The sequence below is a fragment of the Enoplosus armatus genome, chromosome 7 (genome assembly GCF_043641665.1).
Source record: "Enoplosus armatus isolate fEnoArm2 chromosome 7, fEnoArm2.hap1, whole genome shotgun sequence".
Lineage (NCBI taxonomy): Eukaryota > Metazoa > Chordata > Actinopteri > Centrarchiformes > Enoplosidae > Enoplosus > Enoplosus armatus.
Genome location: NC_092186.1, coordinates 8,283,133 through 8,389,172, shown reverse-complemented (window position 1 = coordinate 8,389,172; position 106,040 = coordinate 8,283,133). Strand labels below are relative to the sequence as shown.

The 106,040-nt window shown below is 41.8% G+C and overlaps 7 protein-coding genes across 8 annotated transcripts; 2 read left to right on the top strand and 5 right to left on the bottom strand.

Moving 5' to 3' along the window:
* The first annotated feature begins 1,873 nt into the window (after window positions 1–1,873).
* On the top strand, window positions 1,874–5,597 carry LOC139287610 (histamine H3 receptor). Its single transcript, XM_070908727.1, has 3 exons — window positions 1,874–2,135; window positions 2,714–2,880; window positions 4,472–5,597. Exons 1-3 carry the CDS (start codon window positions 1,898–1,900, stop codon window positions 5,321–5,323), a joined length of 1,257 nt encoding a protein of 418 aa, XP_070764828.1. The 5' UTR covers window positions 1,874–1,897; the 3' UTR covers window positions 5,324–5,597.
* A 12,823-nt stretch (window positions 5,598–18,420) lies between these two features.
* LOC139287471 (protein-glutamine gamma-glutamyltransferase K-like) lies at window positions 18,421–31,570 on the bottom strand. Its single transcript, XM_070908510.1, has 14 exons — window positions 31,503–31,570; window positions 27,163–27,446; window positions 26,864–27,055; window positions 23,516–23,767; window positions 22,751–22,869; window positions 22,543–22,650; window positions 21,790–21,967; window positions 21,522–21,660; window positions 21,243–21,435; window positions 20,835–20,988; window positions 20,418–20,702; window positions 19,487–19,647; window positions 19,249–19,385; window positions 18,421–19,152 (listed from the first exon to the last, which is right to left on the bottom strand). The coding sequence occupies exons 2-14, from the start codon at window positions 27,443–27,445 to the stop codon at window positions 18,993–18,995; spliced, it is 2,361 nt and encodes a 786-aa protein (XP_070764611.1). The 5' UTR covers window position 27,446; window positions 31,503–31,570; the 3' UTR covers window positions 18,421–18,992.
* Window positions 31,571–34,583: 3,013 nt separating this feature from the next.
* rabggta (Rab geranylgeranyltransferase subunit alpha) lies at window positions 34,584–42,384 on the bottom strand. The gene is made up of 17 exons (XM_070908941.1): window positions 42,288–42,384; window positions 41,895–41,931; window positions 41,613–41,723; window positions 40,788–40,912; window positions 40,477–40,664; window positions 40,085–40,342; window positions 39,821–39,904; window positions 39,610–39,692; window positions 38,783–38,878; window positions 37,485–37,590; window positions 37,335–37,386; window positions 37,160–37,248; window positions 36,933–37,021; window positions 36,728–36,844; window positions 36,505–36,618; window positions 36,271–36,358; window positions 34,584–35,518 (listed from the first exon to the last, which is right to left on the bottom strand). The coding sequence occupies exons 2-17, from the start codon at window positions 41,895–41,897 to the stop codon at window positions 35,370–35,372; spliced, it is 1,752 nt and encodes a 583-aa protein (XP_070765042.1). The 5' UTR covers window positions 41,898–41,931; window positions 42,288–42,384; the 3' UTR covers window positions 34,584–35,369.
* Window positions 42,385–43,315: 931 nt separating this feature from the next.
* LOC139288031 (GTPase IMAP family member 8-like) lies at window positions 43,316–52,150 on the bottom strand. Of its 2 annotated transcripts, none has more exons than XM_070909268.1 (6): window positions 51,974–52,150; window positions 49,327–50,046; window positions 48,079–48,774; window positions 46,346–47,125; window positions 46,072–46,245; window positions 43,316–45,984 (listed from the first exon to the last, which is right to left on the bottom strand). In XM_070909268.1, exons 1-6 carry the CDS (start codon window positions 51,987–51,989, stop codon window positions 45,770–45,772), a joined length of 2,601 nt encoding a protein of 866 aa, XP_070765369.1. In that variant the 5' UTR covers window positions 51,990–52,150; the 3' UTR covers window positions 43,316–45,769. The 2 variants fall into 2 exon arrangements, with proteins under 2 accessions (XP_070765369.1, XP_070765370.1); XM_070909269.1 differs by having other exon boundaries at window positions 43,316–45,939.
* An 814-nt stretch (window positions 52,151–52,964) lies between these two features.
* Window positions 52,965–58,788, bottom strand: LOC139287910 (GTPase IMAP family member 8-like). Its single transcript, XM_070909124.1, has 6 exons — window positions 58,694–58,788; window positions 57,351–58,070; window positions 56,073–56,768; window positions 54,638–55,417; window positions 54,364–54,537; window positions 52,965–54,284 (listed from the first exon to the last, which is right to left on the bottom strand). Exons 1-6 carry the CDS (start codon window positions 58,731–58,733, stop codon window positions 54,085–54,087), a joined length of 2,610 nt encoding a protein of 869 aa, XP_070765225.1. The 5' UTR covers window positions 58,734–58,788; the 3' UTR covers window positions 52,965–54,084.
* A 1,180-nt stretch (window positions 58,789–59,968) lies between these two features.
* On the bottom strand, window positions 59,969–63,868 carry LOC139287709 (Fc receptor-like protein 6). The gene is made up of 6 exons (XM_070908873.1): window positions 63,553–63,868; window positions 62,337–62,639; window positions 61,839–62,111; window positions 61,689–61,730; window positions 60,894–60,978; window positions 59,969–60,768 (listed from the first exon to the last, which is right to left on the bottom strand). Exons 1-6 carry the CDS (start codon window positions 63,866–63,868, stop codon window positions 60,606–60,608), a joined length of 1,182 nt encoding a protein of 393 aa, XP_070764974.1. The 3' UTR covers window positions 59,969–60,605.
* A 3,244-nt stretch (window positions 63,869–67,112) lies between these two features.
* Window positions 67,113–93,081, top strand: LOC139287472 (capping protein, Arp2/3 and myosin-I linker protein 3-like). The gene is made up of 40 exons (XM_070908511.1): window positions 67,113–67,170; window positions 70,353–70,447; window positions 73,180–73,230; window positions 73,326–73,385; window positions 74,131–74,252; window positions 74,388–74,482; window positions 74,798–74,868; window positions 74,993–75,066; window positions 75,144–75,219; window positions 75,305–75,393; window positions 75,516–75,610; window positions 76,597–76,683; window positions 77,241–77,350; window positions 77,469–77,546; window positions 77,647–77,723; window positions 78,183–78,287; window positions 78,433–78,502; window positions 79,595–79,676; window positions 79,835–79,931; window positions 80,146–80,200; window positions 80,768–80,940; window positions 81,051–81,119; window positions 81,559–81,652; window positions 82,672–82,770; window positions 82,880–82,999; window positions 83,093–83,206; window positions 83,287–83,462; window positions 83,621–83,708; window positions 83,790–83,909; window positions 86,375–86,441; window positions 86,764–86,951; window positions 87,298–87,377; window positions 88,806–88,973; window positions 89,500–89,698; window positions 89,787–90,528; window positions 90,626–90,726; window positions 90,897–91,023; window positions 91,825–91,896; window positions 92,043–92,150; window positions 92,463–93,081. Exons 1-40 carry the CDS (start codon window positions 67,113–67,115, stop codon window positions 92,501–92,503), a joined length of 4,593 nt encoding a protein of 1,530 aa, XP_070764612.1. The 3' UTR covers window positions 92,504–93,081.
* The last annotated feature ends 12,959 nt before the right edge of the window (window positions 93,082–106,040 follow it).

The following is a 106,040-nucleotide window of genomic DNA, read 5'->3' as shown; positions in this document are numbered from 1 at the left end:
CAATAATGATGAAATAACATTTTATTGGTTCAGTATATGTTTTACACTTGATGTGAGTTTTTATTTCATTTTATTTAATTCATGGTGTCTTTTCTTCTTTTTCTTCTCATTATTATTACAGAAATGATTTCAAATCGCCATTTTTCAAAAGTCTGATTACATTTCGTAATGGCATTTTCCCCAGCTGTTCCATGCCACTTTTTATTGATATGGTCACTTTTCATCACAGTTGTGCATCTGAGTTGCGCTGGCCTCTCAGCCAATCACATGTCCTCTCAGCCTCTCTTTAGCTAGCAAGTTTAAAAACTGCCACCTGATTTAGCCAGTTAGCTCCTGTTAGCTACAGTCGCAACAATGTCTGAAACAGTACACACAGCAACTAACCTCTCCTTTTATTTAGCTTAACAGCGGGTAGCTAGTTAACAGCAGCAGCTAACAGAGTTACTTCTGTAGTGCTTTGACTTTTAAGGTGTTTTTTGAGAGAGAGACACAACTTGGTCAAGATAAAAGAGTCTTTCTCTGTGGATGCTCTAGCTAATATGATCAAGCTAGCTAGCAGTTAGCATGTGATATGCTGAGATGTGAGCAACTCCACTGTCAAGAAAAGTGACATTTATGGAAGAAATAAAAACATAGCTTTGTAAAACATTTATTGGTTCATTTATATATTTGACACCGTTGATTCATGTGCTCATTTATTTCATTTCCTAATTATTTATTTATTTAATATTGACCACTTTGGGGCTCCACATACTGAATCTGAACTTCATAAGATGGGAGTATTCGGGTTTGTATGAGTTCATTAACATTGATATTACAGAATGTGTTAATTGAGCTACAACCTCGGAGAGACAAAACAAAGGCAGAAGAGGACGGTCGTGTTCCTCATGTCTTCAGTCTCTGTCAGGTGGACTTCTCCGGACGTTGACCTCTGAATCACTGGACTTGGTGCTCGGTGTGAACATGTTATCTGCTGATGGTGACTGGCTCCTCGCAGTCGTCCTGCTGGCAGCAGCAGCAGCTCACATCATTTGGACCCGGTCTGCTTCACGCGTCTGGACCACTTCAGCTTTTTGATTGCAGACTTCGGCCTTTGATCAGGCGGACAAAGGAGCCGAGCGTCGAGCGCGCGGAGATCACCCGAGTGAGACCGGAACTTGTCGTGCCTTCAAAGTAAAAGCGCAAGAAATGTTTGCCACCTCTTTGTCTCACAGTCATCACGCACGTGCCGAAAATGTTGACTGTTTTTACTGTGATTAGGATGGTTTTGATCTGATGAACAACTGATTTGCACAGTAGACATTACAACTGCTTATTTTGGCTGCCCTTGAGGCCACATGTTGACTTTGAATAAGAAAACATGTAGACAACAGACAACAGTGGCCTAACTGTAATTGAACACATTAACATTGTTTCAGAAATGTATATTTTAAAACGTTAACAGCCTTCAATCTTGTCAAAAGCGTTGCAGTAAGACGTTTATTTTAGAGCTATGACCGGATATAGTGGGCTACTTATTTTTTACTCTGGCTGTCTTGACATCGGTGACAAAAGCAAGTGTGCGCTCCGCGGTACCCGCACATCCAGCAGCCAGCACTGATCACAGACCAGCTGACCAGAGAGGAGAGAGAGCACCCAGAGGATCTACAATTGTTATGATGATTAAAAATGAAGCTTTAATTTAAACCCGTTCGTCTCCTAATCACAGAACTACTCTGGGGGAAATGGAAGATTTGGGGAAAGTATTTCCATGTAATGACAGATCTCCAGTCATGTGTGACTCTTTGGCAAAGTGGAGCGGAACGTTTGGGCGCGCACTTGGACTTGTGCGGGGTTTCTGTGCGTGAAATGAAAAAAAAGAAAGGGGCTCTACGATGATTTTGGCTTTTAATTAACTATGGGCGCGCACATTCTGGAGTCCAACTCCAGCGGGAACTTGACTCCTGCGGTGTCCGAGGCTGGGACTGTGCTCCCGGGCTACCTGGCGGTGATCTTATCGGTCCTCATGGTGACTCTGGTGGTCGTGGTGGTGGCTGGAAACGCGCTGGTCATCATGGCTTTTATTGTGGATAAAACCCTGAGAAATCAAAGCAACTACTTCTTTCTGAATCTTGCTATATCTGATTTTCTCGTGGGTGAGTTGCTGCCTCTTCTTCTTCTTCTTCTTCTTCTTTGTGTCTCCTCTGACAGTCTCTTTCAAGTCTTTTGTTCCTCCCTGTGAATGAAAACCCACTAAAAGGCTATATGTACACGCCCCAAACACATTGTAATTTCACTACAATATAATTATAGTGAGTCTCTAGTGTTCAGTGGCGAGTTTATGGTGACCTTACCGTCCTTTCTGCTTCATTCATGTGTTACATTACCATGGAGTATTGGGTTTATTTGTAGCAGCCCTCTATTTTATTTGTGTAAGGCATCCACACCCCTCTTACTGTGCTGCTCTTATCTGCAGCATTAGATAAATTACGTCCTCCTCTTTACTGAAACAGCCAATGCAGGCTGCTCTTGTTTCACTTTATCTCTGCAGGGGTTCGTAACATGCAGTAACCAGTCATTTTTTTGTCACATGTAAAGGGTCTCACATCCAGGCGGTCTGGAGGTCTGGGTGTGTGTGAATGTTAATATTGGGTGGAGGGTTGAATCATCATGCAGTGTGTGTATATATATATATATATATATATATGTGTGTGTGTGTGTGTGCCTGTTCCAGGTGCCTTCTGCATCCCGGTGTACATCCCGTACAACCTGACAGGCCGGTGGATGCTGGGTAAGGGGCTCTGCAAGGTGTGGCTGGTCATGGACTACCTGCTCTGCACCGCCTCAGTCTTCAACATTGTCCTCATTAGTTATGACCGCTTCCTGTCAGTCACAAGAGCAGTAAGTACAGGCTGTGGAGGTGCTCATTACCACACACACACACACCGACACACACACACCGACACACACTACCACAGTCAATTGTAAAATGTGTCACTCTGTGAGGCAGTTTGCTCGACAGTGAGAAGCCATTGACATTCACAGCTTTGTTCCTTCACAAGGGTGTCTGGCTTTAATCTATAATTTTGTCCAGTCAATCTGAGACACAGAGCCTGAAGTGTCTGGTTAACTTAGTGGGTAAATGTTTTGAATGCAAACATTAACATCAACTCAGCGGTGTGTATGGACGAATATAATTCAGTTAAAGGGTCACCACAGGAGTACTACTCCGTCTGTCTTCTGTCGCCGTGGAGGAGCTTTTTAAAGTTTGAAATGTTTTAACGTTAGTTAGGAAGTGTGGGGTTTTTGGAAGAAACATGCTATTGAGTTGCATTATGGGAAATGTAGGACCTAGGGAGCGTGACTAAAATTCAGAATATCTCATCCTCTGCTGTTTGTTTTTTAGTCTGTCCCTCAACTATATGGAAGTAAAATACTAAATAGTACAAAGTGTACCTTTTTAAAGGGGTTTTAAACAGAACAAAAACAGCCACATATTTACCGCCCCTACTGTCTTCATCAGTGTAAAACCTGAAATAATCTTTAACCCAGTGCCCTACATAAGGCCAGTGTTGGTCTTCAAGTATAACATTTCTGTTTCAAGACTAAATCTTAAAATCTCCCAGACAACATGTTCATTTGTGCTTGATATAAAACTGAAATGTTTCCCAGTGGATACATGGATTTATGGTTTTGCTGCTTACTAACCAGTGTGTGTTTTGAGGTTGATGGTTTGTCTCAGTAGCTTAGTAGGAAATCTTATTTATTTATTCCTTTTCAATCCGTAGAGAGCAGGACTTCTCTCATTTACAATGGAAATGGGGAGTCTTTTGTTTTTGTAAAGACCACTCGAGACGGGGGCCAGAATCAGTTATTAGCATCATGAAGTGGCTCTATTTCATTATTTACTGACTCAGAGAAGTGGGTTTTTTAAAGTTGCTCTTTAACCACGGTCACCTTGGCAGCAGTGTTTGTCTCGCAGTGATATACCCAGATGTTGTAATTGAGACATTTGATGGTTTGAGGCAAAGAAAAACAAAAACAACAACAAACAATGAAAGAGAGAGTGATAAATAGTGGAGCCCTTTCTAAAATGGTAGAGTTTAGACTGAGAAGAGGTGAAAATAGAGCAAGCGCAAAGAGAATGAGCGACGGGTGATGGCGAGGGGGGAGTGGATCGGGAGAAACCAGATGTCTCTTTCACACTTGTGTTGCATCAGTGAATGTGGCTCTCAGCCCGACATTCCCCTTCTCTCTTTGGCTCCGGTGACACACAGAGGAAGAGGAGCCTCGTGAGTGGGTTTTATTTACAGCTGCTCCGAGGCAGCACAATACAAACAGGGCTTCACTTGAACAAGGCACTCCGAGCAGGAGCAAGTGCGTTTGTCGGCCCGTTTGTGTGTGAGCAGCTGTGGCTATTGTATGTAAATGTAACAAATATGTGTTATTGTGCATCAACGTGAGTCACACTTGTGCCTCTCTGTCAACACAGGTTAAATACAGAGCGCAGAGAAACATGACCCGCCAGGCTGTGTTCAAGATGGTGGCGGTGTGGGTGCTGGCCTTCCTCCTCTACGGCCCTGCCATCATCTTCTGGGAGACGATCGTTGGCCAGAGCGTCGTCCCGGCTCACGAGTGCTATGCCGAGTTTTATTTCACCTGGTACTTCCTGCTCAGCGCTTCTACCTTTGAGTTCTTCACCCCGTTCGTGTCTGTGGCTTTCTTCAACCTCAGCATTTACCTGAACATCCATCGCAGGAACAAGAACGGGGGCGCCGAAGACGACGCCAAGCCGCAGAGGAACAGTAAGAAGCCCAGAGATGGGGGAGGCTGGTCCGTGTTTTTCGTGAAGACTCGGAAGGTGTCGTCCAGCGAGCCCACCGCTATCTCTGCAGTGATCGAGGACGACGACATCCTGTCCCCCTCTTCCATCGGGGACCCTAACACCAGTCAGATATGCATGCAGAGGGAGAAGTTCTCTCCTAACAGAAAAGACTCCAGGCTGTTTCAGCACACGGCCTCCTGCATGGCGCCCGGCCGCAGGACTCAGGCGTCTCGTCTTTCGCGAGACAAAAAGATCGCCAAATCTTTGGCCATTATCGTCTGCATTTTTGGGATTTGCTGGGCTCCTTACACTCTCCTAATGATTATCCGCGCTGCCTGTAGCGGCGCGTGCGTGGCAAACTATTGGTATGAGATTACATTCTGGCTTCTGTGGCTGAACTCTGCCATCAACCCGTTCCTGTACCCTCTGTGCCACAGCAGCTTTCGAAGGGCTTTCTCGAAGATACTGTGTCCTAAAAGACAATCGGTCCAGCCTCAAATCGAGGCTCAGTCCTGTTAGATGAACTCAATTGCACTTCCATGCTTTATGAATGCAGCAACTGTTGTTGTCAAACACTGTAAAAAAAATCCATATACTGTTCTTCCATCAAAAAAAAAATCCAGTTTTCAAAAATGTTTGCGTTGAAGTGAGTTGTGCGAGGATTGTCACGGCATATCTGACAGCAATACGACAATTCAACAGTGTACTTAATGACAGGGTAAAGAAGTGGCGTCTCACGGCACCTTTTAAAGTGGATATAATTGCCCTTAATTAAAGCACCCCTAAAAGCCGATGTCAGATTTTTCAAACGCTGTGCATCTTCATTTTAAAGTGTATGCTAACCTCCGCAGACAATCTCTGTAAGTAGGACAGGAAGGGGAGACGCAGTTTAGACTTTCTCACCCCTCAGTTCGTTATGTGTGGAAGGCTGCGATATGATGACTTATGCCGCCAGATAGACTTTGATGACCATAATTTAGTCTAAGATATTATACAAGAACCACAGCGCACTGAGTTGTTAAATTATGGTCTGTCTGGATGAAAGCACAGCTGAGGGAGGCTACAGCTTCAGCGAACATCCAGTTTCTCACAGGGCTGCAGTGACGAGAAAACCTTTCAACTCCTATTTGGATTAAATTGATGTGAAGGAAGGATTTTATGGTCTTTTATGGTTTCATAAACTTTCATAATCTCTCTGCACATGAAACCTTTTTCACTTTAGGGTTTCAGATGCGTCACTGTTCATTTGAAAAAGAAGGCCTTTTGCCTGCGCCTTCTAAAAGACTTTCAAGCTCTTTTCTCATGCAGCAATAGGATGGCAAATGTGGCGTCCTCAAAGTTCAAAGCACCTGAAAAGAATAGAATAACGTGTTTGTTTACTGACAACTGAGTGAACTTTTATCACAGTGATGTTTTATTTCATTTTATCTGAAAAGTGGCCAAGGGGCAGGGGGAATCACTGAATCTGCACTTAATTTTAAAAAGATGTTCTTGTTGATGTTACAAATGTACAGCACTATAAAATGAGAGCAACATTAATACTTTTGTACAATAATATCTATGCCAAGCTAGATGGTTGTGTTCTTTAAGTGCAGTATTTATTGAAAGACTTGACTAGTTTATCCCGCCCAAACTACTTGACTACTTTGTATCTTGGCTATGAATGTGTGTCGGTGTAAGTAGCCAAAGAAAGAATAAAAAGATTGACTACAGGCTTCGTAACTGTACGTGTTTTTGGTCAAATTTGGAACATGGGTAATGTAGAGGGAGTAGTTCGGCATTTTGCTTTTCTGGCCTGAGAGTTAGATGAGAAGATTGATACCATACTTGTGTCTGTATGTTAAATATGAAGCTACAGCCAGCAGCCGGTTAACTAAGCTTGGTATAAAGGCTGGAAACGGGGCAACAGCTAGCTTGGCTCTGTCTGAAGGTAACAAAATCTGCCTATCAGTACCTCTAAAGTTGTGTTCACACAAGCGAGGCCAGGAAAATAAATGGAAAGAGGAGATTAGATTTGCCCGGGGCGAAGACGTGACCCGTGAGTTTAAACTTGAGCAAAAAAATGTGTCCTCATCCCCAGGTTTTAAAACTGCTTAATATACAGAAACAAGAAGGAGACTGGAGGGAAATAACAAAAAGAACTGGAGTTTTTAGTGAGATTTTAGAGATCTGTCAACATAACATAAACAACATAAACACACACACGGCAGAAGCGTCCGTTGCCAGCTATCTTGTAAGCCAATGTTTGTACAGTCAGTATATTGGCTGTTTGACTGCGATCAAATCTGCGTGTTCAACAAAATGTACAGCTAGTCTTTAAGAGTTCAATGAGAGGTGAAAGGTTTGAAATAGTTTCAGGTTCCTGTGATAAGCTAGAAGAACAAATGACGGAGATCAGCTGGTTCAGACGTGAGTGGGTGGAGAGGAATCTGGCTGTGCTGCGTGTGAGTGGAGGTGAACGGATGTTGACTGTGTTCGATACATACCTGGAAAATTACTGTTGAAAGCTTGCATGAAATACAAAAGCAATTTTGGGGGTTCCATAGAAGGCTTTCATGGGAGACTTAACATTTCTGTGAAAATAAGAGTTCATCTCTTGAATGCTGTCAAGCTTTTATTATCTGATAACAAGTACAAGATAAGAGAATGTGACAGAACTGCAGGGCGTTGACCTGTGTTACATATTTCCAGCATGGATGAACAGAAACAAAATATGTCCGGAAAAAGATCCTTGGGGATTTAAGACAGCCAGGAAACAACAGTATCGCTCCGCCCTATGGGAATTATTTGGGACGTTTTACTTGAGAGAAAAAACAGACCCTTGGAGATTGTTGAACCACGGGAGTCACATACTACAGCAAACAGTTCATGGTGTTGAGAGAAAAAGTCAACGTTTATTTTGCCTTCTTCCAGTCATGAAAGTCAAGTATAGTAAATATTCCTACAGAAACAGCAATATAACACAGCAGTGTGTGTAAATTGTTTAGATTTGGATTGTTTAGGTTCATAGATTCAGGAGGGTGCCATTTTTAACACAAGAACAGATGCAGGAGATCAGTATCCTTCAAAGCATTTACTGATTTCTTTTTGTCTGTTAATAGTCAGCAGCATCTCAGCTAAACCTTGGAACAGCTCCCGTCATCTGATTTTCCATCTCTACTTCTGACAGTGAATACAACACGCCACGTTAAGTGGCTCTTGTTTTAGGAAAGTTCCTTCTCTTAAAACACCATCCAGAAAATAACAGTTTTTGTTGTCCGCGCTGACGAGAGCTCTTGAGGATAAGTAGATTTTTCAGTCTATGTGAGGGTGTTGTTCTCCCACTGACCCCATTTAATAATAGTGGTTTAAATTCAACGGTTGCTGTGGGTGTGGATACACATTTTGTGCCTGTAAAACCGCAGCTGAAAAGTGGAAATGCTTTCCCTAAACAGATCAAAGAAATGTGAGACATATGAGACATGACTGTCCTATGTGCTTCTCGAAATCCATCTGTTATAATGGAAATAGACTTGTGAGTCGAGGAGTTCAAGTGACTATTTCCCCCCTCCCAAAACGGGTGACAAAGTCAATTTGGAGGCATTTCTTAAAAGGTCAGCAGAGGATGAGATGAATAGACTGTGGTTTAGGTGACCTGTTCGGAGACGCAGGTGGACCTGCAAATAGAAAACAAATTGCTCAGTGCGAGCATTGGCATTGTTTCTGTGCGCTGCTGGAGACCTGAGAACCAATATTCACAGCCTTTCAAAAAGAAAATTGGAAGCGGTTCACATCCTTCTCGTCCCCGTTTGGACTGCTCTGGGACACAAATATGGTGACAGTAATATAATTGTTATTGAACCAAATATCTGGTGAACACAAAACCAAATAAGATCCTCAAGGACTGCAGAGTGAATACACAGACCTCTGGTTAGAACGGACGATTGTTCGAGAGAGATTCACATACAGGGAGCACAAATGTAGCTGCCACTCAGCGGACAAGAACACGTGTGTTTCCAAGATGATAAGCTACAAGTCATTTGGAGAACACAAAAGAAATACAACCCTTGAGTATATTTCAATTGGAATGGTTTTGAAAGCGGCGCGTCCCGCTGCTCGCTTGCTTTATTTTGTTTTACTCTACAGGATGGTACGATATTCACAGTCACAATTAATGAGCCGTTGAAAGAACTGGCAGCTTTTTATTGCAGCTGAGAGTAAAACTAATGCTGAGACGATGAAAGGTTTTTTTTACAAAGAAATGAAAAAATAAACAAACACATTTCAGTCAGGATATGACCAATGCAAGTAGTTGATTTAACATTTATTTCCTACTCTACCACACGAGAGCCCTCAGGAGTTATGAACAACGACACATCCTGGTAGCCACGGATGATGCCACTGACTCTTCCGTGGGATTCACACAGCGTTGAAAAATGGGTTTTATGAAGGAGTAGTTTCTACATCCTCAAAAACTTGATGAAAAAAAATGCACCAATGCATCCTGCAGCTCACCCTCAGGTCAACGTAAAAAAAACAAACAAAAAAAAAACTTATCTGCCAGAGTTGTTAATTAACACTCATATGACTTTGAATAAACGTGCAGATTCTGTCCACCAGCATCAGGGTTTTTGCTCATCTGCTGTTAGTGAAATGGCGTCAGGCTGAGTGACAGCCAGTGAAGGCACACAGACAGGAAACATCCCACTTGTCTTTCCTATGAAAACAGCTGGGCATTTTCTTGGAAACCCCAGTTGACATTTTATTCACTGACAACAAATAATGACTCATGTACCCTTTTCATGTTTTCATTAAGTTAAAACAAGATTTAAATCGAAATGAAATGGAAAAATTCCCTTTTAACCCTTTTAGATCACATCCCTGGTCATATTGTGCATCCATCTTACAATATATTGCAGAAAGAAATGACAAAAAGTCTGTTTCTTTGTATTTTTATATCAAAATCTTCTCGTAAAACAAAATATGACGTGTGCTCACATAAGCTTGAACCAGCCGATTTCAACCTATAATGTCAGGACATCCGCCCATCAATCAGTCTTCAACTTTTAGCGGCACAGAGCTAACACTCATTAGTTGGCTAGCTAGCAACAGCATGGTACGTCGGTTATGACACGCCCACTTTTCAACGTTCAAATCAAACTCCTCCAAACGTTACGTACCGCCTGCCTCCTCCTGTTTCACAATGTAATACGTCGCGATACAGAAGTTAGATACTCTCAAAATGCTGCTTCATCTCAAGTGTAAGACTACAGCCTTAGCAGGGCTTTGAGCTAAATGCTAACATCAGCATGCTAACAACAGCTAATACTGACATGCTGATGTTAAAGCAGCTTTAACTGTACCATCTATGGCAGGATAAAAAGCTAGATTTTGGCGTACGTGTTGCATCTAGGCTTTCAGCATCCAACCTTCAGGCAGGACTAGATGTTCCTGGCACAAAATCTTTTTAATAAATCGGTCTTACTTGTTTTTTTATTGTGCCACTGTTCCAAGTAAAAGATGAGACATACAGAAATATGCATCACATAATAATTAAAGATAGGGCTGAAATAAGCACAAATACCTGGAGTGCTTTTTTTATTTATCCTCAAAATGTCACATTCCCTTTCAGCAGCTTCCTAATGGTACCGTTTCATACGTTCACACCTGCAGGAGTTTGTTGGCTGAGTGCCTCACTCAAGAAGCACAACAGAAAGATTCTCGTCAGACGTACAGATTACTTCAACTACAAAGTTGCCTATCAAATAGGTTTTCTGAAGGGTTAAAGGACAGATGAACTAAATTTCACATAATTAAGCTGTACCTCAATCCATCAAGACAGTACCATCTCCAGCGACATCATAGCCTTTTCACCTTTGTAATCTCCGTCAGAGTTTTCGACACCTGGGATTTTGCACTTCATTATAAGTCATCTTTCCAGTCAGGAGACAATTTACAGGGGATAAGGTTCAATGGGTAATTTTGATTTGAGAGCTCAAGCAAGCCGATCCTCTAATGTAATGCTCCTAATGCTCTCTGTTCTCGGTTTCAGAGAGATCCCATTCCCAAATTTAAACTGAACCATCCAGGGCCACAGATACATGAATAATAATGTAACATTTTCTTCCGGTTTCAAAGACAACATGTATGGAGGAGAACTGAAGTACATGCTATTGTTCTGTGCTATTGATTTGCTGTATGTGGGATATCTTGATTTAACAACCTAACGGTGCAGATCAACAAACAAACGATCAGCCTTCTGTTCCACTGGGTGGATTCTGCAAATACACAAACATAAACTACAGTTTGTTGTTAAAAAATGATCACAAGCAGGACTGATTTTCTTATTTATTCATTTTTAGGGATCTTTTTTTAAGACAGATGGTTTAAAGGTGACCGGCAGGGATATAAAGGTCAGAGATGGTAAAATGGCAGGCAGAAATGGATTCTATTAAATCATTAGTAGAAAAATGATGAAGACAGTGACATGCCAGTGATTGGATCCATATTAAAAAGCCTGTTTTTACTGCCTTTGCCAATCGCTCCTGCACAGAAATGAAAATAATAAGGACTCAAGACTTAAAACCAACCTGGTGCTTTTGTGCCCTACATTAACGTGTCACTCACCTGTCACTTGTAACTCACTGATGACTGTCATTTGTAGCCTGATTACTTTTGACCTCGTTTTGTATGCTAATTCAGCACACAGAGGTGAGTGGCGAGAACAAACAAACAAACAGCACATCCAGATGAGTATATAGAAAAATAATTTGCCTGGCATGAATACGCAGATGTCATTTAGTGTGATGACGCATCTATTTCCCCGCTACTTGGCATCTGTCCTGGAAAGTCAAACACCGAGGTGGAGGACTCCTGCTCTGACTGTGGAGCATAACGTGATCGTACTCATCAGGTTTATTAGAGTCTTTTCAGATTTCATGCTCATCTGAACACCAAACATGAATTCTAATTTGCACAGGTGTACTTTTGTTTTATTAACTTGATTTATTATCTTGATGGCCTCCCATGTGTTTGTAAATCAATTAAGTTAGTAATTAAGTTGGCTGATTACAATTTCGACATGAATACAACCCATTAGAGGGTTTCATTATTATCATTTAGTGCAGAAGAAAGTACATACACTAACGACACAATGGAAATTAAAATATGGGGCTTTTTTGTCCAGTTTACACAATTAAAGCGGCTATTATCAATATTCTTATATTAGCAATGGCTTACCACTAATGGTGAGTTTGCTCTTAGTGATGAACCTGCACAGAATCATGATCCGTGTTTTCCTTCAGCTCTGTGGAGCTTTGATTCCGTGTAATACGAGACGGGTGGCAACCCTAGTGTTGTGTTTACAGCTTGTTTCTGCTGCCCTCAAGTGGTCAAAAAAATTGGCGAGCTTGCTAGCAAACAGTTGCCTTTTCACACCTACAGCATTTACAGAGCAACATTAGCATTAACTTGGAGAAGTCTAATATCCTCCTCTATTAGCTGGTAAATGCTCCGCTGTGTCTCAGCTCGTCTAACTGCTGAGCAGGTATTGTACAGAGGAAACAGCTGCCTGCTGCTGCATGAAACAACACTGTAAGAGCGGTGAGAGTGAACCAGAGTGAGCAGTAAAGTTGCGACCGGACGGCTAAACAATGAACTGAGACGCTCTATAAAGCTGAGCTGCAGATTCAAGAGATAATTCTCTGAAAGTTCATCACTACGAGCGACTGAAAAAGAAATATAAAAAAATGCTCATCACAATTTCCCACAGCCCAAAGTGACGTCTTCAAATTACTCCTTTTGTCCAACCAACAGTCCAAAACCTAAAGACTCTTCATTTACTATCATGACTGACAAAGAAAAGCAGCAAATCCTTAGATTTAAGAAGCTGGAACCAGCAAACAAAATGACCAAAATAGTTGTCAGTTCCTTTTCTTTCCACCAACCATTGCAGCTCTAATGATACACATATTGGTCAACATTGCTGCAGTGTTTACATCAGCCCACAGAAACCACATCTTCCTGAGACACAATACTCCACATGTGCTCGCTGAATCCATTGCTCACACATCATCTGCAGGGACTTCACATCAGGTAGAATTTAATAATGTATCATATAACCGCTAACAGCCTCGACCCACAAAAACCATATCCTGTGCTCTCTCAGTACAACCACTGTCTAGAAAGAAAAAAAAAAAGGTAAAGCATCTAGTGCAACATCTGAGTGAGTGCAACACAAACACTCCTCAAGTCTTCCTGCTTTTCCACACACACACACACACACACACACACACACACACACACACACACACACACACACATGACCCACTGTGACTTGTGTTTTTCGTTACTTGTCTCTTAGTATGATGTGACACAGCAAGCACAGCACGTTTAACACACAGTGAGGCCTGTAGAGATACAGGAAGTCTCCGCTCCGAGTTGTGTGTTATAATTGAAATGACGGATCCAGCTGAGCGAGTGGATGCTTCTCGCTGATATAACATCTGCCACAAGCTGGAACGTGGGAGTCCCGACGCAGGTAGTCTTCAAAGGAGGAAAATGTCAAACAAAACAAGCATTTAGAAGAGCGTGAAGAAGAAAACCACCATCCCTCAAGGTGCTGTATTGATTCCAGCACCAGCCAGCCGAGGCATAAATGTTGCCGTTCGGTTATGTGTGCAAAAATTTTATCTGTAAACAACATATTGCAATGTTGATGGGTGTTAATTCCACACATTTTGGCACAAACAACATCAGCCAAAGGATTTGAAACGACTTTTCTCCAGTTCCCCCCAGATTTATGTTGGCTTGAACATGTATTAAATCAGTCTTCTTGTCCAAGCTAGAGGAAACTATTACAATATCAGTTTGACCTTTTCTATTTTCAGAATATTCTGTTGTGATAATGTCACCATCTTCCAGCTCACAGAGAAGCTGATTTTTCAGGTTTTGGAGGTCTGTATCCACATATCCAACTCCTAGCCTGAGGGCGTCCATAGTGTTATATCCATCTGCAGGAGCTGTTAAACATGGAGCGCAAAAACTAATTTAAGATTGGAAGTATGATCAAATTCAGAGATAAATCCTTCCATAATCGCCTTCGGTCTTATAGGTCTGAAGAATCTGAGGTTCGGCACTGCAGCTTCTTTAACCAACACAAACCTCTCTCCATCTGGCTTTACGACAAACCTTTCAACATCTTCGCCCGGTGCAGGAGAGGAACATCTCTTTTCTCTTGTCTGATTTAGTGAGTGTGATGCCTGAAGAGGTGAACAGTTCACAAAAAAAAAGAAGCAAGAAAAAGGCTTTGAGGAAAATACAACTAAATTATAAATCGTGTCATCTTCTCCGATGGGTGTAACAAGCCATCAGATCTACCATCCTGTTCAGTAAGTCCATGTAGCCACAGGGAGGGACGTCAGGCTCCTCTTTAAGTGACACGCTATTTCTGCAAATGCCTGGTGGCTGTCTTTTATCACAAATTGCTCCACCTTCACCTGTAATCTACCGCGCAGAGAGTGATATTCCTAGACAGCACAGACGGCTGTCTGTGCTCATATCCAATCAACATGTCCCCCTCAAAAAAAATATAGAGGACAGGTTTAAGTGAATTTTCTGAACAAAGTGCCACTGTTACACACAGAACAAATAACTATGTCATGACTAAATTGGTTTATTACTCAGGAGAAACATCAGACATAAAGATTAGCTTGGTGGCTATGATAAAAATCAGACCTGATCAAAGTGCAAGCAATCTGCCTTTTCATATCCTGCAGTCCGTACCGTGCTGTCACAGGAGATCTGCACACGATCTGCCAAACACAGGTACGAGCCAGAGAAATGTTGTCCTGCAGGAGTGCACCAGAGACATTCATTCATCTTACATTCTGACGGAGAGGGCACACGAGGCAGACTTTAAATTAAATAAAAAGGCAACAATTATGAAACAGACCTTATGCAAATGTCTTTAATTCAGTCACCACAACACGAGGCTCACTTGTTACACTCATAAAAGCACCGCGGCAACATTTACTGCAACACAAAGCCGTAAATGTGAAAGAGTCACAACTCCATGCGGGGTCACTGAAGATCTCTCAGGCTGTCTACGGATGATCAGTGCCAGCATCACTTTGTGCCAGCTTATATCATCGTCCTCCTGTGGAGCAAGCGGTGACCCTGGACGCTTTGGCAACATATTGTACACATTTTCAAGCTGGCCTTTCACAGCACGTCCAATCAGATTACAGCCGACCACGAGGCTGCGAGGAGTGCGGCTCAGACAACTCGTCATGTGTAGGTAGCCGTAGACTGAGATAGTGATATTTGCAATGTAGTAGGTCTGATGGACGGAAATTAATCTATTTAAACTGTTCGACTATTTTCTTATTTAATGCATCTTTTCAATACTTCATTTAGCAAATAAAACACATTCTCTAGTTCCAGCTTCTCAGATGTTAGGATTTCCTGCTATACTTATATCATTGTAAATTTAATTTCCTTGGGTTTTAGACTGATGGTTGGACAAAACAAGCAATTTGAAGGTGTCACCTTAGACTCTGGGGACTTGGCAAAAAGAATTGGCAGATTAATAATAAAATTAAAATATAAAATTGTAAAATCATTGGTTGCAGCCCTTGATATTTGCTTTATATATCTTTATAGAAAAATGGTTTGAACTCCCTCTATGCTAAAAAAAAAAATACAAAGGTATGCTCACATTTACTTGGTATCTAAATACGGGCCTCATGTGAATTTCGTCACCTCTCAAACTGATCTGGAGAGATTCAAACACAGTCCTGCAGATTCTTCATGAACAAGGCTCCTCACCACAAAACCATCACTGGGTTCAGTATAAAACAAGCCAATTATTGTCATCTTTTTGTATAACATAACAAATGGAAAACTAGGCTACTTTAAGTTTCAGAAACATCAATTCAAAATTTAAATTCATTATGTAAAACACGCCTCCACAGGGGAAGACACTCACATTAATCAGCACGTCTGAAACACACACACACACACACACACACACACACACACACACACACACACACACAGCACAGCTATGTGTGTCAGACATGAGAGCTTAATTACCTCTTCTCAGGAGAGGTGTCTGCCTCAAAAACTACTCTACAGATTTCAGTCACATTTCCTGGGACATGGGCTACGGGCCAAAATAGAACTTCATAGTTGGATAGCATGGATAGCGCCACCAGGTGGACGGTTTTAAAGCATTTAACATATTTGCTCATAACCATTGAACCTGCTGGACTTAAAGTGTAGAAACTAAATCCGGTACATAATATATTTGCATAATCCCATATGTTTTTTGGTACTCCACACAGTTTTCCTGTATCTGCCAAAGTCATGCGGGCAAACAAACAGGCCATGCAAACATAATTACTTAATGTATTGTGCAAATGCAACCAAATTAGTACATATCTGCACAAAGAAACTAATAATGTAGTCATGTTTAATCAGTGGGTGCTGCGGCAAGATGATTTTAAATGGCTGTAACTCATTGATCATGAGTTTGAAATTTTAAACTATTCATCCTTGTCCACAGCCAGAATGAAGGTATTTTAGAAAAATCAGCGCTATTGTCTGTCTTTATGTATATTTGGTACAGATCTAAACGTTCTCTTAATTTAAATAACAACTTTAGAGGATTCTGCAGCCTCGTCGAAGGCCCTCATTCTGCTTTTAGTTTAATGATATGCAGCACATTTGCTTTTACCTTTGAAGCTTCTAGTTTCCTGCCTCTTCTCTTGTGTTGCCAACATCCAGCCTGGCCATCAAGAGTGAAATATTGATGACCCATATTAACAGAGGGTACCCGGTCAGGATTTGAGACATCATATAATCTTATATCTTATCTTTTCCTCTGAAAATCCTCCACACTTTCTAATCCAGAGAGGACTGAAAGTTACAACAATAACATCTTTTATTATTGTTGACACTGTGCCTGAGAAGAGTTGCTTCAACTTAATGATCAATATTGTTGTTGTTGTGCTGACTGCATTACATTATAAAGGTATTCCTTGTTTTTTTTGCTCCTCTATCACAGATATAAATGAAGTAGCAGATTAGTCGGAGCTAATTTTAATTTAATGTAGTCCAATTTAACGTCACCACAAAGCAAAACCTCAAAACGCATCACTAACACACCTGCAGTGAGACAGTCAGAACAAAAACAGAACATTTTAGGTAAGGCATTGAATTACATTGTACAGGTGTTTCTGTGAACCAGTTTCTGCAGAGGACATTTTGATTTGCGAAACACAGGTGTAACTAATAACATTATTAATGGCTGTATTCCATTTAGGTTCTTCAGTATAAGGTCACTGGTTTTGTGCATGCGGGCTCACAGACACAGTTTACAGAGTCATCATTAACGTTATTCATTACACCTGTGCTTTTCCACCATGTGAACATCCACAGTGAGCGAGGTCTATATTTCTTTTTTCGACATACTGTGCTCTCAAAGTCTCGTTTGCCCGCGTAGGTGCCCATTTATCTTAGCACAGCAAACTACCGAGAAAGAAGGATGAAAGTAACCTTCTATGGAAAATGACTTAGTGTACTGAAGGCTAGCTTGGAAAGGGGGCACACACCTCGAGCCCCTTCATTGTATTACTGTACTCCATATGTTAACACCCCATTGAAAACAACACGCCCGCCAGAATACAAACAACACTGGAGTTGTTGTAGATGATGTGAACACCTATGAGACTTAGGTGGCATGAAAAAATGGGCTATATTTGGCATTATGATGTGTTTGCGAAAAGAGGGAACAGGGATGATTCCCAATACAGAGTAGTGTAAACAAATTGAACTCCTCTCAAGCGTTGCCTGTCAGAAACTCAATATCTGTAAACAAAAATGACTTTGCTTTGGCCCATTGCCACTTCTGCAGGCAGGAATTTGCAACAGCCTCTGCATTGCACGTAGGAGGAAAGCAGGTATGTATAATTTGAAAAATGGCAGAGGAAGCCGGATGGAGATATTTTGATTTGTCAATCACCTGTCAAACTTGGCATGGCAGAAAACAAGCCCACATTATGGATAATGGCAAGAATGCCACAGCCCCTGCTCAGTAACACCAATTTGCATCTGACTATTTTGTCTCCTTGTTCGTAAGTAAGATTTTCCATAATGCTGGAGTGTTCTTTGTAGGCACCGTATGGATCTGTATAATGAAACTGCTCTGCATCTCTTTACTCCTGGCATTATCAGGTAAACTCCCAAAGCAAACTAATGCAATCATTTTTGGGCGCTGACTTTGTTCCCATCTTCTCCAATTTAGAGGTGGGTACGGAATGGGACTAAATATTCATAGCCACTAATAAAGCTAGCTAAACAAGAACACGCTTGTAACTGCTGTGTTTAGTACATTCAGGAAATATTGAGTTTATGCAAAGTAACTGACTTCTTGTCCCCTCTCCCAGAGAGAAAAATTCAGCATTTTGACCTCTGAACCTTTACAGTAGCTTACTTCATTTTGCCGTTAGTTCTCCAAAGTGGCAGCGCGAGCCCGTAACTATTGGCAACCCCTGTGAAATCCATGGCAACCAAACATTCCGTGGCACCAGAAACTGTTTTGTAATGTTACATCAATAAATCACCAGACTCCAGTATACATTTTAAATAATTTTTGTTTTAATAATACAAGAGCATAAACAGCAGTATTTAGATATTTAAATAAAATAATTCTTACTGCCAACAAATGGCAAAGTAAAGAAAATAAATATATATCGTATAAATACAAAAACATAATCTCAGTGTTGGGCCTGTCGGAACAAAAAGTACATTTCTTTCATTTAAGCTGCCACACTGCCCAACCTCTGAAACTACAGTGGGACTCAGGAATATAAATCACTTCTTATTCACCTTTATATTGTAGAATCTTGTCACACGACCCTTCTCGTTAAATTAAAGGAGTTTGATGCAAGCTAATACTGGTTTTCATATAATATAAAAAGGTCTGTCTATTCCGAGGTGCTCACATGTTTCACGAGTAGCTGTCATTTTGAAATTCTCATGCAAAATAAGGCAGTACTGTAGTGTCACACCTTTGCCAATTTAAATACTAGCTTTCCATATAAATTACATGTAAAAAAGACTTCACTAAGATCAAAAGGGTCAGTGCCTATATGGAGGGAACGACTGTCAACATTCAGTGTCAAAGTGCCTCTCTTTTTCTAAATCGCTATAGAGCGACGTTGCTTTTCCCCCCCACTGTGATATCGGTCACACCATGAACCTGCGTGAGCTGCTTGCAGTCCAGTGAAGCCAGTAATTTCCTCGGTCCAGGCATGGTGGGGACAAAGTGCTCAGTCAGAGACACGGAGGCACGCCTGCCAATATCTCTGAGGGAAGGACAGGAAATGACAGCGGCAATCACAAAAGAGAAAGATAGAAGAGGTAGTTTAAAGCACAATATAAAGTATGTTTTTAGTCCTCACCCATAATTAATCTTTCGGGCAGTTACGAGGCCCAGTCCTTCCACGTGGAATATCACTGCCTTTAGCACCTGAGGTAGTGGGTTAGTAAATGAAATCTCTACCGCCATCTTCTCCCCTACCACGGCCTTCCCGATTGGCTGAGTGAGAGAAGAGCAAAAGAAGAAAAACAAAATCAGATCTGAATTTATGTATTAATCTTCTTACCAGTTATACTTTCCTGATGAATTGTTTGGCTTACCTTTATGATGAGGTCTGGGGTCCTGAGTCGGAAACTGAACTGAGTGGCCAGGACCTGCTGTGTTTCTTTGACCCTGCCTGACAGTGTCAGCATCAGGGCGGCCTGGTCTATCAGTTGGTCCTTGTAGTCTTTGTACTCCAGGGTCCATTCCAAAATCTTTTCTGTAGACAGAAGACGTCGGCAAAGAATGTTAAAAGTGTAGTTTCATCTTTGTCTTTATGCTGAGCTCAGCTACCCAGCTGTAGCTTCATATTCATAAACAGACAGATGTGAGAGCAGTATCGATCTTCTCATCTAACTCTCGGCAGTATTTTCCAAAATGTCTAACCCTTCCTTTAAGCGGGATAAATAGTCATTGTTCCTTGTTGCAATTTGTTTTCAGTTTGCAGAATACAATCACTTATTTTTGATTGTGAGAAAAGCCTTTTCATGCTGCTAAAGGAATACAACTCCTCAGTTGACACCTGTAGGGTATGATGAAAAAGAACACCGACATTTCCTTCCTGCAACCCACCCTGACTAAGATTGATTAAGTTGATTGTTGGGTGTTTTTTGTTGATCTTGATTTGTTATTTCCTTGTTTTTTATGTACTCATAGTTGATTTTTGTAGTAGTTTAAAGACATATTTAGCTCTTCTTTTTTTTTACTTAGTTTTTTTTTTTGCCTGGGTCCAGACCTTTGAATCCGCCCACTCCACTGAGTTGACTGCTTCTGGTCTGGCATCGTGACATGAGACAGTGGTTTCTTGGTTGAAAAGCGATCAATCCAATCAGCGCCACGGTCGTGACTAACCTTTGTCAAGCATTGTCAAGATTCAGGTGGATATGCTGGTCTCTAGTGATTGGTTAGGGAAAATCGAATCCCCTCCCCCACAGAAATCGGTCAGACTGAAGATGGAAACGAGTGAAACGAGTTGACAGTTCAACTCACCCTCGTTGGGCAGCATATCCACGTCTGTCCTGTCCTTTCTGAATGTGTCCTTGTGGACTCCGGTGTAATACATGACCGCCACCTGGCTGTGTAGGACGACTTTGCGTTGCTCCGAGCTGCTGTTTCGCAGCATGATGGTCAGCTCTGCGTCTCCTCCCATTTTAGGACCTTCACCCTCCATGGTCACTTCTACAGAGACATCCTCTGCTGTGGGAGAGGAAAATGCCTCTGCTTTGGAGCCATAGCTACATGCTGTTTCCACAGCAATGCGTTCCTCCTCGGTGCCTGAGAATGACCAGAAATGTTGAGTTAATCCAATAATCAATAGAGTATAAATACCTTGGTCAAACCGTTTTTGACAGGGGTTTTGTATTGAGTGTTATGTGAGCATCTCAGAGGGAATTTATGTGATGATACCTTCAGGCTGTTTGTAAAGGTGTGTGATATCACTGCGTTCATCAGAGCCAACAGCCTTTGTGCTGATGAAGTGGCCCACTGTCTTTTTCTCACTGTATATTTGAGTGAAGGTGCCGTCTACCTTCCTCTGCCAGTATATTTTGTCACTGTTCACCTGAAAATGCACAGAGGGGGGAGGCAAGACAGAGTGGGAGTTAGAAAATAAAGCCCTGAACAGATGGGAGACGTCACGCATTTTTTGATGTATGCCATATGGCTCATTATTTGTACACAGCACACGCATTATCTGTCAACACAAAAGAGCAACTAAAAGATCAGTTGTTCTCTCCTGTGGGTCAAGCATGTGAGGAAAAACTGTATCTCCTGCATCAATCATTCTTTTAAAAGTAAATTATATATTCCACAAACCTCAGCGAACACAAACGGAGAGTCATGTTTGAGGTAGACCTGGCCATTGCGGACGGCAGCAAGAGAAGCAGGGCCACAGCGGAAGGTGCCCTGGCTGGTCTCCTGAGGTGTGGCGTCGACAGCTTGCCAGCCTCCGTTGCCTGGAGGCAAGTCTGGACGAGCCATCCAGCAGTCGTTCCACACGTGGAAGTTCCTTAAGGAAAAGACATGAAGGTTAGGCTTAATAAACTGGAGAGTTTCATGATGAGGTAGCATCACAAAGATGGCGGCAAGACATACCAGATAGAGTCGGCATTGAGGTGATCTATGGGCTCCAGGTTCTCGTCCAGGTATATATCTGTTGTCAAGGAGACGTCCGTGTCATGAGCTGAGCTGAAGTTGGTCACGGTTCGACTGGGAATGCCTAAACACCGCAAAACTGAAAAGAAAGACAGTGTGATAAGGCATCAGTGGTCAACATCAGTGTGACATTTAGCTGTCACACACCTATATAAGCACATGCCATGTAAACGTCATGTAAACACACACACAAAAAAAAACAGCTAACCAGTAGTGACTACGCCAGCAAAGACCCAGCACTGGCCATACTTCACGGGGGTGCCGCTGTTTTTATGGTATGCCTTCAGGATTTCCACACTTCCACTCCAAACTGTTGGAGTAGTTCCACTTGAATAGTCTCCTGACCAGTTTCCCTGCAGGACACCACGGTCATCGGGGGAGTTGATCTGGATAAATGAAGACAGTGTTTTTTTTGTTGTGTTTTTTTATACTTCTGAGTTTGATGGAATAAATAGAAACCCTGCCGCTGCTGAAGCCCCTCCTTTTCCATTTGTGAATGTGCCCAACAGAAGCTCCGTTTGCACAGCGGTCTTGCATGTGAGCAGAAACCGAAACTGCTAGCAGACTTTAACAGGAAAGTAAGGGGACCAGCAAAGTTAGTTGGCTTTGTTCTCTGGGGACCATGAATGTCTGTACAGATTTTCGTGCTAATAGTTAATTAGAGATTATGGCAGGAGGGCATATTTAATCATCGCAAAGACCTTTCTGTCTAAATGTTCCATTTAGCACTATTGCTCAAAAAGGATACAGAGAGAACTACATCAGCTTAGACCCCAGAATGCTAAAGTTTTCTGCTGAACCACTACCGTGATGTGTGGAAACCGTTATCATGGCCAAAGGTGGTTTAACATGGTACTGATTAGGGGTTTCTATTGTTCTGGTCACTGTACACCAGCACATTCAGAAGAGAAATATGAAGGTCAGTTAATCAGGTGTAGAAATATAGTTAGCGCAGTCTCACCATGGCTGAGATGACCCGCACCACGTTAACTGGGTCTCCCCACCCAGATGGAGGAATGCCGCTTTTTTCCAGGACAAAGAGGCAAGCAGCAAAGATCCCATCATCAAACTGGAATCAAAACAGAGAGGGTGGGGGAGAGCCAGTCAGTTTCTGCTGCTCAGTCTATTCACCAAACACCAAATACTGAAAGATCACGCAACCCACTCACCTGTCCATAGTTCCACGTCCGAACTCCAATCTGATTCTGTGTGCCGTAGTAGATCCGTCCAATGTCGTTCATGACGTACTCCTGCCTCTCGTCTTCAGAATCCATGAACACTGTGTCATCTGACGGAGAACAAGCAAGAACACTTCAAAAGTGGGAAATAGCTTTTAATTTTTCAACATTTTTACCACAATTCTGTGGGATTTTTCTTTTGTCAATTGCAATTTTTTGCCTGTTTTTTTTTTTTTTAAGCTAAATCCATTACAGGCTAAACAAGACACTCGCTATACAAAAGCCCTGCATTAGGCATCCATTTGGTAAAGTTTGTTTTGGGTTTTTTATGATTTTGTTTAAGCGCGTCTCATACACTTATTTGCTTATCTGTTTTACGAGGGGGGGTTATGTGCCGGACTATTTCTTAGCTCTGAGCAATTCCCAGGCAACGAGCAGAGACTCCAGGAAGTTACTGCTCTTCTGTACGGATTAAACAAGATCTAACGTTTTAATAACTGAGCTTTAGAGGTGCTGGTAGTTGGATTCCGTTACTGTTTGACAGAGCCAGGCTAGTTGTTTCCCCCTGATTCCAGTCTTAATGCTAAGCTAACCGGCTGCTAGCTGTAGCCCTTGCACCAAATTTGCATTTTACTGCAGGGCCATGATTCTGTATTGTAAGGTGTACCCTTGTATACCCTTGTGGTATATAAACCAGAGACATCATGTCTTAGATGGTTAGATTGTGCAACATCACTTTTTGTATCCTGTGTTTACCTTCACACCAGGGGTTGAACAACATGTAGACGTCATTAGCGGGGTCATGTGTGGAAACAACCTGGCCGTTTGCGCAATTTGTTTCCACTGTGAGTTGATATCGGCCAATGACCGCCGTCGGTGGAGAATTGACCGACAGCTTTATCCTTTTATCATCCTGTTTCACAACAGCAGCCTCCCATCCATCGTCCTCCAGCTCCTCCACCAAAGGGATGATGACATGGGTTCCCTTTGACACCGTTGGCAGTGGCCCTGAGAGGGTGAGAGGAGACGCTTGTTGACGCTTGACGGTTGTTCATACCATGCCCAAACAGAGGCTGAGCACCACTTGTTCTCAACACAGTTAACTCCCTCAATTAAAGCCACACCTGCATTCCTACCTTGTGGGGTATGTTTGAATAAACAGAAACCAAAAAGAAAGCACCCAGGATGTACAGTCCTGACAAGGTTTGCACACACACATGCACGCACAGCATGTCATGACAGCATTAGGTCTCAGTGTAGCTGTACCATAAAAGGAATATTTGCTTAGGCAGCAGCTAAAAGTCTGTCATGAACAACACTGGCGTTGAAGTTTACTGCAGGGCTTCTGCACCCTCAGTATAAATAGGGACTCCTAAATATTTAATGGGAGCTCACAAAACCCAGTGTTTTCTATGGTAAAGAAACTCACTATTTCCAGCATTACATACAGCTGTTAGGAAATGCTCCATTCGTAGCCATATCAAAGAGCTTTCCCCCTAAAGTGAACGTGGAAAATTACAGCCCTCCCTGATTTCTATCCTCTCCCCTCTGTGGGTGTGACCTTGTCTGTGTTTGCTGTGTTTACAAATGCCTTGACAGAACCGAGTCACTTTGCTGCAATTTCACCATGAGATGTTTATTTGGACAGACAGACTACTGGTTGTGTGTGAGAACAGGAACCTGAACCTGCCTCCACAAAAATGGTTGAAATGAAAGAAACAACCATTGTGAACAGAAAGGTACGAGCCGCTGCATTACACCGACCAAGACATTGAAGCCTACTTGTTTTGGTGACTTCCTGTCCTTTCCTGTTGTGTCCGAATCAGGCTAAAATTACACATGTGCACAAGCAATGGCCAGATTTTCATTTACTTACGAGATTTACTTGAGCACTGAGTTTGTTGACACTGCAGGGGTGCCAATACAGGGGCCTCAGACAAAACAACGTAACATGGTCTGGCCAAAATATTTACAACTTTTACTGCAATGCGACGTCATTGAGCAAGGAGCTGTGTTGGCCAATCAAATACATCCAAGCGCACATTCCTGATAGATTATTTTGTAATGAGGATGCTGTATTTCTACTGTTTACCTTGAGATCGTCACGAAGAAAGATAAAACAGTTGCTTTAATGCAAGTTTTCAGTCTGAATCCCTGACTAAAGTAATAGTTTGACATTTTGTGAAATAAGCTTTTTTTTACTTTCTTGCAGAGAGTTAGATGGCAAGATCGATACCACTCTCATATCTGTCCAGTAAATATACAGCTACATCAGGAAGTCGCCGCTCCTTGCCAAGAAAAGGCCAGGCACATAAAATCACAACTTGTCACAACTGTCAAAATATTCCTTCACTGAGCTTTACTCTAACACAACCCTAAAGCCAAAATATCAACTTTGCACACCACATGTCTCCCAAGCTAAGAGGCAGATTGTCACTGAATACATTCATGCTCCTGGGGGGATAAATCCTTTTTTTCTCCAACCAAACACAGGGCCTTTCATCTGCCACCCTCTCAGGAAAAACCTAACATTTTCAGCCCTGCAACAGGTAACACTCTAAGAATTGCAAAATTGTCAGTGTGCAGTTCAATCTGTCGCACACTTTCATTCTGTGAGGTGTTATGAAAATTGCAGCCTCCCTTAGCGGGGCTTCAGACTGAAACGCACTGCAAACCACAAAGTCAGAGCATTCAATCAACTGTCATTGACTTTCACTTGAATTTTAAAAACAGCACTATGTGTTGTTTTAGATTGGGCTGTGTGTTAGATTAGCTTCATGCCACGGGGCTCGCGTCTCAGAATACAGTGTTTGGACTTATTGAGGTGGATTGTGGGCACAGTTGAAAACAGTTTGAACTGAGACATGAGCAGAAAAATGGCACTTTGCTGTCAGACGGTTAATTTTGAAATGAAATATCCACCATTTGGACGGCGTTGGCATGATTTTCAAAAGACTAAAAACTGGCATTATCTGCAGCTGCTATTGTCCTCCTGCTAATTGCTGGTACGACAGATGGCTTTTTTTACATTACTGGATGATTACTCACGATCAGTGTTGTTATTTTTGTTATTACATCACATTGGGGACTTAATAGGTTGGAAATATAATTTATTTTTTCACTCAAGGAAACAATATAGAAAGTAGAAAAATAGCCACCCTTCATTAAAGCCATGCATATTTACTCAGAGACATTTTCCTAATATGGACGCGCAGCCTTTCTGTAAAAGAGACATTGTAATTATTCTCTTCGAGCTTCACTTGACACACACTCACAGCTATAATTATAGGATCTATAATGGCCTGTGTCCTCCCTCGGCCTTACGGCTTCCACACAATGAGACAGGGAGCAGAGACAGACATGAACCGTGGGTAAACAGGTGGCGGACTGCGACTCAGACGGTTGGTAGTGGCAGCATTGATAGTGAATTGTCAGTGGATTGGATTTTTAGTTAGAGCGGGACTGAGGACTCGGCATCTGTAAAACGCTCTCCCTGGAGCATAGCAACCAGAATGGTTACCATAGCAATAGTAACCAAAAACCTCTCTCCCTTGCTCTCTCTCTCGCTCTCTCTCTCTCTCTCTCTCTCTCTCTCTCCCTATCTATCTATAAATCTATCTATCTCACACACAAATGCAACACAATCAATACACTCCACACACACAACCAGCCAAATGAACAGAATAAGAGATGAGCATAAAAGCTAAACTTCTTGCCGGTACATCTTGTTTCCTTTCCTTCCCACAGCCCTGGACCCATCACCTCCCCATGTTTCCCGTGACTGCCAAGAAAGAGGAAACTCTTATCATGTGCAGCTCTGCACTGGGTTTCACAGAGAGCATGTTTGGTCAGGCTGGATTGTGTCCATCCAGTTTCACACTTGGCCTCTTAAGATTAGAGGCCAGTCATGTGGGAAATTCACATAAATTGAATTATTATTCATAAGCATGGCTGTTTTCCATGGACATGGATTTTATTGTGTGAAAGTCTCTATCTTTATGATGTTATTCTGATGTCTATTTAGAACCATAAAACATGATAACATAACACTCTTAAAGTTATGGGTTGTGGAGGTGAACTGCAGTGACAAGGACTCTGGCCGACCTGTTTTAAGTTCAAGGTGAAGTTTGTCAGTGTTGGGGTGAAAAGGTCGAGACAGGGTGATCCACATCTGGAAATTCTGTCCCCTGCGGATAATAAAGTCGTCACTTTGGTAGAGATTTGTGTGGTGCTCTGTGCGGTTCTCCCCTGATTTGCTTTTCATCAGGTCTATTGATCGCACTTTCAGGAGGAGCTCTGCGAAAAACACAAAGACACATACATATATGAGAGTGAAGTCTATCAATGGCATTTACTTTGTTTGATATGTAACACTATTGTGAGCTCTCCGAGAAGCCCATTACCATCGAGCTTGTTGTCAACAGGCTTCTCGTCATTTATCCCTTCATCCTTATCCGGCTCATCGATCGCCGTGACCACAGTGTCTGTGATGTCATCGTCGTTTGGCTTGGGACAGCAGCACGGGCAGACCTTGCGCAGCCACCGCCGGCATGCATTTTCTTCTTCAGCATCGTTCTCTTCTGGCTCTTCCTTTTCTTCCTCTGTGCCTTCCCCAAATCCGAGAGTGACAGTTGGAAACCGACCCACTGCAGATCTGTCTCTGATTGACCGCGTCTCTACAGGCATCCTGAGAAAAAGGCAAACACAGTGAGGAAATAGGGCCTCGTCATCGATTGTGCATTGGTTTCCTAAAACACAACACCACTTTTATATGTACATGCAGCTCAAAAGTCTTCTTTAATAGGAGTTAACACCCCAGTCTTCACACTTAAGCCTGCTGTGCATATTTTCTTTTCTAAGGCGTTCAACACACAAAAAAATGTCACATTATATTAAAGTTAATCCATTGTCCAATTATTTTAGAGGAAGACAGGATTTTTGCACATGGTAGAGCTGAGTTTAGCATCACTTCTAATCTTATCAACACACCGTTGTGATGTGGGCTGACAGCTCCGTTACTGATGGCTCCTACACAACAACATGTTTTAATAATTAGTCTGAGATTGAGAGTGAGACATTTCTATTCGAGTCCTTCAAGTGCTGGCAAATGTAATCTTCAGCAATATACGTCCAGTGGAATGAATATCACAAAACAAGCACATACTGTTAAAATAAAAGTCCACGCCTAAATAAGATTCTGATATGTTACCTGGAGAGTGACAGAGAAATAATTATCTGGTGTATAATGCTCAAAATCTTTTATTTATTATTTATTGTTATTTGTTTATTGCAGTGGTTCCCAACCTTGTCAGACATACGGTAGCCCTGCCACATGACCTCAAGCCCTCATCGACACCACCCATCATGAATCGATTCCAAATATTTAACACTATTAATTATGTGGATATTGTTACAATAATGTTTTAATACAAATTATTCATTCATCCACGCACATCCACTTGCATGCATAGTGTTCAGGTATTAGAGGTGACTTAATATATGGATATATTTTTTAATCAAATTGTAATTTCAATTTTTCAAATATTGATCTACTCTGCAATCTTTCCAGGTAGCCACGGGCAACAGCAGAAGTAGGTTGGGAAACACTGATTTACACGAAGCTCCTGTGTTTTTAACACTATGCATTGTATAGTGTCACATTAATATCCCCCCTCTCATCTGTTCATGAGCCGTAAGATCCATACTGCCAAATACATTAACTGAAATTAGTGTACAGATATTTTGATGATGTAACCTATTACAAACAGGAACTGATCATGTCTGATTTGGATGAAAAATTGGATCCACTCATATTGCTTCAAAACAGAATAAATCACACAGCCATCTTGAACGGTTCATTTTAGTTTTCTGCACACACAGAGAATTATCCCTCATGGCATCAAGCAGGAAGGCTGATTTGAGTCTGATTTGTCTGTCTCTCTCCATCAGGACACATCTTGTGGTGATTCACGGATGCTGACTTACAATCTGATTTATAAGTCAGTGAAAGCATCCAGGAGGTTTTCTGGGGAGGTGAGCACGTGCTCTGATTCCCTGTGAAACATATTAAAATTTTTGTATAAAGATCAAAACACCATGCTTGTCATCACTTGGCACCAAAGATTAGAGTCACATTTTTCGAGTGAACCGCCCAACAATCGAAGAAAAATCCACATAGATACCTCAAATCCATCCCATTTCTCTCTCATTTTCTCCCACTGCTCCTTTTGCCTCTCATTTGCTCACCTCACTCTGATTTGACTTGCATCTTTCTAGTTGCAAGTCCAAATCCAACTTTCAAGAAATGCTACGAACCCACTGACAGCCTTTCCCACACACACACACACACACACACACACACACTTTACATTCCTCGGCAACAGTGACTGTTATGTGGCAACCAAACAGGCTCGGATGAAGCAATAGACTGACAATGAGTTCACTTCTTATTCATATGCCAATGAAGTTGAGACAGTGCGCACAATAAACAGACAGACTCTGCCTCCCTCCCAGCTCAGGATTGTGCGTCACATTAGCTTCTGACTGACAAAAGCTTAAACAATGCGCATAAAAAAATCGATGACAACCTGGTAAACATGCTAACTGCTATTGTGTGAGCATTAGATCACTTCATATAGTTTCTTCTCACAGGAAAGTGAACAATACAATGTAACACACTCTGTTTTAATAGCGTATCAGCTAAAACTGGGCTATATTCAGTTCAATGAATTACAGAACATTTAGTCCCAGTTGCATTCAATAAAGCAGATGAAACAGTGACTACATGTATTTTTGTAACATATAGGCTACAGTAGACGGCTAACAAGACCAAGAGACCAAAGCCATGCTAGCTAAAGCAAAGCAGAGATTTGAGCTAAATGCTAGCGTCAGCATGCTAACATGCTGATGTTTAGCAGGCATTACCACGTTAGCATGCTAACATTAGTTAATTTGCACAAAATACAAAGTACAGCAGAGGCTGATGGAAATGTCATTTCGCAGGTATTTGGTTGTAAGTAATCGACAGAATTTAAATTTTGACGGTGGCGCTAATTAATTAATTGCTTAGTCAATCCACAGAAAATTCACTATCATTAATTATTTATTAAGGTAATCGCTTAAGGTAATTTGTAAACATAAAATGAAAATTCTAGCTTCTCACGTGATGATTTGAAGCTTCTTTGTCTTCTGTGCTGGTACACCTGAATATCTTTGAGTTTTTTTACTGTTGCTCAGACAAAAAAGAAAAGCACTTTGACGATATCAATCAGAATTTTTTCTCTATTTTCTGACTTTTTATGGACCAAATGATTAATTGGTCCTGATGGTGCGAGATCGAGCCACCACAACAATTATAACTGGGAAGCCCCAGTAGGTTGTGAAGGTTTACTGCAGGGTGGGACCACGGCACCTGCCTCAGTGCCAGCTGCTTGCAGGGTATCTCAGAACCAGAAAAGGGACCCACCCACACAGATCAACAAAACACTTTGCTGCTGCATCCAATAATCTGTTGAATAATATGTAAAATGTTTACGCTGTAAACTAACAGTGAGATGAGGAGCCCTCACCATGCTGCAGTGCAGTGACAGCGAGACTGTGTGACGTTGTGAATGATATGATCTGAGATTCTCATCGCTTTATCATCTGCTGTGTGACATCTTAACAACTCAGAGCAGACTTTCTGTGGCTCCCATTGGACTGTGGGCACATGTCCGGGCGTCTGCATCCAATATGCTGTATGAGCCCATACACGCACAGCCGAATCATGCATACAGGTCTAGAAGATCTGGTCAAATGTCAAATGAAGCGGGTCTAAGTTCACCACCATGTCATCAGCAGCAGATATAACATATGCATGTGCTATTCATCAAAGTTGGATATTTTCCCCCAGGAGGGTGGTGATCCTGTAAACATCCCTCAGCTACACTCATGACCCGCTGCCTTAGGGCCGCTCATTTTGAACCACAAAGAGGGCAACAAAGGGACCTTCACTGATGTCTAGTTCACATCAGAGTTAAAGCATCCACAGCGTTCAATTTAACACACAAATGCTGACTTTGTATCGACCCTGAGCCAAGTAATGTAAATGTGTTGTCCCTTTCGCGCCAGTCTGACAATATTACGTTATTATATTGGTTTGCTACACTCGATTAGAGATTAACCACAGAGATGTGGCTGCTGTTGGACTACTCTATCTCACTGGGAGTCAAATGTGAAATAATATATTCTCTGGAATCACTTCCAGTCAAATAATGGGATATAAAACTTTACTATGTATGTAAATTTTATAGCTGTCTCATGCAGTTGTCAGTTTGAGGGTCTAAGGACAAGAGAGTATTGTATGCTGTATAGATTGTAAAGCCCCCTGAGGCAAATTGTGATTTGTGAGTATTGGGCTATATAAATAAAAGTGACTTGACTTGACTGAAGACTGTAACAGATCAACATTAAAAGGTCTAACAAAGTTAATCAAGCAAGAAATTGCACCCAGTGAACTCTTTGATTATCAGCTGCACACTCCTGGCATGACAGTAAGGCAGAAATACAACAATACTTTGTCTCCTTTTCCGATAAATCAAAATTTAGTTACCTGACAGTACTCTGTTCAGGAGAAAAGTTTTAATGTAAATAAATGTGAGTTAACGAGGAATTGTTAACGACATAATGTGATAAATCCTTATCCTAACTAACCTTGGCGGTTGTATAGACAAAGCTACATCTTAAACAGCTGATTCAAACTCACTCAGTTCAATGGCAGAAGAAATGTGACAAAGCAGACTGGAGGAGGAAATCTTCTGTTCGCTGTGCCTTTGTGTTTTACAGACAAGCTGGAAGTTCAGACCTCCTTTAAATACTTGTGTGCTGTGACAGTGAGGACACGCCTTCCTGCTGCGCTGGGTCGGGTAAGATATTTCTCCAAAAGCAACAACTGAAATCATTAAGGCAGGGAGCCCGGCAGCCACATACATTTACACTTTGTATATATTAAGCAACAGACGTGTCGCTGATCATTCTTTAATTATTGTAACTATACTCATAGTTCAAGTTAAGTACAAGAGGAAAAATAGTGCTAGTAAATATCTATAAAGATACGTACGTATACGTAGGTTGGCCTTTTTCTCAGCAGACATTTTGACTTAGCAGGAAAAGCACAGGTGTTACTAATAGTGAATAGTGGATAAGTGGATGGCTCCACTCTATTCAAGTGTCCCAGTAAGCCCTGACAGTGTGCCAGTGAGCCAGCATGCACATCACCAGGACCCTGAAACTGAAGCAGCTAAATGGAACTCAGCCATCCTTCATTGTATTATTCACACCTGTGCCTTTCTGTGACATGTCAAAATGTCTTGTCTACATCCATCACAGTGACAGGTTGCTCACCCACTGTGTAGGTGGGAGGGTCCCCACCTTGTTCGTAGACAAGTCTGACTATGTGAGGGAGTGGATGTCTGACTGGTTGAGTTGGTTTTCACTGAATTTCTCAACTGTGTGATGGGTTAACTCCCAACAAACAGCCTAATTCTATTGCATAATTTAGAGAGATACTGAGCAAGTGTCCAAGGCTCAATAGGAGTACATTTTTCTGATGTCATCGGAAATGGAAAAATCAACAACAAGGCAGGAGTGTCAGTACACCCTCTACCAGAGAACTCACTGTACATACGTATAAAATATTAATGTCTTTATTTGACAGGATTGGTCAGTTCTTAGGAATGATAGAGGTGTGGCTCGAGGGATAGCGAAGTCGGTCTCTCTGTTGATCTGGTCCATTACATTTCGTACAGAGGTGGCACATGCACAGGCCACCCCATTATCCTAAACTATGATCTGCCCGGTCAGAGTTAGTTTATACCAACAGTTTGACAAGTATTTTTGAAGGTTTGAAGGCTTTTGGAGGTACAATTTCTTTTCGAGGACATACAGATGATGTATGGAAGCTTTATAGTACATTTGTATGGTGCCACTATGTTGTGTTGTGATTGGTAGGTCTATTTATTTCTTTACTTAGGTCTTTATTTTTAAAGTAGATGTAAGAAATGGTAAATTAATGCTTTTCTGACATACACTACTCACAAAAAGTTAGGGATATTTGGCTTTTGGATGAAATTTCAGAATGCACCTAAAATGCACTATAACCTTTACAGGTGAACTTAATTTGACCTTCTCTAAACTTTTGAATGCACATTGCACATCCAATTGTTCAGTGTTTCAGTACTTATTGCATAACATGCTGTTCTCTAACAAGGTGATTAACCGCAAAAATCACAACAAATGTCAGATCCATGAATCGACCACTAAATGTTCTGGTTCAATGACAATTTGTATTTAAACAGTCCTCTTCATTATGCTGTTCACATTTTGACATCATGAGACCAAGACGACACCTAACAATCGATCAACAGTACCTGGCCATTGTGTCACAGAGTGTCATCAGCAGGTTGCAACAGAGACACAGAGAGACTGGAAGAGTCACAGAAAGGCATAGAAGTGGACGTCCTTTGGCCACATCCCATGCTGATGGCCGCTTCATTGTAAACAGGGCCCTGTGGAACCGGATGGTGAATGCCACTCAACTCCAGGCACGTTTAAGGGAGGTGAGAGGCACCCGAGTGTCACGTCAGACCATTCGAAACCGCTTACATCAGCATGGTCGACCTGCAAGGGTACCTGACCACACCACCAGGCACAGGCGTCATCGTCTTGCATGGGCCAGGGAGCATTTGCGCTGGACGAGGAACCAGTGGGCCTCAGTGCTGTTCTCTGATGAAAGTCGATTCACATTGAGCAGAAATGATGGCCGCCAACGCTGTTGGAGACGTCAAGGAGAACGCTATGCATCAGCCACTGTTGTCACCAGACGAGCCTCAGCAGACAATAAGTCGACTTGTGAACAACATGAGACATCGTTGTCAAGCTGTAATTGATGCTCAAGGACACATGACAAGTTATTGAGACGTTGACATTTTTAGTTGTGGTATACCCACCACTGTTGTAACATTGAGACATTACCATTGCATGCTTCTACTTAAATGCCCTACTTTCATGATATAATATCACTGTAGCATGAACTTTTTACATTTTCCATAAATTTCACCCGAACTTCGAATATCCCTAACTTTTTGTGAGTAGTGTATGTGTGTGTACTTCATGCTACCCCTGTATAAGTCAGTACCCCACTGTGGACGGCCCGGTCAAAAAAGTCTGGACACGCCACTGCATTCATGTTGCCCAGAGGATGAATCCTACTGACTTTGGTGATCCACTGACTTTTCCTCTAGCGCCACCAGCAGGTTAACATTTGAGCTTTTGGATATATTGCCATTAAATTCGTTAGACATTCACATTCCCCTCATAATGAATATCTTTGGTGATCTTGTGACTTTTCAACAGGCCTCATCATTAAAATTTCTTTGTCCAAGACTGTTTTATGACCAATTACCTGCTAAACTAATGACAGTCCCATCAGCCTCAGTTGTACTTTGTGTTTAGTGCAAATTAGCCAATGTTAGCATGCTAACACACTAAACTAAGATGGTAAACAAAGATTCCCAGCTAAATATCAGCATATTAGCATGCTGATGTTAGCAGTGCCTATAGGTACAGGTTCACAGAGCTGCTAGCATGGCTGTAGACTTTTAGCGATTTGTGAGAAACTGAAGATTAAATAACTTTGTTGTTTTTCCTTTTGTGTTATGAGCTGATAGGTGTGGTATTTTTCAGATTCAACTTCATATTAGTTTATTTGTTTTGGTTAGACACTTCCAAACGACAGCTTTCGTTCTTGAATATGCCATGACAACAGAGTAAAAAAACATCAACTCGATATGTCGCAAAGTCGAATTTATCACATGAAGAAGGCAAACAAATGAACAAAGACAGTAATGTGACTACAGGCTGAATGATGTGACACTCCTGGTCACCCTGGCACACCTTTTAAACCGCCTCATGAATGACTAAGTTGTAAAGCCTATACATCATTTTTCTTTGACAACAGGAAAAAAAACCCCCACAAGAATCTTTTCGGAAGGCAGTGACACAATGTGTGCTGTTTTATTACTGGATCCGTGACTTACTGTGCAACAGTATAATGTCATATATTAATTGCTTTACACAACCTTTTAAAAAAATGTGAATGAGAACTATGCGATGCTCTGATCATTAGTTATAAGCTTTTCTTCAAATTCAACCATTTTAAAGCTCATAGAAGCAATAAGCCAGCATTGCTGCACGCCAATCCATATACAGTCAATTTACTCCATTATCAGTGTTTCTGCATGCAGTTGGGTTTGTTGTATTAAGGACATCCGTACGCACACACAAGTAAAAGAAATGCAACATTGGTTATTACGCATTCACTCGCACGTACACACACACAAATCTAGACATTTCACTGAAGGTGTTAGAGACATTTCTGACATATGCTCTGAGGCATCAGGCTTTCAGACCCTCAGGGGACGGTGTGATTGACGGTCTCCCAAACAAGTGGAACAGAGTCACAAGACGCTTGAAAAACACCCATTTGCTCCTTCACAAACAAACACGCCCGAGAATGTGATGGACACTCGAACGACGAGACGATGATGGCAGTGATTCCTGCCCCTCCGTCTGATCAGAGCAGGAGCTCTGTGACTGAGGGCAGCAGCTCGGCTAGCTCCGACTCGATGTTGGCCGCCTGAGTGACAGGGTTGCCACGGAGATCAAGGCGCTTCAGCTTGGGGCAGGAGGCCAGCGGCTGGAGATCTGCCAATGTAGAGATTTCTGTGCATTTGGGTTAATGAAAATGCCCTCCTGTGTGCTGTGGTGAGTAACACTAGTGGCAGTGAATAGAAGGAGATGACACATATTCCCAACACTGGGGCAGAAGTAAGATCCACGTGTCAAATATAACACTGGGATATTAATTTATTTTTCTAAATATAAATCTTGGAAGCCTTATTTTACATTAGATAGGTTTGCACTGAAACTGTAACTTAAAACAAAACTTGAATGTAGCCTCAGTGTCATAACCTACTAACCACATTAATTTCTCTCCAGTGTATCAGTGGAAGTGAAGCGTGAAGGAGAAGGAGTCTGCGGCGACGGCATGTTGTTAAGTGTCTCTTCCCTTCTTAATGATGTTGTATTGCTCTGTGAAATTGCAGCGCTGATTTTATTTACTCAATCACTAAACAAAGTTTCAGGTGAAAACAAATTATTCACGCATTGAGCTGAAGAGTCTTATTACCGCTGCAATTTTCTTAACTCTATAAACACCATCCTCGTGTGCAGTGCATCTTTTACATCACACTCTTCACACACCGTCAGCTGCTCGCACTCTTTTGAGGGGTTGTTTTGCAGCATTGAGCCGTGCTCACTCAGAGCTGATTCACACGTCTTGAGTCACTAGTACACTGTGAGAAGAGCGTGCAGATGTAATGTACATTGATCACGACACTGACGCTAAAAGATTAACAGAAGAGGATGTTCTCCCATAAACAAGCTAATGACTATGAATGACGATTTAAGGATACTGTTATTCTTCAAGATGACTTCCTCTAGTTTGGGAAGGTGATACACTCCCTCCAGGTTTTCTATGGAGTTGTTATCAGCCTCCAAGACCTGCAAGTGTGAAGAAGTAATTTTAATCAAACATGTTACTGAAAAAGAAGTAATCAATATATTTCTGTAATCTACCAATACCAAAGAAGAAACGAAACACTGTCCACGCAGGACAGATAATTGGATTTGAATTGCAGCTTCATCACCTCCAGGCACTGCAACATAGCAAACTGAGGAGGCAGCCGCTGCAGCTGATTAGAGGACAGATTGATATGGGTAACCAGTAACAGCTGGTCCAGGTGGCACAAAGTGGCCAGATTCTGAAAAAAACGGGAGAAATGACTCTTCAGGACTTCTCTTAACGGCAGACAGGTAAAAAATAATTTCATGATAAGCAAATAGAATTTCTTTTAATAATTCTGAACCAACCTTGTCAGAAATACTGAAGACACGCACTTCAGCATACTCCATTTTCAGGATGGTGTTTTCAATCATGAACTTGCTGCACAGGTCGCTGTAATATGCAGAGCGCATGGAATCCACTTCCTGAGGGAGAAAATGAGAGCCTTCAGCCTGTGATCCATGTCTTTTTTTTTCTAGGCAGTGTCACAGACTCTACATGGTTGGTACTCACTTTCAGCGTTTGGAAATGAGCAAGTGTCTCCTTCTCATATCCCAGAGGATCTAGCGCCCTCATGAGGAGGATAATGGTGAGTAAGCACCCTGGCGAGGCAAGCAGAGAGTTTCAGTGGCGACATAACATCATCATCATGATCATGATCATGATCAAGCTTCATTATAGTGCATTTGTATGTGAAGTTTGGTTTTGCCAGGAGATGTAATGCATTTGAAAGCACTTACACTTATTGAGCGGCTCCAGTTCTTGTAGCTGGTTGCATGATTGCAGCTCTGACTGTAACACTGAGGTCTTCTCTACTGAGAGTTCACTCCTGCAGAGAAAGAGCACACTCACTTCTTACTCCTTAAAAAAAATAATAACACCACACAATGTGGTGCCATTATGCAGAGACAATACCTGAAAAGCTCCTGATCCGTGGCAGAGTCCCGACACCAACTCTCAGTTCGACCTTTGGAAGTTACAAGTATAATGAGGCTTGAGGAAACATACATTTGTAATCGAGCCCCTGACAGAACACAACGTGTTGAGATGCACGATATGTATCACCTGTGTACAGAGCACAGTCTCTGTGGGTGTGTTTTTCAGTCCAGTGCACAGTCAGATTGTGTTCATTTGTGATGTCGCTTATCGTGCCAGGAGGAAGATCACATATCTGACCCGGTGTTAAGGTTTAAAAAAACAAAAAAATAAAAAACAAGATGTGGATTATTTAGTCCACAAGTGAAAAGGAGTTTGATTCCAACATAAATTAGCCACCTTTGAGTGAAACCCACCCAGGCCCACCGCGTGAGCGTTCATATTGAGTCCATGGCTCATTTCCAAGTCAATACAGCAGACTGGTAGAGCTGGGCAGTGTGACTAAAATATCATTTAGACAAATTAGGCTTTAATAAATGAAGTTAGATTTGCACAGACCAGTAAAACCTTCTATCAATAGGCATTAAGATGCTTTAATTTTGTTTGAGACAAAACAGAATTAAAATGCAAATGTAAAGACAAAATAATCAGATTACGCCAAAGAGAAAAGTAGCCTAACTGATTCAATAAAGTTTAAGGCAGAGTGCAATGTGTCCACATACAGACCCTGAGTCAGTCTGACCACAATATAAAAGTGTCTGGTTGTAGCTGCATCTGCTCTCACCATGGAAGCTAATAATAACATGGAGTTATGAATAAATATGGATGAAATCATGACAGCTACTTTGCTCACATGTCAACAGGTCAATTTCCATGACAACTGAGCAAACTGCATCCTCTGATGAAAGCTGTGTGATATAGTGGAAAGCTCCGGAAAGAAGGCTAGTGAATAAACCTCGAGCTGGGATTTTTTTAATACAGACAGAAGACAGTATCATCCATGTTTTTCAAATGGCATCTAGTGAATTCAATTCATCTTTTTGGAATGAAACCATCATGTTTTTTACTAGCTCCTCTACACAGGAAGCTCAGCCTGTGAAGTCAGAAACAGACAGCTCTCCCTGGAGCTGAGGGGAATTCAACAACAACAACAACAACAACAGATTCCTCCTAAAAGGCATCTATGCTGTCTGTCTGGCTGAACTTGATGTCCTCTGTGTCACTGTGCCCTGACAAGTTTTTTTTTTTTTTTTTTTTTTTTTTAAAAAGAAGCTATGCCAAAGAAAGGAAGTCCCACTACACGTCTGCGGTAACAAAAACATTCCATTACAGTACACTGATTTTGAAACCCTTTCTCTTTAAGCACATAGCACAGCATCTTACCGGTACGTTGTATGTGAAGAATGACGAGAACAGAATGTTAAACTAGTATCATGTTCAATCAGTAGCAGCACAAAGTGACAGTCAACATTAATGGAAAAGGATACCCAGACAGGGCTGTGTTTGAAGCGCGGGTGGACACTCCTCCACTCCACTCTCTGGGGCTGACCGTCGAGCACCAGCAGCAGGCCGACAGACTGCGCCTAACAGAAGGGAGGCCACTGAGTCAACGCAGGGTACCATATGGACACTACATTACAAGTTGTTATATTACAATTGGGTACACACATTTCTCAATACTGAGTTCACTTTTTCAAAACTCCTCACATAATCAGCACAGCAGCAGTCAGTGGGGACTAAAGTGTGGAGAACTTTTCACTGCTTTGACAAAGACATTCAATTTCAAATTTCAGGAATTGTTCTCTCACTCAAGCTCAACCAAACTATTGACAATCCATTTTGAACATGCTTGCATACTATTTTTAAATATAAAACATAAATAAAAAACTTGAATTCAGAACCTAACATACCACAGAATTAGTGTAAATTAGACTGCAAATTGCAACATCTAAAAAAAAAAAAGAGAGAAAGAAAAATACAATTACATTATCAGCTACTTCAGCCCTATGAAAGACTTGAGGTAAGGAAAGAGGCGAGGAGATAAGGAGGACTTAAACTTAAGGTGTGATGTGGATGAGAGCTTGTGGCCAAATGCAGAAGACAGAGTTGACAAACACTGCTGTATATCTGTATCTGTGGCTATCCTATAATATGTATGTATAGTGAATATATAGTTAATAAGTTTGTTTTGTATTGCATTACTCAAAGGACTTTAGTTTAGGAATACAAATCCTACTGAAGCATATTGTAGTAATCAGTGGTAAAAAAAAAACCCAAACAAAACTGTAAGAATGAGAAAGATGAAGATACTCACATTAACAGGCCTGGAGAAGGCGACGGCCACTCTCTCCTCATCCCGACTCACATACACACAGCTGATCATCTCTTCACGTTCCGCTAGTAAAACAGAAAACTTATGCAACTCATGTTTGCCAAAGTAAACCAAATATTTGCATGCACAAAAAAAACTGGTCTGTACTTTCATACATATTTGTACATATATACACAATAACAGATGGACACACCTCTGCCTAGCAACCAGCGATAGTAGAACCAAGCACTCTGGTCGTTGGGGTCGGTGAAGAAAGCATTCTGTACAAGCTCATATTCTGAAAAAACAAATTTGTAAACTTAGATGGTTAATGTGTTGAATTACAGATCAGACATCACTTGCAAAGCGCAGCTATTTAAAGTCATTGTAAAGTCTCACACTGCCCCCTGTCTTTTGCTGTTGGGTATTGCTGACAACCTGGCCATTCATTTGGTTGTTAAGTTGTTGTTAAGTTTACCCTTGAGGAGCTGCTCCTCACAGACACGATGGGAGTGGGTTTGCGGAGATGTTGGAGGGGAGGAGTGGGGTGGCTCGCGGCACGGTGATGGGGGCTCAGGAGACTCAGGGTGGAGCAGCGGCAGCAGGGTGCTGCGGTAGTGCCAGCTGGAGTAGTTGGAGAAGTTGGAGCCAATAAGACGATCAGTAAACTCCAACTCTTGATCCACGGGCACGCCGGACATCTTCACAACCATCCGGCGATAATCCCAGCAATGGACTGGTCGAGATGGGAGAACACGGTGTGAGACATGGATGGAAGATAAAATGACAAACAAAATGCTGAATTATCCAAATCTCTACAATTCTAAAGACATCCTCATTTTTCTTGCATTTCCCTTTCCCACTACTCACAGTTGCGGTCGTCCAGGCTGAGGCAGCGATCGCACAGGCTCAGCTCTCTGGCCCAGTCCGGTCGAGGCAAGCGGGCTGAGACCCAACCTCGGTGGTGCCAGCTGCCGTAGGACTTTGGGTTCACCTTCAGGCAAGACTCCAGGAATGACAGCTCTGCCTCGTAAATCTTTTGCACTTCATCCTCTTCCCTGGAGCAGATATCAAGAAACACAAACATCATTCTCCTGTCATATCTCTGTGACATGATTTACCATTCACAAAGTGTTATACTGTGAATCTACAGGTAATGAGATGAATAGTAATGATCTAACTTCACAGTCTCCAAGTGCATCAGGATCTCTCTTCTGTAGTTCCACAGGGTGGCGAAGTCAGGATTGGATGATAGGAGCTGCTGGGTCAGCTGGAGAGCCTCATCATCCCAAATACCCTCCTTCCTCTGTCATACAGGACAAAGTGAGGGGTGTGAGGCAAACACACAGAGCGGCAGACAGGCAGACAGACAGGTAGACAGGTAGACACAGGAACAGAACATAAGAAGTGTAATATAATAAAAGAAGCATTTAGTTTTAACACTGTACTTTAACAGTCACATGTAGCTTAAAGACAGCCGTATGGAGGACAAGGCTGGTGTTCTGTATTCCATATCCTGTCCGTGGCACTCACCCCCGAGCCCATTTGTTTCTGTCGTATACACAAATCTTTAAAAACAGGTCAAAGGCATATAGCTTCAATTTAAAAAAATTCTCAGTAATTTCCTATAACAGATGGACAATGTCATTTTCATCAAAAGTTACTCAAATAGAAGGAAGACGCTGCATTTTTGGGGGAACTATTTTCAGCGGTGGATTAATGCACCTAGTGAGTAGTTATAGCTGCAGGGCGATATATGTGGATGTATGTGCGTAAACTACAATGTGTGTTCATGGTAATGAAGGCACATGTCACCCAGTGCAATGGTGAGATGGTAAGCTATATTAGGCTTTAACTACACAGGTAGTACTTGTTAATAGGATCAATTAATTCTTGGTCTTTGTTTTTTTTTTTCATGGGATTTGTCAAAAATAAGAAGAACGTAGAATATCACCGGCCTTATCGTGTAAAATATATGGTATAAATGGATCTATGTATAAAAGGACCTTAGAAAAGCAGGCATCTCGTGCAGCCACGTATATCTTCAGTTTCTTCTCCCTTTCCTTTCTTTTCTCCTCCTCCTGCTGGGCTGTAGATTTAATCTTCACTCGACCATGCTGTCAAAAGCAAAAAAAAAAGGGGGGGGGGGGTACAGTAAGTACACTTTACTCTGCTGGTAAAAGGTTATTTTAAATAATTGATTACTCCATATACAGCATGCACACTGCATCGAAGCAGTGGATATGACTGCAGTTCAAAAGAAAATGAGTAAATGATACATCTCTTACCATCCTTTCTGTTTGTGAAGGAGACTTCCACAAAAATCTGTTTATAATAGAAAATGAGGAATGATGTTTAGGGTTAGGCCTGAGTAACGTTTACATGACACAGGCACAGACAGCTCACAGAAGTTTTGAGAAGTCAATCTAATAAGCTCCGCCGCTAGCTTATCATCGGTATGTATATATTTAGCCCTCAATAAGGTTAAAACACTGAACACAATCAGCCCTTAGTCTGTAGTTAGCTTGCTAATTAGCTCCGTTGTCACTAAACAACACTGGGCTGGGCTCATTCACAGCTCATTCAAACAAACACAGAATAACAACAACCTGCGATAGAAAATACATTTTCATCACAGATAAACACTGAACGCCGCATTGCTTATCCCATAAAACACCCACCTGTTTTCGTACTTGGCTTGTTTTATGTTTTTCAGTATGCAGTTTGATTTGTCATGTCACTATCAGGATTTCTAACGACTACAATTCCCCACTTCCGTCTCACGAAAACTACGTCACGGACAGTGTCGCTTCCAGACCGCGGCGGTTTGTAGCTCTCTAGTGGAGAAAACTGAAAACAGCAACGCAGTAAAAATGAAACTTGACCAGCTTGGAATAGTTTTGAAGGCACACGGACATATGTGTTTAATACTGGTTCGTGGGTGGAGACGTTTAAATCCCGATACAACTCCGTGGAAAGCCTAATGAAGATGGAAATGAGACACACGTCCGCTAAAAAACACCAGTAAGAGTGAAATTAAACGTGTTAGCTAAAAAGTTTTTGAAACTAAAAGACCTTTCCTTCCTTTGTTAAGTAACTCATTTCAATGTACACGATTGTACTGACTTTTGGCTGTAAACTATGGAGATGTGGTACATACAGACAGATGCAAATTATTCTTTTATTCATTTAAATCATTGTTTGCTCAACTATTTTAATCTTAGCATCAACGCATTTAAACAACGAATAGAAAATGTGTGGCAGTTTGTCTAAGGTTATTACAAATAAGAGGTTTGGAAATATTGGCTTTATTCACCCTAATACAGTAGTCTATTTCTTTGTGTGCTCATGCCGATATTAGCTTATCACAGATATATCGATGTTTTATTATTTAAGTAACAATAATTTGCACTACAGAAATGCTAAATATGTGTTTTAGATAGTTTCAAAACAGTCTTGCCATTACATTGTTTGTTTGTTCACAGAGCAGTAAAATGTATCGCTCAGTGCATGACATTAAAAAAAAACAAAAAAAAACAAATATAAAAGATCTTTGTCAAAATGTTTTCAAAAAATCAAAAAATTGTGATATATTTCAAAATATCCATATTGGTATCGGCACAAAAATCCTGTATCGGTTCAGATCAGTGTACCAAAAATGGCATTTTCAAAACTCATCCTTAAGCATGAACGGATGTGGGGCACAACGTTAATCTGTCTTCTGTTTAATTGGTGGCTAAATTGATATCTTTAACTTTAGCACACACAGAGGGCAGATACAGGCAACATATGAGGAAAATGCATTTGCCATTTGAAAACGACACATTCGCAATCAAGACAAAACAGTCAGAAGATTCAAATGTGAAAATAACTGCAGTGTCAAGGCTCCAGTGACGATTTATGGTAATGGTGATAATTTACGCAAAGTGTAACTGCAAAATGATATGGGTGTTTCATTCATAATAATAAAAGCATGATTTATTGTTGCTTTTACTGAAGTCGAAGAAGCAGGGCCCATGTAGTACAGTTACATAACATACTCAGCTGATGTTTTTATTTCAAAATGTAAATTCTGCTTTTAGTACCACTGAGCCCGATTCCATACCTCATTTGTTTTATTAATTTAGTGAAAAATTCCAAGTACACTCTGACATTAAATTGCAAAGATTTAATCTTTCCACTTCAAAATAGAGGGAAAAAATTGCATTAGATGCTGAATATTATCATCTCGGTGGGGACATTCTGTAGCTTCCACATGAATACAAATCCAGTGAGACAGTTTCCAGATTGCCTTCCCTTCACCTTGAATTACTTTCTCTGGAAAAAAAAATAAAAGTGCATAACAGCAATACAATGTACAATCAGTCAGACTTTCCCATCAAATAACATGTTTGGTACATTACAAAGACCATATATTGTCTAATTAATGTATTGTCACGAAGACAGCGATATATAAATCACATAAAAATGATTTTATGATTGGAATGTTATAAGGTCTAGCTAATATTCAGCCAATATATTATTGCTTTAGCAACAAACCTGTACTCATGCCTAGCTTTTATATGTATTGTATCCTGCTGTACCCAGTTTACCTTCTTTTATCTCACTGTTAATCTCTTACTATCATAAAAGCCCTTCTAGGGACAGTTGTTGCAAATTAGCATCTGCCATAAACACAATGATACTTGCATTGGATAGCAAAAACAAAAACACTTTTAACTACAGCCCCCAAAATTACCACAGAACTAAACTTAAATAACTTTGTTAAATTGGTTTCCATTATACGTCTATCTATATATATTACCTTTATTAGAACAGTTTGGCTTAGCACAACTGCTCTTTTGCAGGAACACTCCGGAGGTCGGAGGTTCTGGTATTTTTACAAATGTTGGTGTAATGAGTAATGTTTAACCCAAAGACTGCATAAAAGAAGTGGACGTAGCCATTGTGATGTCACCGATTGGTTTGTGGACTACTGCTTTGAAGCCTTGTGTTTGGCATTTTGGCCGTGGCCATCTTGGTTTTTTGAAACCAGAAATGACCATATGACCTAACCTGACTGCACCTGGCTCCTGGCTACGGCGTGCGAAGTAGCTGCTAACAAAGTTAGCTTGTAAATGTACTTAACGGAAAAAACAGCTGACTCCGAGTGTGTCTTTTGGTACAACCGAATGCCACTATCTTGGTCTCGTGGTAGCGATCACAAGGTAGTCACGCCCTAAAGCATACCCTGCTTTATCATCTATTTTACTCTAAATGGGACCCTAATTTACAAAATGATTATCATGCAATATTGAAGAAGACTTGAAACTAGCGATTAAGACCACAGACTCATGAGGAAGATGTTTACTGAGGTAATAAATCAAGTGAGAATTACGGCCATTTTCTCATGGATATCTATACAATTTGACTTATTTTTGCAACCAGTGGAGTCGCCCCCTGCTGGCCATTAGAAAGAATGCAGGTTTAAGGCACTTTCACATTGGCTTCACTTTTCAGACCTGAAGGTTGGTGCGTGGTTAACTAGACACACTGTTGTCTTCCTGCAACATCTCATCTCTCGTGAGATTTCAGAGCGAGACCTCCCCTTGAGTGAGACCTCTGTTTCTGGTTAAACAAAAAAGATCTTACTCTTTACCAAAATGGTCTATCTCTGCAGGGATCCTTTCCATAATGTTGTCAGACACTTTGAATAACAATCTCAGTCTTTCTCTGGCAAAAACAAGCACTTTTAGTAGATGTACTTTTCACGGTCGCAGTTGCCCCTAAGGATTATGTTGCAGCCATTGCAGCCCATTTGTGGATGCCGGGTGAGGTGATCTACTGGACCAATTCCACTATATATCATATAGACACCAACATTTGTGAAAATAAAGCCCATGTTTAAGAATACCAGAATTTCCCTTTAAGTGCTTTGCTCAAAGGCACCACATCAGCGTTAACAAGATGGGGGAAAGCAACTGTTTCACTTCTCCGTTTCAACATTCATCCTTCTGGTCCAGGGATCAGACACAACTTTGTATTACATTATGATTACATGATATTAATTCTTCCATGATGTTTAACATAAAACTACCCTTTTCTTGGACCACCCACAATTCCCTGTGTGAAAATTCTGCATTGCTAAAATGCATATTCAGTTACTTCGATTTATTGAGATCGTTCATTCAGGACTATCAGCTTCTGTTTCCCAGTCGTCATGTGGCAGCACAGATCTGTATCCTGATGTCTGAGAGAAGTTGAGCGTCAGCTGGTTCTCCACATTTGTGCTGATCTGAAGTGTGGACAGCCAACGTAGAACTTTATCAAAGTGGCTGGTTGATCCTCTCCTGTCTGTCAAAGACTCAGCGATAGATGGTGCTGGGCTGTCTCCTTTCACTATCAATGACACAAAAACAATTTGACTATGACTTTACGCTCAGTGTTATTGTAAATGCTAGAAATTCTCATACCATTTTTACTTACAGTCTGGCATCAAAAAGTCTTTGCTGCTCCGAAGAAGATCTGTGGATCTCATTACGTCCCTATCAAGCTTTTCGATTTCCTGGTTGATTCTTGCGTCTATGTTTTCCTCCTTCTCCTTTCCATCTTTCTTCCTCTGACCAATACCTTTGGCTTTGATTTTGGTCATGTCACCAACTAACAATTGATCATCAAAACGAAAGATTAAAACGAAAGAATATTTGTATTATGATGGAACAAAACTACTTAATCATCCCCATCACAGCGTAATACTCACTCAGTGACTTGGATTTAGTGCTTGTCACACTTCCCCTGATCTCAGTTTGCAGCTCGAGGAGTATTCCCTTGAAGCCCTTCATCAGCTCCAGCTCTCTCCTCCTGTACTCCTCCTCCAGTCGCTGCTTCAGCACATGTTTGAGCAGCCTCCTGCTGAACTTCTCATCCATTCTCATGTGGATGTCGTTCATGTCGGGGCAGAAGAGCCGGCCGCTGTTCTCTGCCACCATTTCCTCTATCTTCTCAAACAGCTCGGTAACCTGGTTCTCACCAGTTTTCTTCATATTGTTCACAACATGGTATTTGTTCTCACACTTGTCTACCAACCAGCGTAGAGCGCCGTGTTCCCTCTCAATGTGCTCCTCTATGGACTTATCTGCTAGGTTGTCTCCGTATGTGAACAGAACTATGGTGTGTTTCCAGATGCTGGCATCAAAGAGGTTCATGTGTTCCTCCAGTGCGACCTGCTGAGCTCTGGTGAACGTCAGGTCCAAGGGGACAACCAGCAGAACAGCATGAACCCCTAACTGGCTCATCGACAGACCTCGGACAATTTCTTTGTCCATCTCTTCAGTGCAGCGGGAGGACTCCGTCCACCAGCCCGGGGTGTCGATCACAGTGATGGATCTGCCATCAACTTCCCCCTCCTCCACCTGACAGTGCTTATTCTTACAAGTGGGGAACACTTCTTTACGCAGGAGGTTATTTCCTGTTGCACTCTTTCCAACTGTCTTCTGACCAAGCATCACTATCCTCAGCTCCTTTAATTCATTTCTGGAATCTGAGAAGAAAACAGCTGTCATTGCAGGGTGAAAAACCACATCACATCCTGTACACACAATACTAATAGACCAGTGGGGTGATTTCATACCATTATCCAAAATCAGTCACCGTGCAGTAAATAATAAAGTGGTAAACTATAATGATCAGTCTTTATTCTTCTTTATTTCTTTCGTCACCTGACATGGTAATATTGAATATATGAACTCCGTCATGCGTGGGTACACGCTTTGAATCTTGAGGAGGAAAGGCGGACTCCGCCAGTAACAAAGAACATTAGTTCATAGAGAGGCAAATCCAGACTATTGCTTCAAAAAACACCAGCCGTAAATTGTTGTGTGTGTTGTTGTGAGGAAAATTTTTAAGGATTGTAACTAGCGTCCGACCTGTACCAGATTTTGAGGCAGATATTGATATCAACATTAAGTCTATAGCAACATAGTTCCTAGAGACTGTACTAGGGCACAGCGGTGCTTTGAGCTAAAAGCTAATGTCAGCATGCTAACATGCTTACAATGACAATGCTTACATGCTGATGTTTAGCAGGTGTTCACAATCTTGGTTTAGCATGTTAGCATGCTGAGATTTGCTAATTAGCACTGAACACAAATTACAGCTGAAACTGATGGGAACACTATGTTTTCACGTAAGTGTTAGAGAAATTACAAATTTGACCTGCTGATGGCTCTAGATAAAATGTTAAGTAACTATTCTAAATGGGACATGAATGTCTGAGCCAAATCTCATGACAATCCACCCGATAGTTGAGATAGAGTACATCTAAATGCTAGCGTGGCGAACAATTTGCTTCACCAGATTGATATTTACTGAAGCACTGTTGTATTGTATTTCTGTAATTTTGCCCACCCCTCTTATCTTTTCACTCCCCGAAACAGCTCTGACAATGCCAGAGTCATTTACTTGTGACACTAATGCTAGATGACTGAACCATACTTTTCTCTTTTCTTTTGGCCGTGACTTGACTTTGCCTCAGTCTTGCTCCTTCTTCCACTCTTTGTCTTTTCTCTTCGATGGCCAGAAGTATCTTCTCATCTGGGGCAAAATGGTCCCAACCATTTCCAGCCACCGTCCCAGTGATTTTCTGCAGCAGCTCTGTGATTTGAGTACCATCATCTGCATTCTTGTTATCAATGACATGATATCTGTTTCCACATTGTTCAACTAGAGACTGCAGGGCCTCTCCCTCCCCTTCAATGTACTCCTCTATGGTATGTTTTCCCAGCCAGTCTCCCCTGGTGAAAACTATGATAGTGTGTCTCCACACTGCTTCTCCGAGAAGCTCCATGTGTGTTGTCACTGCATTGAAGTGTTTGGCATTGAAGGATGCATCTGCGTCTATCACCAGCAGGAAGACGTGAGGCCCAGGGGGGCACAGAAACATGCTGCGCATCACTTCCTCTTTGATCACTTCAGTAGTGTCAAACACAGAGAAGCCTTTCCACCACCCTGGTGTGTCAACAAGGGTTATTTCAGTTTCACCCACAAAACCTCGCCGGGCCACCGAGTGTGCCGTTCTTTTTCCATCTTCTTGCTCTTTGATTCCCAAGATGGTGTTCCCTACTGAGGTTTTCCCAACATTTCGACTTCCCAAGAGAATCATCTGGAGTTTTGCGATGGATTTCATTTCCTCTGTTAGACAAAACAAAACCTGATCAGTCAAGACCCTTACAGCAATTTATACAAGTTATTGAACTTACCAAATTACTTAAGAGCCTATGGTTATAAAGCATCTAGTTGAGTAATATTTAATTGGACAATGAAAAGATGTATTAATAAAATCATCAATACATTGACCATATTAAAATAATAAAACATTTTTGGAACAAATTGGTGGTTAAAATGCAAACGCAAACAGAGAATCCATCCATTTATTTCTTAACTTGTCAATTATTCTATGAATCCATCTTTTCTATATTTTATTTTTATTAAATGTCACAATAAATCTGTAAGAATATCCAGGTCCTCCATATATATTCACTTCTTTGCCACTCACAAGTCTGTATGCTAAATATGTAGCTGGAGCCAGAAGGCAGTTTAGTTTAGCTTCAGCTTTAGCATAAATACTGAAAACAGAGCTAGCCTGGGTCTGTCCAAAGGCAACAAATTCTACCGTCCAGGACCTCTAAACTCATTACTTAACACGTTATATCTTGTTAGTTTAATCTATACCGTCACATTCACCTGGAATGAGTGTTTGCATTTGTTGTCTTTGTTCCTCGGCCTGCCTCCGTCTTATTTCCGCCCTTTCAGCCACTTCTCGTTGCTTCTTTTTAATGATGTTTAATGTCTGTTCATCTACCTGGTAGTAACTTCCATTGTTATTCCACACCATTTCATCTATCTTCTTCAGCAGCAGTGTCACCTGAGATGAGTTACTCTTCTCCTTGTTATTAAACACGTGATACCTGTTCCTGCATCTTTCTACCAACCACTTGAGTGCCTTTCCTTCACTCTCAATGTGCTGCTCTATCGTCTTCTCCCCGAGGAAATCCCCACAGGTGAACAGCACCATGGTGTATTTCCAAACCCGGTCCCCCAGGAGCTTCATGTGCTCCTCCACGATCCTCCTCTGCTCTGCAGAGAAAGCTGAATCTATGGGAATAATCAGGAGAAAAACATTTGGTCCAGGTGGACACTTGGATGTGTTGAGTTTAAATCTTTGCTTGTCCCCCTCTGGGATCTCAGTGAGGGAGAAGGAGCTTCTCCATCCAGGAGCGTCGACCACGGTGAGCTGCTTGCCCTCGACCACTTCATGTCTCACTTCAGACTGAGCTGTTCTGGTTCGGCCACACTCAAACCTTTCCTTTCTCAGTATGGTGTTGCCAGAGGAGCTCTTGCCAGCCCATCTCCCACCAATCAGGACGAGTCTGACCTCCGACAGGGTGATGCTCTCTTTCTCCCCTGGAAGACAAAGGGAAACTTGACAGTCTCAGTCAGTTTTTGGACCAGATGTGAAGAAATAGAGATTGGCAGTTTTTACCAAAATGTCATGTTTTCAATCACTTTGAAACAGCTTCCTTGTCTTGATGATAATGCCTTTTGTTGTGATCAAACTGGCATAGAAACACCAGGTGTCTCTGCTGCTTTAGATGACTGATAGAAGAGAAATGCTCTGGTAAACTCGTGCTTGTGTTGTTTCTCGTGGGATTTTGTGGAGTTATTTTTGACTTTATTAATCCCTTTCATTTGAGAGACGGAGTCATTTTTAGAATGACCCTGAACCAAAACAAATCATTTTGAGGCAAAATTAAATGAGGCTACAAGGAAAAAAGATCAATGAAATCAGCTGAGAATGACTCATCACCTCCTGTTGTCACCTGTGCTGTGTGATTTGTGATGGAAAATATGTGACCAAAACAGAAAAAACAATGAGTGACTTAGAGAAAACTGAGAGACATGTATGACACAGTACAGTGCAACACAATAACCGAATTCATTAAAATGTTCTTTTTTGTGGCTACTGTCTTACTTGTTTTAAGGTGATTCAGTTTTGAGGCTGTACTTGGTGATGGTATTTTATTGAACTACATTACAATGAAAAGATAAATGTTTTGTTCAAAAAAAATTTGTTCACCACATTCAAATATGTAGATAGATAGATAGATAGATAGATACGTAAATACTTAAAACATCCAATTCATCTACACCACAAACTACTGTCTCAGAAGTGACTATTGAGCTGAATCGCAGTATCAACCACAATTAACAAAAGCAGCAGTAGAGGTGTCTCTATCTTCATTATGTTTTCAGGTTGTATGTCTGTGACACTTTTGACTCAAAGTTCATTGTGACCTCAAAATAGGTTTTTAGTCATAATTTAAGAATGAATTGGGTGATTCCAGATTTCACTCACGTTGACTGTAACCAGCACATTACGGGCTTTCCTCCATCTCATCCATTCTGCCTTTCACTTCCTGCCTCATTTTGAGTTTCAAGCATCATTTTAATCATATGACTGCAAACAATGTTATTGTTGCTAATTGGGATCCTGTGAGTGAGTTTCACCTACAGCTCATAGAGAGGCTTCGCATCTAAAAATGCCAGGAGAAAACAAAAGCACCTAATTTTGTGTAGTTGTACTCTATAAGAATCCATCTTTACATAGTAATCAAGTACATGTGTACTTGTTATACAGCCAATGCATCTATGATAATCCTTCATTAATCAGTTCAACAATGTATATTCATACATGTATCATCAATATGGTGATAACTTCCATTGAACCAAAAAATACACTTTATTCCTTTTTATTAAATTCCTTCCAATTATTCACTACATATATTATGTGAGTCTGGACAGACAGGAATGTAAACTGCAACTTGACTGGTTGGGTGGTAGGGTGGAGTTTTACCCTTAAGGAAGTTGATTTTTTTCACATGTTGAAGGGAATCAAATGTTTTGTTTGTCTTTACCGGCAAAGGAGAATCAGGTCTAACTGGTATTCTTTGGCATCAGTCTGAAGGTTACATAAGGTTACTTTTTCTGTGCTGTTTTCCTGTAACCAACCTTGTTTTTTTTTTTTACCTCAACTGACTTACATTAATATGTTAGTAATGACCAAGATTAAGTTAAAGCTTTTTACACATTGCTCACTGTCACTGGAACAAGCTGATTTTACCTCAAAACAGATCTGCATGTTGCGCTGAGCAACAGAGCAATACATCATCTGAATAATATAAAGAAGAATGCTTTTTGAAATGTTGTCATTTATACGACATAATAAGTCATCATTACAAATAAAGTACTTACACTTTCAGTTATTGCATGTCGAAGCACTAAACTATGCAGCTACCCATTCACCTTCAATGTTATTGCTTGATTAACTCACCGAGATTGTTTTCCATTTTTTTCTGGTCTTCTCTTTTCTTAGACGAGTTACTATGAACTAAACACCCCCGATGGCTCTGCAGAGGTCAGTGGATGAAGTCTATCCTCAGGTAGGTCTTCAGGCACATTGTACAGCCAGTCCGCACAACCTCAACTGTCAGCAGTGAGACAACAAAGCAAAGCATTATCTCTAAGGCAGTATGAAAATGCAGCCAACTGGTCTGATTCACGTGTGAGAGCTGAGAGCTTGTTTGAACATGTGGCGTCAGTCGAAAACAAATACAGTCTAAGTAACCTTCACACACCAGAGTTCACACACCAACATGGACTCACTTAAGAAATGTATGTAGACACCATTCCATTCTTCAAGTGAGTCAGTTTTTTATAAGATTGAACTCGGACTGGGCCTCTTTAGTGGTGCTTTTGCAGAGGGCAGCACATTTTCCTCCAGCTTGTCTTGTTATGCAGAAAGACAGCTGTATTAATTTTAATCTCTGTCCTGACTAGAGCCCTGTCACCTCTCTGTGCCAGATCATTTTTGGAACTGAGACAAAAATCTCCTTAAATCTGTAAGACATTCTCCTACATGATTTTGGCAGACTGTGTCTGCTTGCTTAATTTAGATGGTACTGGATGATCTTGGGATTGTTCTTTGTTGCTCATACCTGTCTCTGCACACTTACTTGCACTGCTCATTATAGGAGTCCCTCCAGTGAAGCCCTCATACATAAAGAAATGTGCTCACTGACACGGACAAGTTTTATAACACAAATGTGTACATTTGTTTTTATCTCCAATTTTCTGCTTACCATAATGAAAAGAAAGTGAAAATCCACTCCAATTAGGTTCCTTTTCAGCCCTCAAGGCGATAAACTGTAAATAAAATTCTTGGTAGCACTTTGTACTGAATGAAGTCAAAACCAACGATATACATATGTATTTATTTTACAGTAATGTACTTGTACAAAAATATAGTATATTTAATAGTCATGTAGTGCATCACGTCATCATAATTATGACATATACATTATGGTTATGGGTATCAATAAGAGATGGCGTCATTTAAATCCAGAGTCTAAATTAGCTTCCAGTGGATTGGGAAATATTTCAGTCAGTCAACTCAAGTACAATAGACCATTATGTGCACGCAGAATATGTACAGAGTTTGATGTCTAGGCTCTGACTTGGTCACTCCCCAAAAGGATACCACAATATCAGCTCAGCAGAGAGAACGTGTTATCGGACAATGGGCCCCTAAGCACAGACATGTAAAAGGCCCCCCGAATGGAAACACCTGATAAACGTAGGCGCTGCAGCCACCTGTTTACCAAGGAGGCGGGGGTGTCAACACGCACTGCCCTGCCACTCCAACAGCCGGCTTACATTCAAATCATAATTGATAATTTAACACACCTTCCATAGCAACAATTATTAATGTTAATAAACAAACCCAAAATATTCAATAAGTAATTAAAGCAACACCCCATAAGTACTGTATCACATTATGGTTACATGATATTCATTCTTCCATGGTGCTTAACTTAGTGTCACGGTCAGTGTCTATGTGTGGACTTCTGGTGGATGTGGTCTCTTTATTCAGGATCTGGTATAAAAATCAACTGCAGAAAACATTATGGCTGGGAGCAAGCCTGCAAGTGCATGACTAGCTAACTAGCATTAGCTCAACATGCAACCAAAAATGCTACTTGTGGATGAAGTTCCTATTTCTGCATGTGTAACTTTCAGAGTCCATGTCAACATGTATGTTACTGATGCAAAAAACATTTTAAAGCATTAAACATTATATTACAAAATATTGATTGCTACATTGCTCACATGCACCGATCTCCAGCCCGGAAGTATTTGTCGTTGTTGAGGCATGTACGGGGCGCAAGGAGGAACCCTATCTATGCGGTTGCACTATTAACCCACCGGGAGGCTCTAAAACTATACATATGTAAGACAAGCATATCAATTTTGTACAAATTCATAATGGAGGTTATTGCTAACTTTGTCACATTAGACCATCAAAAATTCCTTGTGTGCAAGTTCTGCATTGCTAAAATGCATTTTCTATTACATCAGCCTATTGCGACTGTTCATTCAGGTATATCAGTCCAAATCCAAGTCTTCATGTGGCAGCACAGATCTGTATCCTGATGTCTGAGAGAAGTCGAGCGTCAGCTGGTTCTTCACATTTGTGCTGATCTGAAGTGTGGACAGCCAACGTAGAACTTTATCAAAGTGGCTGGTTGATTCTCTCCTGTCTGTCAAAGACTCAGCGATAGATGGTGCTGGGCTGTCTCCTTTAACTGTAATTTAAACAAAACATAATTTGACTGTGAATGTGTTATTGTGAATGCTAGAAATTCTCATACCATTTTTACTTACAGTCTGGAATCAAGATGTCTTTGCTGCTCCGAAGAAAATCTGTGGATCTCATTACGTCCCTATCAAGCTTTTCGATTTCCTGGTTGATTCTTGTGTCTATGTTTTCCTCCTTCTCCTTTCCATCTTTCTTCCTCTGACCAATACCTTTGGCTTTGATTTTGGTCATGTCACCAACTAACAATTGATCATCAAAACGAAAGATTGAAACAACAGAATATTTGTATTATGATGGAACAAAACTACTTAATCATCCCCATCACAGCGTAATACTCACTCAGTGACTTGGATTTAGTGCTTGTCACACTTCCCCTGATCTCAGTTTGCAGCTCGAGGAGTATTCCCTTGAAGCCCTTCATCAGCTCCAGCTCTCTCCTCCTGTACTCCTCCTCCAGTCGCTGCTTCAGCACATGTTTGAGCTGCCTCCTGCTGAACTTCTCATCCATTCTCATGTGGATGTCGTTCATGTCGGGGCAGAAGAGCCGGCCGCTGTTCTCTGCCACCATTTCCTCTATCTTCTCAAACAGCTCGGTAACCTGGTTCTTATCAGTTTTCTTCATATTGTTCACAACATGGTATTTGTTCTCACACTTGTCTACCAACCAGCGTAGAGCGCCGTGTTCCCTCTCAATGTGCTCCTCTATGGACTTATCTGCTAGGTTGTCTCCGTATGTGAACAGAACTATGGTGTGTTTCCAGATGCTGGCATCAAAGAGGTTCATGTGTTCCTCCAGTGCAACCTGCTGAGCTCTGGTGAACGTCAGGTCCAAGGGGACAACCAGCAGAACAGCATGAACCCCTAACTGGCTCATCGACAGACCTCGGACAATTTCTTTGTCCATCTCTTCAGTGCAGCGGGAGGACTCTGTCCACCAGCCCGGGGTGTCGATCACAGTGATGGATCTGCCATCAACTTCCCCCTCCTCCACCTGACAGTGCTCATTCTTACAGGTGGGAAACACTTCTGTACGCAGGAGATTATTTCCTGTTGCACTCTTTCCAGCTGTCTTCTGACCAAGCATCACTATCCTCAGCTCCTTTAATTCATTTCTGGAATCTGAGAAGAAAACAGCTGTCATTGCAGGGTGAAAAACCACATCAGTACCTGTTAAATAAGTGTTTCCAAAGATGGTTTCTGTATGTTCAAGTGTTAATAATTTTGATATGTTTAGTTTTAATGACTTATTTGGTGCTATAAAAACGGGATGAGATGTCATAATTGACTGGGGTTTTCTCGCGATTGGGTCAGGCGGGTGTATGGGCAGGACTTTGATACCGCGGCTTCACTCTCTGATCTGTACTGCACAAACTCTGGCTCCAAATGACGTCACCTGATGAAGATGGCAGCTGCCGTATCTGGGATATTTTGGCTTCATTTTTGTACAGTGGGAGGTAGTGGTGACTATACATCTTTGTATATAGTCTGTGTGTTTATGTCCACTGTGTTTAAGTACAGCTGAAGCTGATGGGAATGCTATTCATTTTTAGGTAGTTGGTCACAAATCAAAGGGTTGGACAGATTAAAAATTGAACCTCTGACAGTCCCAACAAAAACTGCTTATGAGCTTCACCAGATTAATATTTACTGAAGCACTGTTGTATTGTATTTCCGTAATTTTGCCCACCCCTCTTATCTATTCACTCCCCGAAACAGCTCTGACAATGCCAGAGTCATTTACTTGTGACACTAATGCTAGATGACTGAACCATACTTTTCTCTTTTCTTTTGGCCGTGACTTGACTTTGCCTCAGTCTTGCTCCTTCTTCCACTCTTTGTCTTTTCTCTTCGATGGCCAGAAGTATCTTCTCATCTGGGGCAAAATGGTCCCAACCATTTCCAGCCACCGTCCCAGTGATTTTCTGCAGCAGCTCTGTGATTTGGGTACCATCATCTGCATTCTTGTTATCAATGACATGATATCTGTTTCCACATTGTTCAACTAGAGACTGCAGGGCCTCTCCCTCCTCTTCAATGTACTCCTCTATGGTATGTTTTCCCAGCCAGTCTCCCCTGGTGAAAACTATGATAGTGTGTCTCCACACTGCTTCTCCGAGAAGCTCCATGTGTGTTGTCACTGCATTAAAGTGTTTGGCATTGAAGGATGCATCTGCGTTTATCACCAGCAGGAAGACGTGAGGCCCAGGGGGGCACAGAAACATGCTGCGCATCACTTCCTCTTTGATCACTTCAGTAGTGTCAAACACAGAGAAGCCTTTCCACCACCCTGGTGTGTCAACAAGAGTTATTTCAGTTTCACCCACAAAACCTCGCCGGGCCACCGAGTGTGCCGTTCTTTTTCCATCTTCTTGCTCTTTGATTCCCAAGATGGTGTTCCCTACTGAGGTTTTCCCAACATTTCGACTTCCCAAGAGAATCATCTGGAGTTTTGCGATGGATTTCATTTCCTCTGTTAGACAAAACAAAACCTGATCAGTCAAGACCCTTACAGCAATTTATACAAGTTATTGAACTTACCAAATTACTTAACAATGTTAATGTAACAATATTGTCTTTAAAAGAGAAATTAAATGGGGCATTTTCAAGTTACATTTTGTTTTAACAAAGTGTTACAAGTAACACGTTTTAAGTTTTGTCACAGTAAGACCTCAGATACCATGTAAATGTAAATGAATAATAATCAAATTAGCAAATAGAAAAGTAAATTGGGAGCAAATTGGTAGTTAAAATGCAAAGCAAACAGAGAATCCATCCATTTATCAATTTATTCCTTAACTTCTATTAACTATTCTATGCATTTCTATGTTTATTAATTAAATGTCAATCAATAAATCGAAAAGACTATCCAGGTCCCCCATCCAGGTAGCTGGAGCCAGCAGGCAGTTAGCTTAGCTTAGCATAAAAACTGAAAACAGAGGGAAACAGCTAGCCTGGGTCTGTCTAAAGGTAACAAATTCTACCTTCCAGTACCTCTAAACTCATTACTTAACACGTTATATCTTGTTAGTTTAATCTATACTGTCACATTCACCTGGAATGAGTGTTTGCATTTGTTGTCTTTGTTCCTCGGCCCGCCTCCATCTTATTTCCGCCCTTTCAGCCACTTCTCGTTGCTTCTTTTTAATGATGTTTAATGTCTGTTCGTCTACCTGGTAGCAACTTCCATTGTTATTCCACACCATTTCATCTATCTTCTTCAGCAGCAGTGTCACCTGAGATGAGTTACTCTTCTCCTTGTTATTAAGCACGTGGTACCTGTTCCTGCATCTTTCTACCAACCACTTGAGTGCCTTTCCTTCACTCTCAATGTGCTGCTCTATCGTCTTCTCCCCAAGGAAATCCCCACAGGTGAACAGCACCATGGTGTATTTCCAAACCCGGTGCCCCAGGAGCTTCATGTGCTCCTCCACGATCCTCCTCTGCTCTGCAGAGAAAGCTGAATCTATGGGAATAATCAGGAGAAAAACATTTGGTCCAGGTGGACACTTGGTGGCGCTAAGTTTAAATCTTTGCTTGTCCCCCTCTGGGATCTCAGTGAGGGAGAAGTACCTCCTCCATCCAGGAGCATCGACCACGGTGAGCTGCTTGCCCTCGACCACTTCATGTCTCACTTCAGACTGAGCTGTTCTGGTTCGGCCACACTCAAACCTTTCCTTTCTCAGTATGGTGTTGCCAGAGGAGCTCTTGCCAGCCCATCTCCCACCAATCAGGACGAGTCTGACCTCCGACAGGGTGATGCTCTCTTTCTCCCCTGGAAGACAAAGGGAAGTCAGTCAGTTTTTGGACCAGATGTGAAGAAATAGAGATTGGCAGTTTTTACCAAAATGTCATGTTTTCAATCACTTTGAAACAGCTTCCTTGTCTTGATGATAATGCCTTTTGTTGTGATCAAACTGGCATAGAAACACCAGGTGTCTCTGCTGCTTTAGATGACTGATAGAAGAGGAATGCTCTGGTAAACTCGTGCTTGTGTTGTTTCTCGTGGGATTTTGTGGAGTTATTTTTGACTTTATTAATCCCTTTCATTTGAGAGACGGAGTCATTTTTAGAATGACCCTGAACCAAAACAAATCATTTTGAGGCAAAATGAAAAGAGGCAGCTGAGAATGACTCATCACCTCCTGTTGTCACTTATATGCAAAATATGAAACTGAAACGGAAAATACAATGAGTGACTAGAGAAAATCTCTTTATAGTTGCTTTGAGTTTTTTGTAGTTTGAATTATATAAAGAAGAATGCATTTAGAAAAATGTTAATTTATACAACATAAACCGTGCCTCGTTACTACTTAAGCTTATAGTTATTGCATCTTGAAGCGGATTAAACTATGTAGATACCCATTTATCTTCAACACTACAGCTTGATTAACTCACCAAGGTTGTTTTCCATTTTTTTCTGGTCTTCTCTTTTCATAGATAAATTACTATCAACTGAATACCCCCGATGGCTCTGCAGAGGTCAGTGGATGAAGTCTATCCTCAGGTAAAAATCAAAACAGATCTTCAGCCTTATTTCACAGTCCCGTTTGCACAGCCTTGACTGTCAGCAGTGAGACAACAAAGCAAAATGTGGCTTAACTGGTCATACTGGTTACACGTTGTGTAAGAGCTGCGAGCTTGTTTGAACATGTGAACGTATCAATTACAATGAATAACTCTCCAGTCTGACTATTGAAGGGCAGTATATTTTGGACCACGTATGACAATGAGTAAGATGTTACACTTGCATTAATTAACAACGTGCTGAGTCGAAAACAAGTACAGTCGAAGTAACTTCAAGCTCATATGCCAACACTACACACCATTCCTTAAGTGAGTCCATCTTTGGTAGGACTGCAGCAAAGCGGGGGGCAGCCCTATAGAAGCAAAAGTCTGTCTGTGACTGAGTTAGTTACTGAGTGATGAAGTTACACCATTGGCTGCTGAAGTGGAGGAGTTTTCCATTAGGCCGTTAATAGGGCTAACATTAGTTATGCACCATAATTTCAGATTCTACGAGTATAGGGGCAGCCCAGTCATCGATAGTGGGTTCATCCATCGCTCGGGCAGCACTAATGACTTTTAGTCTACACCAACTTACTACGTTGGCCCCACATCAGTCTCACCTTATGTATAAGTTTTGCTGAGACCGAACAATCGGTTCCCAAAAATATCTTCTCCTTCAGCTAGTTAAAGGAACCAGTGAGGCCCACAGCTTAGAGGGCTGCGCTCATTACTCATTTGAATCTGGAGTTACAGTAAGTAACTAATGTTCTATTTCGTATAGGCTTCGCCCTCCAAGACTATCGCTAGTGGGATAAGGGCAAAGTCCTCCATGGTCCATACCCCACTGGGTCTGTCCACTACCCAGTAGCACAAACACACCCACTTCATCAGAAATCAATAGCCAGTCCATACCTCGCCAATGCATCATTATAGTACATCATTATGTGTACAGATGGCACGGAGACAGTACTATACCTGATATTCACCATGAGGGAATTAAACTTTTGTTACTTACTGAACTAGTAGAAAGAATGCCAACTAAGTGTTGGATTGGAAACCTCCTCTGTCAACGGGGCTTTTTTTCTCTCCACAGATACTCCAGTTGTTCCACCGTCCGTTACATGGGGATAGCTACCGTGGAAAACAAAAAGCACTATCCTCTGATATTTTTTTAAGAACTTTATTGAAACAATTATACAAGTTTACAACAGTTTATGTTAAAGCCATGGATGTATAAAGAGAACGGTAAAAGCGCTATCCTCTTTCTGTCTCGGGTTGCACAATGGTTCACGCACTTTCTTTGCGCCGTAAACCGAGCCTTAATTTTCCCAGGAGATCGCACCCGGTGGCAGACAGAATTGCACTGTGAAAGGGAGGCTTATAGGGAACCAATCTCAACTCAGGTGGTGTCATTATTCTTTGTCTGTTGCCACTTTAAATGGTAATACGAAATTAAATAAGTATTGTAGGTCAGTTTACAAACTTTCCTCAAGAATCCAACTGTTGATTAACTTTTTACAAATATTTGTATTTTGTACTAAAATAAATGTGAAGCTATAGGATTTGTATCATCAGCAGACAGAGAGAGCTATACAAACCATAGGCATTGACATCGATTTAGAAAAAACAATGGGCCAAGAATAGATCCTTGCGGCACCCCTTGTAGAAACTTTGGCTTTTTTGACATGTGACCATCTATAACCACAAATTGTTCTCATGTTGCGTTAGAAGCAGCAACTCACTGACTGAACTATCTCACGGGTTTCAATATTTTCTATATGCTTCTGGTGAGAGTGATCCTTTAACTGTCAGGATATAACGGCTTATCCAACAGACTGGACATCTCCATCCAGGACAGGTCCCACTGCACCTCTGTCACGTCCTGCTTGGTCGCAGGAAGCTCCACTGCTGGCAGATCCTCTTTGGAAACTGGCCAACAGCTACGTGTGCAAAACGTCTGGTACCTTCACACAGATACAATAATCAGTGAAGCCTTTGCTCAACAGTCTGTTTGACTTGTGATTCATGTCATACGTAAAGTAGGAAGTGAGCATGGGCTGAACATTTTATAATAGATACTGTGACTGACCTGTAGTGACAAACTAGCCCAACAGTTAGAGGAATGAGGAACAGAAGTGCTATTCCACAGGAAACAATGATCCACTTCCAGGAACCTGATGACAGAGAACAAATAATATTTGTGTCAGAATCAGACAGTGACACAGAAACTACATCACTACTGTCTGTACCACATCATATAGCCTAATTTCTCATTAATAGCTGCAATCACACAGAGAAACCTTTATGTGTGGCATACAGCAATCTGATTCATATGATTAATAGATGCTGATGTTATATTACTCAGTGCAATAAACAGCTAAAACAAAAAGTGGACACTATAGTTTAAAAAAGCAACTGAACTTTTTGTAATTGTTTTAGATTTCATTACTGTAGAATAAATAGACATATAGTATTAAACCTTACAATCAGAACCAGACAACCCTTTTATGTTCTTGATTCTCATTTATGTCTTATTCACATCATGCATGCTGAGGACAGTCCCACACCACTCTTTCTTTAAGAAATAAAGAATGTATAGATATATGTATGTAGATGTTACACAACTGAGAAGACCCTGGTGCTAAAGCCGAACTGACCTTCGGCTAAAAGGTTCATGTTTTTTAGGCATGTCGGTGTCTGTAGTGTCATGTGTAGCAGGTAAAAACCTTTTCATAAAAAACTTTGGGCACATATAAGACAATTCGCGATTAATAAATGGTTTATTAACTATTAGGAAGTGGTGCCTTTACACAGTAATTATTGTAATCGAATATTCCTTCCAAAACTAGTAAATGAATGTAGTAACAATACAAAATAATTTTACCACTAGTGGAGGCTGCTGTCCCATCTGTTGATGTGAAGTTACCTAAAGGACATAACAGTTAACATCTTTCACTGATCCACTTTAAGTGATAGTACCCACAAGCAGAATGATGAATATCATCATCAAATGCAATGAAGCCACACAGCTGACCTCGGTCAGGTCTCACTGATAACCAGCTCTCCGGACTCTCCATCTTTCTGTCCTGGGATGCACACTTGTAGAAGCCTTCATCTTCCTGTGTCACATTCTCAATAGTCATCTTCATTACTCTGTCAGAACTGGAAGAAATGTAAGTGATGATTTCTGCTCCGTTTTTAAAGAAGGTGGTTTTACTGTTGTTGCCTGTCCAGTACTGACAAAAAAAGACCACTTTATCGCCTTCAAACACAGGGAGGGCAGGAGTCTTCAAGATGATGGCATCATCTGTGGGACGAAGATAGTAGACATTAACGGACAAATTGCTTCACTATAACTCCTCACTCATTATTACGTTTCTTTAAAATACAGTCACACACCACATTTAAACCCTCAGTGTGCGATTGTTGACACACTGAGGAGCAACACACTGTCTGTTTGAGCCATGTTTTTCTTTCTTTTGTGGTGTCTCTCCCAGTTTGTCCTTTAACTTCACTCTTACACAAGACTCACAGCTTACTGTGATGTTGACTGCGTTGCTGCGGCCCTCAGCGCCCTCACACCAGTACAGTCCACTGGTCTCGCTGGCAGCAGTGAACACACACGCGTCGGGCTTCTCTGCGCTAACAGCACCCCCTAGTGGTGAACACCGGTCAGTGTAGAAGACGTTGTTCCTTACTCCATGGCCCGGAGAGAACTGCCTCAGCATCCAGGCTGAGGAGGTAGTCCGAGACGTGGGGCACTGGACAGTGAAGTGCTCCCCTCTGAAGAGCTGTCTGGTGCTGGGAGTCAGAGTCAGCAAGGGAGGAGGAAGCTCTGGAGGAGAGAGATGGACAGAGAGAGTAGAAGAAGAGAAAGTGAGATAATCAGAGATGCAGTTGACAAATGCACCAGCGGTTCTTTACGTCTGGCTGTAGACTAATGGGTCACATGGGACCATAACTGATAACTACATATCTCTATAAAATACATTATCACCCAGCTACAGTACATGTTTATACTTTGATGATCGCCTGACTTTTCCTCTAGTGCCACCATGAAGTTTATGGTTTTAAGTGAAATGCCTCAACAACTATTGGATGGGTTGCCATGACATTCATGTTCTCCTCAACTTTCCATATACAGATCTCAGATTTCAATGTGTTCAGTTCTTTGTTTTATGACCAAATACCTGCAAAACTAATGACATTTCCATCAGCCTCAGCTGTACTTTGTGTTTAGTGCGAATTAGCAAACGTTAGCATGCTAACATGCTAAACTAAAATGTTTAATTTGACATTATACCTGGTTAGCATCAGCATGTTAGCATTGTCACATTGTCACATGCCTCACAGAGCAGTTAGCATGGTATAAGGTTTAAGGTAGTTTTTGTATTGACTTAAAACACACATTTTGGTGTGTGCTGTACAACACTAAGTTTTTTAAAAGAGATGTTTGTGATGTGGATTGTTTTAAGGTCACTGTAAAATTGTGTTATTTCTATTTTGGGATTCAATATTTAGCCAACATATATTTAGAATTAGTATAAACCACAGTAAAGAATAGATTAACGTGACAGTGGCTGTTATAAATGTTGGGGTCAAACTAATATAAAAGTAGCTGCAGATATGTGCCGCTGCAGAAGTCAGTCCAGGACTACTCAACCTTTCCACTCTTGTGTGTTGTCGTGTGCAAGTAGTAGAAACCTGATGCCTCGCTGCAGAGGTTGTAGCTGTCTGCTGCGGCTCACCTGACACACCGAGCACGGCCGGCTGGCTGACGAGAATCACAGAGGAGGTGTTGCTCATCTGCCGCCTGGCTTGGCACCGGTACCTGCCCGCGTCCTCCCTCATTACCGCGGTGATGGAGTAGCTGTCACCGGAGACCAGGTGCCTGGGGTTCGGGGTCGTGTGTGGTATGTGCTTGAACCATCGGTAGCTCCACACAAAACTGGAGTTTGGCTCCACTGTGCACTGCAGCCACACACACTCACCAAGGTAGATGTTTGACCCCGGAGGCCACACAGATACACTGACCTTCAGAGTCTCTGCAGGAAGAAACTCCATTATGGTCTGTGGTTTTTCATGTTTGTGTCAAATATACAGTAAGTGTATGTGAATAAGACAGGCCTGTAGTTATTGTCATTGCTAGTACCTTCAAATGTAGCAACTTGGAGAACATACGCAGCTACACCTGAAATACAAAGAAATGGTTTCTCACAAACACGTTCAAAACAAACACACACATCTCATTATGTTCTCATATACTACCCGAACTTGTTCCTGCCACATCAGTGGCATTTTGGGTACAGTATGTTTAGTCTACGGTCTGCTTTGCCAATCAGGAGAAAAATGTATTAACATGAACACCACAAGCAGCTCAGATGGTTTGTTCCCACATGACAGAACAGCAGATAGTCAGTTTTGGTCCACTGCTGATTTTGGATTATATAACCAAGACAATACTCAGTAAAAAGCCAAAACAAGTTAATCTCCACAGACAGATTTAATACATCTAACACCAACAAACTTGTGTCTGCAAGACTTAACAACAGTCTGTAATTCTGCTGAGACGTTGCTATGAAGACACAAAACATCCAAGCCACATCCTTGAAATAACGCACACACACACACACACACACACACACACACACACACACACACACACACACACACACAGTCATAGTACTGCCACACAGTGTGACAGAGAGCAGAGCTTCCTGTTCCTTAATGAGACTGTTTAGACGGTTATCATCCCCATGGGAACAGAAGGAATGCACACACATTTGCTGTATTTTCCTGTGAGACACCAACACACACACACATGCAGTAGTGTAACATAGTACTACTACTATAGTCATACAGTTTTGAACATAACTCACAGCTGTCAAGAATGGAATAGCCAACACAATGATTTGGCAGCCCTGTCCAAATAATTTCCATTAGCCCAATTCAGACTCTGGCTCGTGCACATCATTTTAATTTAGCACTGTCTGAAACTCCCAGCTGCAGGCTAACAGCCCAGTAAAATTTATAATCCTGCATACCATACTGATGTACTGATATCTGCATCAAGTAAGAGAGTACAGCTTTGGGGCAAAGTCAGCACTGACTGTACGCAGACGCTTCCTTAAGTACTTGGACACTGTTTTTTACACCAGTTTTTAATGAAACTGACCACAGATAATTCTTGTAAGTCTTCCCAGTAGAGGCCAGCCTGAATGCAGTCGTTCACAAGTTGAAAAAGAGGCAGGTGCGTGTCAGTCAATCAGGTTTTATCTGTGACACTCACCCAGCAGTGAGGAGATAAGGTTGATGTTCATTCTGTCGAATGTCCAGAGTTAGATGTGCAGCTCCTCTGTGGTCCTTTATAAAAAGAGAAAACGTGACAATAATTATGATCTTAGGATTTCCACCACTGAAAATTATGTACATTTCAGAAGTCCATTGTTCTTTTGTATAGCCTTTTTATTCTAGAAGCCATGAGACAGAGAATAATAGTATATCTCAGGAGGAGTTTCGACTGACTATCAAAGCAAACCACAAACAGAGATGGTCATCTTGGTGGAGACATTTCCTTCCTCTGTCAACCACTTAACAGGCGGAGCCATCAGACAGCAGAATCCAGGGACAGATCCCAAACCACAATACAACCAATTTACTATCAACAAGCAGTTTTACAGTTTCTTTGTGAAGGTCTCTGCCTCTCTGGTGTCATCGGAATCACCATCATCATTTGTTGCACATATATGTGACAGAAAAAAAGTATATTTTTCATATTTAGTTTAGCCCTAAATGATGCTGCTGATATGTACATCCTGTCAATAATTGAATTAATTTCTGCTTTTCCCAATTTTACCTCTACATACCTTCTTACTCAGGTTGTTGGTTGTCTTTTGTTATCCCTTGTTTGTTCTATTTATATCCTACTTTTCTTTCCAGTACTTGCTGACGCTGATGCTTATTTTGTCTTTGGGGAGCCTTTGGTTTTATTCAGTTTAATCCAATCAGTTACAATCAGATAAAGTTTTAGTAAATTAAATGAGGGGAATCATAACCCCCAGTCATTTTTTGTTTTTTTTAAAGCCATGCTTGCGCCACCATGGCTCTATGGATCACAATGTCTGTCGGTCTGTCTACTACTTTGGTTCAGACTAAAATACTTCAACAACCACTTAATAGATTGCTATGGAATTAGATATTCATGGTCCCCAGTGGATGAATCCTAATGACTTTGGTGATCCGCTGACTTTTCATTAGGTCAAAACTTCAATTTGCCCAGTAGGGCTTCTTTGTTTTATGACCAAATACTGCCTCAGCTGTACTTGGTACTGTGCTAATTAGCAAATGTTAGCATGCTAACACACTTAACCATAGACTGTTGTCTTTTCTATGCATTTTTTTAACCTGGTACAGCATTTATATCTGCTCTGTAAATCGTGCCCTGTGTTCTCCTTTGAGAAAAAAAAAACAGAAAAGGGATAATTTTATATTTTATATCTTTTGGTTTCATGATGGCGCCCCCTAGATTTGCATCAGTCTATGTAGATGGAGACCTTATTTTGATACAGCCAATACATTTTGCATAAAGCAGTAACATCAGTGTTTCCCCTTTTAATTTTCCTTTTAATAATAAAACACATTGACATTATTTTTGACTACAAAAAGGGATGACTAGATGTGATTTCAGTTGGACTTTAGCATGTTAGCGGCGTCAGCGTGAGCATGCTGATGTGAGCTACATCAGAAGTACAGCCTTACAGCTAGCATGGCTGCTGACTCTTGGTCTTGATTAACTTTTTTTTTTTAATGTAGAACAACAAAAGCAAAGAAAGACAACAACAAAGAATTGCTGCTAGAAATCACTCATCATAATGTTATGAAGGAGAATCTTTAAAAAATTGTGTTACATTAGTAAAATAGCATCAGTCTAGTTTGGTGAACTTTTTCCAACCAAACTACGGTGTATTTCCTATGAATTTCTAACTTGTGTGTGCTCTGTGCTTTTACAGGTAACTACAGCTGCCTCATTATCCCTGAGTGATCCCCGCCCTCTCCTCCTCATCATCCCTCCCCCCACCTCTCTGCCCCTCCCTCCACCTCCCCACATCCAGCCTCCCGACATCCACAGGCTTTCTTCCAGGAAGCGCGTCGGGCACTCACATCTGATGCTCTGCTGGAATGCCTGGGAGAGAGACCATCCTTTTTGTCCATTTCTGAGAGAGAGAGAGGGGAGAGCCAGTGGGGAGGAGGTGGAGGAGAGGAGGAGGAGGAGGAGGAGGAGGGGTGGCGATAGGAGAGAGGAACAGACATGGCTTCTAAAGAGATCACTGCCTCTGGTTTCGTAAGTGTGAGCAAGGATATCACAGGTGGGTAAAGGCTGCCGCTTGGTTATTTCGCTCCGTGTGTGTCTTGTTGCGGGTTATAGCCGCTGTCACCCCGCCGTGTCTGCGTTCAGGCTCGGGATGCTTTTCCTCCGCGCGCCTGGCGGAGGCTGCGACCGAACAGACGCATTGGATGATGGTCATGAGCTACACCTTTACATTTTGTCCTGGAGCTTTCCGGGGCGGCTCTCTCCTCTCTCAGTGCATGTGAATGAGTGAATGTGCAGATGAATTATTTACAGTGCAGGGAAATATACCTTGCTTTAAATCTGCCCCTCGAGGAGGATCAGGTAATAAACCCCCCCAGCCTTAGGCCAGGGAGGAAAAGGGGCGTTGTAGAAATAATGGTGTGTAGCCTACTCGTGGGTCTGATAGCGTTTTGTTCCCGGCACGTTTTTTACTAACACACCTATTTCAGAGGAAGATTTTGTCCCCCCTCTCTAAACCTGAACCCTTGAGTATTTTATCTTTGTTTTTCTGCAGCCCGACCAGCCACAGCGCTATAGTGATTGCGCGCGCGTGCGAGTGCGTGCGAAAGTGAAGAGAGGGGCACTGATAGAGGCAGATGTTCACCGTTTCTTGCCAACAAAAATGCACGAGCCAGTCAAACCCAACAGCGCGACAGAATGCACAAATATTTATTCCTCTTTTTTTCTCAAACAGCAACAGCTTACACATGTCAAAGTCACAGAACAGCCTTGGATTGAATGTCGTGCGCGAGCGCAACGCACGCGCGCACACACAGACACACACTCCACTCATGCTCAGGGTATCGGGACTCTGCTGCTGTGTTAATTACTCCTAATGGCTCTATTAGGCGCACTGTGATGATTAATCCAGTGGAATCCCTGCCTCTTCATTCAGTCACCTGCCGCGCGCCTGCACCGCCTCCTCCCGCCCTGCCAGCACTGACTGACAGGTGGAGCACCGGGGGCCACCGTGGCCCTGGTGGCCTGCAGGCCCGCACAAGGTCACCTGAATGAGACTTCAGTCCTGATCTCTTCTCTGGGTGGGCTAAGATTATTGTTAAGTGTTTTAATCAGCGTTTCGTCTCTGCCTCTCACAGATGCTGTATTCACTGATCCTCATACAGCAAATCTGTTTTTGGAAAAACATTTCTGTTAAAGTTTGCCCAATCTTTCTAACACTTGGATACTGCCGCAATGTACATTTGAACAGTAGTGGAAGAAGTATTCATACCCTTTACTTAGGTAAAAGTAGCAATACTACAATATAAAAATACTTCACAGTAAAAGTCAAAAGCGTTGTCAGCTGTGTCAAAAAATGACAAATGTTGTAGCACAGTACGAGTGTCATAATACTATATCATTGGATTATTAACACAGATGCATTAATATGTAGGCAGCCTAACTAACTAGCCTACTTCAAACACTGCCATCATGTTTTATTTACTGATCATGTGTTTTGTATGTAAAATCTTCCTCTGCAAAGTAACTGACCGACAGATATAGTGGAGTAAAAAGTACAATATTTCTCTCTGAAATTTGGTGGAGTAGAAAGTACAAAGTGTCATAAAACAGAAAGAGTTATTCAAGTGAAGTACAAGTGTTGTATTTGAGTCAATATAGTTAACTACTTATGTGCGCCTGCTTCACTTTACTCTCCGTTGTGTCTGTAACTCCACTGTCCCGGCTTTGGCATCGATTTGCTCATGAAGTTGTCAGTCTGCAGCGCTGTAATGGAGAGGCTGAATCATGTGATTCCTGCCAGCAACTGTATGTTTCTGCGATGATGTGTCGGTGGCATGTGCTCCCGCCCTGTGAGTAAGACGCCTCCTCTGGCGCGGCAGCCAGGTTATGTACTGTATACATGTCAGGGGTCACAGCACTGACGGTGATGCTGCTTGACGGGAACAGTTCTCTGTGAATCATGGACACTGATGCTTGTATGTGTCATGTTGCTCCTGTGAGGAAGAAAAATTACACTGAAGCGTATTGCGAACCATTTCTGATGATACCACACGATAAAGTACCTTGGTGATAGCAGTGTGCCGAACTCGCTGAGCAACACAGAAGAGAATTACTGTTATATCTCCAAGTTGATTAATCCAGGCGACTCCCCACTAAATGCCATTGCGTTTTGAAGCACAACATAAAACCCAGTCAGTCTTTTTCAGAAATATTTTATTGATCCCTGGGGGGAAATTGTACAGGGGGGGATTTTGCTTCAGTATGACACGCAGATTGTATCATTTCGCATTTAAGAGGTTTGCAATTTATGTGTAATCCTCGGGATGCATACAGACCAGAGTTCATTGGATTATTTTATCATCTGAAATGCCACGACAGGTCTGTTCAAATGACAATATCCCTCAGTTATTAGATGAAGACATGAAGACACGAGTACAGGCCTGTCCACGCAAAGGTCAGGATGGTTTAGTGCAGTTTGATTTGGACTTATTTGATTTGCGTTGTGATCTTATCTTAAATGATCGTACTGGTGTTTTGGATGATTTAAAGTATTTCTTGGAGCATTTGACTGTAGTAAGATGACAAGAAACAAGGCGTTAGAGAAATGAGAAATTTTCTGCAAAAAGATCCCTGATCCCTGACCGGTCTCAAGACATTTCAGTTCGTAGTCAGTACCTTAAACCCTAGAACACTGGACTGCCCCACTTTGAAATATGTGTATCAACTGTCCCCCAAAGTGGTTTTTAAATGTGTTTTTACCTGGAAGGCAATTCTGATACAATATGAAAATCAAATTGCAGAGACAGGAGATGGGTAATCTGCAGTAAACATCACATCTATATTATATTTTTGTCTAACTAATGTTATTATTGTATGGTAATGGCAGTATAGACTTCTCAAATCAATCTAGACTCACTGCACTTGCCACATTAATGTGACAAAAATAAATGCAGAAAATGCATCATTTTCACTGTGATAAATTAGCTCTCTCAAGTTGTCTGTCTCTGCAAGTTTACTGACACTAGGGTCTATCTGGAATATAGGAAAAAAAATATATAAAACATGACAGCATGCTTTGAAAGATGCCCAGCAGTACTGTGTTTTAATTAAATGCTATTAAATGTGCAAAAATGCTCATTTGGTGCTTTAAAAGACTGAAACAGAGAGAATGAGTGCCGTGTTTGTGCGTATTTATTCTAACATTATATGTCTATATGTTGTGGTTTTCGTCCTCAGAAAGCATCAGGAAGATTATTGATAGATCATCCATCAAGTTTGTTCATGGCGTAAAGCTTGACACCAAAAATGGCAAAACGGAGGACAGAATACTGGTAAGTACAGTCTGTTCGCTGAGGGCTGGGCTGCTTTTAATGGCCCTCTGTGCTACAACAACGCTGGGCTGCTGATGTAGAAGAACACCTCAAATCCTGCAACATAAGCGGTCTGATGCATGCATCACGTATGTACAGTATCTTTGATGTTAACCTCCACTGCAGTGTTAATGGACCTGTGACAGCCTTGCCATGATTTAACAGTGGGAGCAAACATCTTCACTTACTGACTGTGTTGTAACTGCTGCCCCTGTTCTGTGACTGCTGTCGGCAGCTTGGCAGGAAGAATACTGGATGGACAGTATCTGTGGTAGCGGCTGTGGACTCCTCGGCGTCAGCGAGCCCCACTGTGGAGGCAGTAGGGGGTCGAGCAGCTCGCAGCCTTTGATTCTGGGGTGCTTTCATCAGAGAATATGGGGCAGAGATATGAAATCTCTATTAGAACGAGTGAAGCTCAGCCAGCTATCTGGATCAAATCTGGGGCAAATCAGCACTATGGACCAGAACTTAGACTGGACCCTGGAAAAATGCCTGTCTTTGCAGAATGGACTTGTGTATGTGCATGAAAGCACACTACATGCTGGAGCGTGTCCACTCGGGTAACATAGCGTATACACAGTGCAGAGCAGGTTTTATTGATCGTCTGCTCCTTTAAGTGCAGCAGCTAAACCACACGTCTGTATAAGCAAGATCTTATACAATTCCCTGTCCGACTGCAGTGAAGTCAGTGTAGTTTTTATACTGTTTAAAAGACCAGCGACTCCTGTTGTCCCTCCTGCAATCCCCCGATGAGCCAATGGGCTTTCATCCCCAGCCGAGCGAGCTTCGCCTGGCAGAGCAGCACTTCCACTCAATGGATGCTTTAATGATTCCTCGCGTGGCTCTTAGGAGAGTTTCTGCATGTTCGGCCTTTGATATTCAGACACTTTGATGTGTCTGTCTACCAGAAAACATCTTTCCAATAATCTCTTTCCAAGCCACGTCTCATTTACTGCTTCCTCTTAAAAGCTGAACTGGAAAGCAAGAGTTCTCGCTCCTGCTGGGCGCGCACAGAAGATGGAAAAATAGATTGGAGTTTGATCAAACGCACTGGGCTGGCCGAACGTAGACGCGTTGAGTCCGAGCTTCTCGGTGATCGGTGGTTTTGCTCTGTCACTGCAGGTCACGTGAATTTGTCATGGTGCTTTCTTACAGACGCCTCACCCAAAGTGTCAAACAAGAGAAGATTAGAATACCTGTCCTGTTGCAGCTCCCCTGCATAATTATACGCCACAATAAGCATGATGTGTGTGTGTGTTTGGGGGGGGGGGTCTCTCTTTCATGTGGAATACTTGGATAAGTCTCTCTCTCTCCTGCTGCATCAGCATGATTTACTCCTGTTTACTCGTACGCTCTCTCTTAACTACCCCCCGTAACCCCGACTCATCACTGTAATGTGATACAATCCGGTCTTTTTAATCAACTCCTTCAGATCCTCCTCTCTCCCTCCCACTCCCCCTCTCTTTCTCTCTCTCTCTCTCTCTCTCTCTCTGTCTTTCTCTCCATCTCACATGCACATTTTGAGTGGCTAAATCTCAGACACCTCACTTGCTGAGTGGGTGTTAGAGGCTGTCAGTGTGTGGTTCTGACAGGCCTGTGTCAAGCTCCCCTCTCCAAAAAACACAACAGTGGAGTGGGAGAGCTGTAATTTAATTACTGCTTTTCATCGGGGAGAGACACATGAAAGCAGGGTGCTTTGTCCTGAGGGAGTGTTTTAGCAGGGCCATCAGAGAGAATGGAGTAAATGATTGGGAGCGACGGAGCAGAAGAGGAGAAGAGAAAGAGCAGAGGGCAGTACTCAGGGGCTGGTGGAGAGCAGCCAAATGCCAAAGAATCACTACTCTTTGTTTGCCTTGATGGAGAGAGACACTGACTTTTTTTAGGGTGTGTTTGCCAAAATAAGAAAGAGGACTTGCCGCTTGTGAACTCAAATCAGGGGCAGAATCAGATTTATCCAACAGCTGCACGACACAAATGCTTCCATGCCGAGAATAAGTGTGTGCAGAAATGCTGCATGTGCTCGTTCAGATGGAGATGCACGAGTAAGCTCTCGGCCCGCTCTCAAATTGCCAGTCACGTTCAAGCCCCCATCAACTTTGCATTGCACTAAAAATGATCCCACGCACTTTAGAGTGCAGACGGCAAATTAGCGGAGGTAGTGCAGCAAAAATGCTAATTTGGCATCCTGACCCAGCATGACCGACATCTCTGGCACTGGAACAGATCCCACAGCTTGAGATATGGAGAAAAACACAATTTGCTTCTGAAAATGGGCGGTTCTTTGGATATTAACGATCTGGGGGAGATGCTGACCAGAAATGATTGCCTGTTGAGCCCAAAGCCACACTGTATGTCTCAAATTAAATATATGAGCCACTTTGATGTTTGCCCACAGCAGACGTAATGTAAAGCTAATGACATTATGTCCCGGGTTTGTGAGAATGTGATTAAAACGTTGCAACATGCCGTCATTTCTCCGCCTGTATCTATGTTAATCTATTAACGTTAGACAACGTGGCCCTGACACTGAGGGCTTTTAGCCAGCTCAGTACATGAATATAGAAAGGGCTCCTTATTTCCTTCTTGTCATTACCATGGAAACTCCTGGGACTATTTTCTCCCCATGGGGAGTGTGACTGTGCAGTGAACTTTTCCGTAATCTTGACTCAATTTGCTGTACTCGCTTTTTTTAGGTCCTCACAACATGGCGTCTCTATTTCCTGGCGCCAAAGATTCCCGCTAAGGTACTTCTTACCGCTCTGTGTCTCCGGTTACTGTACAGTATGAAGCCTTTTTTTCACAATGCCTGCTGAAATCTGTGCTTTGTCTGTGACAACAGGTAGAAACCACATTCAATTTCTTGGAGATTCGAGCCTTGAATTCCCACCCTGAGCACCAGGTGAGTTTTAACATTCATTCTGTACAGATGTACAATCGAGTGGTTACGTCACTTTGTTCTTAAAGGAATCAGCAAGATAAACTGCTTAGGGACTGTAGGAAAATGGTTGATTTTGTATTGTGGTATTTTTGTCTTTTTGCTGAAGGGAGGGTAGTCTGACTTTATGGGAGAGCATGGAAAGGTCTTTTAATTTTTACTTGCCCTAATTTTTATATTTCAACCTTCTACTTCTTAAAAAAGTAGTCATTAATCTAACGCTTTATTAATCTCTATTTTAACCCCCTCTGTTTAGCATTTATAAACATTTACATGTTTAGCTTTTTATTTAGTATCGCTTTATCCATAAATAGAGAGTTGCTGGAATATTCATAATTTGTAGTATGTAGTAAATCTTTAATTCCACTTACAATGTACGCATTAGTGGCTGTCTTGAAAATTATTATTACAAATTTAAATTTTATCTTTTTATTTTTATCTTACATTGTTACTTGTTTTACTCTTTTTGTTTTTAATGGTGAAATAATAAACTCAGTATTATATTTGGAGATATTAGGGGGAGGCTCCAAATGAAAAAAAAAAATATATATATAATATATATATATAATAATATATATATATATATAATAATATCAATAGTAATGCAGGGAGGGTCTTGCTTTTTCAAAAAGTGATAATGATGTTATAAGATTCAACCCCCCTCCCCGCTCCAACCATTTTGGGCCAACCAGCTCCATTTTCTGTGCAGGTCATTATCGACACTGACAAGTCCAGCTACTCCCTGAGGTTTGAGTCACGCGAACACCTCAATCATGTGGTCAGCCATATTAATTTTGCTCTGTCTCGAATATTCAACAACTCCATTTTTGCGTAAGTGTCCCTTCCTCACAAGAAAAAAAAATCTGAATAAGTCACATATCTTTCTAATCAGAAAGTTTAAAGAAGAATGACCTTTTACTTACGCGATTGTCAAAAGATAGATGATTCCTTCTTTTTACTCTGCAGCCCGTCCATCTGTCATTCAGACAGTGACCTTTCTGAGGGCAGCAGGAAGTATTCACCCAGCTCAGAGACTTCGGTGGAAACCCAGAGGGCCTGCGGTAAAAGACACATTATCATCAAACATGGGAATTTGCACGCATGCATACACACATACACACATACATAGGGGCACAGGCACACAAATTGTCAGACTGGGGAGGAAGTCGGCTCACACGCTTCACAAATGGTCTCCCAGATGTTCTTTTTAAAGTGTTTTGTCACACAAATAAAAGATTGATAATTTGGACAAATGTTTCTGTGTGCAAATCCTGTCACAGACGTTAAGGAAGCAGCTGTTCGCATCAACTCATTCATTTTTTTTTCTCTCTCTCTCTCTCTCTCTTGTTTTTTTCCCTCCCGCCTGCCTCTCTCAGGAGGCTTCTCGGAGACGTACTCCGCTCTGTGCGACTATAATGGCATCAGCTGCAAGGAGGAAGTGCAGTGGGTAAGAGCTGTGGGACTGTGCCTGTGTCGCTGTGAGTGCTTTTGAGTGTTACGTACAGCACTGTGCACAAAATGAGGGGGTCATGTACTGCAGCAAACAGGCTCATGGGTAATGTTGCTCCTAGGATGTGGACACCATCTATCACTCCCAGGACAACCGAGAGTTTAACCTGCTGGACTTCAGCCACCTGGAGAGCAGGTGAGGGACGGAGAGCGGTCAAACATTATTACCTCCAAAATAGGTTACCTCATTCACCTCAGCTTTGTCTCTTCCAGGGATTTGGCGGTGATTGTCGCATCGATGGCGTACAACACCTGGTTCACTAAACTGTACTGCAAAGACCTGCGCATAGTAAGTATAAATTCTCTCAGGTTTGCTTTGTTTCTGTTGAGTTATTAAAAGAGGCTTTAGTTGAAATGCTTCCTGTTTCCTTAAGGGGTCAGAGGTCACAGAGCAGGTCCTGCACACGGTCAGCAAATCCTCCAGCCTGGAGGAGATCACTCTGGAGAACGCAGGGTTAAAATCGTGAGTTTCGATACCTCAAGCACCTCGTTTACCAAAATCACTACACTGCCCCTTTAAAAGCTTGTCTGCATTTACAACATGTGTTTTTTCTTTCTGTGTGAAACTATGGACCCGCTTTACAGAGACTTTCCACAGAAGATGTCAGCCGCTCTTTCAGAGAACCCTGCTTCTGTCATCCACTCGCTCAACCTAGCCCATAACTCACTGGACAACCAAGGTACAATGAAGCATCAATGTCATCTAATTCAGCATCATGTCTCTCTGTAGCTGCTTCCAACTTGAGGTTCAGGTTCAACAAAAGAACTTCACATGTGTGTTCGTGTGGTAAAGTACCCAAAGAAAGATCCTGCTTTTACTGCCTCTTATCTGTCTGAATCTTACCTGAATAAAGTCTATTGAATGAAACATAATACATAAGGAGTGACAGGCAGCATTCAGGGCTTCTGGTACCTTCTTGGTGTAAATCATTTTTTCAGTTTTCCTATCTCACAAATCACGTGGAAAAACGTTAAAGAAAAAATAACAGGGAGGGTAGACTGCCCCATTAAAAGATAAATCCATTAAATGGATGAAAGATTAATACACTGAAAAAGATTTCTCAAACTAGTGAAGAATTGGCCCTAAACAGCGAAGCTGTTCTATTTCAGTGATGAAAAGGTTCTTTACATGTTTTAAAACATGGAGAACTAGATGATTTCCAGTCCCGGACTATAATGATTTTCGCCCCACATGTTCCTGCCCGTTGGTGGCCAAGAACAGATCTGGTTTCATCTCCTTCTTAAGCACCCTAAAAAAACATCTGAATACTTAAAATCAATAATCGCATAAGACAGGACAAAAACAAAGCGACCCTTAAGCTACTTTACACCATCCATCATTCAGTTAAGTTCTGTAACAGTCGCACCAATGGATCATTTTAAACTGTATTCATTTGTATCTACAGTTTATGATCCACTGCTGTGATCTAAATAGTCCCTCATTTCAAATCCCACCTGGTACCGCAGCATTTAACCCGGGAGCCCATGCATCTCTGAGATAAGTGTTTACTGTGGAAGTAAAGGTTGCAACAAAACAGGAAATGAAATGTCTAGAGTGAGGAGGAGAATGAAAAAGATCATACAAATCACAACCTTTTGGTAATAAGGTATCTAATATCTGTCATTCTGTTATTCCATTTTTACACCTCTTGTGTGCATGCTGCAGGTGTGTCCAACTTAATCCAGCAGGTGTGTCGCCTCAGCAAGGGGCTTCGTCTCCTCAACCTCTCCAAGACCTCGCTCACCTCCAAAGGTTTGGGCTCGTGCCTCTCTCTTTTCTTCAGTAATGCCAAATAAAGTGTGACCACAGTTTGAAGGATTTCCTTCAATGCAAGACAGAATCTCCAAAATCAGGTGGAAAAAAGTAAATAACACCCACAAGCTTTTATAAAGCTGCAGCTGATTGAACAGCTCTCAGAGTTTTGGGTTAGATTTAGGTTAGGGAGTATAAAACCTCCAAAACCCCAGATAATTCTCTCTCCTGGAGAGCTTTGTTTGATGTTCAGCCCTGCAACGACTCCATATTGACTTATGTTGTCTCGTGCTGCCCGCAGGCAGCATGCCTCCTGTTACCAAGTACCCAGTGGAGAATTTAAATATTACATTGAAGCAGGCAGATACCCATTACATCCACTGATACCTGCTGCTGCAGACGTGTATGAATAATGTACGGATGCAAAATGTTTTTGAGAGTGTTCTCTGTCTTATAATATTGTACAACTTCCCCCCTCCTCCTCCTCCTCCTGTCTCTCTCTTTTTCCTTTTATCCGTCTCTCTCTCTCTCTCTCTCTCTCTCTCTCTCTCTCCCAGGAGTGGTGTCTCTCTCTCAGGCTCTGTGCTCCAGCGATGAGTACTCTAACTCGCTCCTGCACCTGGACCTGAGCAAGAACCCCGGCGTCCTCTCGGGGGAGGATGCCTCGGTCAGAACAGCACAACCCATCTGGAAACAAAAACACACGCTGCTCCATTTATATGCGATTTTCCACCTTAATATGACGTCTCTCTCTTTTCTTGTCTTTTGTGGCTTTCTCTTCCCAGAACTTGTATCTCTTCTTGTCTCAGCCCAACTGCCTGGTCCATTTGGATCTGTCAGGCACAGATTGCTCCGTGGACTCAGTAAGTATTCAACGATCGAGTGTTTATGTGCAGCGTTAAAAAAGAAATGCTTGACAATGCTCAGCCCATATTAACTGTCTCCACCCTGTGTCTCATGCAGCTATTTGGGGCTCTTCTGAGGGGGTGTTGCGCTGATCTTTCCTTTCTGAATCTTTCCAAAAATTCCTTCTCCCACAGGTTAGTCACATGTTAAAGATTACCTGAACAATAAAGGCTCTCCCTCCCTCTCTCTCCCTCTTTCTTCATTATCTCCATCTCTTGTTTAATGGGAAATCAGAAATGAGCTTTGTGGGAATCACTGGAACATTGTGCTCCCTCTCTGTGGGTGTGTCTACTGCCGTTTAAGAGCCCGAACTCTCGCCGCTGTCTGCATAGATAAGACTCATGAATATTTAAGCAGAGCTATCTATCATTTGACCCCGCTCCCTCCCTCCCTCCTTATACACCAAAGCGACATTCACTCTGTTTCTGACTCTGTGTCAGTGCTTCGTGCTCATATTTACCCAGCATGTCAACAATGGGACTCCATCTCTCTTCTGTGCGGCCAGTCTTGTCCCATCCTGCTCTCTCTGTTATCTCCTCACTTCTACGTCTCCTGTCTTTCACCTCTTGTGTTTTTTTTTTTTTATCCAATAGGAAAGTGAAGGACACGCTGCCGCTGTTCCGCCAGTTCTTCAGCTCGGCCTTCAGCCTCACTTATGTCAGCCTGGCCTCTATGAAGCTGCCCCCTGATGTTCTGAGGTACTTGCCTCATCGCCTTTTACTCTTTATCCAAACTCCTCCACTGTTAAGGCAGATTTGAAGCATATGGTTATCCTCTGTTGAGTGGAGCAGCCCCACGTTGTCTCTTCTCTGTCACTCACTTCTGTACTTCCTGTCCCCGCAGAGCTCTCCTAACAGGGCTAACCTCCAATCCTCATATCAATGACCTTCATCTGGACATCAGTGGCTGTGAAGTAAGAGTTCATCTCTACATCTGCAAAAGATTCTGAGATCAAGATAAAGGGATAGTTCGGTATTTTCTCCTCATCCAGAGTGTTTTTTTAAAAATATATCTCCGCGTGGAGTTTTTCCTGAATCTCCTGAATTCAGGAGAAACTCTCCTTAAGGTCTCCTGACTAATGATCAAATAAGAGTCGATGAGATTGTGAGCTTGTGAAATCACCCATTGTAAACCTGTGGGGAAAAATAACTCGACAAATTCAGGTTTGTGAATGTGTAGAAAAGATTTGTAGTTGTGAAGTTACTCAAAGCAGCAAAAAATATGTCACAAATAATCAGACATGGTCATCACAAGTATATCTTTTGGCCCTGCTGTTACAGCTGTAGTTGTAGTTGAGTTGTTTTCACAGGTTTACAGTGTGATTTACAACTACAGACTATTTATTAATGAGCCCATATTAGCCTAGCTTAACTCACTGATGGGAAGCATTCTGATCATTTACTTCAGTAAAATTGTCAATACCCCAATGTAAAAATACTAAAATAAAACTACTGTATTCAAAATGTAAAAGCACAGGAGTACAAGTACACAAGTATTATCAGCAAAGTAAAGTATGATTAAAGTACTGATTATGCAGATTAATGGGCACTGTGTTATACTTTTTAAAATTGCACTTGTACTTGTGCAGTACTTCAGTAAATATACTTAGTTAGTTGAGGACAGAATTGAAGTTGATTCAATGATATCAAAATCAGTTCCTGTTTATGTGCACCCACAGCTGTGATGATGGGATGGAAACAGCTAGTCCAGGTTATTAGGATATGGACATATTTACTTGTTTAAGCAAATAAATGCTAATCTAAGAGGTAGTAGAGGATGTTTTCCCTAGCACTGAGAAGAGCTGCTGCAGATCACAAGCGAGGCAGAGCTCACCGTTCAACTAACCTTCAGATGGCCAGCAGAGACATAAAAAAGGCAAACATATATCTGCCTCACTGTGGAAAAATAGAACAATTCCCCAAAGACTGAACCTTAAACGACGCGTATTCATGCCTGTGCATATGTTGGTTTTCCCTTCTCTCTCTCTCGCTCTCTCTCCCCCCAGCTGAGGTCTGCAGGAGCTGCTGTAATCCAGGAACTCTTCCCCAGAGTCTCCTCTATCGCCACTCTGGATATCTCAGACAACGGTACGGTGGCACGCTTCAACACATCCCTCTGTGACCTTGACTTTCTGTCTTCAGGCAGGCGATGTTTGAGTGGGCTGTTAATGAATCAAGCCATGTTGAGCTCTATGTATGTGTGTGTGTGTGTGTGTGTGTGTGTGTGTGTGTGTGTGTGTTGACAGGTCTCGATGCAGACTTGCTCACAGTGCTGCCGGCCCTCTCCAGACATCCTTCCCTCAAACACCTTAATCTGGGCAAGAACTTCAACATCAAAAACAGGTGCTGCTGGTGCTCTATGTCACGCTTTGCTGCAATTGTTTGTGTGTGTGTGTGTGTGTGTGTGTATATGTGTGTGTTCGGGTGCACGACATATGGCAGCTTGAATATACGCGTTTGTGGTTTTACTTCCGCTCCTCGGGCGGACGGCTCGCTGGCAGCAGGAAATGACTCGCGCCAGCTCATCCAGCCCTCATCCCTGTGTTTGTGTCTGCAGGGTTCTGGATGAAGTCCTGCAGAAGCTGGTTCAACTCATTCAGGAAGAGGATTGTGTGAGTGAGAGCCGCACTCATAAAAACATACTGTACGATGCAAATGTAACAGTTTGCTGGCACTGGGTTTGACATTCATTTTGAAGGGAATATATATAATAACATCACTAACGATAAATAATAACGATAATAAACTTTTTTTGTCACAAGGTACAGTTAAGACTTTTTAACATTTGTTTCTTTAAAAAAAAAAAAAATGAACGTAGCATCAAATAACAACAAACATCATTTTTGCATTATGTTTCTCTGTAGACGTGTGACACTGTATCATTAATTATTACTGTTTGTGGCTTACCCTTGTGGGCACGGTGTCTATATCATTACACACACATATTGTAAATAATTCATACATACAGCATGTAAAGTCACATCACTCTGCAGTAAATTTCACCACTGCTCTTTATCCTCGCGGCTCCACAGTCCCCTCTTCTTTTTCCACTAGTTTCTCTGTTTTTTTCTCATCTTTATTTATTCCTAAATATTCCCCTCAACACACACACACACACACACACACTCACTTTAACACACATGCCTCCTCCATCTGTGTTCCCCCCTCTGCCTCTCCAGGCCCTGCAGTCTCTGTCCCTGCCCGACTCGCGCCTGCGCTCTCGAGGCACCGTGTTGGTCAACGCCCTGGGCAGCAACACCTGCCTGAGAAAAGTGGACCTGAGTGGAAATAACATGGATGACATCGGAGCCAAGATGCTGAGCAAAGCCCTGCAAATCAACACCACGCTCAGGTGAAGGAAAAAAACATTTAGAGAGAGGATGTTCCTTTTGTTTTTTTGCAGTAGAACTTGTGCTCTGTATGGAGTATGTATCCAGTGTAACTCATGGCTTTGCCCTGCAGGAGTGTGACATGGGATCGCAACAACACCTCCGCAGCAGGATTTCTAGATGTGGCCCGAGCACTTGAACAGTAAGAGAATTAAAACACCGTCAACATGTAGCCCGTACATGCACGCTAGAATTTAGTCAATAAATAAGAGGATACCTTATATATTATTGATTTGAAGACAGCGTGATAGATGTACCTTCTATTTTAGAGCATTTAAACACGTTGAAATTTGCAACGTGAGCCGAGCAAATTGTTGCTTTCCACTTTGCTATCTTAAATGGTCCAGACTTTCCTTTAGGCTAAGGATGACATGGTTGCAAAGATCAAAGTATTACTCACTCGTTGCGTGGCATAGGAGGGATATTTTTGGGATGAGCTCTGTCCAATGGGGATATTAACCTTAACTAACCCCTGAATCTGTAACCCACTTTATTTTCTCTCTTTCGTCCGTTACTGTCTCCTTCAATAACTCGACCCTTCCTCTGGTCTTCCTCCCTCTTCTGCTCTTTTCCTCTCTCAGTAACTTCACCTTGCAGTACATGCCTCTGCCCCTAAGCGACATCAGCCAGGCGTACCGCAGCGCCCCTGAGAGGACAGAGCAGGCGCTGACCAAGGTTGGACTCGGAAAACTTTCATTCAACAGATTAAAAAAAATCTGTGAGATTTGATGAAAGCAGCAGAACGTCTTTATCATGTTGTCTCACACCTTCAGAAGTTTTACGTCTACTATTTGCATTTGACCCATAAATTCATCAAGCGTTTTGGATCAGAGATGAGCAGACGTTTCAGGCAGAAAGGCTGTATCCAAAAAGATAAATCTGAGGCTCTATGAGTTGTGTATCTAGTTAGTTAGTCAAAGGCTAGATACCCCAATAGCTAGAAGGGTTTATACTTCATATGAAAAGGAAGCTAAGTGAACAGATTAATGTTACAGCGTGGAAGTAAGTTTAAGAATCAATTTAGCTGCGGCTGGAGGCAGAAGTTACTTACAACATTCGCACAATATATAAACAGAAAGAAGAAGAAACTGAAAACATCAATAAAGTAGCATTTCTGCCAGAGGAGAGAAATATGTTAGGCTTTAGGTAAAGATTCTTTACTTTGATGCTGCCGCAAATAGATCCCAGTCGCCTACACCTTCCTCCATCAAAATGCTGCAGTCATTACTGTAATTATCGCTGTCTGGATGGAGGCAGCCTTACATGGTGAGAAGAGGTTGGCAGATTTAAATCACCTGGTGGATACACAACACATGGCCAGTTTTGGTCTAAATCACTAATTGTGATACATTAATTTGTTTCTTTTTTGTTAATTGTTAATTAATCAGTGGTCAGGATAAAAGTAGATGAACAGAAACTATTAAAACATCACAGAAAAATCTGATTTGTAGATCCCTCAGGCTGCTCTCCGACAAGTGGGAGGTTTTAATGGTTCGTAAGATGCTCGTAAGGGCCCAGAAATGTAAAATATAAAACAACACAGCAGCTTCTTCTCTGTATCCTTTCACTCTGCTTCATCGCACTTTGTTTCCTCTGCAACACTCTCTCTCACATTTGTCTTTTCTGTCTGCCCTCCTGGTGTCTTTGGTGGTCAGTTTATATTCATGAATCTCTCCCGCCTCTCTGCCGCACAGATCCAGCGCGCTCTGGTGAGGAACAACCAGACCCAGCGCTTCTCTCAGCGGCAGGCTCTGCGGCTGCACCAGGGCCTGGTCACGAGCACCGCCGAACAGGTAGCCCTCGCCTGTGTGTGTGCGCTGCTCACCTCTGTGTGTGTTTTATGTATTTGCGCTTGTAACACCCCCCCCCCCCACCCCCCCCCACCACCTGTCTGTTTCCAAGGTGATGGAGCGCCTCTGTGTGCGTGTCCAGCAGCAGGTGTGTGTGTTGCGAGGTGTCGGAGAGATGGAGGAGATTCAAGCTGCTAAACAAGTGCTAAAAGAGGCCAGGAACTCCCGCGCTGTGAGTGATGTGAAATGCATGAGCGTAGTATTTGTATTGCTGTCACACAAACAAATGTGAATCCAGGTTGTTTTTTCTCCCTGGTGCTCCAAGCTGTACCCGTCGCTGTGTGAGCTGGCTCATGTGCTGTCTGTGGACGGGCCGGTGCGGCAGAGACTGGACTCTCTGGCTGGTGAACTCGCCAAAGCCGCAGACAAGGAGCTCCAGGTAGATCCGGCCGCAGCCTCTTTTCACACCACGATCCGTCGCCGATGACTGAGTTATTGACCGCTGGCGATCCGTTGCAGGTGATCGTCGACTCAATGGTGTCTCTCTGTCGCGAGCTCTGCCCTCTATCTGCTTCTGCGGCGGAGAGGTTGAGTCCTCCGCTCTCGTCCGTCTCAGAGCGCGTGTCCATCCCCCGCTCTGCCATCCGGACAGCTCTGATGGAAAGAGCGGCGCAGGACATCCACCGAGCCTTAGAGTAAGAGAGAGATGGTGGAAAAGGAAAAGAGAGAGAGCGGCAGTAAAGGGTGGAAGCAATAAGTCTGAATCTGATAAGCAGGTTATTGATTCCCTCTGACTTTTACCAAACCTCTTCCCGTCTGTCCCTCCCTTTTCCTCTAACCCAATCTCCGGCAGAGAGGTGAAGCTGTCGGTGGTTTCCTATCTCACCAACTCCATCGTGGACCAAATCCTGCAGGAGCTCTACGCCACCCATAAGACCCTGGTAGATACAAAGCACTTATTGTAAAATGTATCATATATGATGAAGTGGCTGAGTGGGAGTCAATGGGACTGTCCGTCTCAGACTCGGCAGGTGTCTCATCTGAAACGCTGGGAGGGGACATGTGAAGATGGGACAGGCTGGAGGTTTAACAGACACAGAGACTCCCTGGACATCACAGATGAGGAGCTCAGCACCAGCATAGTGAGTATGAATGTTATATGGGGCTGGTAGCCATCTTTCCATTTGTCCTTCTGTGTCTCAGGTGGGACGGATTTTTATTTATTTATATATTTAACTATATATTCCTTTTAATGTGTGTTTTCTTACTTCATTGTCATTACCTATTTTCTAAATGTTGTGATTACCTTGTTTCTGTAATGCCACTTTATTTTTATTAATATTTTCAAGTTAAATCAGTAGGTTGACATGATCAGTGCAATACGTATACAGGAAGAACAGTCACATATGTAAATATATATATTTATATATATACTTAGTCATTATAGTCATTTTTTCGGTATTTTACAAATTGTTTATGTCATAGTCTTGAAATACGGTTTATTTCACTGACAGTTGCAGTCCAGTCGTCTTTTGTTGTAGTTTTTTTCCTGCAGCCATCTCTGTGTGATGGCTCTCCAAAAAGCCAAAAGTCTTTTAAAGGGATTGAAAAGGATTTTGCCCAGTTAGAATATAATCTCTTCAGCAATCTCTTGCCAAAATAAAAACAAATGAAAGAACCAGCCCAAAAAATATTAAAATGGTCAGCCACTTTTTTTTTTTTTTACCACACTACCTCCAGCATTTGCTTTGTCCCTGAGGACCCCTTTGTATACATTTTGAATTTCTCTATTTAGTGTGACTTTACCATTTATTGTTCCAATGTTCCTCCGTTTGTCTCCAGGCCTGATTCTATCTATTTCTGTCTGACGTGGACAGTCGAGTAGTTTTTAAAGCTTTGTATTCTGTAGTATAATCGTGATATTAGACGTCTGTTAGGGTCACTTTCGTCCAATGTTTGCCATACAAATAAACTTGAGATCAGGTTCAGTTTTGGCAAAACTTTGAGCAATTGATGGATTTCCCTCTGGGTTCTGGCATTTGAAACATTACACTGACTTTCTTGACAGGAACACAAAAGGTCAGAATTTAAAAAAAAAGCCCTCATTCCTCATGTGGAGACGTTTCAACAATACTTGGATTGATGTTGTCAATTCAATCGTGTTTTGGCCTTTAAAGCTTTTCTCTGATTGGCTTGATTAAAGTACAGTGTTGAAATACCTTGAACAAATGAAGTCATCTTGATGCATGATACCTACTGGCCTAAAAGTGACGATATAAGTGAAGTTGGTATACACTGATTTGGGTAGTCCTGTACTCTGTGCGCCCATACTGTACTATGTAGACCAGTTTTCTGAGCTTCTCTCTGTCATTATACCTGAGTTAGACCGCAGACTTTAATTTCCTCTGCTCTTCTAAACCTCTTCTTTATTACTTAATAATACCTTGTTCAGCTCCTCTCATGTCTTGGGTCATACTCCAGACTTCATTTTATAATTTGGACTTTCTGTCCAAAACTCCAGATAAGTTCATATCTTTTGATCACAGGGCAATTATTTGAATTCTTAATTCCTGCCCTTTTGTAGTTTTTACTCTGGTTTTAAACACTCTTTCATTTGAAATTAGTTTTCAGTTTCCTTTGCTGCTTCTCCCTTTTCTTATAAAAGTACAGCCTTCTCTTCCGCAGTTATCTACAAAAATAAACTCAACTATTCTATATCCTCAAACTGCCCCCTTTAAAATGAGAAAAGTGAACCTTAAACCAAATCTTAGCTGAATGCTTCCACTATGGCTGGGATGTAGGAAAGCTGAGTGAACCTGAAAAATAATAATTGCAAATCTCCGTTGACACACTAAAAGAGCAGCTCAATATTTACAAGAAAGCAGGTAAAACTGACATTATCTCAAGAATCTGCCATAAGCCCGGGGCCCTGTTCATCGCAGTCGGTTCAGTCATTACCCCTCCGCACACGGCTAGCCTTGATGTCTCCTTTTACCTGCCAGGAATTTAAAGCATTTTGGTTTGTAACGCTGAACATTTCGGAGCACTCATGAAACCAACAACTTGCTGTGCAGGTATTATGCCTTCCAGTGTCACTGGAAAGTGTTTCCACCCTCTTTCAAACAATCAGCAGTGCGACCACTCTTCACAAAGCCTTCCCTTGACTCAACAGTTTTAAATCATTTTCATCCAATCTCCACACCATTTTTAGGGAAAGTGTTTCCTCCCTGCTGCCCTCTATTTAATTAACAACAGTGTTTTTGATCCAGGGATTTAATCAGCTCTGAATCAGCGCTTTTGTTGGTCTTAAATTATCTGCTTTTAGCTTTTGATGTTTGTGACGGTACTATTTTACTATTTATTGACTATTGACATTGACTAGTGCGTCCCAGTGTGTGCTTGTAATCTTGTATTGTCTGTTTTAACATATGAAATGTGTGCAGCACTTAGATTAACATGTTTTTGACAAAGGCGGTGACTGGCCTAAAGCAGGTTTCGTATCATTTGTGCTACTTGACATGTTTACTCGTCTCTGCTTGCGTGCCTTACAGTAATTCTACCCCTCAGCATCTCAATATCATTTTTTCTTTTGTTTTTTTCCTCCCAGGATACGATAGCCATTAAGAAGCGCAGCTCGAGAACAAGACGAATACGACCTGTCTCCACCAGGCTGAGTGAGTACTGATGTATATCCTCTTTCCTGTCTCGCTCTGACCCCGTCTGGTCTCTTTCAGGGCTCCATTAGTGATTTCTGTTGACTCTTTTTTTCCCCCTCTCCCGTGTCTCCATCTGAGCAGTCTGTTAATGGCTGTTTTAATCTGGCCTGAGCCAAGTCTGAGTCAGTGTATCACATCGGAGCGGTCACCGATTGTTCTAAAGTTGACGTTTTTGAAGCATAAATGATGGCTCCCTGTAATTTCCGTGTCTTGTCTCCTCGACTGCCTTCTCACTTTCACATCTCCCTATAATCCTTTCATCGCTCTACACTACCACCAGGTCTGTGTGACGACTCCAGCTCCTCTCCGCCCCCCTCCGTGCCGTCGTACTCCTCGCCGCTATCCCGCTCAGCATCCTGGGAGGGCCTGTCAGAGCTGCCTACGCAGGGCCTGCCTCTCCATCATGTGACGCGGGTTCGGCCGAGGCCTCCGCGGAGGCACAAAGGAGGGCACATCCCTGCTGAGACGGTGAGGCGGGTTTGATCTCTGCACCTTTTCATACATAGTAACATGAACTAAATACTCCAGTATACATTACCGGTACTCAATCTGCATCCATCTATCTATCCGTGCATAATTCTCCCATCTCCTGATGCTCATGCCTGCTGGCAGTGACTCCTGTCTTTGTCAGAGGTAATCCATACAAAGTGGATGGCTGCAATTGGATTATGTCATCTCACTGAAGCCAGTGTAATCCATTTGTTTCATAGCATACAGAACATTTACAAATGAAACGCACCCTGACCTCTCTAAAAAGAGTGTGTGTGTGTGTGTGTGTGTGTGTGTGTGTGTGTGCGTGTGCGTGTGTGTACAGCATTGCAGTGAAAATGGAGGAATAAGCCCTCTGGATGATGGACTCCCAGATTTCTATACTAAAAGAGTGCTCCCTGACAGGTAAGAGTTTCTTTCGCTGTTTCTGCTTTCACAATTCTTGCCTTCGGTTAGTGAAACTGTATCTACGGGTCTCCTCTTACAGAACATCGCCTCGATTTACATGTTTTAACTACAAATCACATTTGCTTTAAATTACTGCCTTTTTTTTCAAAGTATGCCGCAAGTTTTTAGACTGAGTTCCTACTTTTCATTTTTTCCATTTATTTCACCACGCTTTGAAAATCAATTTAGGGTGTTCAAACCTGCTTGAGATAGGTGATCCATCACAGTGAGCATTTCGTTATCTTTAAGTTATTGCAGCATGGTGATGCAGCTGTGAGCAGAAAAACTGCTTTGACAATCCTTCTTGTTCAAGGACGTCCAAGAGAGGTAGCTGCTGTAACAGCCTCCTTTTGCAGTAAATACAAGAAGATGTGATTACTCGTCGTTTTGTCTTCTGAGTTTGATTTTTCCAATAATACAGCTTGTGAATAAAATGTCTCTCACATTCACTAACGTCATGAATAGCATCCAGTATGTCAGGCTTGATGTAGATGTGAAATAATAACGTGCTCCTTTAAGTGTGATATTTAACAAAAAGTTATTAAACATGTCAAAAAAAAGCATACGAATATTGTATTTAAGATCCTTTGTAAAGCAATGATTCTCTCTCTGGTTTCTTTACTGGGGCTTTAGTTTAATTGGATTTTGGCTAACAAGTTATTCTTTTTCAGACTTCATGAGCGTTGTGTTTCTCTGACCCGTGTGCTGTCTGTCTTTGAAGTAATCTCATGGCGAGGTTCAGCTTGTTTAGCACATCCTGCTGGCGGGCCTGTACATTCAGAGGCAATTGAATCTGCTGTCCGTCATCTTCGCTCAAGAAAAACATGTTTTTTTCCCCTCTCTTTGATGATTAGTGGAACAAGGAGTCGGCTGCATGTTGTTGATCAAAGGAGTCTGAGATTCAGAAAGGCCGGAGAAGTGTTTTTTCACTTTGTCACAGGTCAAAGGAGGATGTTAGGCTGATTTTGTTGAATTTGAGATCATTCTGCTTTGGAAATGAATGTTTGGTCCTACAGCAATCACGCAAATGAAATGAATGAGCTGAAACAGAGCAGACAGTGTGACCCTTTTAGTATATAGATGCAGCAGTTTGGTAAGCCTTTATTTTGGCGGAGCTCAGGTAGGCGGCCACAGCTTATCAGAATAATGTTGCTCCCCTCCACACTGCACATCGCCAGGTTAAGTCAGTGCTTTTAATACGATCACATTTATAATATAAAGAAGTGCACTTTAGATAAATCGTTGCGTAGCCTAGCAACGCTCACATCGCCGATGTACCAGAGGCAAAGCCGACGGTGATGAATTCAATGACACCCTGACAGAGATGACTGCACTGGACTGTGTGTGTGTGTGACACCCAGCCTCTCTCTCTCTCACCTCTTTCAGTCAGCTCTCCTCTCTGCACAATGCTCACTCGCTGAGGAGGAAGAAGAGGAGAAACATGCTGGCCATCTTCGGTTTCCGCAAAAACCGCAACCAAACTTTGTCCAACCAGGAGTCTGAGGCGGAGGTCTACGGAGACGGGTGTCACATCGTTGCTACGGCACCCACAGGGTTCGTGTATGCACAAACCCACAACACACACACAGAGTGCATTCAGAGAGGTATGGCCCTGAACTATATAACAACACACCACGACACAAAGGACTTCTCCCTCCATATTCTCCTCTGCAGCTTCACATTTTCTGCTGGTTATCTCTTCTTGGGTCTTCAATCAGCAGCACTGAACTCCATAAATACTCAAATATCACTCTAAATCTCCCTCGTTTCGTTGTTGATACGAGAAATGGCTGATAGCTGCCAAAGTGCAGGCAGGCTGATACCAGCGTGTGTGCACAGATGTAGACGACAGCCTGCGGCTCAGATTCTCAGCCGGGTGATTAGAAATGAACACGCTGCATGTCAAATACAGATTAGGATCACAAGATGGCTGGTTTCTGCCAGAGAAGTGATACTCCCTAATTACACTGTTCTCAAAGCTTGTTACATATTAGTCTTAATTGAGTATTTTGAATCTGTGGAAACGTCAGCAGGCTTCCTTCGCGCAGGCTAACGTCTTCAGTGTCTACCAACTTTTTAGGACCGCCACAGAGAATGTGTACACACTGCTTCAGCCTCCGAGGTCCGCTGCCAGAGCTGGATCTCCCGGCGAGGGGGCTGACGGGAGAATGAATGATCACCAGGGGAAAAATACTCTCATTTTGAGTCCACCACCAGTGTCAGGCATCCCTCACCCGGGCGTGGGAGGAAGCAAACACCCGTTTTATTCTCCCAGAGAGGTACAGTCAGTGTGGCCCACGACATGCATTCATTCAGCTGGAAGTTTGTGATTTTTATCTTTGGCCTCTTCTTGTTGTGTTTTGACAGAAACCTGAAATGGACGCTGTGTTTGAGCAGCCAGTGGAGACAGACATGTACTGGGTGGACGACAAACAGAGGCCCACAGAGGTGCAGCAAGTGGACAAGATTCGGATGGAAGCGAGACAGGGCGATCAGCATGGAGAGAGACAGCGGTTTGATAACAGGCTGCAAGAAAGAACTTTTGGAGAGCCGAGGACAACCGACAGACAAACAGACAGGTACTGGACTGAGAGCAGACACCCGGACAGACACCTGGACAGACAGTGGACTGTTGACAGACACACCCAGCGGCAGATTGACAGAAAGATAGAAAGACAGTGGATGGGCGGCAGACAGATAGACAGGTCGTGGTCGGAGAACAGGCCGACGGACATACAGGTGGACAATCAGTGGACTGAGAGCAGACACCCGAGCAGAAAGACGGAGAGACAAGTGCAGGCGCTTCATTTGGCTCAAAGGCCGCTGCCTCCGTACCCGTCGGATAGAACGCCTTCGCCAAAGCAGGAGACAGATCCCCTGAAAAGCAACGAGGCAGCAGCCACAGACTGGCATCAGCAGGACACGCAGGCAGACAGGCAGACGTGTCCCGACGCTGGTGCGGGGTTCACGGAGGGATGGAGGAGCAGCGGAGGAGGAGGTCGAGCTGCTCCCTGCGCATCTAAACCCGATCCGCCGCCGCAGAGCAGTAAACCCAACCTGTCCAAACTGAGGCAGAGACATCGGCTCGAGAGCGCAGACGCTCTACCAGGTACGTCGCTGCCATCCACGTTTATGTGCTGCAGGTTAGAACGGAGCTTTTAGGTAAACCTCGGTGACAGTCACTTAATTTTAATTCATAGGTACAGAAGAGGAAGGAGAGCCGGAGAAGGATCCTGGAAAGATGGACAAGAAAGAGAGAGAAAAAAGAAGAGACTCGGAGGGTCAACCTCCTCCGATTCCAGAAAAGGTGCTAGCCTTGTTTGTCCCATTTGTTTATGTAAAAACAAACAAATATACACTATATCTACAGTATTCACAAGTCCGTCAATGGTTACTGAAAATATAGAGCAAAATTTCCCAGTTGCAATATTTGTCTTTTTGATTTGTTCATGTTTTCTGTTCTGATCCGAAAAACAGCCAAAGACGTCCTCGTATGTGACTTTTCCAAAGGAATCAGCCAATGAGCGGAATTTACCTCCTCCTCCGGTGCCCCCTCCTGTTAACAAGCCTGTGCATGGATTACCAGACAGAGCTGCAAGTCAAGGTGATTCTACCTGCAAACAACTTCAAGTGGTGCTAACATAAGTATCGCTTAAATAGCTCAGTTGTGTTCACTTTCCCATTATGAGAAACATTTTTCAGACGCCTGCCTGACTTTGATGTCACAGTAAATGTCATTTGTTCAAACACTAATTTTGATTTTGATTATTTCTTCCCTGTATATCGGAAGTAGCTTACTGTTGCTCAGCCAATAATTGACTGGAAGCCGTGGTTTCATAGTGGTTATATGTTGGACTACTTCTTGGCCAAGCGCAGTGAGTGTTGTCGTCACTGTGAAGTTGCCGGGCAACTGGCAGGGACTCGACAAAGTCACTGCTCCCAGCCAAGTAACACCCGGTAAAAGTGCAAATTGTTGTGCGTCATTTGTTAAGTTAAACAAACCACATATATCATGTTAGTGAGCTTTAGTGGTGCTGGTAAGGATATTTTGTTACTTTCAGACGGAGCCAGGCTAGCAGCTTCCATCTCTTTCTAGTCTTTGTGCTAAGCTAAGCTAATCGGCTGCTGGCTGTAGTCTTATATTTTCTGAACAGACATGAAAGTGGTACGTTTGTCTACAAATAAAATCTGCCCTTCCCTTCCTAAAACACTTAAAAGTAGAGCCTTTAAATCATCATATAAAGCACATTAAAACATAAAACAGAGAACTTTGACTTTTAGCTGAAATCTGGTTCTTGTGTTTTGATAAAACAATATATATTTGTAATACAGGTTTGTACTACACATCACATAACGTGTAAACATCTTTTGTTCCCCTAATTTTTCTTTTACACGCGTCGTTCAGGTGAAGAAGGATCGAGACCTCAGGCGCCAGTGAAACCACAGAGAAACAGGAAGGCCATGTCCTGTGACGCAGGTACAATTAGTCTTTTCTGCATCACAGTACACGCTGTTATTATTCACCTAACACGATGTATTTATGTTGTGTATATACGTTTATCTGTGTGTAACGCGTCTGTATCTAACTGTTAATTGGTGTTTTTTTGTCCTCACTGAACTCAGGCACTGACAGGGAAAGCCCTAATAACCTTGAGAAGCCCCCAAATCGCAAACCCCCCGTGAAAAAACCTAGACTACCCCAAAACAGAAATAAGTCACTGGACTTGTCTGGTACATGTCTCTCTGTTTTTATTTATGTGTGTGTGTGTGTGTGTGTGTGTGTGTGTGTGTGTGTAGCAGATGTTGCAGAGTGTGAGTCACACACAGTATGTTTTACTAATGTGAAATATGATCGTTAAATTGCTGTAATTGCAGAAAAAACAATAATACAGCTGATACTTTTCTGTATATTTCTACATGTTGTGAGACAGTCCATGTATCTGTAGCTGATGCTAGTGTTGATCAACCACAGTGAGTATCTGAATTATTTTTTGACAATAGTCCCTGTCAGTGATCAGGCTCCCATCCTGCTCTACTTTACAGACAGCCTCAACTCAGTCCCTGGTCACAGCGAGCTGTTGTGATGCCCGAGAAGTTCGCCCGCCGCTGTCCGGCCGAAGTGTTGTCATGACAACTGTGGAGCATTTCACCCAATGAGGGAAACAAAGAAAAACATATGAGGAGGGGAGAGCCCGAGAGAAAACAGGAGAAAACAGCGCAACATGACAGACATCACAAAGCATCAGTTCTGTTGAAACACTGTCACTTCCCTCCCTCCTCACCCCGACTGTGTTTCTGTCTTTGCTTTCCTCTCACATGGAAACCTGTTCAACCCTATTTGTGGCTACGGTATTTTAACAGTATTTGCGACGTTAGAAAACCCAAATGATCATTGTCTTTTGTGTTGGTGGACGGTGGGCTGAGTGTTCGAGCGTTGTGGCTTTGCTAGACAGAAAAAAAACAAACAAAAAACGTATTTATTAGAATGTGATTTCTTAAATCTGCAATGCATTTTTGACTGCTGATCCAGTTGATTGCCTTGAGTTGACACTTGAAAATGAGTTGCTTCTTATCAGATGAAACTTGATGATTTATATCTAGTTTTGCTTTCAGGAACTGAAAGGTAATATATTTTATAGAAAAAAAATAATATTATGTATGAGCACCCTCACTGAATATGAATAAAACACTAATGGAAAACAACTCTGACTCTTGCATTTCTATACATTATTGTTAGCTATTGTTAGCTGTTGTTAGCTAAACCAGGATGTGTTTCTTATCTGTGCAGTTAGCTAAATCATATCATTAAAAGTATTGTTCCAAATATATTTAAAGCGGCTATAATCAATGTTTATATATTAACAATGGATCACATGAGTACTTGTATGTGAAAGAGGTCGCTTGTAGGTAATTACCACATGACAGGCAGCTGTTTACAACCAAAAAGCTACAAAAGCCCACCGTAGGCTACCTGTCCAGCACCAGATGGCAGACAAATTTAGCAACTAGCTAGCCAGTGAGCATACTGTAGATAAGCATTCAGCAGCTAGACAGCGAGGTATTTCCCTCAGGATTTGGTGGAAAGCACAGCTAACAGGAGAGTGAATTGACTTACGTTCATCAGGTGGACAGAAGCACAACTCAGAGTGAATGCTAATGTTGCTTCGTGTCAGCTGGATGTGTAAAAATTAGCAGCTAGTTTGCGAACAAGTTCACCATATCAACATAAAAGGTGACAATACGTCAATGTTGTGTTGCGGGCTTGTTTCTGCTGCCCCCAAGTGGCCAAAAAGGTCACATGTCTCAACATTAGCACAGTTACAGTAATCTTGTACATGTAAAACTGCAAATTGCATGACTATAATTATTGTTAATTAATGACACTGTCTAATTAGTTCAACTGTCAAGATAAAAAGTGAAATAATTAAGCTGACCAGCTGATAACTGAAGCTGCAAAAAAACCGACTGGTTTGATTTCCATGATCACAGGTGGATGCTAAATTTACTTCCTGGCTTCAGAAATGCCCCCTCCGGTTGGCATGGAAACCTCGCATATTCAGAAGTCAAAGAATGAGAGAAACAGCAGGGGGCGACTGATCCCTACAAATGAGGCAGCCACTGGGCCTCTGAGAGAAACACACACACACACACACAAATGGTTTGAGTGGAGCAGCAGTCTCGCAGGTTGTCATTAGCAACCGTGCCGTGACCTTTTTTCTAAGGATGCTGTAATGAGTCAGATACGAGTTAGAATACTGGAGTGAGGAAATCTTCTGTGCAGTTTGTTGAAATGGAGATAAAGAGGCTGTTTTCCCTCCAAGTCAGTGGTTTTTAACGAGCAAACAGCCTCCGGGGAAATGCTAAGGAGCTTTTTCAGATGACTGGGACTAATTGCTGTGTTCACTAAATGTTACACATGTATTTTGCAAATTCAGCTTGTAGACTTTAAAACAGTTCCCTCTTCTCCCCAGATGTTATGGCTGCTATGGATGAGTGAGATGCCGCATGTACGAACTTTAATTTATTTAATCATTCAGCCTCCATGTCCTTGTTAATTAATCACTGCAGTTTTTCCAGATAAAAGATGATTTAATATCCTATCCCACATCTCAGCCTCAGTTACTCTGCGTGAGCAATGAGCAAGTCTCTCCCGAAGCAGTTTAACATCTCACATTTTTGATTTATGGGGAGGTTACAGGCAGTGTATTGGCAGTTTTTGCTACAATGACTTCATAACAGTACAGTGAAATATAATCCCAGGGTCAGTTTGAACTTTTTACTCCCACTCCACCTCGAATGTGATGTGGACTCTGCGGCGGTAACTCCTCTCCCCCAAAATGAATGTGCCCGCTGTTATTGATGAATTGTCAAGACAGCAGCTGCAGAAAGTGGAGCCTTGAGACTTAAAATACACAGATTTAGCTGCAAGAGTTTACACGTCCAGGAACAATTGGTCCAAATTTTTCTTCAAATTTCTTTCTCTTTCTTTTTTTTTTGCAAGACTTTTTGCTAAACATAAAAGCTGTTATTCTGCATTAAGCTCAACATGATACTGTTCAGATCAGCTTGTGCCCCAATGCAAACAGTGTCTGTTTGCTGCTCTGCAATCAAGGATTATGTGCCTTGCTCAATGGTACCTCAACAAATTCAGTTCTTAAAGGAGGGAAAGATCCTTACTGCCCAGATTGTCTCCAGCAATCCTTATTTTTAACAAAAACTCTAACCAAAAAGTGAAAAGGAGAATTTCTTCTGCATCCTAGCACCTGAAACTGAAATACGTACAGCGAGTGTCATTCGGCTGTTATTTTTGCGCCGCGCTGCGCCGTCTTCTTTACAGCTGATGTGAAGACACATCACATCACACAGGAGGCACCCGAACACATCCTACACTTCTCATCATTTCTTCTGCAGTTACCAAGCAACATGATCGCATAAAGGCCGAGGGAAGAGAGGAGCTGGAGAGAGAACATGTGTGGGTAGAGGAGAAAGATGCGTGAAATAAGCAATGCAGGCAGTCGAAAGCAATGTGCATGATTCTGCTCACACAATACACCCCCCCCCCACAATCCAAATCCTCTCCTCTTCCTTTCTGGGTTGAAGGGTTGAATGACTGTGTGTGAGGCCTCAATGACTTATGAGGTCAGGTTCAGTTCATGTAGGGAAACAAAAACAGCTCAAAACTTAAAAACTGTTTACTTCTACATGCAGTACATCAACTAAAATTGCCTGTTAAAACTATTTAATCCTGAATGAGGTTGTTTAATATCTCCCTCCAGGCTGTCGGAGCATGAACGAGCTGTGAAAGTCTATTTGCATGTGGCTCCTCACAGCAGGCCTGCTGGATGATATTCATGCCACAACAGTTACATGGGAAATGACTCATGAAAGCAGACAAGGATAAGATGCAGTGCAATTTAATGTAATTACAACCATGTCTACAAAAGGTCATAAGTGAGCTGTTCAGCTAGGTCGTCATGGGAACCATCCCCCTAATGGGTGACTGGGACTGCTGCCTTTGGAGTCATCTTATGGCCCGGCGGCCTGTTTGTGAGACAGAGCGGCTCAAACAGCATCAGTCACAGGTGTGTGGCAGCTAATCAGGATTAAGTAATTATATTATGTAATTACGGTCAGAAGGGAGTCCACAGTCCTGCATTTTAAGAAATGGGTAATTTGATTATTGATACATTTTTAAGAAGTAGATCATTATTTCCATTATTTATTAATAAATAAAATGTGCCATCACAGGTGAAGTCAGAGAAATGTGCAGAGGAAGACCAATGACACCATTAACAAAATAAATTACAATAAATAAATCTATGCTACAGCCAGGCTCTGTGTTGATTTGAGCTAAACGCTAATGCCATCATGCTAACATGCTCACAGTGATAATGCTAACATGCTGAGCAGCAGGTACAATGCTTACCATGTTCACCATGTTAGGTCAGCGTATTAGCTTTTGCTAATTTGCTAAATAGCACTAAACACAAAGTACAGCTGAGGCTGACAGGAACGCCATTAGCTTTGCAGGTATTTGTTTATAAACCAAAGTATTGGACAATTTAGAAGTTTGACCTGATGGTGGCGCTAGAGGGGAAGTTAGGAGATCACCAAAGAGGGAGGGGGACATTAATGATGTGAGTATCAAATTTCATGGCTATCCATCCAATAGTTGTTGAGATATTTTAGTCTGGTCCACAGCCATCACTAGCATCGACTGGCTAAAGATTAATTTGCAATATTTTACCCAACAAATAAATAGTGTCAGCTAAATCTTTAATGCATTATGGTATTTAACTCATAAACTGTATTATTACGATGAGCTTATTCACAGTCAATTAGTGTGCAATAGTCAAGGAATTTAACATTTTGAATGGAGTTTGTACCTTATACAGGTGTTGAGATATAAATACAATGGGAGTCAATGGGCCGCCATAGACATTAATGTAAATGTAATAATAATATCCCAATAATCACAATTGTTTAAAGGGACACTGCATTTGTACTGTTTCATTCACTGCTACAGAGACATGAAACGTTAGCTATCACGAATGCTGTTACACACAAATACACACACTTTCTATACACACACACCTGATATGTATACACTCATGCATGTACATATTGATACAAGCACGAATAAGAATAAGTCATCAATAATGTTGCTCTGAACATAACTGCAGGCGTACTGTTAACGCCTCCTCTAACTAAAGTTCATAATTACTGCAAATATACATCAAATGTGTTTTGTCTTGTGTTTTTTTCCTCACAGATGTGCTTGTTAAAAATGAACATTCTGTGTTCATTTTATTGATGAATCCGAGGCCTCAATAAATTTGACTGATCGGCGTCTCAAAATACAACATTTGTTTTGGACATTTAGTGTTTGCTGCAGTAAAAATGACAGTAGCATATCATAATCCTGCGAGAGGAGGGCGGCGGGGAGAGGAACCAGAGAAGGAGGGGTGCAGAGAGGGACTGAATTAACAGATTTAGTGTCATCTCTTAGTCTGGGAGAGGAACCAAAGTATCGACCACCTTAATCCGTTCATCCCTCTCTTCCTCCTCCTTCCTCCTCCTCCCTAACCTCTGTCTCTCTGTCTGCTGCCAACCCCCGATTTCCAGTTTTGTTTTTGTTTGTTCTTTTAAGATTAAAGTTGTCTAATGCTTCATGTTTGTTTGTATGTGTCAGTGTTGATGTGTTGATTTAGAGGCTTCCAGCAACAGATTCAACATTACTGTTGCTGTACATCATATATATATATTACACACATACATGGTTCCGGGTGACGACGATTTATTAGCAACCTTTTGTCATATATGAAGGCAAATGAAGAGTATATTTATTAATGGATTCATCAAACATGCTGTAAGGGACATTTTCCTCAATATAACGGCAAACAATCGCCATGAAGCGAAGCAGCAGGCGCATCAACATCAGTGAGAACTTCCTTAATGATGTGTGTCATTTTCTCAGCACATTAGAGCCTGTTTCACGATCAAACACCACTTGATAAATGGAAGTGATGTGATCGTGATTAAGTGTGTCCATTGATCTGCGGTGGGGATAGACAGTTGAAGCTGGTAATAGCAGGGGCACTGACGGCTTATGTCTACATTACAGATGGTTTATGAAGGCATGGGTATCTGTTAATCTGACACTAGTTTCAGGGGGAGAATCAGCGCTAATCCCATGACTAGCCTGATAAATCCACTCACTTGGAGACCCCACAAGTAAACACACTCGCTCAAACACAAACAGTCACGGGTAAGATGGTCTGGAATGAAAATCAATAAAAAGGCAGTGAATAGCTTAAAAGGTATGAAATGTGTAATCCTGTGGCTACACAAACTCAAAGTCAGACTTAAATGGGCAGTTTAGAGCTTAACAGTTGAAGTGATGGATTAGATGCCTGTTACAAAAACACCGAGATTAGAGGCAGCCAGGAGAAGGGGGGAGCGAGGAGGTTAAATAATAAACAATGCTCCTGGAGGCAGAGGGAATACAGAATATTAGCTTTTACTGAAGAGACGAGGAGAACACCACCGCATGTGTCTGGATGTATTTGATCATAATGAACACTTCACAGCGTGCTGCATTCGTTTTCTGTTTAAATTATATTCAAATTCAATCAGAAGAGAAAGCCGTGAGGCATCCTGCTGATATTACAGTAATGTTTCGAGACAAAAGAACGCAACAACATGTCAAAAGACTTTAAAGGAAGTATCCCCATTCTCTTTCTTGCCGAGAGTTAAATAAGAAGCTCGATACCACTCTCACAGATCGAGTGAGCGGTATCGATCTTCTCATCTAACTCTATTGTCAGAATTACAAATGCTGCTACAGAAATGAGCCACTATAGGATGAATGCCAATCAGCAGCATTTGTTAGCTATGAAAGATGTTTTATTTTGTTTTTGGTTTTTTTTACTTTTATTGGATGGCATACAGCATCTTTGTTCTCCTGGAAAGACTCAAACCTGGGACGTTGCAAAAGAGGTTTTCAGCACTTTCATATGTGAGTTTTCATGGAAACGTGAGACAGCTAACAGAAACATTTATGAATGCTAAACATCATATACAGGGAGGTTGATAAATGCTGCTAATGCTTTTTTTTTTTTTTTTTTCAAGAGAAGACATTTTGACATGTCACAGAAGAAAAACTGTGAATAATAAAAATGAATGACGGCTGAATTCCATTAAGCTGTCTCAGTGTCAGGGTCCTGGTATCGTGCATGCCGGCTCACTGTCACACTGTCATCACTTACTGAGACACTACACAGAACGGAGCCATTGGTAATGCTATTAGTAACATAATGCTATAGATAGCTCCTGCTAGAAGTCAAAATGTCTGCTGTCTTTGTGCTACGGTGTTTTTCCCCAAAGTTAAAGCGTCGGTTCAACCAAATGACTCACTGTTTTCTCACACAGAACTACTGTCTAATTGTCCCTATGAAAACTGTTGACACTGTTTTGTGGGCTATCCAAAGTAATAGGGATCAATTCTGTAAAGACATCTTCAACCAATAATAAAATGTCCATTGACCATATTTAAAAAATATATTTTTAAAACCAAAACTGGATGGATGGAGTTAAAAAATGGTTTTGTGTGTGTGTAATTTGGATGAACTGACCCTTTAAAGTAATTTTTCTTCTAGTGTTTTTTTTCTACCCCTTATTACCCAAACCTTTTCGGCAATTTCATTAATGTTTTGTCATTTGTGACTAATCACACTAATCCTGGATTACACAGGTTAAATCAAACCACTAAAACATTTATTTATTTATTTTTTTGGCTTAAACCTGATTATGACGTGCCGTCATATATCTTTTCTCACTCAGTCATTTAACAGCCTCTGTGTGTGTGTGTGTGTGTGTGTGTGTGTGTGTGTGTGTGTGTGTAGAGAGTGAGGGGGGGCTCCTCTTGAGGTGAGACGTGTAAGCCTGCTGCTTGTTGCAGAGTTAGTCGGGATTAGGACATGTATCTGTGGGATAAGGCTGAGTTAGTGGGACCCTACAGGCCACCACCTCACACCATCTGTCCAAACAGTCCAGGCCTGTCCTCGACTCTGTCTCATTCCCTCTGTCCTGTCTGTCAGTGCTCTCTGATTCACTTCTACTTCTTCTTGTGTGCTATGGCTTGACCTTTTTTCCAAAAAAAAATCACCTCTGCTCGTGGTTCAGTCTCGTCCTGAGTTTCTCCCACTTCAGCAGCTCCCGTTTCATGACCCCTCTTGGCCTTTAGAGCCTCTCGGAGGATAAAAGCTGGAGGATATGAAACCAGGTTTACAGGGTGATGGAAAGGTTAGCTTCCCATTGGGGGGGGGCTTTGGGTAGTGATGGGAGATGCTCAAGCTTAAAGGGTCAGTTCACCCAAATCACCAAAACATATTTTTTTTGGTTTTATTTGTTGAGGTTTTGCGATATCTGTCTTTGGGATTTCTGCTGCCACCCTAATACAACGGAGGTGGATGGAGTTTTGTTTAAAATGCTCACAGCTCTGAAAAATGACCTGGTAACTCTGGATAAGTTAATTGGAATTTAAATCTTTCCCAATAAAACTGTTCGCACTGAACTCTGAAGGGGGAACTGACACTTCAAAGCAATTATTCAATATTCTGGGAGATGTATTTAGACTGAATCGCTTTCTTGCTGAGAGTTAGATATAACGCTAAATATGAAGCTACAGCCAGCAGCTGGTTAGATTAGCTTAGCATAAAGACAGGAAGCAGGGGTAAACAGCTAGCCTTGCTCTGTTCAGGTAAAAGACATGTAATCAATTAAAAATTAATTTGTGCGCTTTAGAGGTGCTGGTAGATTTTTATTACCATTAGACAGAGCCGGGCTAGCTGTTTCCAGTCGTAAACTAAGCTCACTCTAGCTTTGATACCACGTTCATGTCTATAAGCTAAATTTGAAGCTAATGCCAGCCAGTTAGCTTTATGCAGCGCAAAAACTGGAAACAGGAAGCCTGGCTCTGTCAAAATACACCAGTGCCTCCGAAGTTCACTAATTAATACATTATATCTGACATAGGGTTAACCCTAACCCTAACACCAAGAAGCTAGAAAGCAAATGCACATATTTCCCCAAATGTCGAACTAGTCCTTTAATATCCCAACAACCACCTCCCAAAGGCCCAAAAATGGTTGTCATTGTTTCTGTTGAAGAGAGGTCTGTACATGCACACAGCGAACTTGTGAGGTTGTAAAATTAAATGTGGTAATCCACCACACAGTAGTAGCAAACATAAAACCTGCAATCAGAATACAACCATTACAGCATCTGCTGCTCACTACTACTACCTCTACTCATTATGGTAATCACAGTGTGGGATCCTAAAGGTCTAATCACTTAAATATACCTCTGGAAATAAGGCTGCAGAAGAAGCAGTCTCAGGCTGTAAATGGAGTCCCACCTGAACGTGAGGTGCATTGAGATGCACCTCTGGCTGCAGGACTCCTGTGTGTAGGGCTGCAGATGCAGCAGGGGTGGCGGTGTGTTTGGCATGAAGTATGAGGTAAGTTCCTCTGTGACTCTCCCTCTCTTTGTCCCTCACCCTCATGGGAGGCCCTGTTGGTTTAGCTGCTAAGCTTCCCCCGGAAACACAAATGATGGACAGATAGAGAGGTTAAAATAGAGAAAGAGAGGAAGAGAAACTGGATGAAGAGGGTAGAAACTGTTATAAGGTTGTTTTTGTTAATGTGGCATTCTCACATTGTACTTATCCCCCAATATGTTCTCTGCTCTGCAGAAATCCTCATGTTTGCTCAACTGCAAAGTCAAATAGTTAAATCCTGCTTGTGAGTCTTGTGCTGTTTGCATGAGTCAGCGTGTCTGGTTGCCTTAAAGGTTTTGTTTACAGTCCAAATCAGATTTGTGAAGGCACTATTAACTCACTGATTCCTTAACGAGACACTATTAAGACACAGAGAGACTCCGGATTAACAAGTTTAGCTTTTAAGGAGCATCGAGAAACGCTTGTTAGGCATTTCTCTGCTCGGCGGACTTAAATAGGTCGGAAAAAAACAGAATTAATTTACAGATTTTGAGCCTAACTGCAAGAGGCAGGGCAGTGTGGAGACACAGGGGGTGCTAACTTGTGAGAACAAAAACAAACCCCTCTGTGGAAATCTTTGAGACAGCAGCACTGTTTTATTTGCCCACAAGGTTGGAAAAAGTTTCACTGCAGACAAAACGTTAGTTAGAAGTTATTTAGACTGCCGTTTACTGATGCATTTTCACTTATTCGTTCAAAATTCATCTTAAAAATAACACTTTTATTAGATTGAATACAGTGAAAGCACAGCAATTATGTGTTACTGCTTTTAAGGAGAGAAATATAAGCTTTTTTCAGGAGACACACAAGTGATTCTGGAGGACTGCAAAGGTCCAGATTCACTGCCTGTCACCTGGTTTATTACATAAAGAGCACATTTGTCAGTGAATAAGTACTGAAAAGATGAGGGCATTAAGCTGGGTCCTGTATTATTATTATAACCTAAAAGGCAGAGGTGGAGGAAGTATTCAGATCCTTTACTTAAGTTAAAGTAGAAATACCGCAGTCTAAAAATACTCCATTACAAGTAAAAGTCCTGCATTCAAAATACTATTTAAGGAAAAGAAGCATTAGCAGGATGTACTTAAGTATCAAAAGTAAAAATATTAATTATGCATAAAAATCCTTTCAGTATTATATCATCAATAATACATTGCATTATTGGATCTTATTACCTAATGTTGTACTTTGCCAATGTGTAGCCAATTTGAGGTATTTTGTACACTACTGGTTAGTTTAATAGTAAAGCTCTGCATCATATTTTATTATTTATTTAAGCTCATCATTATTAAAATCTTATTTTGTTCAGTAAATAAATGTGGAGCAAAAACTACACTATTTCTCTCTGAAATGTGGTGGAGTAGAAGAATAAAGTTGCATTAATTGAAAGTACTCGAGTAAAGTACCTCAAACTTGTACAGTATTTGAGTAAATGTACTTCGTTACATTCCACCACTGTTGAATGATCTTTATTGCTCTTTAATTACAGTGAAATATTCAAATCCAAGACACTGCCTAAAAATTATTAGTTCAAAATAGAAAACTCCACATGTATTGTGCATCATGTCACACACATTGTGCTCCCGGCCGGTGTGTTTGTGGACGTTCAGTAGCTGTGAGTGTCCACTGTGAGGCAGTACAGAGTCTACTGTCCACCTCAACTGTCAAGACTTGGTTTTACTCCGCGACGAATGACTAAACCTTATTCTTTGATGACAAACTGAGTCTGAGCCGACATCATGACGAGCTGTTGTGCAGAGGAGTGTGTGAAGCCTGCACGTGTGTCACAACTGACATGATTATGTGTGTGTGTGTGGGGCAGTGCATGTGAGTGACATGATTATGTGTGTGTGTGTGTGTGTGTGTGTGTGTGTGTGTGTGTGTGTGAAACTCGGCCCAACAAGTGTGAAAAATACAAGGAACAATATGCAGCATCAGAGAGAGGGTTTGTAGGAGTGTGTGTGTGTGTGTGTGTGTGTGTGTGTGTGTGTGTGTGTGTGTGTTTGTGTGTGTGTGTGTGTGTGTGTGTGTGTGTGTGTGAGAGAGAGAGAGAGAGAGGTACACAGAAATTAAGAATTAAATAAGAATTGAGAAACAGGAACAAAGAGATAGACAGAGAGAGAGAGAGAGAGAGAGAGAGAGAGAGAGAGACATTGCCAGAGAGCGTGAACATGCCTGTGAACCATGAGAGAGGGATGTAGGGAAAGAGAGAGAGAGAGAGAGAGAGAGAGAGAGAGAGAGAGAGAGGAGGGGATTGTTGCAAACAGGGATTTGCGGCAGAGGGGAAAGAAAGAAAGGGGGCAGTGGCACTCAGTGACAGAGTGCTATACACACTCACATGCGCACACACACACACCCTCTGTTTCCTCTGTGTCTCTCTCCAAACGTGTCAGTCAACCAGTCAGTTGATTATTTTTGTGTGTGTGTGTGTGGTGGGGGGATGTTGAAAAGAGCTCCAAACCTTCATCCTTCATCTCTATGACCGACGGTAAGATCATTTCATTCACGTCTCTCATGTCAGGCCTTTATCTTTCCCTGCTTTCATTCTACTTTTCTCTCTCTCTCTCTCTCTCTCTCTCTCTCTCTCTCGTGTGTGTGTGTGTGTGTGTGTGTTCCTCGTTTTTTGGCTGGCTTTTTTTGCCGTGACTCTGGTCCACGGCCAGATTGAGGCCTCCATGGAGCCCTGTCACCGTTTGCTTTCTTTTAAAATCCATTTTGACCCACAGGGGGCAAAACTAATGAGCTGTGCAGCAGAGGCACTAGTCAAAGGTGGACTTTTAATTAGAAGTTCATTTTAATACTAATAACTTTTATATTTGAAGGCCTGCAATCAGTGTTGTTGGAGGACACAGCTTTACTCTTCTACTGCTTTCTTTGATGTAGTTGTACCACTGTGTAATATTGGAAATATTGAACTTTTCATTGAGATACTCTTTTCAGTTTATTAAACTGTGTATGAATGTTACTTATTTGTTACCTTGAAACCAGGATTACCTGTAAATTATTCAATAATTTTCATATAACTTTCAAGTATATTTCCATACAAAACAAGTGTTGGATCTTGAATCTGTCTAGACTAGACAGAAAAAGTTTTTGATACATAACATTTAAGGCCAGCTTCAGATAAATAGGAATTTTTCTTCAAACCTCTGGCCGTATAAAAATGTGTTTCGATTCATTTTAGAAAGTCTTGGGCTCTGGATTAAAGTCTGAACCTGTTGATAATTGGATTTGGTCTCTGAGACTTGTGGATCTTTCTGTCAAAAATGATTAGGCCCTCTGAATTCTTGCACTTCAGTCCGTTATGTGTTCAGTAGGCAGATCTTTCTTATATCTATTGTGTGTGTGTGTGTGATCACGTTAGGGCCATAACCTGCAATCATTTATACATAGAGATGAATACAACACCACACTTGGCAGGCAGAAGATGAGGCTTTAAAAAAAAAACTAGATGAACAAACCATTCTTCTAATGTATTTTTTTCCTCACAGAATGGCCCCTGTCACAGATGAGATTTGGTATTACTGGCTAGAAAAAGGAAATGTGACGTTGTTTGTCACTCTTGTAAAATGAAAGGACAGAAATTGCACATGTTGCAATGCACTGCAAATTATATAGTACATAGAAGCTCTGGCTCGTCTTTACACGTCACAAGCGTTTGCACGTGCAGGTGAACATGCACGTGTATGTGAGTGTGCATGCGTTTATAGTCCTATATGAGTGTGTGTGTGTGTGTGTAAGATGTTTGGCAGGGGGGGATGTGCTGCAGATTAGTGTCTTAATATAACACACAAACAGGCCTGACACACACACACACTCACACAATCTAACTTCCTGTTGAACGAAGTCAGAATTACCTTTTTGTCAAGGCATTTATGGTGCAATCACCCTTAAAACTGAATTGTAAGGATCGTGCAAGAGCACAGCCAGAACACTTCAGACAACTACACACTGTTGAACTGTTTATAATGTTATAATCCACACAAAGAAGTTTAAGATCTTATTGGACAAATAATCAGAATAAAACATGGGAGCCCTTTCTAATAAGGCTTTAGAAAATGTAATTAATGGCTTTATAAATGGTTAATGAATGATTTACTTATGATTTATAGATCAGTTACAAGCCATTAATGAGAACAACTTTCTGGTTGCCAGGTTGTCAAAAATCCTCCTCCAGCACTGAAAAATACTTTGTCCTTTTAGCAAGCTCTTTAATTCATTAGGAAGTACCCCTAAATTGAATACCCCTAAATACATTACATTTCTGTAGTAAATTAAAGTTAATACGTTGTTAATAAATGGATTTGGGTGATTTAACATTTCATTTAAGGGGGCTATCTGATGAATGTCAGACTTAGTTAAAAGGACCAAGCAAGTATCATGCTGGAGGAGGATTTTACACAACCTGGCAGAAAATTGTTCTTATTAATGGCTTATAACTAATTAGGTCCACCAATCCACCAATTTTACACATCAAAGTGTGTTTACAGGTCTTGGGGAGTACTACTGAAAATGTGAAAAAAAGTACTATGAAGTATTTTGTGGCTCTAGAGGGAGCTGCC

Excerpts from the sequence above, each read along its gene's own strand:
- LOC139287610 (XM_070908727.1), top strand. The coding sequence starts at position 1,898 with ATGGGCGCGCACATTCTGGAGTCCAACTCCAGCGGGAACTTGACTCCT. Across the intron at positions 2,136-2,713 it reads TATATCTGATTTTCTCGTGG|GTGCCTTCTGCATCCCGGTG; the intron begins GTGAGTTGCTGC and ends TGCCTGTTCCAG. Across the intron at positions 2,881-4,471 it reads TCCTGTCAGTCACAAGAGCA|GTTAAATACAGAGCGCAGAG; the intron begins GTAAGTACAGGC and ends CTGTCAACACAG.
- LOC139287471 (XM_070908510.1), bottom strand. The coding sequence starts at position 27,445 with ATGCCTGTAGAGACGCGGTCAATCAGAGACAGATCTGCAGTGGGTCGG. Across the intron at positions 22,651-22,750 it reads GGACGTGGAACTATGGACAG|TTTGATGATGGGATCTTTGC; the intron begins GTGAGTGGGTTG and ends TTTTGATTCCAG. Across the intron at positions 20,989-21,242 it reads CTCCGTTTGTGTTCGCTGAG|GTGAACAGTGACAAAATATA; the intron begins GTTTGTGGAATA and ends GTGCATTTTCAG.
- rabggta (XM_070908941.1), bottom strand. Across the intron at positions 40,913-41,612 it reads GAGATGCCTGCTTTTCTAAG|AGGAAGGAGGGTATTTGGGA; the intron begins GTCCTTTTATAC and ends CCTGTATGACAG. Across the intron at positions 35,519-36,270 it reads AGTCATCTTGAAGAATAACA|AAATCTCTACATTGGCAGAT; the intron begins GTATCCTTAAAT and ends CCAAATGCACAG.
- LOC139288031 (XM_070909268.1), bottom strand. Across the intron at positions 48,775-49,326 it reads AATGCAAACACTCATTCCAG|AGGAAATGAAATCCATCGCA; the intron begins GTGAATGTGACG and ends TTTGTCTAACAG. Across the intron at positions 46,246-46,345 it reads CACTAAATCCAAGTCACTGA|TTGGTGACATGACCAAAATC; the intron begins GTGAGTATTACG and ends ATCAATTGTTAG.
- LOC139287910 (XM_070909124.1), bottom strand. The coding sequence starts at position 58,733 with ATGAAAAGAGAAGACCAGAAAAAAATGGAAAACAACCTTG. Across the intron at positions 55,418-56,072 it reads GGCCAAAAGAAAAGAGAAAA|ATTCCAGAAATGAATTAAAG; the intron begins GTATGGTTCAGT and ends TTTTCTTCTCAG. Across the intron at positions 54,538-54,637 it reads CACTAAATCCAAGTCACTGA|TTGGTGACATGACCAAAATC; the intron begins GTGAGTATTACG and ends ATCAATTGTTAG.
- LOC139287709 (XM_070908873.1), bottom strand. The coding sequence starts at position 63,868 with ATGGAGTTTCTTCCTGCAGAGACTCTGAAGGTCAGTGTATCTGTGTGG. Across the intron at positions 62,112-62,336 it reads AGTCAACATCACAGTAAGCT|ATGATGCCATCATCTTGAAG; the intron begins GTGAGTCTTGTG and ends TTCGTCCCACAG. Across the intron at positions 60,769-60,893 it reads GGGCTAGTTTGTCACTACAG|GTACCAGACGTTTTGCACAC; the intron begins GTCAGTCACAGT and ends ATCTGTGTGAAG.
- LOC139287472 (XM_070908511.1), top strand. The coding sequence starts at position 67,113 with ATGGCTTCTAAAGAGATCACTGCCTCTGGTTTCGTAAGTGTGAGCAAG. Across the intron at positions 70,448-73,179 it reads AAACGGAGGACAGAATACTG|GTCCTCACAACATGGCGTCT; the intron begins GTAAGTACAGTC and ends CGCTTTTTTTAG. Across the intron at positions 91,024-91,824 it reads AGACAGAGCTGCAAGTCAAG|GTGAAGAAGGATCGAGACCT; the intron begins GTGATTCTACCT and ends CGCGTCGTTCAG.